General features: G+C 48.6%; 3 protein-coding genes and 1 long non-coding RNA gene across 9 annotated transcripts; 2 read left to right on the forward strand and 2 right to left on the reverse strand.

The window, feature by feature from the left end:
* The first annotated feature begins 8,780 nt into the window (after positions 1–8,780).
* LRRC25 (leucine rich repeat containing 25) lies at positions 8,781–12,555 on the forward strand. 2 transcript variants are annotated; one of them, XM_061149813.1, is made up of 3 exons: positions 8,781–8,976; positions 9,493–10,277; positions 12,140–12,555. In XM_061149813.1, the coding sequence occupies exons 2-3, from the start codon at positions 9,502–9,504 to the stop codon at positions 12,270–12,272; spliced, it is 909 nt and encodes a 302-aa protein (XP_061005796.1). In that variant the 5' UTR covers positions 8,781–8,976; positions 9,493–9,501; the 3' UTR covers positions 12,273–12,555. The 2 variants fall into 2 exon arrangements, with proteins under 2 accessions (XP_061005796.1, XP_061005797.1); XM_061149814.1 differs by having other exon boundaries at positions 8,783–8,902.
* A 2,337-nt stretch (positions 12,556–14,892) lies between these two features.
* GDF15 (growth differentiation factor 15) lies at positions 14,893–17,589 on the reverse strand. The gene is made up of 2 exons (XM_061149812.1): positions 17,275–17,589; positions 14,893–16,211 (listed from the first exon to the last, which is right to left on the reverse strand). Exons 1-2 carry the CDS (start codon positions 17,555–17,557, stop codon positions 15,568–15,570), a joined length of 927 nt encoding a protein of 308 aa, XP_061005795.1. The 5' UTR covers positions 17,558–17,589; the 3' UTR covers positions 14,893–15,567.
* A 1,743-nt stretch (positions 17,590–19,332) lies between these two features.
* On the forward strand, positions 19,333–52,620 carry LOC133061723 (uncharacterized). The gene is made up of 2 exons (XR_009694025.1): positions 19,333–19,543; positions 52,245–52,620. It is a non-coding gene; the product is annotated as an uncharacterized LOC133061723 (long non-coding RNA).
* A 3,663-nt stretch (positions 52,621–56,283) lies between these two features.
* PGPEP1 (pyroglutamyl-peptidase I) lies at positions 56,284–92,113 on the reverse strand. 5 transcript variants are annotated; one of them, XM_061149818.1, is made up of 6 exons: positions 91,994–92,078; positions 89,956–90,008; positions 70,447–70,563; positions 65,906–66,014; positions 65,125–65,357; positions 56,284–60,769 (listed from the first exon to the last, which is right to left on the reverse strand). In XM_061149818.1, the coding sequence occupies exons 3-6, from the start codon at positions 70,521–70,523 to the stop codon at positions 60,577–60,579; spliced, it is 612 nt and encodes a 203-aa protein (XP_061005801.1). In that variant the 5' UTR covers positions 70,524–70,563; positions 89,956–90,008; positions 91,994–92,078; the 3' UTR covers positions 56,284–60,576. The 5 variants fall into 5 exon arrangements, with proteins under 5 accessions (XP_061005801.1, XP_061005800.1, XP_061005798.1 ...); XM_061149817.1 differs by lacking the exon at positions 65,906–66,014 and having other exon boundaries at positions 91,994–92,113; XM_061149815.1 differs by lacking the exon at positions 65,906–66,014 and having other exon boundaries at positions 70,432–70,563; positions 91,994–92,113.
* Between the last annotated feature and the right edge of the window lie 12,606 nt (positions 92,114–104,719).

The following is a 104,719-nucleotide window of genomic DNA, read 5'->3' on the forward strand; positions in this document are numbered from 1 at the left end:
TTGCTCTCTGAATCTCTCAAATTCTGCTTAACTTTTCCTCTCCAGGACTATTATCTCCTAATCTCTTTGAAATTTACTAATTTACGTTTCATCGCTTCTCCCCACCCATTGCCCGCCCACCCCCAATGTCAACTTTCCAAGAGCGGAAGTTTTGCTGCATCCAGTGGACACTCAGTAATATTTTTGGAAGGAACGAAGAAATCTTACCCAACTCTAAGAAACAGATAAAACCTAGCAGATAAAACTAAATAACCTTCTTAGCATCCCCCCCCCCCCCCGCCCCGCCCCCCACCGCAGGCGGTCACTACCACGAAGTCAAGTCTAAACCCGCACATCCAGGAGCAACAGATTACCATCCTGTGCCATACAGTGGCTATGCACACTCTTCCAGGTAGATCCAGACAAATGAACTCGTCTGAGCACAGTGCAGACTAATGCTCAACCACACGACTTGGGGGCTGACTCTTCAGTTGCTGTAGAGCTTTGGACAAGCTACTCAAACACACTGTGGCTCAGTTTCCCCATCCGTAAAATGGGGGGGGGGGGGAGGATAATGACGCTTCCTGCCTCAAGGAGATCATGTGAAGATGACATCACTTAATGATACTTAAATAGACAGTGCCTGGCTGCTGCAATTTATAATTCTTAGAATGTTTTAAAAATACGACTGCTTATAGTATTCCTTTATAGTCCTCCACCTATTTTTTCTTTTTTCAATTTTTAAGTGTTTATTTGACTGCAGTTGGGTCTTTGTTGCAGCATGTGGTTCCCTGACCAGGGATTGAACCTTGGACCTCCTGCTTGGGAGCAAGAAGCCTTAGCTACTGGACCAGCGGGGAAGTCCCAGTCATCCACCTATCTTAATTTGGGGTCCCTTAGAAATATCAATAAGCTCAGATATGCAGATGACACCACCCTTATGGCAGAAAGTGAAGATGAACTAAAATGCCTCTTGATGAAAGTGAAAGAGAAGAGTGAAAGAGTTGGCTTAAAGCTCAACATTCAGAAAACTAAGATCATGGCATCTGGTCCCATCACTTTGTGGGAAATAGATGGGGAGACAGTGGAAACAGTGTCAGACTTTAATTTTTTGGGCTCCAAAATCACTGCAGATGGTGATTGCAGCAATGAAATTAAAAGACGCTTACTCTTTGGAAGAAAAGTTATGACCAACCTAGATAGCATATTAAAAAGCAGAGACATTACTTTGCCAACAGAGGTCCGTCTGGTCAAGGCTATGGTTTTTCCAGTGGTCATGTATGGATGTGAGAGTTGGACCGTGAAGAAAGCTGAGCGCAGAAAAATTGATGCTTTTGAACTGTGGTGTTGGAGAAGACTCTTGAGAGTCCCTTGGACTGCAAGGAGATCCAACCAGTCCATCCTAAAGGAGCTCAGTCCTGCGTGTTCATTGGAAGGACTGATGCTGAAGCTGAAGCTCCAATACTTTGGCCACCTCATGTTTTGCCTCATTAGAAAAGACCCTGATGCTGGGACAGATTGGGGGCAGGAGGAGAAGGGGACGACAGAGGATGAGATGGTTGGATGGCATCACCGACTCGATGGACATGGGTTCGAGTAAACTCCGGGAGTTGGTGATGGACAGGGAGGCCTGGCGTGCTGCGGTTCATGGGGTCGCAAAGAGTCGGACACGACTGAGCGACTGAACTGACTGACTGAGGAGTAGGCCAAAGATCAGAATTGAACTGGAATTATTTGGAAAGAAGTCCTGGTCCAGGTGAGGAGAGACGGTGGCCTGCAGGGGACGCCAATGAGCAGGCTCCACAGGCCGCGTTCCCAGGAGGCCTTCGGGGAGCCCGCGCAGAGCACGTGCCTCAGAGACTTCCTACCCGAGGAAAGAGGGGGCTGAGGCGTTTCTAATGAACTCTCCTTCGGTCTGTGGTCAGGGTTGCTCCCAGGAGAGCAATCTGGGCCAACGGCGTGGCCTCCTGTTACCAGAGCAACCTCAGCAAAGAAATGCCCCTCTGGCAGGTGGAGCACGGTTGCTGACCGCAGCTGCCCTTTTGCCACATTTTGTTTGCCCACCCCTCTCCCAGAGGCATTCTGTGACTTCTAAATTTTTACCGTCCCCAGCAAAGCCGTGTGACCTCAGACAAGGTCTTTCCATTTCCTTGAAAATCAAGCTTGGCTTTCTGAATTCGATTTTTGTGCCTGATGGCCCGTTTACCTCTCCCCCACCCTTGGGACCCTCAGCTGGAGGATGCGTCACACACGTCCCCGGTACCCGTCACATGCTCACGTCCACCTCTGTCTCCAAGCCCTTCCCTATGCTTGTTTTACAAAGGAGGAAACAGAGGCACAGGCAGTTTAAGGAACTGGCCCCAGGACACACAGCAAGGAAGTGGCTGAACGAACCTGTCACTGTTTGCTGAATTAATGCACAGAGATCCGCAGCTGCCCGAGCTTGCTCACCCTCCAGGTTTGTCCCTAAGTTGGCTTGGCTATCTTAGCCCAGTACTCAGGCTTTGTACCTGCCTCTGGTCCCGACCTGCCAACCCCCTAGCCCCTCTGATACCGCAAGACCCCTAGGGCCAGTAAACCGCTTCCACTGTGCCCTGGCTGCCTAGCACCCTGCCCTCCACCCGCCCTGGGGTGAGACTGGGCTCTGAAAGTAGCCAGACCAAGGCCAGGGGATGGGGGGTTGGTGGTTCAAAGGCTGTCACAGGGGACTTCCTGGTTAAGAATCCGCCTGCCACCGCAGAAGACAGGTTTGATCCCTGGTCCAGGAAGCCTCCACGTGCGGAGGGGCAACTAAGCCTATGGCTCCGCAACTCCTGAAGCCGAGTCCTAATGCGCATGCTCCACAGCAATAGCAGACACCCCTATGAGAAGGCCAAGCACCCCAACTAGAGAGGCGGCCCCATGCAGCAACCAAGAGCCTGAGCAGCCAAAAATGAATAAATAAATAAAATTTTAAAAACTTAGCTACAAAGGCTGTCACAGGAGGAAAGGAGGTGGCAGGAAGGGGCTGGGGCCGGATATGTGGAGGCCTGGCCCTGGGGAGGCTCAAGGTGGAGAGGGGCTGGTTCTGGATAAGAGCGAGCGCCCTGGGACGGGGCTGGAGCTGGATGTGGGGCAGGGGAAGCCCTTGGCCACTCTGGCTCTCCAGACGAGGGGCCTCTGGGAGCACACCGCGGCCACGCCAGCACGGGGTGGGCGCAGGGAGATCAGAGGGTGTCCGGGGCATGGGGCCAAATCGAGGCGCCATGAGTCGGTGACCCCAAGGCTGGGTTATCGCAGACAACCCCCTGCGTCTCTGTCTTTGTCTTTGGGGGAGACCTCTGAGTCTTTCTAGGTATCTCTGGGGTCTTTGGAATATCTGAATTTTGGTGGGTATCTGGGAGTTTCTGAGGGGCTTCCCAGGTGGCTCAGTGGTAGAGAATCCACCTGCCAACGCAGGCGCTGCAGGAGACTCTGCTTCGATCCCTGGGTAGGGAAGATGCCCTGGAGGAGGAAATAACAACCCACTCCAGTATTCTTGCATGGGAAATCCCATGGACAGATGAGCCCAGTGGGCTACAGTCTGTGGGATTGCAGAGTCAGGCAGACTAAGCGACAGAGCATGCACACATGGTGATCTCAGAAGGTCTCTAGAAGTCTTGGAGGCTCTCCAAGGTCTCTGTACTGACAGGCTGGCCTGCCTGGGACTCAGAGGAGCAAGAAGGGGAGTATGAAGATGTGTCTTCTGGAAGTTTCTGGTTCCTCTCGGCCAGGGTGGGGGCCGCAGATCCCAGAACCGCCCCTCTTCCCACAGCCTACCCATGGCCTGCGGGGGGCTGCAGCAGGAAGGTCCAGGCCCCAGCTTCCTCCCAGACCCATCTCTAGCACCCACTCTCTCAGGCCCCAAGTCTGCTTGTCCTTCCCCAACCCCCACGCCAAGCCTGAGTGCCTTGAACCTTGTTTCCTCATTTCCTTCATTTCCTCCTATTCTAAGGGGCCTCAGCATTGGAATCCACCCAGAGCCGCAGCTGACTGGCGCCCCTCCGTTCCTCTCCTCCTGAAAGCCCGGGTGCTTGTCTGTGCCTGTTGGCTGATCCCAACGTCTGGACTGAACGTGCTGCCTGTGATTTGTATTCACATGATATGATAAGATTCTAAGGGAAAAAAATGTAAAAACACACACGGGGAGCTTGTTCCTCCCATCCATCTGCCACTAAGAGGTAACCCCAGGGTATTTGTTTTTCCTGTTTCATCAAAAGTCTTTTAGGAAGCTGCTTTAAAAATTTTTATTTATTTGTTCCAATTAACACACTCACTGAGAGGCATTTGCTCTCACCCAGATCCACTCTCACCCCAGGGCCTTTGCATGGGCTATGCTATCCCCCAGATGCCCTCCCCCATCCCTTTACTTAAACAAGCCTCTTTATTCCTTGCAATAAAGTCTCCTTTGACCATCGGATTAAAATGTTGTCACCTTCCCTGCTTGCTTCCCAACTTTATTTTCTCTGCCACCTGTTACATATTTTCTTCATAGATTTTGCATGTTGTCAGTCTCCCTGTTGCTACAAGAGCTCCACAGGGACTGGGAATTGTCTGTTTTGTTCATGGCTGTATCTGCAGCTCTTAGACCAGTGCCTGGCACACAGTAGGAGCTCAATAAAGGCTTATGAAGTAAATGAACGAGTCTCTCCTTATTGTTTCAGAGATCTATAACTTCATTTTCATGACTCTGTGGCATCTCCCAGGGTAAATAACCGTTACTGATCTAACCAACTCCTTAGGTTGCTTCTGATTTTTTTTTTTTTTAATAAAGAGTACTGCAGTGAATCACGTTGTAGCTATGCTATGCTTTTTGCCTTTAAAAAAAAATTTATATTGAAGTATAGTTGATTTACAATGTCAAACAAGTTTCAGGTGCCTTTTTGTTTTTCATTGTGCAAAGTACATTTAACATAAAATTTATAATTGTAGCCACTTTAAGGTGAGCAACACAGTGATTTTTATTATATTCACAGTATTGTGCAACCATCCCCCCGGTCTAGTTCCAAAACATTTTTATTACCCCAAAAGGAAACCCCACACACACCAGCAGTCACTCTCCATCTCCCTCCCCAGCCCCTGACAACCACAAGTCTGCTATTTGTCTCTGTGGATCTGACTGTTCCAGACATATCCTATCAATGAAATCATATACTGTGTGGTCTTTTGTGTGTGGCTTCATTCACCCAGCACAATGTTTTTGAGGTTCATCCACGACGTAGTGTATGTCAGAGCATCACTCCTTTTTAAGAAAATTGATTGATTTATTTTAATTGGAGGCTAATTACTTTACAATATTGCAGTGGTTTTTGCCATACATTGTCATGAATCAGCCACAGGTGTACATGTGTTCCCCATCTTGAACCCCCCTCCCGCCTCCCTCCCCATCCCATCCCTCTGGGTCATCCCAGTGCACCAGCCCTGAGCACCCTGTCTCATGCATCCAACCTGGACTGGACATCTATTTCACATATGGTAATATACATGTTTCAATGCTATCTCTCAAATTATCCCACCCTCGCCTTCTCCCACAGAGTCCAAAAGTCTGTTCTTTACCTCTGTATCTCTTTTGCTGTCTCACATATAGGGTCATTGTTACCATTTTTCTAAATTCCATATATATGCGTTAGTATACTGAATTGGTCTTTATCTTTCTGGCTTACTTCACTGTGGCTCCAGTTTCATCCATCTCATTAGAACTGATTCAAATGAATTCTTTTTAATGGCTAAGTAATATTCCATGGTGTATATGTACCATAGCTTTCTTACCCATTCGTCTGCTGATGGGCATCTAGGTTGCTTCCATGTCCTGGCTATTATAAACAGTGCTGCGATGAACATTGGGGTGCACGTGTCTCTTTCAGATCTGGTTTCCTCGGTGTGTATGCCCAGAAGTGGGATTGCTGGGTCATATGGCAGTTCTATTTCCAGCTTTTTAAGGAATCTCCACACTGTTCTCCATAGTGGCTGTACTAGTTTGCATTCCCACCAACAGTGTAAGAGGATTCCCTTTTCTCCACACCCTCTCCAGCATTTATTGCTTGTAGACTTTTTGATAGCAGCCATTCTGACCGGCGTGAGATGGTATCTCATTGTGGTTTTAATTTGTATTTATCTGATAAGGAGTCATGTTGAGCATCTTTTCACTTGTTTGTTAGCCATCTGTATGTCTTCTTTGGAGAAATGTCTGTTTAGTTCTTTGGCCCATTTTTTGATCGGGTCATTTAGTTTTCTGGAATTGAGCTGCATGAGCTGCTTCTATAGTTTTGAGATTAATTCTTTGTCAGTTGCTTCATTTGCTATTATTTTCTCCCATTCTGAAGACTGTCTTTTCACCTTGCTTATAGTTTCCTTCATTGTGCAAAAGTTTTTAAGTTTAATTAGGTCCCATTTGCTTACTTTTGAATTTTATTTCCATTACTCTGGGAGGTGGGTCATAGAAGCTCCTGCTGTGATTTAGAGCATCACTCCTTTTTTAAAAATTTATTCATTTGGCTTTGCTGGGTCTTAGCTGCGATAAGCGGCATCTTCAGCTGAGGCAGTCAGGGTCTTCTCTTTGAGGTATGTGAACTCTTAGTTGTGGCATGTGGGATCTAGTTCCTCAACCAGGAATTGAACCAAAGCCCCCTTCATTGGGAGCACTGCGTCTTAGCTGCTGGACTACCAGGGAAGTCCCAGAGCTTCATTCCTTTTTAAAAATTTATTTACTTATTTCTGGCTGTGTGGGTCTCTGTTGCTGGTGCGGGCTTCCTCTGGTTGTGGTGAGCGGGGCTACTCTTCACTGCATGCACAGGCTTCTCACCGCTGTGGCTGCCCTTGTTGCAGAGCGTGGCCTCTAGGACTCGGTCTTCCGTAGTCGCGGCCCCCCCCAGGCTCTAGTGCGCAGGCTCAATAGCTGTGGTGCGTGGGCTTAGCTGCTTCGCGGCAGGTGGGCTCTTCCTGGACCGGGGACTGAACCCGTGTTTCCTGAATTGGCAGGTGGATTCTTTACCTCTGAACCACCAGGGAAGCCCCAGCTCCAGCCCTTTTTCTGGCCAAATAACATTCACTATAAGGATGAACCACATTTAGTTTATCCACCCATCAGTGCCTGGTCCTGTCATTTTGTAACATGCAACTATTCCAGAGTCCCAGGAGTGGGATGCTGGCTCTGGGGCCCGGGGAATTCATAATTCCCATGACAGGATGCCTCCCATTGCTCTGTGCTACTGATGCTCCCCCAGCAACATGTGGGCTTGCTCGTTTCCCCACATCCTGGCCAGCACTGGGTGTCATCACACTTTTGAATTTTTGCACATCTCATAAATATGCAAAACTCCTCTGAGTTTGAAGATAGAAAGGGGCAGAGTCTGAGGAGAAGGGAAAGCATGGGGGAGTAGACTCCAGCCTCCCAGAGTCCAGGAGAAGACTCTTGACATTTATCCCATTTTACAGATGTGGAAACTAAGATAAAGAACAGTTAAGGTCAAGTCACGAGCCAGGGGCTGGAAAGGATTTGAACCTGGTCTGCCTAAAGCCAGGACCCCAGTGAGGCAGAGACCCTCTGCCAGCCCACCTGTGCCCATTCCCTCCTCAAACCCTCTTTTTGTTTTGTTTTTTTTTTCCATACCACAGAGGATGAGATGGTTGGGTGGCATCATCAAGTCAATGGACATGAGTTTGAGCAAACTCCGGGAGATGGTGAAGGACAGGTGTTTCCACGGGGTCACAAAGAGTCGGACATGACTTAGCGACTGAACAACAATGTGGCATGGCTAGAGATTGAACCTGTGCCCCCTGCATTGTCCCCGAGTTTTAACCACTGGACCGCCAGGGCAGTCCCGTCAGCCTCTCTTGTGTCACTATTCCTGGGGTCTGACTCAGGCCGCCCTCTCCTGAGACTCCGGGCTCCTGGAATGGTTCCCCACCTCCAGAGCCCAGGCTCACTGCAGAAGAATCTTTTCACACAGTGCCCTGCCACACACCTGCCTTGGCCCTGGGAATAAAGCCCCACTCCTCAGCCTGGCTTTGGAGGCCTTCGCTGCCTGGCCCCACCCGCCGCCAGCTCCTCCACTCACCCTCAGCCCTCCAGCTACTGCACTCCTAACGAGGCTGTCCCTCTGAACCACTCTCTCCCAGGCCGCATGGCCTCTCCAGCGACTGGACCTGTGCTCCCGCTGTGCCTTCTCGTGGCCCGTTCATTTCTGCCTGCTGCTGCTGCTCGTCCTCCAAGCCCCAGACAAAAGTCCTCTTCCCCAGCGAGCCCTCCTCTCAATGCCCCGCCGCCCCAGCATGTTCATACACAAGGAGAGTTGTGAGTCTGTGGGAGAGGCTAAGAGCTTGCAAAATCAAAGGCAGGTTTTAGGAATCCTTGGCAAACTCCTATTCATGTGTTGAAACCCCACCTTCTTCTCCAGGAAACCTTCCAGTACCCTGTCCCTCACCCCGACCTTGACCTGACTCCATCAGACTGGGGGTGTCTGTGTCCAGCTTTATCTTTTTCCAAGACTGGATGCTCCTAGAGAAACCCACTGGGGGCGGAGCCTCTTCTGGGGCTCAGCGTGGATAATGTTTGTTGAATGAATAAATGAATGCATGGGTTGGGAGTCAACTGAGCTGAGACTGGGAAGTGAGAGTGAGTTGATGAGGTAGCAGTTAGTTGGGGTGTCATTGGGGGACATGTAGTCATTGGGTCTCAGCAAGAAGGAAGCAGGCCGCCCGCCCCTGCCCCTCCCGTGAGAATCCCGATTCTTGAGGCCTTCCACGGGGCGGGGGCGGGTCTCTGGGTCGTCTTTATTCTTCCCCTCTGCACTTCACTCGGCACCAGTTCCTCTTCCCCGTGAGCAGAGCTGGGTGCAGAGCGAGAGGAGCGCCAGGCATCACAGTGGATCGGAATCCGGGGAGGGTCGGACCCTCTGACCCCCAGGTCCGGGTGAGGCAACACGCCTCCGGCAACTTCCAGCACGACCGAGGCCAAGGGCGGGCAGTAGGACCAGAAAGGTGGGAAGGAGGCATTGGAACTTGGGTCTGTGGAAACCAGAGCCGGGGCGGGGTGGGGGGGTGGGGGTTACTCGTCAGCACCCCAACCCAAGACTCTCAGACCCAGACTCCCAGCCCCCTGCAGTTCGAGAAGAAAGGCAGAGGGGCGGGGTCGTTTCCGGGGCAACAGCTCGTTTGCATATAGGCCTGTCTTGGCCGGCTAGCTCTCCCAAAATATTTGGGGAAATTGGGCAACCTAGCCCAAAGGGGCACGTCTGAGAGAAAGAGAAGGGGCTGACTGGGCCAAGTCTCCTCTTTGCCTTTCAAGCCCCTGAGGCATCAGGGTTAGGTACCCATTCCCCAGAAGGGGAGACTGAGGCCAGAGCCAATCAAAGAGGAGCAGCCAGTGAAGGGCTGCCGTTTTAACACTTCAGAAGTGGCCTGAGCTATAAAAACATACATATATATATACAAGTGGCAAGGGGGAGGGTGACCACAAGCTGAGGCTGGGGCTTGGATTCCGGTGTCTCTGCCTAGGTTGCCTGAATGGGGGACGCCCTGATGTGGGCGCTGTTGTTGCCATTGCTGCTGCACCAGGCAGGCAGCCAGACATGCAGCGTGCTCTCGGAGGACATGACCTGGGCCAAGGAATACCCTGACACATGCCTCAACTTCAGCGGCCACATCCTGAGCCAGCTACCTCAGAACCAGTCTCTGCAGGCCAGGTCCGTGCAGGTCCTCGACCTGTCTGCGACCGGCCTTCAGCGGCTCCCGTGGTCCTTCTTCAGAGACCTGCCGCAGCTGCAGTTACTGATTGTGACCAACAACTCCTTGGACTTCGTGGACAGGGCACTGGCCAAACGCTGTGACCTCACCCTGCGAGCTGACTGCAGCTGTGCCCTGGTAGACTGGCACAAGGACCGGCAGGGCAACTGCTCTGGCCCAGAGCTTCCGGAGTGCCTGGATGTGTCCACCGGTGCCTGGCACAACCTCTCTGTCTTCTTGGAAGTGAGCTGTCCCTCTGGCCTGACCAAGGCAACCATTGGAGCACTGGTGGCCAGTGGAGGCCTGCTCCTTGTGCTTGCCGTTGCTGGCCCGGTGCTGGCCTGGAGACTCTGTAGACGTCGGATGGGCCAGAACCTGAGCAAAACGTGGGCTGCTCAGGATGTCTCCAGGTCTGGCTCGGGCCGGCAGCCGAGGTACAGTAGCCAAGCCCGAAGGCCTAAGACCCCACCCAACACCCCGCCCGGATCTTTCACTTCTGACTACGAGAACATGTTTGTGGGCCCACCGGCTGCCAGACACCAGTGGGATGAACACAGGTGAGTGGCCCACACACGTGTGTCTGTGAGTCTCTGGAGCTGGATGGCCAGGGTCCAACTCCTGGCTCCGCCTCTTATAGGCTGTGTGATCTTGGGCAAGTAGTTTCCCCTCTCTGGGCCTCAGTTTCTTCCCAGATAAAATGGGGTTAATAACAGCCCTCCGCCTCCCAGAGCTGGCGCAAGAACTAAATGAGTTTCTGGATAGAAGACACGCATCCCCCTGCATGACCTGCAAACCCAGTTTCTGCCTGACAAGGATGCAGAGGGAGGAGGCAGGTCTTCAAGGTGGAGTGGGGGCTCTGTGGTCTCAGTCAGCGGCCTGGGCTTAGATCTTGTGTGACCCCAGGCTGCCTTTGAGCCTCTGTTTCTGTCTCTGTAAAATGGGACCACATCCCCGTCTCCCCCTGACACACAGGAGATGCCAAGAAAGCCGTCTATGTCTCTCTATCCCCACAAAGCCCTGCCTCCCAAATGGGCTAAGCTTAGATAGATGGGCCTGTTTCCAGGTTGGATGAGAGAGGGGATTTCTGGGGGGCAGGCACAAGGAGGAACAAAGACCTGGAGCGGGGGGGCGGCCGGGACCAATGTGAATGTGTTTTGAGAAAGCAAGACTTCAGGGCTGAGTTTGGAGGGGGCTGGGAGGATCCAAGCAGGAAGGGAAGAGGGTCACGATTGGGTTGGGCAGCAGAGTCCAAAAGATGGGGAGGCCTGTGGGAAGTTATTGATGAGAAATGAGAGAATATGCAAAGCAGATACAAATATGGCTCAAAAGCAGAAGTGGTCTGCGGTAGGGAGTAGAAGGCACCAGACTTCCTAAGGCAGTGTATGTTCTGATGCCCACCTCTGCCTTGCTGTCCCCAAGATCTCAGGGCCAGGCTCCTCTAAAAACACTGCTTACAATAGAATGTGTCAATCTCATCCTACACTTCACAGTTGCAGATAGAGTTTCTGGAAACTCCTTGGCAGCCCAGTGGTTAGGACTCTGTGGTTTCACTGCTGAGGGTGCAGGTTCAATTCCTGGTCCAGGAGCTAAGATTCCACAAGCTAGGCGGCACAGCCAAAAAAAAAAAAAAAAAAGAAAGAAAGAAAGAAATGGAGGTTCTGGGAGGCAGGAGAATGACTTGCTCAAGGTCAGAATCAGAGACTAGAACAAACCCTGACTTCCATCCCCATACAACCATTTATGCATTTTGGAGTAATGTATACTAAAGTATAAATGACTGATAGACACCACTTAGTCAGTGGGGCCTTTGTTCCAGGAGGAGCCAGGGGTGGGGTTAGGATGTTCTGGAGGTGGGAAACTTCTTCTCTGGGGTCTTGCCCACCATAGCAAGATATTCCTAGAAGCTACCTCCTCCCTAATCCATTCAATAGGTGGGGAAACTGAGGCTCAGAGATTTATTTTTGTATCGAGGCCCAAAGTCAGTTGCTTCAGGAGACCTGGGGGGAAATTTCCCATCTGAAGGGGCACTGATTCAGCTCCAAGCAGCAGGTTCATGTGCCTGGTGTGACCAGAACTTCCAGTTTTTCAAGAGGAAACCAAAAACTAAATTTGAATGTAAAAAATGGCCAACTATTTCAGCTTTAAGGAAGAAAAAAAAAAACAAAAAACCTACCATGACTCAAGGTCCTCGGACCACAGCGTTACAATGCTGAATCCATAGACTCTTCCCTGAATCACTGCCCCCTACTTGCTTTCCTCACAGGAAGTTGGGCCAGGCTGGGAGAGCTCTGCCTAATGCCTCACTCACCTCATATGTAACTAGGAGTGGACTCAATCACCATGAACTACTTTGCCTCTAAATGCTGATGTGCCTGCTCCCTGAGTCCTGCCTGACCTCCCATCTGTCTTTTCCCCGCAGGTCTCCCCCTTCAGAGGGCAGGGACTTCTACATGACCTACGAGGCTCTCGAATCCCAGCCTGTCTATTGCAACCTTCAGTCGCTGGGCAGGGTCCCATTGGATGATGAGGAGTATGTGGTCCCCGGGCGCTGAGCAACGTCTTCACCATCTCAAACTCCAGCCTGGCCCCTTCCAGGTGACAGGGCATTCTTCAGTCCTCCTGTCTGAGGACTGGGACCAGGGGAGGGTCATCCTTGAGGCCCCAGAGAGGCTCTGCAGCCCCATCCCTAGCCCACTCTGCCCCCCAGGCCACTTGGCTGCTAGAAGAGGAGGAGAGACCCCAACATGGATGGGGACGGGAGAGTCAATGTGTGAATGCTGCTGGCATCCCCTGTCAGTGGGCAAGCATTGTCCAAATAAATTCTACAGGACAGACGAGGCTGCTGGTGAGTGGGCTCCTCAGAGCGGGGATTTCTTGAGCTTCCAAGACAAGAACTCTGAGACTCCTCAATTGCTCCCAAGCCCCAGTCCCTCCCCTCTGTCCCTCTCAGGCCCTTTCTCGGATGCCTGGTATCCAGCCTTGGGCCCCAAGGCAGCCCACACCAGCCTCAGAAGGGTCTTTATAACTCAAGAATAGCACCGTGCTCCTCCCCTGCTCACATACCCTCTATGGCTCCCCAGCGCCTCCAGATTCTCAGCCTGGTGGTTGAGACCTGCATGGACCCAGCCCTGTCCAACTCACCACCCTCTCCCATTCCTCTGCCCTTCTGATCTGGGCCTCCTCTCCCATCAAGCTCACTTCCCTCTGGAAGCTTTCGTTTCCTCACACCACTTACCCATGCCATCTGACAGCCCAGCGTGCCATCCCCTTCCACATCTTCTCAGGCTTAAGCATCTGTATCAGGTGGAGAACTCTGACCTGGGCGTCAGGAGGCATGGGTCCAATTCCTAACCTGTCGTGAACTCTCTGGGCTTCAGTTCCCCCACGTGTAAAACAGGGTGATTAGAATTGGTCTCTAAGGTGGTTTTAGCTCTAATATGTTGAGACACCTTAACTCATCCTTCTGGGTCTAGGTGCAGCACCAGTGCCACTCCAAGAAGCCAGTCCTGGTTCTTCCTCAGGTAGAGTTCATCACTGCCAGAGCTCAGGGTATTTTCAGAGTTTGTTTAAGCGCATGCCTCAGCTGGGTTTCCTGTCAGCTGCCCCCAGCCTGGCTTCTGTCAAGCCCTCAAACTACGGGCGACAGAGCTGGACACAGACATCCCCAGTCCTGGGAGGTCAAGCCTGGACCAGAGGGAAAGATGGAGCCAGGACCCCCAGACAGAGATGAATGAAGGCGTTTTTAAAAGGCTGTATGTAAGAGGGGAATCTGGAGTGGGTTTTGAAGGATGCATAGGTGTTTGAGTAGCAGAAAGTACAAAGCACAGGGGGCAGGGGGACCAGCCTGGAGGCGTGAAAAGACACATGGGCAGTGGTGTCCAGCACAGGCAACAGCTGGTGCTTGGGGAAAGACTCAGTATAGCATCTGCTGCCTTTGGGTCATCCTGACATTGAGTTTTATTGAATCACACCACCTGGGAGTGACCCCAAGTGGGAGAGGTGACCTATGAGGGTCTTCAGCTTCCTTGCACCCCTGCACCCCAGTCCTACATGGCTCAAGCCCCCACTCCTGCCCCCAATCATATGTGTCCCTCTGTTCACTAATGCATTGCCTGGGTTGACTCCTTGGCACAGTGCTGACTGCTAATCAGCCACTTCCTTATGACATCTCTTTTACTCATCTCTCTTGTACTCATTTGTCTTCTGCACTTGACCGAGCTGGAATGGAGTGGTTTTTGCCTACCTTGTCACTTTATCTCCTCAGGGGCACAGCCAAGGCCTGGCACAAAGTGGGTACTCATTGAATACATTCAGGGGCACCTACAGTCATTCCAGTCTGCCTCTGGGTGGGGGGATTCACAGGGGACACATTGCACTCACTGCTGCAGCTGGAACTGTCTCCTCCAGACCCCTATTCCAGTTACTCAGGGTGAACAGGCAAGTGAGGAGGGGGCTGGACTTGGCACATCTCAGAGATTATTCATGATCCCAAGTAGAAAAGGGTAAAACCTGGGAGATGTGACGTGCATGAATGTTCTTCACACCTTTTCTCTCCTTGCTCTCTCTTATTTTTTTTGACACTGGCATGAGGCATGAGCCATGCTCAGCTCCCTGACAAGGCGTTGAACCCATGTCCCCTGCAGTGAAAGCATGGAATCTTAACCATTGGACCACCAGGAAAGTCCCTCCGTGCTCTTTTTACATGAAAGGATAGAGGCACCATTAACATGAGGGGAGGTGCCACAGACAGCAGAGGGAAGGCGACTCTTCTAGGTGGTGGTAGATTCACACACACTGCACCTGATGGCAGATGGACGTGACTCTGGGCTGCCCTTGTTTGGAAAGGTGACCCCCATGGGGGGAGAGACCGCAGGATGGTGATCAAGACAGGGCCAGATACCTACAGAGACAGGAGTACCAAGAGATGAGAAGACATGGAGGGAGACTAAGACCCAAAAGGGTCTCAGAAACAAAAGCAGAGGAACAGGGAGGTAGAGAAACACAGAAACAGTGAGAGGGATGTCCCCGGATACCCGTGGGTCCCATGGATGTCCTGACAGTGAAAAGAAAGTGTCAGCCGCTCAGTCGTGTCTGACGCTTTGCCACCCCATGAAATGTATAGCCCACCAGGCTCCTCTGTCCCTGTCTGCAGGCAAGAATACTGGGAGTGTTGACAGAAAACAACAAAATTTTATAAAGCAATTATCCTTCAATTAAAAGATAAATAAATTTTTAAAAACAAATAAAATCACACACACACACACACACACACACACACAAAGAATACTGGAGCGGGTAGCTATTCCCTTCTCCAGAGGATCTTCCTGACCCAGGGATCAAACCCCACCCGATCCTGAATTGCAGACAGATTCTTTACCGTCTGAGCCACCAGGGAAGCCCACTGACATCATGAGCATCATCCCCTTTCCTGGCATCCCCAAAGAACGTCCTGCCACCCATTCCCTGGGCTGTTTCAATCATCCCATATCAGATCCCCTGAGGGAACTGAGGCCAGCGGGGCTGGGGGTGGGGGTGGGCTCTTCCCAAGGTCACCGGCTCCAGCCTGGACATCGCAGAGGGCTGATCAGACAGCTTCACGTTTATTACCAGGGTTTTTCATAAACACACACCCTGTCAGACCACCCCTCCCCAGCCCTTTAGCCCCCAGGCAGAAGACCCCAATAAATTAATAATAAATAGAAATATAAATACATAGCTTTGGGTGGGAGGGGGCAGACAGCAACAGTTATGAATAGGGTATTTCAGGTTCCAGGAGCCCACCAGACAGGTAAGGACAACTGAAGTCTTTCAAATGCGTCCATGCCATAAATGAAGGACCAGGGCCGCTCACACGCAGTGACAGTCCTTGGCCACGAGGTCGTCAAAGGGCGTGAGTGACACGCGGCCGTCGCTGTCTTGGTGCATGAGCACCACCGGCTCGTAGCTGGCAGGCACGCAGCAGGGCGCCGGCGCAGCATCAGGGTTCAGGCCATGCAAGCGCGCCTGCATCTGCGCGTGCGTGTTAGCGGACCGGAAGTGGCTCGGGCACGCGCCGACGCACATGCGCACGTCCAGCTCCCGCGGCGCCAGCACCCAGTCGGCCCAGCCCAGGTCCTCAAGCGACGCGCGCAGGCTCTGCAAATGACAGCAGCGCCCCTCCCCGAGCGGGCAGCCGTCCCGAGTGTGAGCATGCGCGTGACGGCGCCCCCTGGTGGCGCTTGGCCGCCAGTGCAGCTCAAGCTGGGGCGGTGCAGAAGGCAACGCCTCCTGCAACTGGTCCGGGCTTGCTAACAGTTGCAGGCGTATTGCGGGACCCCGGGAGCCTCCGAGTCTCAGCTGTCGCCGTAGTGGCCGCGTCACGTCCCACGAGCTCCGCGCCTTCGGGGACAGCCGGAGAAGGGCCCGATGCAGGCGGGAGGCTGCAGGGAGCCCCTCAGTTAAGTTGACCCGGGGGATGCGCATGTGCAGGTGGCCACCTGGCCCAAGTCGCACTATGGAAAAGAGGAAAGAAAGCTTGTCACTCATGGGCCTACCGTGTGCTGAGCGCGGGATGGTGGTGGTGGTGGTGGTGTTTGTGCCATTTCCTCCAACACCCCAAGCTGGATCCTACCTCAGGGCCTTTGCACTGGCTACTTTGTCCACCGGCCACATTCTTCCCCTGAATCTCAGCGCGGCTGGTTACATACCACTCCATTCTGACTGAAATTGGCATCGATCGATTTCATTTGGTTGTCTATCATTTGCCTCCCCCACTAGAATCACAGCAGGGACTTCTGTCTCCTTGGTCACCACTGTGCCTGGCACACAGTAGATGCTTAGTTAGTACCCGCGGGAATGAATGTATATCTGATCTTTAGAGAGTCTGCGATTTCAGCACTGTCTCTGCCTCCTTTCTGCTGAAGTCCCACGGCAACAAGTGGCATTAAGGTGGGATAAAAGCTCTCGCTTCTGACTTGACGCCTCCCAGTTCCTAAAGCAGCCCAGATCTTGCGCCCACTCCGCCTGCTGGAGGCTCGGTGGAGAACGTGAATATACTCCACTCCCTAAGACACCAGTCACATGCACCTTTAGCAGAGTCTTGGCGCGCGATTGCATCAGATTCGGAACCAGCCCAAGGAGGTTTAGCGCATCTCAGCGCACCGCTCAGTAAACCGCCCCCCACCCCCCACCCGCTTCCCTTCCTTCCGCGGGACACCTGGATCTTTCCCCGGGGAAATCCCCCATACAAACAGCCCTTTCCTTATGTCCAAGGGCAGAGACCACACCCCCTCGCCCGAACTTGTCTCTGGGTTCTCCTAGGTTCTTTGAGTCTTCAGTGGAGTCACTGGATTCTCTGGCCTTAGTTTCCCCATCTGCGACCCCGGGAAGTGTTGTAACATCTCAGATTGGCTAAGCCTCGCCTGGTCCCGCTGCACATCCGGTCTTTTGCTCCCCCAGGGGGCATCTTTCTTGCCTGGTTCAGGGATGGGGAAACTGAGGCTCGGCGGTAGGTCTAAGAACCACCAGTTAGATGATTGGAGCTGCCCAGGGTGGGGTCTCGGAGATTTTACTCACGTTTTGGAGTGACTATCCGGACTTGAGGAGGGGGGATGAGGTCCGGGTTCGGGTCTTCCCAGGTCTGGTTCGCTCGAAGCCGTGTCAGCAGATCTTCGTAGCGTTTCCGCAACTCCCGGAATCTGGAGATGTCCGGGCTGGAGTGCACGTTTGAGGGTCCCTGCAAAGTCTGGAGGTGCTCCTGGGTCAGAGACAGGGCGCCTCCCGACCGCAACCAGGAGAACATGAGCAGCATCAGCAACATCGGAGAGCGATGTGGCGCTGCCGGTCGCTGACCAGGCATGGCTATGTTAGCTAAGTTCTAAACTAGGACTGACCGGTCGCTGCTGCACCAGCCTTTATAGTCCCCGGACTTTGTCCGCCCCCGCCTGCCTGGTCCCGCCCGCCGTGGGTGCAAAGTAAACACTCCAGGGACCAAAACTGGGCGGGGCCTTCCGCTGCTTTTCAGAAGGCGGTGCTTTTGATTGGGGGGGGGGGGGGTTGCTCCTAGGTATGCTGGGGAACCCCCCTCAAGGGCCTTCTGAGCCTCAGTATTCTCTACTGTGAAATGAGGTCATCATCCCACCTGGGCTGGTGGGAACAATAATTTTCTCAAAAAAGATTTATTACTTACTATGTGCTAAACCCCATAGCAGGGATTTAAGAGGTGGCTTTCTTCTTTGATGAGATTCCCCCTCTCCTCTCTGCTCAGGTCAAAGGCTGAAGATAGTGAAAAACAAAGAAAAAAGAGGGAAAAAAGGGCCAGAAATAGCCAGAAAGTGCAAACTGGGGCAAATCATTCCTATCCATCCCACCTCTATTCCTTCACCTGGAAAATAAAGATTGAGACTTTCCCTTGAGAGAAGGTCAAACAAGGTGTAAAGGACAGGGCCAGGCACAGAACAGGTGCTTGATAAACTGGGTGTTTTTGCAGTTACTCATCCTCAGCTGGGGAACTCCTATCCATTCCTCAAAACCCTACTCAAAAAGCCCCTCCTCCAGGAAGTCTTCTCTGACATTACTTTTCCAGGCTCAGCAGGATGCTTCCAACCCCATCCCTTCCTCCAGCCCAGCCCTGACCCCACAGCACTGGGAGTGTGTGTACTTGGCCCTGTCTGCTCCAGACTGGCAGCTTCTTGAAGGCTTGGACAGGGACAATGGATCTGGGCCCTGATCCTTTGGCTGGGCCTGAAGAGGAGATGGCAGGGAATTAGGGTGGTGAGGCTTAGGGCAGGGAGGGCTGGTGTCGAGTCTAGCCACTAGATAATGGAGGGGCAGCAGGTACTCTAGGAATACCCTTCCTCCTGGGCCACCCAGACCTTGTTCTACTGCTTGGGACTCCTGGCCCCAGGCATCCTTCCCTGTGCCTGCTCCCAGCTTCCTGGCCTCAGAGAGGGTGGGCAGCTGTTCAAAGCAGACCGTGGGGGTGTGTAAAGTGTGAGAAGGATATGTGCAGGGAAGGGGCTCAAGGACTTATTAGGCGTCACGCAGAAGGGATCCCCATGAAAGAATGGAGTCCAAGTCTCTCCCACACTGGCATACACCCACTTGCTGGGTGAGCCCAGCTATGCCTCCGGCACCCCCTGAGGCTCAGTCCCAGCCTCTATGCAGGGGTTCAGAGAATCCCCTGGCAATGCTCTGGGCTTAATAAACACAAGAGTAAACGCGCTACCATCCTGACTGTGGATGTTTGGGAGGCTGGGTCTTCTGCACCCACATCTTGGCACACAGAATAAGTGCGTGCTCAGGAAAGGGTGCAGGACTGAAGAGACAGGGATGCCCCACAGCCTCCCCACCACCCCCTCCTCCCGACCCCACCCCCTGCAGAGGCCAAACCCTGGAAGCAAGGCAGAACGCTGAGTAATGCTTAACACGGCAGGGGCTATTCAGCCAGGATCATCATGCCCAGGCTTGACTAGGGATGGGGGGGGGGGCGGCGCAGAGGGGGCGCTGTCTGGGATGGCATCACTGCAAGGTAAATAATGGTGAGAAGCCAACATTTACTGGACTCCAGCCTGTGGGCACAGTTCACACGCAGTTCCGTTAATGGATAAAGGAACCAAGCCTCGGAGGACTGGTGTGTGTCTAGGGCTGAAAGGTTGGACTCCACGATGGGCTTGGACTCATCCAGCCTTTGGCTGAGCTATCTGTTACCTGGCATTTCTAGGCTTGTGAGGGGATTCTGAGACTCCTCCATTTGTGACTGGTTTTCCTCTTAGTTTAAAAGCCTTGTGAAGAGTTTGCCCTGATCTTTGATCCAACAATCTGGACGGCTCTTGGCTTCAGAGAGGTGAGTCTGGGTTCACGTTCCCTTCCCTCTTCTCCCTGACTGTGACACGTGCAGCAATGGATTTCAACCTGTTTCCCCATCGGTAAAAGGTGTAAGAGCACCCCCCCCCCCCACACACACACACAGGGTCATGTGTGAGTGGGAATTTTGCACACACTGGGTATCAGTGTGCATGTGTGCATGCTTAGTCACTCAGTCGTGGCCAACTCTTTGCCCCGCCATGGACTGTAGCCCGCCAGGCTTCTCTGTCCATGGAATTTTCCAGTTAGGAATACTGGAGTGGGTTGCCATTTCCTCCTCCAGGGGCTCTTCCCTACATAGGGATTGAACCCACGTCTCCTGCATTGCAGGCAGATTCTTTACTGCTGAGCCTCCAGCGAACGCAGGGATCAACGTGGCCAGGATTCAAATCTCAGCACCTACCACTCACCCCCGACACCCGCCTTGCTGTGTGACCATAGGCAAGTTACTCAGCCTCTCTGTGCATCAGAACCAAGGCAGTGTGTTGGTTGTAGGACAGAGGACAATCGTTATAGAAATCCTCGTATAGTTTTTACCCAGGGCACCCATAGCAGCTGCTGCTGACCTACTCTCAGGTCACACACCAAGACAGAAACCCTGGTGATGTGGGGGCCCCCCTTCCCACTAATGACCCCAGGCTGAGGATGACCTTGGGGGACGCAAGCTTCTCAAAAAGACATGCCGGAAAGCTGATATTTCAATGCTTTACTTGCTTTCTGGGGCATCAAGTTTAGTGTCTCCTGGGGTCCAGCCCCCAGCAAAGTCCGGCAGACCCTTGCCCACCCTGGGGTCCCAGACACGGGGCTTTCAGACAAGGCACTCAATGGGTCTCCCTGGGGTCGGGGAGAAGCCACCCCAAGCCTGCAGGGGCTGGTCTCTCCTTTGGGGACAGGACACAGGGTCACCTCCAGGAGGCAGGGCTCTTCCTGGAGAGAGATTCAGGACAAGATAGAAACCTGAGATGTGGAGGGAGCCCTGGAAACATGCCAGGTACCCCCAAGGCCCAGATGGATCTCCTGTGGCCTCCAGCCGGGTCTTGCGGGCAGAGAGGCCAATTCCCCACCGGCTTTCCCTGGGGCTTCCTCAAAGGGTGCAGGACGCAAAAGCCCCTGGCCCAGGCCCCACCCCTGTGAACGGCTTGGATGAGCCCCACCCAGGGGAGTGGGGAGCCAGGGTCTGGGGGTGTTTCTCTCTTTCCTGTCTGTGTCCCACATGTACTGTGGGGGCAGGCACTTCTGTGGGTCTCTGGGCAGCTGAAGGGGAGGCTTGGGTGAGGAGAGGGAGGAGGGGAAACGGATTTCAAGTTGGGGGAGCAGCTCAGGCTGGACTGGAGCCCCTGGAGGTCTGGGAGCTCCTGAAACTCAGTTACAACCACTGAGCCTCAGATTCCTCATCAGTAAAAATGTCAGTTCATGTCACCCCTGACCGGGCTGTGGGAGCTCTCACAGGGACTAAGTCATGGGACAGGGTCTGTTGGAATGTTTACTTGGCATCCGTTAGAATTAAATGTCAGGAATTCTCTAGCGGTCCAGTGGTTAGGACTCTGCGCCTTCCGATGCCCGGGGCACAGGTTTGATCCCTGGTTGGGGAACTAAGATCCCACAAGCCTTGAGCCAAAAAAAGAAAAGAATTAAGCTTCAAGGCGTGGACCCTGGCCAGTGTCTGCCATTCTGACCTGTGGGCCTAGCATGGACTCAGACCCTTGATTGGCATCATGGCTGTGGTCAGACACGGGGCGGACAGGAATCCCAGTGGGTGACAGGTAGCCTGTCTGGCAGATGCAGCGCCTCAGGGGCCTGGATGCAGCCTCTGGGTGGGCGATGAGCGACCCCCACCTGGCGCTCTAGGGACCCTCAGATTCCTGTTGCAGGAAGGCGGACCCCTTCCGGGGCTGAAAGTGGGCTCTTGTCTAACACTCGGAAATGAACTGTCCGAGGAGACACATGTGCTGACAAAGCAAGAGATTTTATTGGGAAGGGGCGCCCGGGCGGAGATCAGGAGGGTCAGGGAGCCCAGGAGAGCTGCTCCGCCACGTGGCCTGCTGTCTCGGGTTTTATGGTGATGGGATTAGTTTCCGGGTCTTTAGCCAATCATTCTGACTCAGAGTCCTTCCTGGCGGCGCACGCATCACTCAGCAAAGATGGATGCCAGCGAGAAGGACTCTGGGAGGTGGCCGGGCACATGGTGTCTCCTTTTGACCTTTCCCAAACTCTTCCGGTTGGTGGTGGCTTATTAGTTCCGTGCTCCTTACCAGGACCTCCTGTCGAAAAACAACTCCTACAAATGGTTCCCAGGGTGCCTGGCCAGGGGGGGCGGTTTCAGTCCGTGTGCTAAAGCACTCCTGGTAGAGTTGCTGCCACTGCAGACAGAGGAAGCAGGGTCCAGGGAAAGTGGCATTTCTCATGGGCAAGGGGGATGCTGGGCCGGAAGTTCCCTGGGGCAGAGAGACGCAAGCACACAGCAGACTCACGGGTCTGTTGTGTGTCCATTTCCTCCAGCATCCCAAGCTGCATCCTACCTCGGGGCCTTTGCACAAGCTACTTCCTCTACCAGCTACACTCTTGCCCTGAACCTAAGCATGGCTCCTTACATGTCCCTCCAACCTTCCTAAAATAGACACAACCCTATTTTACCTGATTGTCCATCATTTGCCTCCCCCACCAGAGTCACAGCAGGGATTTCTGTCTGCTTGATTGCCACTGTGCCTGGCACACAGTAGGTGCTTAGTTAATACTTGCAGGAATATTGAATGTGTGTCTGATCTTTAGACAGAGAGATTCCAACACTGGCTGTGCCTCCTCCTGGTAGCCAGAATAATTTTTACTGAAGGTCTACTAACTGCCTGGGGTTGAAGATGCAGCAACCAGCTACTGCGCTTTCAGCTGTCTGGGTCTCAGATTCCATAGCTGAGAAATGCAGGGTACCAGACCACACACCTTGGCTTCCCAGGCGGCGCTAGTGGTAAAGAACGTGACTGCCAATCCAGGAGGCATAAGAGACGTGGGTTCAGTCCCTGAGTTGGGAAGACCCTTTGGAGGAGGGCATGGCAATTCACTCCAGTATTCTTGCCTGGAGAATCCCATGGATGGGGGAGCGCAGCGGGCTACAGTCCATGGGGTCACAAAGAGTCGGACACGACTGAAGCGACTTAGCACACACGCAGACCACACAGGTCGCCTAGTTTCCAGAAGCCATGGACCACTTTCCTCTCCCAGAGTGGTCTGGATCTTGGAGATAAGTGTGGGGTGGGGCTGTGGGTCTAGGGCCCTCAGAGTCCTCACTAGGCTCAGAGAGGATGGGGTTTGCTTGGAGTCACACAACACAGGTGAGGTTAGAGAGGGGTGAGAGCACTTTCTGAGGTGTGACATCCCCTCCCCTCACCAGGCCGCTCACACACACGCGTGCATGCACACACACACACAGACATGCACGCGCGCACACACACACACAAACACACAGGAAGTCCTTCCAGATCCTGGTGTAGCCCATATCGCCTTCCACCCCCCTGGAGCCTCACTGGAATGCAAGGAATTTAGGGGAAATTGTGAGGGCTCCTGCTGCTGGCAGCTTCAGTGGTCTTTGACACGCGATTGCTTCAAATCCAGAGCTAGTCTGGGCAAGCTGTGCCCACCCCCTGCCCCCCACAAGCTTACCCAGATCCCTGCTCCTGAATTCCCTCCTCCCCACAGCCGAGGGCTAGGAACTGCGCCCTCCTGGAGACTCTGCCTTTGTGTTCTTTGGGTGCTGTGCCTCTTCAGGAGAGTCACTGGGCTTTCTGGGCCTCAGTATCCCCATCTGTGATCCCAGGAGGGGTTACTACAATCCTAGAGTGGCCGAGTCCCACCCTGTCTGGACACAAAGGCAACTGCTAATTCCCCCGTCAGTCCCAAAGATGAGCGGGGTGTTCCCGCAGGGTTTGCAGGTGGGGAAACTGAGGCTGAGTGGCAGCTCTGGGTCTCTATGACACAGAACCACTGGTCAGATGCAGGGGCTTCCCAGGGGGATCTCAGCACTTCCGCTTGGGCTTTAGCCTGAGGTCTGGGTTCGTCTTTTTGAGTTCCCCTTCATTCGCAGCCTAGTCAGCAGATCTTTGTAGGATCTCTGCAGCTCCTGGAATCTGGGGATGTCTGGACTGGATGGCACTTCTGAGGGTCCTGGGGAAACCAGAAGGCCCTCCTCAGTCAGTGTTGGGTGCACCCCAGCCATCACCCCAAGAGCATCAGCAGCATCAGAGAGCAGGTTGGTGATAAGCCCAGGCATGTCTGTGCTTGGCGTGCTCTGAGCCAGAACTGACACCTTTGGACCTCCTGCATGTCTGAGCGTATCCACTCTGGCCTGCCCGGTGTCTTCTGCTTGCCCTTGTGTGAAGAATAAATACTCAAGAGGTCCAAGTTGGGCCTGGTACCAGGGATGTGCTTCTGGGGAAGCTGAGGCACCACTCAGAGCCTCAGTATCTTCCTTCATTAACTGAGAACATCATTCCAGTCTGATGGGCTTGGGAAAGAATGATTTCGTCAAAAAGCAAAATAAAAAGCCAACTTTACACTCTGCTAAGTTCCATAACAGGAGTTTAAGAGGTGGCTTTCTTCACCCATGGGATTTCCCCTCCCTTCCCTCTGGTTAGGATCAAAGCCTGAAGATGTTAAAAAAAAAAACAGGAAGCAGAGGGAAAGTGACCAGAAAGAGCCAGAAAGGATAACCTGGAGTAAGTCATACTTCTCTGTCACACCTCTGTTTCTTCACCTGGAAAATAAAGATTGAGACTTTCACTTGAGAGAAGATCAAATGTGGTATAAAGGACAGGGTCAGGCACATAGCAGGTACTTAATAGACTGGCTATTTTTGCAGTTACTCATCCTCAGCTGGGGAACTCCTATCCATTCCTCAAAACCCTACGCAAAAAGCCCCTCCCACCTCTCATAATGTTTCCAGGCTCAGCAGTGTGCTTCCAACCCCATCTCTTTCTCCAGCCCAGCCCTGACCCCACAGCACTGGGAGTGTGTGAGCTTTGCCCTGTCTGCTCCAGACTGGGAGAGTCTTGAAGGCTTAGGGATGAAGCTCCTTTGGTTTTTTGTTTTAACTTTTTGTTTTGTATTGGGGCAAAGCAGGTTCACAATGTCGTGGATTCACAATGTCGTGGATTCACAATGTCGTGATAGGCAGACAACAAAGGGACTCAGCCATACATATTACATGTGTCCATTCTCCCCCTAACTCCCCTCCCATCCAGGCTGCCACATAACATTGTTCAGAGTTCCCTGTGCTATAGGGTAGGATCTTGTTGGTTATCCATTTTATTTAAAAACTTTAAGACAAAAGTTTTTATTTTGTATTAGAGTATAGCCAGTTAGCAAAGTTGTGATAATTTATCCATTTTAAATATAGCAGTGTGTACATCTCGATCCCAAGCCCCCTAAGTCTGTGAGTCTGTTTCTTTTTTTTTTTTTTAATGTTTTATTTTTTGGCCACACCATGGCTATAACGTGGCATCTTAGGCATGTGGGATCTTAGTTCCCCAGCCGGGGATTGAACCCTGGCCTCCTGTATTGGAAGTGCAGAGTCTCAACCAATAGACCACCAGAGAAGTGCCTGCGAGTCTGTTCCTGTTTTATAAATAAGTCAGATGAAGCTACTTTGGACCCTAATCCTTTGGCTGAGACTGAAGAGGAAGTAGCAGAGAATTGGGGTGCTGGCGCCTGGGGCAGGGAAGGCTGGTATCAGGTCCAGCAACCAGAGGATGGAGGGGTGGAGGGTGCCCCAGGAGCATCCTTTCCCAAGTGGTACCCGGTCTGTGCTCTGCTGCTCAGAACTCCTGGCCCCAGGCATCCACCCCTGCGCCTGCATCCAGCTTCCGGGCTTCACAGAGAACGGGCAGCTTGGGAGACAGACTGTGGGAGCGTGTAAAGTGTGATGGGGCGTGTGCAGGTTAGAGCTACAAGGCGGGGGCACAGCAAGGCTCCCACTGGAGGAACGACATCCAGGCCTTCCCCACCTACGGCTGTGCAAACCCCACCAAATCTCAGGCTCTGTTTGGTCTTTACCTCTGATTGCGTGCAGTGGGATTGCACCACGGCAGGGGGCAGTGGGGGAGGATTGAGGCTCTCCCTGTGATGCCCCAGGAGCTCAGCACATGCTCCGTAAGACATCTGTCTGCTCACGTCACCATCACGTCCATGTGACTGCAGCTGTTTAGGAAACTGGGCCAGTCTTCTTCCCATACAACTCATTCCCTTTCTAGGGATAAGGAAACCAAGGCTCTGGGGGAAGTAAGGCGGGTATGTCAGGGACAATTCCACTGTGGGATCATGCACGTGTCCACACAGGCCATGACTTCATCCAAGTCCACACAGGTCAAGACTTCATCTGAGGCTTGTCAGAATGCCTGGGTTCCCTGGGAACCCAGAGCTTGCAAGCCTGGGAGGAATTTTTGGGAAGTCGTCTCTGCTCCCCTCCCTACCTCTTCTGGGAAACTTTCACAGGACTTCTCCTGCCTCCCAGGTATGCGCCTCCCCAGAAAATTAACAGGAAATTCGCCTTTTAAAATGAACAATTGAGTGACTTTTAGTACATTCACAATGCTGTACCACCATCCTGTAGTTCTGAAAGATCCCCTTCACGGCAAGAGGAGACCCCACCCCTGTTAGCAGTCACTCCCCATCCTCCCTCCCCTAGCCCCGGCAACCCCTTTCTTTCTATCTGTAGAGCTATAGAAAGACATCTGTCTTTCTATCTATAGAGCTTTCTATCTCTATGGATTTACCTGTTCTGGACATTTCACATTAAACATTCTTTTCCCACGTGAACAGTTTTCTGATGCCAGCTGGGTGCCTTCTAATTCAACTCAATTAGGGTTTCCTGGTGGCTCAGACTGTAAAGAATCTGCCTGCAATGTGGGAGAGCTGGGTTTGATCTCTGGGTCAGGAAGATCCCCTCGAGAAGGGAATGGCCACCCACTGCAGTATTCTTGCCTGGGAGAATCTCACTGGAAAGAGGAGCCTGGCCGGCTACAGTCCATGGGGTCGTAAAGAGTCAGACACCACTGTTTCACTTTACTTCATGTCACTGTCCACTCAGAGATAGGGCTTCCCTTCTGGATCAGTGGAAAAGAAACCGCCTGCCAAGAGATGCAGATTCGATCCTTAGGTCAGGAAGATCCCCTGGAGAAGGAAATGGCAACCCACTCCAGTATTCTTGCCTGGGAAATCCCATGGACAGAGGAGTCTGGCGGGCTACAGTCCATGGGGTGGCCAAAGGGTTGGACACGACTTGGTGACTAAACAGCAACAACCCAGAGATAACATCGGACCCCACAGCTTACGGGCTCAGTCCCGCAGACTGCCCTCCATCACCACCTGTCTTCAGATGCCCGTCAGGAGTCCAAATTGTCACCTGTACTTCTGATCAAATGAAGTACAGGTGAACTCAAGGAACCCATTTACTCACTAGACCACAGGTTTATTACAGAGGATATTAAAGGAAATGGATCAACTGGCAGATGGAAGAGTTGCATAGACCAAGGTATGTAGGAAGGGCATGGGTTTCTCTGCCCTCCCCAGGCGCACTACTCTCCCAGGACCTCATCAACCCAGAATCTCTCCAAAGCCCATCTTCTGGAGCTGTATGGAGGCTTCATTCCACAGGCACAGCTGATTAAGTCATTGGTTGTTGGTGACTGAAATCTATCTCTAGCCCCTCTCCCATCCCTGAAACTGGCAGGAGGGGGTGGAGCTGAATGTCCCAACCCTCTGATCACAGAGCAACCCTCTGGTTGCTCTCAGCAACCAACCCCCACCCTTGGGTGTTTCCCCAAAGTCACCTCTGTGTCAGAAGACACCTTTGTCTCATCACAGAAAATGCCAAGGGTTTTAGGAGTTCAATGTCAGAAGTAGGGTAGACCACAGATATCATAAGTCACATCGTGCTGGGCTGTCCTTGGCGGCTCGGGGTGTCCGACTCTGCGACCCCAGGGACTGTGGCCCACCAGGCTCCTCTGTCCGTGGGATTCTCCAGGCAAGAATACTGGAGCGCATTGCCATGCCCTCCTCCAGGGGGTCTTCCTGACCCAGGAATCTAACTGGGGTCTCCCGCATTGCAGGTGAATTCTTTACCAACTGAGTTACCAGAGAAGCCCATAAGTCACAATATACACATATAAATGGAATCACACAGCATGTGACCTTTTGAATCCGGCTTCTTTCACTCAGCGTGTTTTCACGGTTCATCTCTGTTGGACCGTCTATCTGTGCTTCATTCCTTTTTATGACTGAATAATATTCCAGGGTGTGAAGACACCATGCTTTGTCCATCAGTTCATCCACTGATGGTCATTTGGGCTGTTTCCACCTTTTGAACTACTGTTGAGTAGTGCTTCCTTGAGCATCCATACGTGAAGATTTGAGGATCTGTTTCTAATTCTCGTGAGGTTGTACCCAGAAATGGAATCACTGGCTCATATAGTCATTCTATGTTTAACTTTCTGAGCCATGACCAGAATGTTTTCTATAGCCCTCTGTCTTTTATTATTACTTATTTTTTAGTATTTTTATTTACTGCACTGTGCCAGGTGTTAGTCCCCTGACCAAGGATTGAACCCAGGCCCCCTGAACTGGGAGCATGGAGTCTTAGCCACTGGGTCATCACAGAAGCTTCCGTATGCCTTTTATTTTTAAACATTTATCAAGATATAAGCTATGGAAAGAAAAAAGGACTAACCTAACTGTTCAGCCTGATGACAGTTCACATAACCATTTCCCAAAATGAGTTTCCCGAACATTCCCAGCTTCACCACTCTCCCTACCTCCTACAACAACTGCGCCCGCCTCTGTTACCCTGGGTGAGTTTTCCCATTTTCTAACTTGATATGAACAGAACCAGCCAGTACGTCCTCTCTTCTGTCTCGTGACTTTCACTCAATACCATGTCTGTGAACGGCTGTGTTCTTCATTTGTCGTGTGGCTCATTATTTCTCCTTGCTGTATAGTATTCCACTGGGCATGTCCAGGAGTGGAGCTGATGACTCATGAGTGGGTGTCTGCCACTTTACGAGCAGGACAGTAATTAGTTCCCTTAATTCCTGGAAATTCTCAAGGGGACACAGCCCATGGGTGGTCCCCCGGGACAGGAAGAGGGAACATTAGCTCCCTGGTGTTTCCACTTTGTCAAATTCTGGAATGCTGGCAACCAGGCCAATTTGGCTCCCCTTCACAGCATCTTTAGCCGATGACCTCACAGCCTGTCCCCTTGGCCAAGCTGGGAGGAGCGGTGGGGCAGACTGCAGACAGCCAGCCAGTGATGAGCACTGTAATCTTCACTGGCAGCTTCCGTGGGTTCCGGAGGCCAGGCCGGGGCAGCGGTATAAACAGGGCACGGTGACCGGTCATGCTGCTCCCTCCACTTGGCTTAGCTCCCAACCGCCTAGAATTTTCCCCTCTACCTACTGTTGGCCATAGACACCTTCATCAAACAGACTCCCCACACAAGAAACAACCTAAACCCGATTGTTTGTTTCTCATGATGTAATGATCTCATGATGTCTCATGAGGCAGACAGGGTCACGACACGAAATCTGGAAGAGGTGAAAAAGCAGGTTATTTAAAAATCTCTGAGTTCAACAGGCAAGGATAGTCACCGGCGAACCACTGTAAACATACCTCCAGGTCAACACGTGTATGTGTCATCGAGGGGAACCCATGGGCAGCCTGGGTTCACATCCTGGCTTAGTCCTTGAAATGCCAAGCAGATTTGGGAACCTCGGTTCCTCTCCAAACTTCGGTTTCTCAGTGCAACCTGCTTCTCTGTGTTACCCCCTTACAGGGTAGTGCTGGTTAGATTGGTTGGCGCGTAATCCCAATGTTTTAGAAGTAACAGCTCACTATTTTGGGTAGTTGGCCAATCAATAATGTCTCAGCTTCAGCCAGAGTTGGGTTCAGACAAGCCTGGGTAAGTTTGCTTACAAAGAATGGCCCCTCACTGGCAAACTCCTCTTTATCTCTTCAGCCCCAGCGTTGATGCCCGTCTTCCCATAAGTCTTCCATGTTCTCTACCCTGGGTCCCTCAGGCTAAGGGGCCTCCGTCTGGCTCCATTCTGACCGCACGGAGCCGGGGTGTCCGAGTCTGGCTCTGCGTCCTGCCGGCCCAGGGCTTTCTCAAGGACCACATCCTTCGGTCACTGTTAGTGCCCTGTGGCTGCCATAACCAGTCGCTATAAACTGTGCGGCTTAGAAGTAACAGGAATCTATTCTCTCACAGTTCTGGAGGCCAGAAGTTTGAAACTAAGGTGTCAGCAGGGCCGTGCTCCCTCCAGAGGCTCTAGGACAGGAAGCTTCCTTGTCTCTTTCAGCTTCCGGGGCTCCAGGCATTTCTTGGCTGGTGGCTCCATCACTTCAGTCTCTGCCTCTGATTTCCCATGGCCTTCCCTTCTCCTCCATCTTTCCTCTTTTCTTTTTAAAGTAACTTTATCTATTTTTATTTGCCTATTTTTATTTTTGGTTGTGCTGGGTCTTCAAAGGCTTTCTCTGGTTGCGGCGAGTGGGGGCTACTTTTCGTTGTGGTCACGGACTTCTCATTGCGGTGGTTTCTCTTGTTGCCGAGCACAGGCTCTAGGTGTGTGGACTTCAGGAGTTGCAGCATGCGGGCTTAGTAGTATGTTACATGGGCTCAGCTGTTCCTCTGCTTGTGGGATTCTCCTGAACCCGGGGTTGACCCCATGTCCCCTGCATTGGCAGGCAGACTCTTGCCCACAGCACCACCAGGGAAGTCCCTTGTATTCTTTTTTAAAAAACATGTATTTACTTATTTGGCTATGCCAGGTCTTTAGATTTGGTATGTGAACTCTTAGTTTCAGCATTTGGAAGCTACTTGCCTGAGCAGTGATCGGACCTGCACCCCCCTGCACCCCGAGTTCGGAGTCTTAGCCACTGGGCCATTAGGAAAGTCCTCTCTCCTCTTTTCTAAGGACAATCTGTCAGTATATTCAGGGCCCAGTGTAAATACAGAACAAAACAACCTCATTTCAAGATCTTTAATGTAACTACATCTGTAAAGACCTTTTTTTTTTTTTCTCAAATAAGGTCACATTCACAGGGACTGAGGTTAGGTATGGATCTTCAAATAGGTGTGGTGCAGAGAAGAGCCACGAACCCCCAAGAGATATCGCCGCAGGGAGTGGCGGTGACGTGTGGGGACACCCAGATCTGCAGCAGAGTGTGGAGCAAAGAAAGAAACACCAGGTGAAAAGTTTTCGAACGCCTACTGTTGCCAGAGCGCGCTCAGGTCAGTTCACTCTCCACGCAACATGGTGGCATTGAAGGGAAGTACGACATTTATTGCAGGGCGCTGAGCAAGGGAGGGGAAGACAAGCCTCCAAACCCCTGCACCTTGGACCTTGAGTTAGGAGTTTTGTTTTGTTTTGTTTTGTTTTTTTTTAAGGGGGAGAACAAGGAGGCTGAAATTGATCATCTTGTGGCGTTGTTGTGGCTTTTTAAAAAATTTAGATATTTTGTTGGTGAGTGTGGGTTTCTCTTTAGTTGCAGTGCGGGGGGCTTGGCTGCCCTGCGGTATGTAGGATCTGAGTTCCCTCTTCAGGCATCGAATCCACATCCTCTGCGTTGCAAGGAGGTTTCTCAACCACTGGGCCGCCAGGGAAGTCCCGCTATGACATATCTTCCTTTCTTTTATTATTCATTGATTTTTGTGTGCTCAGTCGCTCACTTGTGTCGGACCCTTTGCCACCCCATGGGCTGTATCCTGCCAGGCTCCTCTGTCCATGGAATTTTCCAAGCAGGAGTACTGGAGTGCGTTGTCCATTCCTATGCCAGTGGTCCTGCCAACTCAGGAAGCAAACCTGCGTCTCGCATGTCTCCTGCATTGGCAGGTGGACTCTTTGCCCCTGTGCCACCTGGGAGGCCCCATTTGTGTCATTTTATTTCTGGTTGCCCTGGGTCTTTGTGGCTGTGCCCGGGCTTTGTCTAGTTGCAGAGAGTGGGGGTGACCCTCTCGTGGTGGAGCGCAGACTCTAGGCAGGCAGGCTTCAGTAGCCACAGCTTGTGAACGCAGTAGTTACGGTGTACGGGTTTAGTTGCTTCGAGGCATGTGGAATCTTCCTGGACCAGGGATCAAACCCGTGTCCCCTGCGTTGGCAGGCAGATTCTTATCCACTGTATCACTAGGGAAGTTCCGCTATGACATTTCTTAATCATAGCTCCAAGCATCAGATGTCTCTGGTTTACGAATTTCCGGCCAGGTGCTCCATGCCTCCAGGATCTGTGAGTTCATGTTGCCCTGGAGAAACAACCTGAGTTTGTACATTAGCGATATTATCTCCAACGATCACTTTGGTACATTAATGCTGTTATCGACATCAGCAATTGTAATCATCTGACTGGTTGATCAGTATTCAGTTAGCACAAGATTGAGGTCACACGGGACAAGAAAGGGAATAAAGTTTGGGACAGATGAATTAACCATAAACTTGGTAAGGGAACTCTTTTGGGGGGCTCAGTCCAGCAGGTAAGACACAATTCTTGTAAGATCTGATAAGGTGGATGTAGTGTCTTCATCTCAAGGGTGACAGATTGAGGCCAGAGAGACGGTTGTGCCAAGGTTAGAAGTCAGTGAAGCTGGGCTTGGAGCCCCAGGCAGTCAGCTTACTGGAGCCTTTAAAACAGGGAATACGGCTGCCCTCGGGGATTGAGCATGCGCTGTGGGGATGGGGACGGAGACGAATTTGCCCTCCTGCCTTCCGAGTTACTGGCTGAGACCCCCTGTAATAAAAATAGACTGGCAAGAGAGAAACACACAGAAGTTTGGCATGTGTACTTCAGAGGGAAATGAGTAAAGCTCCCCCAAAGTGCCTAAGCCACTCCCTTAAATGCCATCTTTCAGTTCAGTTCAGTCATTCAGTTGTGTCTGACTCTTTGCGACCCCATGGACTGCAGCACACCAGGCTTCCCTGTCCATCACCAACTCCCAGAGCTTGCTCAAACTCATGTCCATCGAGTGGGTGATGCCATCCAACCATCTCATCCTCTGTCATCCCCTTCTCCTCCTGCCTTCAATCTTTCCCAGCATCAGGGTCTTTTCCAATGTGTCAGTTCTTTGCATCAGCTGGCCTAGGTATTGGAGTTTCAGTTTCAGCATCAGTCCTTCCAATCAGTCAGGACTGATTTCCTTTAGGATTGACTGGTTTGATCTCCTTGCAGTCCCAGGACTCTCTAGAGTTTTTACCTAAAGACAAAAGAAGGGTGTTGGCTACCATATATAAAATAGATAACTAAGGAGAACCTATAGTATAGCACAGGGGGAAAAAACATAAGAAGGTATTGTTGAGTCCTGGCCCAGGGCCACAGGTGTGAGGCCTTGCATCCAGGCCTCAGAAGCGGAGCCCAGAACCAAAGTCACCTTTGAAGCTGACTGAACCCCTTTGTAACTATTGTCAAAAGTCCCTGACGATCACTAACAAGCTTCCTGACTCCCAGTTAAGTGAAGATGGCCACTCTAGCAAACACCCTATAGCGTCCCGACCAATCATCTAATGCCAACCATCTGGCAGGGATTTTCTTTGTCTTGAGGCTATAAAAATTGGCTGTTAACCCACGAAAATTGTTGATTCTCCCTGGTCAGGAGGTCGGCACTACACCCCCAGTGCCCACTTTATCTCTGTTCCTTGTTCTTAATAAACTCACTCCCTGCTGAAATGCTCTGTGTCTGGAAATTCTTCTCCAACCTGCGCTTGGACTACCTCAACAGGTATGATCTGTTTGCGGGACATATATTAAGTTAACCTTAAAGATGCATTCCAATATATAGGGTGTGTGTGTGTTCAGTCGTGTCCATCTCTTTGCGACCCCAGGGACTGTAGCCCACCAGGCTCCTCTGTCCATGAGATTCTCCAGGCAAGAATACTGGAGTGGGTGGGCATTTCCTCCTCCAGGGGATCTTCCCGACCCAGGGATGGAACCCGAGTCTCTTGTGTTTCCTACTTTGCAGGCAAATTCCTTACCACTGTGCCACCTGAGACTGATTCCACTTGTGGGAAGTACCTAGAATACTCAAATTCATAGAGTCAGAAAGTACATTGGTGGATGCCAGGGACTGGCGGGTGGAGAAGGGGAGTTAGTGTTTAACGGGAACAGAATTTCAGTTTAAGAAGGTAAAAATTTCAGGCGACAGATGATGGTGAGAGTTGGACAACAATGTGAATGTATCTAGTGCCGCTGAGCTATATGGTTAAAATAGTACGTTTTATGTGACTTTTATCAAAATAAAAACACATTTTTTTCTTTCTTTTTAAAAAAAAGAGTGTTGGTGGGGGCTATTGGGGCCAATTCTGGGAAGTGACCAGGAAAAGCAGAGTAAACAAGGATTTGTTCTGCAGTTTTTTTTTGATTTTGTGTGTGTGCGTTGAGTCTAATTTTTTTTTTTTTTTTTAACTGCGTCGTGCGACTTGCAGGATCTCAGTTCCCCAACCAGGGACTGAGCCTGGGCCCCCTGCAGTGAAAGTGTGGAGTCCTAGCCCCTGGACCTTCAGGTTCTAATTCATGCTTTCTCCGTGCAGAAGGTTCTCCAGTCATTTAGAGCCATGCTTCTCCTCCAGGTACACAAAGGGACCCACACCTACAGATGGAGATTTCCTTTATAAATGGAAATGGAAATGGCTCTTACAAAAGCATAACTTCTACTCAGTTTTCGGAGCTTCTCCAGTATCTGCAGTTTTTCCAAAGAATCCTTATGCTGAAGAGGCATCTTCTGCTGCCTTCAGACGGGACTGAAACACTGGTGATGTCAGGCATGAAATAGGCTTGCAGTACCTGGGCGCTTTGGGAGGAACGCAGCTGCGGGAAGTGAGATCCAAGTCCGAATCCTGATTCTGCCGGTCCCTGGCCGGGTGACCTTGAGCAGGTGGCGTGGCCGCTCTGGCCACTCTCCCTTCAATGTCCTGAGCCCTGGACTGGCCGCAGCTGTGAGGATCCACAGGTCTTTCTCCTTGTGCTTGCTGGGGAGGTGTTTTAAAGGAACACATCTGCTCATTTATCCATTCACTCCTTCATTTGTTCATTCCACAAATATTTCTTTCACCTCTATTATGTGCCTGGACTCATTTCAAGTAGCAAAAGAAAGTCTCTAGACATGGGAGAAGGAGAGGAAAGGGTGATCCTGGCAGGGGAACACAGCATGTTCAAAGGCCCTGAGGTCAGACAGGCAACGCCAAGCACCAGGCTGGCAAAGGAACTTGAAAGTTGACCCAGGCCCAAGAGGCCATTCACAGCAAGCAGGCCTGGTTCAAACCCCAGTTTGACTTCTCCTTGGCTCTGTGACCTGGGCAAGCAAGCACTTCACATCCTGTAATCTTTTGCTTTTCAAAGGTAGTTTTCCTCACCTGGAGAGGTTGGTTTTTTTTAAGCCCTTCATAGTCAAGGTAAGTTTAAAAAAATCTGTGAGTATGTGAATGCACCCCCAAAAGTGCCCAATTGATGGCCAGGGTCATGTGAACAAAGTCATGGTTAATAAGCAATGTATTATTGATAATATTAATTATTAATTATATTAGTTAATAACTATAGTAATATCAATAATGAACCATAATGGAAAAGAATTTTTTTAATTACATTATTGATATTAATTGGAAAAGGAAATGGCAACCCACTCCAGTATTCTTGCCTGGAGAATCCCATGGATGGAGGAGCCTGGTGGGCTACAGTCCGCGGGGTCGCAAAGAGTCGGACACGACTGAGCGACTTCACTATCACTATCACTATTGATATTAATATTGAATATCATTCTCTATGCTATACAATAGGACCTTGGTTTTTGTTTTTTTTTTTTTTTTTTTTTGGCTGCATTGTAAGGTAGGTGGGATTTTAGTTCCTGGACCAGGGATTGAATTCATGTCCCCTCCAGTGGAAGCTCAACATTCAGAAAACTAGGATCATGGCATCACTTCATGACAAATAGATGGGGAAACAGTGGCTGACTTTATTTTTGGGGGGCTCCAAAATCACTGCAGATGGTGATTGCAGCAATGAAATTAAAAGACGCTTACTCTTTGGAAGGAAAGTTATGACCAACCTAGATAGCAGAGATGTTACTTTGCCAACAAATGTTCGTCTAGTCAAGGCTATGGTTTTTCCAGTAGTCATATATGGATGTGAGAGTTGGACTATAAAGAAAGCTGAGCGCTGAAGAATTGATGCTTTTGAACTGTGGTGTTGGAGAAGACTCTTGAGAGTCCCTTGGACTGCAAGAAGATCCAACCAATCCATCCTAAAGGAAATCAGTCCTGGGTGTTCATTGGAAGGACTGAATTTGAAGCTGAAACTCCAATACTTTGCCCCCTGATGCGGAAAGCTGACTCATTTGAAAGGACCCTGATGCTGGGAAAGATTGAAGGTGGGAGGAGAAGGGGATGACAGAGGATGAGATGGTTGGATGGCATCACTGACGCAATGGACATGGGTTTGGGTGGACTCCGGGAGTTGGTGATGGACAGGGAGGCCTGGCGTGCTGTGGTTCATGGGGTCGCAGAGTTGGACACAACTGAGCAACTGAACTGAACGGTGGAAGCACCAAGTCTTAACCACTGGACCTCCAGGGAAGTTTCAATAGGACCTTGTCTTTAAAAAATTTTTTTAATTGTGGTAAAATACACACAGCGGCTTCCCAGTGGTAAAGAACCTGCCTGCCAATGCAGGAGATGCAAGAGATAAGGGTTCAATCCCTGGATCAGGAAGATCCTCTAAAGTAAGAAATGGAAACTCACTCCAGTATTCTTGCCGGGAAAATTCCATGACAGAGGAGTCTGGTGGAACCCACAGTCCATGGGGTTGCACAGGGTCCAACGTAACTGAGTGACTGACCACACACACACAAAATACACACACCTTGAAGTGTATCATTTTAACCATTTAAACATGTGCACCTTAGTGGCATTTAGTACCTTCTCAGTGTGGTGTAACCATCACCATTATCTATTTCCAGAACCTTTCTATCAGCACAAAAAGGAAACCATGTCCCCATTAGTTGTCACTCCTCATGATGCTCCCCCAGCCCTTGGCAACCACTGAACCAGCCTTAGACACCAGAGAGATAAGAGAAGCAGATGAAAAGCAGGGATTCTCAAGTTTGTCTGCCAAGCAACACAGAGGGGAACAGCTTGCTGAAACCCCTCTGGCTGTAAACTGCTTTCACTGATTAAGCTTGCTTTAGTTCTTTTTTCCCCTTTCACTCTTTTCTTCCTCTCTTTGACTGCCTAGCTTCCCCAGTGTCACGTAGCCCAGTTGTTTTACAGGAACTTGGAGTCAGCGCTTGTCCAACTAAGGCTGATGGGGCCCACTGACCCTAAAACTGGGCCCGTGTAGGTGTTGGATGAATGACCTTTTGATGTCAGAGGGTCAGAAAAGTCCACCCTCGGGTCATGCTAAGTGCCTCCACGTTTGAACACGCGGAAGCATGTAACCCGTATACACCTGTGCAGAACACCAATTACGTCACCTTTTCTCCTACCTCCAAACCTTTCCCCATGCCCAAGACCACGCTGCTTATCCTGTAACTATCCCAGCCCCCTCACCTTGTTCTTTCGTCTCCTCGCTTGACTGCCTGGTGAATAAATTTTTTCTCTGCTGCAAACTTCAGAATTTAAGCATTTGGCTTGCTGCGTGCCAGGCAAATGGACCCAGTTCTGTAACACTGGGATCAACATGCGTGTACAAGTTTCTGTTTGAACACCTGTCTTCAGTTCTCTTGGGAATGTACCAAAGCATGGAATTGTTGGGTCGTGTAGTAATTTTATGTTTAACTTGTTGAGAAATCACCAAGCCTTCTCTTGTTAGTTTTATTTTTCATTATGAAATATTCCAGGCATACAGAAAGGTATCAATAATAAAATAACAAATACCCATGTACCTGGTGCCCTGATGAAAAAACATTCCCAAGACTGTTGAAGCCACTGTACACCCCTACCACTCATCAAGCCCTTGTCTAAAATTGGGATTTGATCATCCCCATATATATATGTATATATATACACCAGCATGCTCAGTTGCTTAGTCATGTCTGACTTTTTTGTGACCCCATGAACTCCAGGCTCTTCTGTCCATGGAATTCTCCTGGCAAGAATATGGGAGTGGGTTGCCACTTCCTTCTCCAGGGGATCTTCCCGACCCAGGGATGGAACCCATGTCTTCTGAGATCCAGCACTGGCAGATGGGTTCCGTATCACTGAGCCACCTGGGAATTCTCGTGTACATATGGGTGTATACATATTATGTATCTATGTGTGTATATGTGTGTGTTACATTGCTTCAGTCTCATCTGACTTTTTGCAACTCTATGGACTGTAGCCCACCAGGCTCCTCTGTCCACAGAATTTCCAGGCAAGAAAACTGGAGTGGATTGCCATGCCCTCCTCCAGGAGATTTTCCCAACCCAGGGTTTGAACCTGAGTTTCTTATGTGTCCTGCATTGGCAGGTGGATTCTTTATCACTAGCGCCACCTGGGAAGCCTATATATATACATATATATATACACATACATACATACGGTAAGTGTTTTTACATCTTTATCAGCAAAATGGTGCAGCGAAGAGATGGGAATACCAGACCACCTTACCTACCTCCTGAGAAACCTATATGCAGTCAAGAAGCAACAATTAGAACCAGACATGAAAGAGCAGACTGGTTCAAAATTGGGAAAGGAGTACATCAAAGGCTGTATATTGTTACCCTGCTTATTCAACTTATATGCAGTGTATATCATGACAAATGCTGGACTAGTTGAAGTATAAGGTCGAGTCAAGATTGCTGGGAGAAATATCAACAACCTCAGAAATGCAGCTGACACCACCCTTATGGCAGAAAGCAAAGAGGAACTAAAGAGCCTCTTGATAAAAGGTTAAAGAGTAACATGAAAAAGCTGGCTTAAAAACTCAATATTCAAAAAACAAAGATCATGGCATCCGGTCCCATCACTTCATGACAAATAGTTGGGGAAACAATGGAAACAGTGACTGTTTTCTTGGGTTCCAGAATCAATGCAGATGGTAACTGCAGTCATGAAATTAAAAGATGCTTGCTCCTGAAAGAAAAGCTATGACCAACCTAGACAGCATATTAAAAAGCAGAGATATCACTTTGCTGACAAAGGTCCATGTAGTCAAAGTTATGACTTTTCCAGTAGTCACGTGTGGATGTGAGAGTTGGACCATAAAGAAAGCTGAATGCCAAAGAATTGATGTTTTTGAAATGTGGTGTTGGAGGAGACTCTTGAGAGTCCCTTGGACAGCAAGGAGGGAGATCAAACCAGTCAATCCTAAAGGAAATCAACACTGCATATTCATTGGAAGGACTGATGCTGAAGCTGAAACTCCAGTACTTTGGCCACTTGTTGCGAAGAACTAACTCACTGGAAAAGACCCTGATGCTAGGAAAGATTGAAGGCAGGAGGAGAAGGGGACGACAGAGGATGAGATGGTTGGATGGCATCACCGGCTCAATGGACATGAGTTTGAGCAAACTCTGGGAGTTGGTGAAGGACAGGGAGGCCTGGTGTGCTGCAGTCCATGGGGTCACACAGAACCGGACATGACTGAGAGACTAAACATACACACTGGGATGATTCCACTTGCCACAGGGTAACTAAGTCCGAGCACTGCAACTTCTGAGCCCATGCTTCTAGAGCCCACGCTCTGTAACGGGAGAAGCCACCACAATGAGAAGCCTGCGCAGTATAGCTAGAGGAAGTCCTGTGCAGCAACGAAGACCCAGTGCAGCCTAAATATTGTATGAACAAAATGAGATTACCAATTGTTCAGTCATGAAGGCGTGTCTGACTCTTTGCACCCCCATGCACAGCAGCAAACCAGGCTTCCCTGTCCTTCACTCTCTCCTAGAGTTTGCTAAAATTCATGTCTATTGAGTTAATGATACCATCCAACCATCTCATCCTCTGCCTCCTCTTTCTCCTCCTGCCCTCAATCTTTCCAAACATCAGGGTCTTTTTTCCAATGAAGAGATCACCTTTTGCATCAGGTGGCCAAAGTATTGGAGTTTCAGCTTCAGCATCAGTTCTTCCAATGAGTATTCAGGATTGATTTCCTTTAGGATTGACTTTTTTGATCGCCTTGCTGTCCTTTTGAAAGTCTTCTCTGACACCACAGTTTGAAAGCATCAGTTCTTTGGTGCTCAGTCTTCTTTATGGTCCAATTCTCACATTGCTACATCACTGCTTGAAAAACCATGGCTTTGACTATATGGACATTCGATGGCAAAATGATGTCTCTGCTTTTTAATACACTGCCTAGGTTTGTCATGGCTTTTCTTCCAAGAAGCAAGCGTCTTTTAATTTCATGGCTGCAATCACCGTCTACAGTGATTTTGGAGTCCAAGAAAAGTCTGTCACTGTTTCCACTTTTCCTCCATCTATTTGTCATGAAGTGATGGGACTGGATGGCATAATCTTTGTGTTTTAATGTTGAGTTTCAAGCCAGCTTTGTCACTCTCCTCTTTCACCCTCATCAAGTGACTCTTTAGTTCCTCTTCACTTTCTGCCATTAGAATGGTATCATGTGCATGTTTACGGTTGTTGATGTTTTTCCTGGCAATCTTGAATTCAGCTTGTGATTCATCTAGCCCAGCACTTTGCATGATGTACTTTGCATATAAGTTAAATAAACAGGGTGACAATATATAGCCTTGATGTACTCTTTTTCCAATTTTGAACCAGTCTGCTGTTCCGTGTCCAGTTTTAACTGTTGCTTCTTGACCTGCATATAGGTTTATCAGGAGACAGGTAAAGTGGTCTGGTATTCCTATCTGTTTAAGAATTTTCCACAGTCTGTTGTGATCCACACAGTCAAAACCTTTAGAGTAGTCAATGAAACAGAAGTAGAAGTTTTTCTGGAATCCCCTTGCATTTTCTATGATCCAGTGGATGTTGGCAATTTGATCTCTGGTTCCTCTGCCTTTTCAAAATCCAGCTTGAACATCTGGAAGTTCTTGGCTCTTGTATTACTGAAGCATAGAGCTTGAAGGATTTTAAGCATTATCTTGCTAGCATGTGAAATGAGTGCAATTATATGGTAGTTGCGTTGTGTTTCTTTGGGATTGAAATGAAAACTGACCTTTTCTAGTCCAGTGGCCATTGCTGAGTTTTCCAAATTTGCCGACATATTGAGTGCAGCACTTTGACAGTACCATCTTTTAAGATTTTAAATCAGGAATTCCATCACCTCCAGTAGCTTTGTTCATAGTGATGCTTTCTAAGGTCCACTTGACTTTCACTCCAGAATTTCTAGCTCCAGGTGTGTGACCATACCATTATAGTTATCTGGGTTTTTAAGATCTTTTTTTGTATTGTTCTTCTGTGTATTCTTGCCACCTCCTCTTAATCTTTTCAGCTTCTGTTAGGCCCTTGCCATTTCTGTCCTTTATTGTGCCCATATTTGCAAGAAATATTCCCTTGATTTTCTTGAAGAAATCTCTAGTCTTTCCTATTCTACTGTTTTCCTCCATTTCTTCACTTTGTTCAATTAAGAAGGCTTTTTTTTTTTTTAATCTCTCCTTGCTATTCTCTGGATCTCTGCATTTAGTTGGATGGGTACATCTTTCCCTTTCTCCTTTGCTTTTTGCTTCTCTTCTTTTCTCAGCTATTTGTAAGATCTCTTCAGACAACCACTTTACCTTCTTGCATTTCTTTGGGATGGTTTTGGTCACTGCCTCTTGTACGATATTATGAACCTCCATTCATAGTTCTTCAGGTACTCTGGTCTACCAGATCTTATCTCTTGATTCATCACCTCCACTGTATAATCATAAGGGATTTGATTTAGGTCATACCTGAATGTCCTAGTGGTTTTCCCCCACTTTCTTCAATTTAAGCCTGAGTTTTCCAATAAGGAGCTCATGATCTCAGCTCCAGGTCTTGCCCCACTAATGCCAAAGAAGTTGAAGTTCAACAGTTCTAAGAAGACCTACAAGACCTTCTAGAACTAACACACACACACACAAAAGATATCCTTTTCATCATAGGGAATTGGAATGCAAAAGTAGCAAGTCAAGAGACACCTGGAGTAACAGGCAAGTTTGGCCTTGGAGTAACAAATGAAGCAGGGCAAAGGCTAACAGAGTTTTGTCAAGAGAACACAATGGTCACAGCAAACACCCTCTTCCAACAACACAAGAGATGAACTCCACACATGGACATCACCAGATGTCATCATACTGAGGTCATCAATAAAGAGATACAAATTATGAAAAGAAACCAAACAGAAATTCTGAATCTGAAAAGTACAATGACTGAAATGAGAAATTCACTAGAGGCATTCAGTGGAAGATTTGAGCAGATAGAAGACAGAATCAGCAAATCTGATTGAAATGGTCGAGTTGAAGATCAATGATCAATTGAAGAGCAGAAATAAAAAGAATGAGGAAAGGTGAACTGAGTCTAAAAGACCTGTAGGACACCATCAAGAGGACCGACATATACAGTATGGGAGTTTCAGGGGGAGGAGAGAGGGGAAAGTCAGAGGGAATATCTGAAGAAATAACAGCCCAAACTTCCCAGATTTGACGAAAGATACAAAACCACCCTGGTGAGCTTCCCTGGCAGCTCACTGGTAAAGAATCCTCCTGCCAGTGCAGGAGATGTAAGAGAGCAGGTTCAACCTCTGGGTTGGAAAGATCCCCTGGAGAAGGCAATGGCAACCTACTCCAGTGTTCTTGCCTGGGAAAGAGGAGCCTGGCAGGCTACAGTCCATGAGGTCACAAACGAGTTGGACACAATTTATTGACTAAACAACAACAACAAATCTACACATCTCAGAGGCTCAATGAACTCCGAGTAGAATATACGCAAACAGACCCACACTGAGACATATTGTAATCAAACTGTTGAAAGCCAAAGAGAAAAATGAACTTTGAAAGTAGCAAAAGAAAGCTACTTATCGAGTACAAGGGATCCTCTATAAGATCAAAAGCAATTTCTTATCAGAAACCCTAGAGTCCAGAAGGCAGTGAGATGACATATTCAAACTACTGAAAGAAAAACTGTTGACCAAGAATTCTATATCCAGCAAAACTGTTTCTCAAAAACAAGGGAGAGGGAATTCCCTTGTCGTCCAGTGGCTAAGACTTGGTGCTTTCACCGCCAGGGCCTGGGTTCAATTCCTAGTCAGGAAACTAATATTCTGCAAGCTGTGTGGCAAGGCCAAAAAATAAGAAAGAAAGAAATAAAAGGGAGAAATCAAGACATTCTCGGGTAAGCAAAAATCGAGGGAGTTTGTTACCATTATATCTGCAATGCAAAAAATGCTAAAAGGAGTCTGGCTGGTTGAAAGTTATCCTATGGAGAAGGAAATGGCAACCCACTCCAGTATTCTTGCCTGGAGAATCCCATGGACGGAGGAGCCTGGTGGGCTACAGTCCACGGGGTCACAAAGAGTCGGATATGACTGATCGACTTCACTTTCACTTTCACTTTCAACCCTCAGCTGAGAAGACTTTCAGCTCTTGTGTTTGCTATTGATTGTTTTCTTGAGTTCTCAAAGACCTGTGACCATATTTTTTTTAAGTTGCCTGTTTTCTAATTGCATCACTTTACACACTGTTGTCTAATAATATGTGGTATTTAGAATGCCTTCTTAATTATTTTGAGCAGCCATTGCCTGTATTTTCTTAGCACCTCCTTGGTTTTCTTACGTGAACTCATCTGACAGAGAAATGCAGCTTTTTTCTTTGCCCTCTCTGCATACTGGACCGTCTGAGTCAGTGTTCTAACTCATCCCTGATGGTCTCTGAGCTACTGTTCTACCAGACTCAGTAGTTATGTGCTTCAGGAATTTTTCGGTAGGATTGGTCCTATTAGGAGACTCTTGGTGTCACCTTTGTTATCTTAAAAGCTGGTCCCTTCGCTGAGGCTCTTAATTTTTTGAAAACTTGATTCTATTTCAGCTGAAAATTGGCAAGGCTATTTAAAAAATTGAGGGAAGCCATTTAAGAAATTGAAAAGAAATCGCAAACAACATTGGGTAGTTGTGACTTTCAGTTCTGTATCAGTTGAATTTTTGTGCTCTTTTCTCTGTGTACGTGGTGGTTCTATTTTTCCCCAAAAAAACTTTATATTAAAAAAAAAAAAAAAAAGAAAGTTATCCTAAATAGTAACTCAAAGCTGTTACTCAATCTAAGAATTGAGGGGAGAAGTAAATAGTTCTATTATAATAGTTGGAGACTTCAAAGCCCTACTTTTAATAATGGATAGAACATCTACACAGAAGATTAAAGATATGAGGGTTGACCAACCCTCTAACTAGCCCAAATGGACATCTACAGAAAGAACACTCCTTCAACAGCACACGCATATCCCTATCAAATGCATCCAGAACATGCTCCAGTCAGACCAGTTATTCAGCAAAAAAGCAACTCTCAATACATTTTTGGGCATTTAAAAATTTATTTTTATTGAAGTACAGTTGATAGAAAATATATGTTGCAGGTGTACTCAATAATTTTTAAAAGACTGAAATCATTGCCAACAGCAATGGAATAAAACTAGAAGTCAATAACAGAAGGAAAGGTGGCATGTTCACAAACATGTGGATATGAAACCACATACTATTCAAAAAACAATGTATTAAAGAAGAAATCATGAAAGAAATTGGAAAATACTTAAGGATGAATGAAAACAAAAACACCACATGCTAACGAACCCAACTTGGGTCCACTCACCCTCACGCGGTGAAGTCAATCTATTGACACCTGGTTGTAGTGAAGGAAAATGCAGCATTTATTGCAGTATACCAAGCTAGTATTCAAAACACCGGAGCTCTCTGATAGCTTTCAGTGAAAGGTTTTTAAGGACAAGGTGAGGGAAAGGGATTGTGGGTTTGTGATCTGCTCATGGCTGGTGGTGAGGTGATCAGGAGTTAACACCATCGACCTTCTTGTTCCCACTGTTCTGAGGTCTGTGTCCTTGGTGACATCATAAGATGAACTTCTTCCTCCTGGTAGAGGTTTCTGTATCTAAAAACCCGCTCAGAGGACGTGACTCAGAATATTATCTATAGCCCTTGAGATGCAACTAAAGATCCTTGACTTGTTTAATGGCTAAACTATTATTATTTTGTCTTGCTTGGCTATTTTTCCTTCTTTCTGCCTTTTCTCACATCTCTGATTAAATTTATTCTTTGGAACTTGAGGAAGGATTGGGAGGCTCATGTTTTCCTAATCTGCCTTGCAGGCGTGGTGAGGGCGTTGGGGAGGGGGGGTTCTGTCCCAGGAAGCCCCATAGAGTCCTGATCAATTATAAACATACTAAGAGTTATGGGGTGCAGCAAAGTCAGTGCTCATAGGGAAACTGACAACTTTAAATGACTACATTGAAAAAGAAAAAAACTCAAATCAATAACCTAAATTTATACTTTGAGGAAGTAGACAAAGAAGACAAGCTCGGAGAAGGAAGGAAATAATAAAGATTAGAACAGAGACAAATTAAGTAGAGAATAAAGAAATAACAGAACCACAGGAATTAATGAAACCAAAAAGTGCTTCTTTGAAAAGATTAACAACATCAACAAACTTTTAGCTAGGCTGACAAAGAAAAGAGAGAGAAGACTCAGAAAATCAGAAATAAAAGTGGGGCATAACTACTGACTCAAAAGAAATAAAAAAGATAAGGGACCTCCCTGGTGGTCCAGTGGTTAAGACTCCAATGCAGGGTACGTGGGTTCCAATCCCTGGGTCAGGGAACTAAGATCCCATATGCCATGCCACTCGGCACAGCCAAAATAAATAAAGAAAATATAAAGAAAAAAAGAAAAACGGTAAGAGAATATCATGAAAAATTGTATGCCAAATTAATAACCTAGATGAGATGGACAAATTCCTAAGGACACCAAATTACCTAAACTGACTCAAGAAGAAATGGAGGGTGTCCCTGGTGGTCTAGTGGTTAAGAATCTGCCTTGCTGATGCAGGGGACACCAGTTCAATCCCTGGTCCAGGAAGATCCCACATCCCTCGGAGCAACTAGGCCCAAGAGCCATGACTACTGAGCTCACGTTTCTCAAGAGAGTAGCCCCTACTCACCACAACTAGAGCAAGCCTGCGCACAGCAGCAGAGACCCGGCGCAGCCAGGATAAATAAATAATAAAATATTTTCTTTAAAAGGGAAGAAATAGAAAATCTGGAAAGTGGAAATGTTAGTCCCTCAGTCAGGTCCAACTCTCTGTGATCCCAGGGACTGTAGCCCTCCAGGTTCCTCTGTCCACGGAATTCTCCAGGCAAGAATACAGGAGTAGATAGGCCCATAACAAATAAGGAGATGGAATCAAAAGTCAAAAACCTTCTGGGACTTCCCTGGTGGTCCGGGGGTTAAGACTCCCGGATTCCAATGCAGGGGACACAAGTCTGAGCCCTGGCTGGGGAACTAAGATCCCACATTCCTTGAGGTGCGGCCATTAATAATAACAAACTTTCTAACAGAGAAGTCCAAGACCAGATGGCTTCACTGGTGAGTTCTGAGTCATTTATGGAATAAGATCAATTCTTCCAATTCTTATCATACTCTTCCAAAAAAATGGAAGGGGAAGCAACAGTTCTAACAATGCTAAAATTACTCTGATAATAATGACAGATAATCAGGCCACCAGAAAATAAAATTATACACCATGAGATAATAGAAAATATATATGTGTGTATATCTACATTGGGCTCTGCCCCCCAGGTCCCCAGCACAGAGCTCCTGAAACCCTTGTAACTTCCTACTATGAGTAATTTTTGTGCTAATATTTGGTCTTTAGCCCTCGTTCCCTGCACAGAGTTCCTAGACCCTCTGGAATTTCCTGGGTGACAGAAGTGTCTTTCATTGTAATGAGGTGACTCTGGCAGAGCATATGGATGGCTCATGGATGGGAGCCTGTCACCACAGGGGCCAAGCCATGATTAGGAGTTTGGAATTTTCAGCCCCATTCCCCGCCCCCTCCCCCATTCTCCAAAGAGAGGAGATGGCCTGTAAATGGAGTTAATGATTGATCATGCTGATGTGATGACGCCACCATAAAAATCCCCAAAGTACTGGGTTCAGAGAGCCTCCGGGCTGGTGGCCATGTGGAGGTGCTGGGAAACGGCATGGAACCCCTGAGCCTCTTCCTGCATGCCTTGCCTTCTACATCTCTCTATTTTTTTTTTCTTTTTTTGCTTAAAATAGTAGCAATTTCATTGAAAGGACTAATGCTGAAGGTGAAGCTCCAAAACTTTGGCCACCTGATGGGAAGAACCGACTCATTGGAAAAGACCCCAATGTGGGAAAGATTGCGGGCAAAAGGAGAAGAGGGCAACAGAGGATGAGATGATTGGATGGCATCACCGACTCAATGAACATGACTTTGAGCAAACTCTGGGAGATAGTGAAAGACAGGGAAGCCTGGTGTGCTGCAGCCCATGGGGTGGCAAAGAGTCGGACCCAACTTAGCAACTGAACAACAGCAACAAGTAACAGTTTATATTTTCATATTTCTGGAGGATACAAGTCTGCAATCATGGTATTGACAGGGCCTTCTGAGATCTATAGAGAAGAATCCTTCCTTGTGTCTTCTAACCGCAGGCATTTGCTGCCAATCCTTGTTGCTCCTAGGCTGATAGATCAGTTCAGTTCAGTCGCTCAGTCATGTCCAACTCTTTGCGACCCCATGGACTGTAGTACACCAGGCCTCCCTGTCCATCATCAACTCCCGGAGCCTACTCAAACCCATGTCCAATGAGTCGGTGATGCCATCCAACCATCTCACCCTCTGTTGCCCCCTTCTCCTCCTGCCTTCAATCTTTCCCAGCATCAGGGTCTTTCCAATGAGTCAGTTCTTCACATCAGGTGGCCAAAGTATTGGAGCTTCAGCTTCAGCATCAGTCCTTCTAATGAATATTCAGGACTGATCTCCTTTAGGATGGACTGGTTGGATCTCCTTGCAGTCCAAGGGATTCTCAAGAGTCTTCTCCAACACCACAGTTCAAAAGCATAAGTTCTTCAGCACTCAGCTTTCTTTATAGTCCAACTCACATCCATACATGACTACTGGAAAAACCATGGCTTTGACTAGACAGACTTTTGTTGGTAAAGTAATGTCTCTGCTTTTTAATATGCTGTCTAGGTTGGTCATAGCTTTTCTTCCAAGGAGCAAGCACCTTTTAATTTCATGGCTGCAGTCACCATCTACAGTGATTTTGAAGCCCCCCAAAAGTCTTTCACTGTTTCCATTGTTTCCCCATCTATCTGCCATGAAGTGATGGAACCAGATGCCATGATCTTTGTTTTCTGAATGTTTAGTTTTAAGCCAACTTCTTCACTCTCCTCTTTCACTTTCATCAAGAGGCTCTTTAGTTCTTCTTCACTTTCTGCCATAAGGGTGGTGTCATCTGCATATCTGAGGTTATTGATATTTCTCGAGGCAATCTTGATTCTAGCTTGTGATTCATCCAGCCTGGCATTTTGCATGATGCACTCCGCATATAAGTTAAATAAGCAGGGTGACAATATACAGCCTTGATGCACTCCTTTCCCGCTTTGGAACCAGTCTATTGTTCCATGTTTAGTTCTAACTGTTGCCTCTTGACCTGCATACAGATTTCTCAGGAGGCAGGTCAGGTGGTCTGGTATTCCCATCTCTTTCAGAATTTTCCAGTTTGCTGTGATCCACACAGTCAAAGGCTTTGGCGTAGTCAATAAAGTAAAAGTAGATGTTTTTCTGGAACTCTTGTTTTTTCGATGATCCAGCAAATGTTGGCAATTTGATCTCTGCCTTTTCTAAATCCAGCTTGAACATCTGGAAATTCACGGTTCACATACTGCTGAAGCCTGGCTTGGAGAATTTTGAGCATTATGTTACTAGTGTGTGAGATGAGTGCAATTGTGTGGTAGTTTGAGTATTCTTTGGGATTGGAGTGAAAACTGACCTTTTCCAGGCCTGTGGCCACTGCTGAGTTTTCCAGATTTGCTGGCATATTGAGTGCAGCACTTTCACAACATCATCTTTTAGGATCTGAAATAGCTCAACTGGAATTCCATCACCTCCACTAGCTTGTTTGTACTGATGCTTCCTAAGCCCACTTGATCTCGAATTCCAGGATGTCTGGCTCTAGGTGAGTGATCACACCATCGTGGTCATCTGGGTCATGAAGACCTTTTTTGTATAGTTCTTCTGTGTATTCTTGCCAGGCTGGTAGATGCATCACTCCAGTTTCTGCCTCCAGGAACTGCCGTGGCTGTCCAGTGGTGAAGACTCCTCACTTCCACTGCAGGGGTCGAAGTTTCCATCTTTGGTGTGGAAATTAAGATCCCACATGCCACAATGTGTGCTGCCCCCAAGATTGTTTCTGCCCCCACTGGCTTTCTTTTTCCTCTGTGTACCTATCTCTGGTCACATTGGATTAGGGGTCCATGTACTGCAGTATGACTTCATTATAACTTGATTTCACCTGTCAATCAGCTCTTCAGTGGGTCCTCCCTATGGGGAGGGTGCCCCTTTCACTGGTCCTTCCCAAAAAGAAGAGAGAAGAGCTGAAAGAGCATGTCACGTTACTCTCCATAGATCTACCGTTCCAATGAAGTCATTCCGATTTTTCTCTTATTTTCGCCAATGGAGTAAGCAATTTACCTTGGACTGTGTGGCCTTAGGGTTGGAAATTTCTGTGAGCCTTCAGCTCTTACCATATTCTTTTATTAATATAATAAACAGGTCTGTACTAAGTGAAGGGTTTCCCCGGTAGCTCAGGTGATAAAGAATCTGCCTGCAATGCAGGGGACCCAGGTTCCATCCTTGGGTTGGGAAGATCCCCTGGAGAAGGGAATGGCTACCCACGCCAGTATTCCTGCTTGGAGAATCCCATGGACAGAGAAGCCTGGTGGGCCACAGTCCCTGGGGTCACAAAGACTCAGAGACATGAAGTAAACTGTTGGGCTGAGCTCTGCGATCTGCTCTCACTAACATCACCTGAGCATGGGGCTGTGGGAACCTTCCGTTTATGACCAGTGGTCAGAAGCACAGGTGACCACCTGCACCTGTGATTGGCATCTCAAGTGGGGCCGGTCTTGCAAGACTGAGCCCTTAACCTGTGGAATCTGATGCTATCTCCAGGTAGAAAGTATCAGAATGGAGTTAAGTTATCACCCAGGTGAGTTGCTTGAGAATTGCTTGTTGTGGGGGAAAAAACAGAAGCATTTTTGGGGTCAGAAGTGCTGTGAGGGGGCAGTGGTGAGAGCAAAGAAGCAGCAGAGAGGGTTTGCCTGGAGATCCAGTGGTGAAGACTCTGAACCTCCAATGCAGGGATGCAGGGGGTGTGGGTTTGAGCCCTGGTTGGGGAACTAAGATCCCATGTGCTGACTTGCTGTGTGGTGTGACTGAGAAAAAAAAACAACAGGGAGAAACAAAGGAGGAAGACTGAGGTTTTCTTAAGACGCAGATCAATATCCCTTACAAATAAAGATGAAACATTGGTAACCAAACGTTAGCAAACCCAAACTGAATCCAAAGGCATATTAAAAGAGCTACATATCATAACCAAGTAGGATTGATCTCAGGAAGGTTAGCATGTCTCAACATAAGAAAATCAATCATTGTAACACATCCTATTAATAAAATGAAGAGAAAAAAAATCCACTTGATCATCTCAATTGATGCATTTAAGGCACTTGAAAATCCAATATCCTTTTATGGTAAAAACCCTCAGAAGAATAAGAAAATTCTCACACATGATAAAACACATTTATGAAAATGCCATAGCTAATTTCATCATCAATAGGGAGAGGCTGAAAGCTTTCCCCCAGGACAAGAAACAAGCCAAGAATGTATATTTTGACCCCTGCTATTTCAATGTGATATTTCGAAGTTTCAACGAGAGCAATAAGGTAAGAAAAATAAATAATAGACATCTAAATTGGAAAGGAAGAAGTAAGACTATCTCTATTCACAGATGACATGACCCTATGTCATAGAAAACCCCAAAGAATTTACAAGAAAGCTATAAAATATTTACATGTCATATGTCTCATGAGGGTTCATTATCCAAAATATATAAAGAACTCCTACAACTCAACAACAAATATCCAATTTAAAAATGGGCAAAGAATTTTACATCCAAGGAAAATATACAAATGGCCGTGAAGTAGGTCAAAAGATGCTCACATCATTAATCATTAGGGAAATGCAAATCAAAACTACAAGGAGATATCACTTTATACCCATTAGCATGGCTGTTAGGAAAATAACAAGTGTTGGTGTGAAGAAATTGGAACCCTCTTGTGCCTCTGGGGGGAATGTGAAATGGTGCAGCTGCTGTGGAAAATGGTTTGGCATTCCTCAAAATCTAAACACAGGATGACCATATAATCCAGCAATTCCACTTCTGAATATTTTTCTAAAAGAATTGAAAAGCAGGGACTCAAACTGAGCTTGTATACCAATGTCCACCGCAGCACTATTCACAATAGCCAAAAGGTGAAAGCAATGCAAATGTCCACCAAGAGCCAAATGGGTAAACAAAATTTGGGGTATCCTCACAATGGAATACTACTCAGCCATAAAAATGGAATGACATTCTGATCTGTGCCACAATGCAAATGAACCTTCAAAATTATGCTGAGTGAAATGTCAGTCACAGAAGGACAAACATTATACGGTTCCACGCAAATTCATAAAGACAAAGTAGATTTGAGGTTACCCGCGGCTGGAGGAGGAGGGGGAGAAATGAGGAATTATTGCGTAATGGTTACAGAGTTTCTGTTTAGGTGTGACAGAAAAGTTTTGGAAGTAGATAATAGTGATGTTTTGTGCTTTTTAAAAAAAATATTTGCTTATTTATTTGGCTGCACCAGGACTTGGTGGCAGCATGTGGAATCTCGTTCCCTGACCCCCTGGACACCAGGGAAGTCCCCGGTGGTTTGTGCTATGTGTGTGCTCAACATTGGGAATATACTTAAGTCACCAACAGTCCACTTTAAAATGGTTAAAATGGCAAATCCTATGTATGTTATACATATTTTTTCACAATACAAAATGCAAATTAAAAAAACTTTATAAAAATGTATCACACTGTTACAGTTATCTTCACTGAATGGTCTGAGTTGGAGATTTTTGACTATAAGTCTGGTTCATCCTTTTTCACTGCTACATAGTACTCTGTTCAAAGGAGCACACTCTAACCTTTCCCTAGTTTCCAGATCCTTATTATGAACCATGCTGCTGGGAAGGCATGCACATGTAGAGTTCTCTGGGGTTCACACCAAGACCAGAATGGCCAGGAGGGAGATTCTAGCCATTCTCAGCTATACTAGCACAAGCAAACTGTTCTTCTCAACGGTCAAGTCAATTCTCAGGACTCTGTCCCCTTCCTGAGAGTGAAGAGACATCTCAGTGACTTCTATTCACTGGTGACCAGATTGAGTTTCTAGTTATTGGTTGTCCTGAGGTCATCTTCCTGGAATTACCTGTTCATTTCTGCACTGCATTGAATGTGTGTATGTGTGCGCTTAGTCACTCTGTTATATCTGAGTCTTTGTGACCCCATGGAAGGTAGCTCACCAGGGTCTTCTGTCCATGGAATTTTCCAGGAAAGAATACAGGAGCAGTCTGTCATTTCCTATTCCAGGGGGTCTCCCCAGTCCAAGGCTCAAACCCACATCTCTTGTGTCTTCTGCATTGACAGGTGGATTCTTCACCACTGTGCCACCCAGGAAGCACAATGAGTCCCCAAATTCATGTCCACCCAGAACCTCAGATTGTGACCATGAAGGTCTTTGTCGATGTAGTTATGTTAAGCTGAGGTCATGCTGGAGTAGGGTGGTCCCTAAACCCCCGATACAAGACTGATTTCCCTGCAAGGGGTCACATGAAGATGGAAACAGAGATTGGAGTGATGCAGCCACTAGCCAAGAGGCCCTGAGCAGTGCCGGAAGCCATCAGAAGCCAACAGAGAGGCCTGGGGCCGAGTCTTTTCCATAGCCTCCAGTTGTGTGACACTTTGATTTGGGACTTCCAGCCTCCAGAACTGTGAAGGAATAAACTTTCTGCTGTTGTAAGTCACCCAGTTTGTGGTTGTTGTTATGGCAAAAAAAATACCATTTGCCCATTTCTCTTTCTTTTCTTCTCTCTCTCTCTCTTTTTTTTTTTTTTTTTTTTTTGGCTGCATCACACAGCTTGTGGGATCTTAGTTCCCTGACCAGGGATCAAACCTGTGCCCTGGCAGAGAAAGAACTTAGTCCTAACCACTGGGCTGCCAGGGAATTCCTACCATTTACCCATTTTTCTGTCTAGTGTGTCTTGTGGGGGGAGGGGGGGCTTCTATGTCCTGGAAGTTATTTCTTGGTTAGTTAAATGCATCACAGATATCAACCTCTCTGTCCCTGGATTATCTTTTCATTTTTTTTTTTTAATGGATTTCTTTGGTGGCTGGAAAGTTTGAAATGGATCCTAATGGACTATCCCTAAAGTATTCATTTTTTTCCTTATCAAGGGCAGGTTTTCATTTGTCAGGCAGTTAAGTCTGGGGTATGGTTCTCCTCTGTGATGATTCCAGTCAGCCGTGACTTCCCTGCCTTCTGGGTTTGGGGCTCTGCCAGACCCCCCAAATCACCGCTTAGTCAGGGAAGGATGAGGCCAGCTGAGTATGAGTCAGCAGGGTGTGCCCGGACTGCAGGAGGAAAGGGGGACGGAAGTGGTCAGCTCAGACCCTGGCCATTGGGGTCGCCAAGGCAGCCCAGGCCAGGCAGGAAGTGGGTCAGCTGAGGCCTCGGGCTTGAGGCCCCACATGCTCACTGCCCGGAACCCCCAGCCGCCCCCACACGGCCTTCTCCAGCACCCTGGTTTGCATGCCTGTTCCTGTAATGGTTTCACAGACCATGTGCATTTATGGAGCACCTGCTGTGTGACCATGTGGAAGCCAGCTCCCTGATACAGGGGAGACGGAAGCCCAGAACGGGGCAGCCCTGTGGGTGACTTAGTGTGGAGGTCCAGTCACCCAGTACCCCAAGTCCTCCTCCTTGGCTGGGTGGGGACCTCTCTGTCTCTGGGTGTCCTCACCCTAAACACAGCAACTTAGAAGAAAAAAACAGCTAAAAAGTGTCCACATTTTTTCTGCCTCCCTCACTCCCTCTGCCCCATTTTGCCCTCACTGCATTTCTGTTTTTCAGTAATCACCACCAATGCCATAGTGTGTGTGCGTGTGTGTGTGTGTGTGTGTGTGTGCATGCGCAGGGGTGTTGGGTGGGCAGCCTGAACCCATTCTTCTTGCCTTCCAGGGGACCAGGACATGTCCAGGCAGGTCTGGGCACTTGCAGAAATTGCCGAATGCCTGGCAAGCTGCCAGGGCAGGAAGGAGCCAGTAGGAAGGTTAGAGAGGGTGTGGGAGAAGGACTAGCTTGGGGTTTCCGGTGTGGTACTTTGCCCTTTTTACCCCTTCCCAGACCCATTCCACTCAAAGTGTCCCAAGATGACCTCAGCATCTTCCCCCAAAACTTAGGGTTTTGAGGAATGCATAGGAGTTCTCTAGGTGTAAATGGAGCGGGGGCGGGGGGTGGACTTTCAGGCAGAAAAGACAAACTGGGATCAGCAGAGACCAGGGAAAAGGGGTTCAGATGTCCAGCATAAGAGCCTGGCTTTCTCCTGTGGGCCAGCAGGAGCCACCGAGAGTGTGGGAGGTGGAGGGGGGCCCAGGCAGATGGGTAGAACTGGAAGGACGCTAGTCTGAGACCCTCACCTTTAAGATGGAGACTATCCAGGCGGGAGCTGAGGGAAACTCTGTTGAAGGGGACCAAGCCCTACCCTTGAATGAGCCTCCCTGAATATGCCCCGGACCCTTCAGCTGCCTGTCTGTCCTCCATCGCAGCTGGGACCCCCCTGTACTGCACCCCCAGACCAGGAGCTGCTGATTTCCCGGTGTGTCTCCAGTCCCAAGCCCAGCGCACGGCAGGCAATTCTTAGGAGGCTCAGCCAACAGAAGACCCGGCTCTCGAGGCAGAGCACTGGCAGGACGGGGCCTCAGCTGGAGGAGGTGCCTGACCTTCAGGGGCTCGACGTCCCCTTCCCCTGCCCCGAGGCGCCCGCGCCTCCCTGCGCCCCCTGCCGGCGGGGGGCAGAACACCAGCACTCCCGGCCCTCCTCCTACAGCTGTGAGTGTGCGCTCACTCAGCCGTGTCCGACTCTGCGCGCCCCATGGGCCGGAGCCCGCCAGACTCCTCTGCCCACGGAATTTTCCAGGCAATGAGTGGAAGTGGGCTTGCCATTTCTTCCTTCAGGGGTTTTTCCCGACCTAGGGATTGAACCTCGCGCGTGGCTTCCCAGGTAGCTCAGTGGTGAAGAATCCGCCTGCCAGTGCAGCAGACACAAAAGGGACGCGTGTTGGATCCCTGGGTTGGGAAGAGCCCCCAGGAGGAGGAAATGGCAACCCAGTGATACCCAGGAAACTGCTGACAGGGTTTACCTCTGAGATAAAGACCTAGTTTCCAGAGTGGGAAGTGGGAAAGAGACATTTCAGGAAAGCCTTCCACACTACCTGATTTGGGGGCTTCCCAGGGGTTCACTGCACCGCTATTACATACCCAGGGCTTCCCTGGTGGCTCAGTCGGTAAAGAATCTGCCTACAAATGCAGGAGACACAGATTCTCGATCCCTGGGTAGGGAAGTACCCCGAGGGAAGGAAATGGCGACCCATTCCAGTATGCCTGGAGAATCCCATGGACAGAGGAGCCTGGCAGGCTACCGTCCATGGGATCGCAAGAGTCGGACACGACTTAGTGACTAAACCACCACCATTACATGCCCTGCGCTGTGCTGGGGGCAACACACACCGGGGACCCCAGACAGATCTGACTGTCCTGAGGGCTCCCACAGGACCTGTCAGTTACTACCCAGAGCATGTTGCCATGGGGATGGGGGCGGGCAGGCAGCTATGGGGGGCAGAGGAGGTACCTAGACAGCCAGGAGGGCTTCCCAGAGGAGGAAGTAAAAACATCTGTACGTATTAAGTAACTCCTATGTGCCAGAGCTCACACAATACACCTGAGTATGGGGAAACTGAGGCTCAGTGAAGTGGGACTCAGATTGCCCCCTACCTCCCGTACCTTACTTATGCATTGGGAGGTGTGTAGACCCCGGGACTCATGTTCCCAAAGACAAGCCATTTCCTTATTGCTGAAGCCCCTTCTTCCTGGAAGGCCATTGACCCTGGAACATCCCCATTCTGGCTAAGATCAGACGCAGGGGGATGACCGAATCCTGTTTCTAGAATTTAAGCTTCTCAGATCCAGGGAAGCTAGCTTGGGTTCCCATTCTCACTCCTCCTGTCCCTGGGATCAGGGTTTCAACTGACAAAGGCTGGTTTCCCCATCTGTAAAAAGTGGTAACTGGCATCTCCACGGGGGGATTCCACACACCCTGGGGATCAACGTGATCACGATTCAAATTCCTGCCTCCCCTCCTTGCTGTGTGACCATAGGCAAGTTACTCAACCTCTCTGGGCATCAAAACAAAGGCAGGGGGTTGGTTGCAGGAGGAAGAACAGTCAGTACAGAAACGCTCTCGTCATTATCCATTCGGCACACTCGTAGCACCCACCACAAACCAAGAGCCAGGTCACATGCCGAGGACAGAAACACTGGCGCTTCGGGGCCCCCTCTGCCAGCCAATAACCCCAGGCTGAGAGTGACCCTAGTGGACACCAGCTGCTCATAAAGACACACAAGAGACTGCACATTTTAGCTGTTTTATTTGCTTTCTGGGATGTCAAGTTTGGGGTGTCCCAGGGCCCAGCCCCCAGCAAAGTCCGGCCTGGGGTCCCAGACACGAGGCTTTCAGACAAGGCACTCAAGGGGTCTCCCTGGGGTCGGGGAGAAGCCACCCCAAGCCTGCAGGGGCTGGTCTCTCCTTTGGGGACAGGACACAGGGTCACCTCCAGGAGGCAGGGCTCTTCCTGGAGAGAGATTCAGGACAAGATAGAAACCTGAGATGTGGAGGGAGCCCTGGAAACATGCCAGGTACCCCCAAGGCCCAGATGGATCTCCTGTGGCCTCCAGCCAGGCCTTGGGAGCAGAGAGGCCAATTCCCCACTGGCTTTCCCTGGGGCTTCCTCAAAGGGTGCAGGACCCAAAAGCCCCTGGCCCAGGTCCCACCCCTGTGAACGGCCAGGAAAGCAGGGAGCCAGGGTCTGGGGGTGTTTCTCTCTTTCCTGTCTGTGCCCCACGTGTACTGTGGGGGCAGGCACTTCTGTGGGTCTCTGGGCAGCTGAAGGGGAGGCTTGGGTGAGAAGAGGGAGGAGGGGGAACGGATTTCAAGTCGGGGGAGCGGCTCAGGCTGGACCGGAGCCCCTGGAGGTCTGGGAGCTCCTGAAACTCAGTTGCGACCACTGCCCCCGAATTGGAGGATGGGGTCTCTGAGTGGCGTTCATCCAAGAAGCGACTCGCAAGACGTGGAGTTGTGAGGGGGGTCCTGGCCTCTTACACACTTCCTTTATGCAGAAATGGAGACGCTTCTCCTCCCTTTACCAGGCACTTGTTCCAGGAGAAGGGAAATTTAACTGGGGATATAAAATCAAAGCCCTTTGCGGCTCCACAGAAGCCTGTGGATGAAGGCCGTGGGGCTCGTGGCCACGAGGGGAGGCACCTCCATCAGAGCCCCATGCTGGCTGGAGGCTCAGGAGAGCTTCCAGTGGTCTCGGGGGGGAGGCTGGGGCCACAGAGAAGAATGAGGCTTTGTTCCACAAACCCCGACAACGACAAGGGACTTCTGGGTTCAGACACGCCAAGGGGTGGGGAGGTCAAAGGTCAACAGTCTAGACAGCAGCAGAGAAAAAAAGAGGCCAGTGTGGTGGGCTGATTTCCAGGAGCAGCTCCCCTCCCCCTCCCGGGTACCCCTGAGTTGGGAAGGGGGCGGGGTGCACAGGCACAACCTCTGGCCGGGCTTCTTGGCAGAAACCTCCAAGGTGAGAGAAAGGCATCACACGTATACTTTTCGAGTCATCCCCCTGAGCAGGTCCTGTCTGTTCGAGAAGTGTTCACACCAACAAAGAGCAGAATAGCGAAAACTATTTTTCTTGCTGGAACTATCAGAAAGGTCAGAGTCTGACCTTCCCCCCAAAGACGTGGCCCTGACTGGGGGCTCCCTCCTCCCCCGCTGCCCCGTGGCCCTGCATCTCTCAGTGACCAGGGCACCTTGACTGTTTCTTGACTGGACCACATGAGCCAGGTCGTACCACTGGAATTCCAGGTTCACTCACTGGCATTGCTGCTTCTTTCCACCTTGCTTTCTTTCTATCCACTCCTTTAAATTTCTTTTTCAAACTACATACTCACGCACAGACCACCGACCTTCTCTTTGGTGGGAAGGGGGGAAGCAAAGGGGCTAAGAAAAGAATAAAGTTGTAAGGGGCAGAGGTTCTGGCATCTTAAGGGAGATGCCATTACCTGACACCATCCCCCACCTCTGTACCCTCCACAGGAGCTTATCAGAGACAGGACCCCCTCCACTTTTCAGCATCACTTTTCACCTTTCTTCTACCAGCCTTCCCACGACATTGCTTAGCCCATCTTTTCACCGTTAACACTTACTGCACCCACCCCTTCTGGCATCGCTCACCTTCATAGCTTCCAGGCTGCGCCCACTTCACAGAACCATCCCGTGGCCTGTTCTGCGCCCCACCCCCCCACAATCTGAGACTCTGAAATGACAAGGGAGAAGTAATGGGACTTGGCCCCCCTTTCTTACACTAGGACATTTCAGTCCAGGACCCAACAAATGCAGACAGATATGCCATGGAGTAAATGGATGAATTTGCCCAAAAGGAAAAAGATAAATTAAAACAGGAACATTAAAAAGCTGGCAGGGAGCGAGTGAAATATTTAATGGTTGTCTGATTGAATAAAGACGAGCTATATGGTCTGCATCGTGAACAAGGACAAGGCTTTGGCTTGACTCAATGAGGAGATCTAACGCCATTGCAGGAACACAAAAATGACACGCACACAGGATAATGATCAGACAATAAGTTATATCTCTAAGTGGCTAAGTCTCATGTTGCTTTAAACAGAGAGAAGAAATGAGGACAAAAGAACGATGAAAATGCAGAGCCTGGGGATGGTGTGTCTGGGTTCCAGTGGGTGCCCAGCTTAGCTCAAACCTGACTCACTTCCAGTCCCTCCTTCCCTCTGCAGCTTGCCTAGGCCCATTTCTTCCTGAGAGCCTCCCCTCTCAGACCTTTAGAGAAGAGAGCTCATTAGAGTTTAATGCCATTCTGAGTGAGACCTCTGGGAGACCCTCATTAAAAAGAGCCACAAGCTCTGCTCACAGAAGCTGGCTGACCGCGTAGATGCAATGACGTCCTGCACTCTAGATTCCTCAGGAGACTGCAAACGCAGACTGGGGGTGTGGAGGAGGGATTTCTGGAAGAGGGAGGGCTGGCATGGAGGAGGGAGAAGGTCCCCATCGTTTCACCCTGCAGGGCATGGTCCACACCCACTGCCATATGCTGACCCCACATCACTCTTCCCTTCCAGGGAAAATACAGGACCCAGAAAATGCATTTCACTCAGAAACCCATCAACCTGGTCTCCGAGTGACACAGCAGCTCAGCGGAGGCAGCAGCTACCCTGGGCTTCGGAACAGGAGGGAAAGAGGGTGAACATGTAAGAAAACAAAACAAAAATCTCCGCTGTTTTCAGAAGAACCGCCTGCTGGGAGACCCCAACATGATCTAACACCACATCAGACACCAGCATGCCTCACAAATAGGGAAGAGATCAAACTGCGTGTTCTCCAAAGAAACAGAAGAATACTTTCCTCATGGTTGCTGCTGCCAACCCCCTCTCTCTGATGGGTGTCAAGGTCCAGCTGAATTTAGTTGCCTCCTGGGAGATGCGCATCCCTGGCTGGTCAGTTCAAAGTCATCAGGGAGTGAGATAAAAATTTACCAAGTCCAAGGTGTGTCCAAAACCTAGCTGCACTAAAGCTCGCTGACTGCCCTGTGGCCCTTCTGGCCAAACACACCAGCACACACAGAGCCCAGCCCGCAGCCTCCACTCTGCCCCCCTCTTAAGGAAAACAAGAAGCTGGGCCCCCAGACCAAGACTGAAGGCCCAAGCCAGATGTGGGGTAGGTTTGTAGTTGCTACACACTTTTACATATTAAAAAAAAAAAAGTGTGTGTGTTGAAATGACAGTCTGCTTTCCCACTGGTGGCCCACCTCCAGAGGTCCTATGGGCACAGCTCACAGCTCGGTTGTTAAAGGATTAGCCAACCCCTTCAGTCTCCTGGGGCAGCAGCAACTCCCTCTCCCCGTGGTCTGGCCAAGGGCCTAGCCTCCACCCCCGCTGAACAAGGGGATCTTAATGTCACCCCCAAAACAAAAAATGTAGGTCCAGTGTTCAAAGCCAGAGGCAGAAGCGGCTACACTCCAGGAAAGAGAAAAGACACTTTTGTGTTCGGCTAAAGCCCGTATTTTAACCAAAGGGAATATAAATAACTCTGTGCCCAAACTGGCACTATTGCTTTTAAAAACAGAATAAGAAAGAAAAAAGAACCCATACCAGACCCCAAGCTGGCCCTTGCCGGAGCTGTCCAGGCTGTTGGGACATGGATCAGGGCAAGGGGTCTTCATGAGGATTTTCAATTTGGAAAAAAAACCAGTCATGGACAGAGGGAATTCTGGAATCCTTCCACCACAGACTTAGAAAAGCAGATGGCCCCAGCCATCCCAGAGTGGAGATCCACCTGATCGGGGTTCTCGGTAGAAATCAGGACTTCCCAGCTTCCTGACTGCCCCAGCTGTATCCCCAGGTGCAAAGAGAAATAGAAAAAAATCTTCAGTTGCTGCCTTCCAACCAACCAGCGCTTACGCAGAGAAAAAGGGAGAGGAGGTGTGCAAGCTGGCATATTTGATCCAAATCAGATCCCCAGCTGGATGCGCTTGTCTTGCCCGGTCAGGGCCCGGGGGGCGGACGTCTCTCCCAGGCTCCTCGGCAGGATGAGGTCTTGGGAGGCCTGGACAGCCGTCAGTGTTCATGGCAACAGTTGATTTTGCCTTCTGACTGCTCTAGGAGGTCCAGCATCTCCTCAATGATGGCCCGAAGTGCCCGGCCCAGCTGGTCTGCATTGTACGGCTTGCCCAGAGGGGGCACATGAACAAAGGCTGAGCGGCCGTGACTCTGGTACAGCGAGGTATAGTAGGTGAAGTCGCAGAGGTACCTAAGCCATAGGGCGTGGGGGATGGGAGGGAGACCAAAATGGGGTTAGAGAGTGAATGTTCCATCCAAATCCATCAGAAGACAGCCCCTCAACCTCACCAGTCAGCTGCAAGATGGAATACTGCTCCTCCCTCCCCAGACAGCAAAAATGAAAAAAAAAACACACAAAACAATAACTCCAAGTGCTGGTGTATATGTGGAGAAAGAAGCAATATGAGACACTGTTGGTTGGGGTGCAAATTGCCCCAGGGGAGGGCAATCTGGCAGGCTAGTAAAATTATAGGTGTACAATATTCAATGTCCTGTGATAAACCATGATGGAAAAGAATACAAAAAAGAATATATGTATATTTATACCATGTGTGTGTGTGTATATATATATACATACATACACATAGATATGGGCTTCCCTGGTGGCTCAGATGGGAAAGAATCCACCTGCAATGTGGGAGACCTGGGTTCAATACCTGGTTTGGGAAGATCCCCTAGAGAAGGGTACGGCTACCCACTCCAGTATTCTGGCCTGGAGAATTCCAAGGACAGAGAGCCTGGTAGGCTACAGTCCATGGGGTTGCAAAGAGTCGGACACGACCGAGCAACTTTCACACACACACACACACACACACACACACACACGCAGATATGACATGTATATAACTGAATCACTTTGCTGTACAGTGGAAATTAATACAATATTGTAAATCAACTATACTTTAGTAATTTTTAAAAAAATAATTAAAAATTATTTTTAAAATTTTATTTTAAAAAATAATTTTTTAAAAAATTACAAATGCACAGACTTTATGACCTGATGTTTCAAGTTTTTAGAATCTATCTCAGGAACCATGTGCACCAGAGCAGAAGAACGATGAACAAGGTATTTGTTGCAGCATGATGTGTAAAAACAGAAAAACAGGAAGCAAACTGCTAGAATGGAACACTGGTGGTCCCCTCCCAAGCCCCTCCCACCCCGTGGGGGACACAGCCAGTCGGCAGTCTGCGCCCTGTAGGAAGGCTCCGTCAGAATGCCACTGGGCTGCCGCCTTGATCTTGAACTTCCCTGCCTCCAGAATTATAAGCGATGACTTTCTGTTGTTTACAAGCTACCCAGTTGGGTTCTTTTGGTTATAGACGCCTGAATAGAATAAGATACCACCTAAATGTCCACTGACAGTGAACGTGAAAGAGGCTCAGTCGTGTCCGACTCTTTGCGGCCCCACGGACTACACAGTCCATGGACTCTCCAGGCCAGAACACTGGAGTGGGCAGCCTTTCCCTTCTCCAGGGGATCTTCCCAACCCAGGGATCGAACCCGGGCCTCGCATATTGCAGGCGGATTCCTTACCAGCTGAGCCATCAGGGAAGCCGTCTACTGACAGAGGAGTGACTTAATAAACTGGTTCGTCTGCACAGTGGGATACCATGCAGTGGTTTACAAGGCATGTGGTGGATCCACAGGAAGGCAGAACTCAAGACCCCTAGCACATGCCCACAGAGGAGGCCAAGGAAGGGAACTCTGATGAAACCCACACCATATAACCTCACCCACATAAAAGCAAGGCGGAACAGAACAAAATGCAAAAGCAGCACACGAAGTGTCCTATACTGTATAGAAACATCTGTGGCTAAGAAGGAAGTGTCACAATTTAAGTCTCTGATTTAACAGAGGGATCCCTGGCAGGGAATGAGGTGGGGAGAGAGAGAGGTCAAGGGAATCTTTCACAACGGGAACACATGAAAATATATTTCAGAATTATCTGAGTAACTTAAAATTAGCTTCAGGAGAGTTTCCTGGTTGCCTAGTGGTTAGGGTTCCAGGCTTTCACTGACAGGGTCCGCAATGTGTGTGGCCCAGTCAAAAAAAAAAAAAAATGGTCAGTTTTAAAAAAAGACTGATGGGAGAGGGGAGGGACAATGCAAGAGTAGGGAATTAAGAGGTACAAGCTATTAGGTATAAAATAAGCTAAAGAATAGAGGGTATATTGTACAACACAGGGAATATAGCCAATATTTTATAATAACTATAAATGGAGTATATACACCTTTAAAATTGTGAATCACTGTACTGTACATCTGTAATGTATAATATTATACGTCAACTACACTTCAATTAAAAAAATTAAAAAAAAGACAGATGGTAAATTCAGTTACTTCTTCATTCCGTCAACTGAATTTGCCACCTGCTGCCTTTGGGCTGCTGAGGTGTACACAGTGTGGAGAAACTGAGGCACTTGGTGTTGAGAGGGCATAGAACAGAGGAGTCTGGGAGGCAGGGGAGGCCTTCCCAAACAGCCAACTTTCGGAGTCAAGACCTGAAACAGTCGTATCAGCGGAAAGTGAGTTCTGAGCAGAGGCATAGCATGTGCAAAGGCCCTGAGGCTAGAGTGAGCCTGGGGTGTGTGAGGAGCAGGAGGAGAGTGGGCTGTGGGTGTGGAAGGCAATGGGTGAGGGGAGACTACAAGCAGAGAAGGCTGCAGAGGTGGACAGGGGCCAGAGCACACGGGCCTGGGGATGGCGGAGAGCTGGGATTCTATTTGAGGTGCAGTGGGAACTGCAGGAAGAATTAAGCAAGTTAGGGACTTCATCTGCCTTAAATTAATAAAAGACTTTCTAATAGGCTGACTAGTTAGTTTCTCCTCCAAATTTCTGTTCACCTAGAACATCAAAATGTGACCTGATTTGGAGATAGAGTTTTGCAGACATAATTGGTAAAGATGAGGTCACACTGGATGAGGGTAAGTCTTATATCCAATGACTGGTGTCCTTGTAAGAAGGTCACGTGAAGACACATACCAGGAGGAAGCCATGTGGCGATGAAGGCAGCGACTTGGGGTAAAGTGTCTCAAGCCATGGGACATTCAGGGTTGTCAGAAGCCACCAGAAGCCAGGAGAGGGTCTGAGACTCCCCCTCAGGCCCTCCAGAAGGAACCAGCCCTGCTGACACCTTGATTTTGAACTTTTAGCCCCCAAACTGGGAGAGAATAAATGTTTGTTGTTCTAAGCCACCAACATGGTGATTGGTTACAGCAGCCACAGGAAACTAATATAGAAGCTGACTTCTCAGGGGAGAAGGACCATCAGGGTTGGAGCAGAGGTGGCAGGAGGAACAGGTGGGAGGCAGCCGGAGCCACGGCCAGGAGATGCCAGGGGCCTGGGGTGGGAAAAGTGGGCAGAGCCACACGTGAGTTGCAGATGGGACCTGTTATGAATATATTCTTTGCTGTGTGCCTTGTGCATGTTGAGAATTATATACTGTGAAATCCTATGTAAAGTTTACTGTGTAAAATATTATGTGTGTGTGCTGGGCTTGCCTGGTGGCTCAGTGGCAAAGAATCTACCCGCCAATGCAGGAGACGTAAGAGATGCGGTTTGATCCCTGGGTCGGGAAGAAACCTGGAGGAGGCCGCGGCAACCCACCCCAGTAATCTTGCCTGGACAATCCATGGATGGAGGAGCCTGGCGGGCTTCAGTCCAGGAGTCACAGAGAGCTGGTCATGACTGAAGCGACTTAGCATGTGTGTATGTTAAGTCGTTTCAGTCGGGTCAGACTCTTCTCAACCATGCTATTCAAATAGTCCGTGCTTTGATTTCAATACCTTTAGACCATGAAATTTTTGTACCTTGGTTTATGTCCCTGGATATGTTCCAATGTCTCCGAGTTTCCAGTCTATGGGAACTTAAATAGAATTTGTATCCTGCTGCTCTGTGAGAATTGTATAAATCTTAATTATGCTGAATTGGTTCACAGTGATTTTCAGGTCTATTATATCCTTCTACTTCTCTGTATATTCATTCCATTAATTTTTGAAGATTTGATATTGAAATTCCAACTAAAAATCTTAAATTATCTACTTAAAAAATAATTGTAATATATAGAGGAACTGGGCTTCTCCAGTGGCTCAGACGGTAAAGAATCTGCCCGCACTGCAGGAGACCTGGGTTCGATCCCTGGGTTGGGAAGATCCCCTGGAGAAGGGAATGGCAACCCACTCCAGTATTGTTGCCTGGAGAATTCCATGGACAAAGGCGCCTGGCAGGCTACAGTCCATGAAATCCCAGAGAGTCGGACACGAATGAGCGACTAACACATAGTAGAATTATATGTAACCTTGTTCTGTATCCTCCAAGTCTCCTGTAAATGTGTTCTCACACTTCCACAATTTAAAAAAAATTAAAAATAAATAGTCCATCAAGTGATAAATCAATGACCTTTTCAAAAGTAAATAAATAAATAAGTTAGTGCTTGGCCCAAAGAGGTCACAGTCAAACACACTTGGCTCATTCAACACTCAGCCTGGGCTGACAGGAGGGAAACCCCACTCACACCTACACCGCAGGGGCCCCATGGTTCCTTACCTGCCTGCATCTTGCGAAATGGTCACTGACACATCTAAGCCCAGTGTAGTGACCCTCTCACATACAGCATCCATGTCGATGATGGAGTCGATGCTTTCAGGCCCGTCCTCCACACAGCAGTGGGAGCCGGGGCAGAACCGGCAGTTGTCCAGGCCCTTGTAACCCTTGTTGTGTCCACACTTCTCCAGCGTGACTGCGGTTGCCATGCCTGACACTCCTACGTGCACCACCAGCTGCAGACAGATGGGTACAGCTGAGTGAGGTCCGGTCATGGGACTGGGGCACCCCCAGGCCAAGGAGAGGACAATGTCCTCACAGAGCACTGCTGGTGGTTACGTGCTTTCTGTCCTCTTGCTGCTGGAATAGATCCTGCAGTCACTCTTACAGAAAAGGTGTGCTAGGTGAACCATGCAAGAATGTGAAATACGCCAAGATGTTCATAGGAGCTTTGTCATTACAATACTGGAAACAATCTAATTGGCCATTCACGGGGAGGGGGGTTGACTAAATAAATCATGAGCTGCTATGGTCAAGGCAATTTTGTATGGCATAATCTTCAAGACATATTGCCAGATGCAAAAGGCAAGGTATAATTTCTAAGAATCTAACCTAAAAATAATCAAAGAGATAATAATCTGCCAATGGTCACTTCAGTGTAATTTATAAAAATGAGAAAAAAAAAAGGAAATGAATAGCAAGCCCAATAATAGAAAAATGGTTATATTAATTACTAAATATTACCCAGCTATTAAAATAATGTTGAGGGAGAATTTTTAATGACCTGTGTGATTAAAAGCTCCTGGGCTGCTTTATCTGCTACCGGATGCCTGGCAATAAGGCTGTTACCTGGTCCTCCATAAACCAGTAGCACCAGATAACACAGTGATCTCCTGTGAACGTAAAAACAAATGAGCAGCTGTGGTTTATACTTTATAGGGCCAAATGGTGACTCTGCCATCACACACACACACACACACACACACACACACACACACACGGAAAAGGTATGTCCCTGTGCTAACACCTAGAAATTGTGACCGGGACCTTATTTGGGAAAAGGGTCATGCCAGATGCAATTAAGTAAAGGATCTCAAGATGAAGTCCTCCTGGATTATCTGGATAGACCCGAAATCCATTGACAAATGCCCTTTAAAAAGACACACAGAGGAGGGACAGAGGAAGAGGGAAGGAGAAAGTCCTGTGAAGACAGGGGCAGAGGACAGAGTGATGCAAGCCAAGGAATGCTTGGAGCCCCCAGGAGCTGGAAGGGACAGGCAGGACCCTCCCGTAGAGCCTCTGGAGGGAGCCACAGCTCCGCTGTGACCGTGGACTTCTGCCCTCCAGGACTGTGTACAGATAAATTTCTGTTGTTTTAAGATATCTCGTTGGCAGTCAGCTGTTCCAGCAGTCACGCTAATCCATGTAGCACATGCTCAGTTCCTCAGTGGCGTCTGACTCTGTTCGACCCCATAGATTGTAGCCCACCAGGCTCCTCTGTCCGTGAAATTTTCCAGGCAAGAATACTGGAGTGGGCTGCCGTTTTCTACTCCAGGGGATCTTCCTGACCCAGGAATCAAACCCTCATCTCTTGCATCTCCTGCACTACGGGCGGATTCTGTACCACTGTGTCACCTGGAAAGCCCTAACGGTGAAGTACACTGCTTAAATAGTACTTGTAGGTGGGCACATTTGTATATGCAGATGCATGTGTGTGAAGAAGTGAGTGATGACAATAACCATGGTCCCAGTCAACCATTATTGAGAGCCTGCTGTAGGCCAGGAGTTCTCAACCAGGGGTTTGGCAATATCTAGAGACATTATGGGGTATCAGACTGGAGACAGCTCCTGGCATCTAATGGGGGGTGGCCAGGCATGCTGCTTAGCCCCCTTTACAGTGCCCACCACAGGGAAGGCTGCCCCAGCGAGGCTGAGAAATCCTGGGGTGGGCTAAGGAACCGTTTATCACCCTTCTGGCCTCATCTCCCTCATCACCACCACAAACTCAGGATGTTGGTACTGGTGATATTCTGATCTGTCATAAGAAATACAGGGATTTCCCCGGCGATCCAGTGGTTAAGACTTCGCCTTCCAACACAGGGGGTGCGGGTTTGATCCCTGTTTGGGGAGCTAAGATCCTCCATGCCTTGTGGCCCAAAAGCCCAGCATGAAACAGAAACCATATTGTAAAAAATTCAATAAAGCTTTTAAAAATGATCTATGTCCAAAAAAATCTTAAAAAAAGAAATATTTATTTGTTCTTAGCCCACTATTTCAGGCACAGAGCTCTTAAAACCCCTAGAGTTCCCTAAGTGATGAAAGCAATAATGCTGTCCTGTTGTGTTTTTCTTGGGGTCGCATGGCATCGAGATCTTAAGTTTCCCGACCAGGGATCAAACCCATGCCTCCTGCAAGGGAAGTGCAGAATCTTAACCACTGGACTGCCAAGGAAATCCCCTGTTTTGTAAATGAGGTAATTAAAAAATATTTTTAAAATTTATTTCTGGTTGCACTGGATCTTCATTGCTGTGGGCTTTCTCTCTAATTGCGGAGAGCGGGGCTACCCTCTGGTTGCAGTGCTCAGGCTTCTCGTTGCAGTGGCTTCTCTTGTGGGCACAGGCTCTAGGCGCACGAGACCAGCTGCTCTGCAGCCTGTGAAATCTTTCTGGACCGGGGATCGAACCCGTGTCCCTGCACTGGCAGGCAGACTGCTATCCACTGAGCCACCGAGCAAGTCCAGTGAGGGAACTTCTGGAAAGCACCTTAGAATGGGGGCTGGTTGCCAGGGGAACCAGCTACCTGATTAGAACACTGAAACTTTCAACTCCAACCCCTGTCCCCCCCACGTCAGGGGAAGGGAGAGGGCCCGGACATAGAGTCCAGATGTCAGCGGCCAAGCAATTAATCAGTCATGCCTATGTCATGAAGCCTCCATAAAACCCTTAAACAACAGGGTTGGGAGAGCTGCTAAATCAGTGAACAAATGAAGATTTGGGGAGAGTGGGGCACTCAGAGAGGGCGTGGAAGCTCTACACACCTCCCCCCATACTTTGCCCTCTGCATCTCTTTCATCTGAGTGGTTATTCTTGAGCTATGTGCTCTTACGATAAACTGGTAATCCAGTGAGTAAATATGGGTTCCTGAGTAGTGAGCCGCTTCAGCAAAATTAACTGAGCCCAAAGAAGGGATCTGATTTATAGTCAATTGGACAGAAGCACAGGTAACAACCTGGACTTAAGACTGCCATCTGCAAACTATTCTATATAAAATGGATAAACAACAAGGTCTATAGTCAATATCCTATAATAAACCATAATGGAAAATAGCTTTAAAAAGAATGTGTGTGTCTGTGTGTGTGTGTATAACTGAATCACTTTGCTATACAGCAGAAATTAACACAACATTGTCAATCAACTGTACTTCAATTTAAAAAAAAAAGATTGGAATCTGGAGGGCAGTCCTTAACCTGTGGGATTTTATTCTTTTTATTTTTTATATTTCTGGCCACACCCGAGGCATGTGGGCTGAGTTCCCTAACCAGGAATCTAACCCACACCCGCTGTGGTGGAAGGGCGGAGTCTTCACCACTAGAGAGCCACGGATGTCCTGGAGTGTGGGAACCAAGCTGGACTGTAGGACTCCCAGCTGCTGTCTAGGAATTTCGTGGTGTGCGGATAATCCCGAGCACACACTGGACTGGGTGGTAGAATTTCAGTGCTACAGTCACTCCGTGCCTTGGTATCTACCGGTGATAACTTCCAGGTCCCCTCTTCTCCCTTGGATACCAAAATCTGGGGGTGCTCGAGTTCCTTATCTAAAATGGCCTAGTATTTGCATAACCTACTCACCTCTTCCTGTAGTCATGAAATCACCTCCAGATTACTTATAATACCTAACAGAATGTAAACGCTATGTAAATAAATAGCTTGCCGCTCAAGGAAATTCAAATTTTGCTTTTTGGAACTTTCAGGATTTTTTTTTTTTTTTTCCTGCACTGCATTGCTTGTAGGATCTTAGTTCCTCAACCAGGGATGGAACCCAGGGTGTGGAAGCATAGAGTCCTAACCACTGGATTACCAGGAAATTCCCTGGAATTTTTTTTTTGAAATATTTTTGATCTGTGCTGGGTTGAATCTTGACTATTATTATTTCCACCTGTCACAGAAGGAAACTGAGGCATGCGGAAGCCTTTCTGTATGGTGCGGAGTTTCCTAAAAACATTTTCATGCATGAGGTTTTCTTTTTAACTAGAATAAGGCGGGGCTGCCTAGACACAGTAGAGGAAAAAGCTCATTCAAAGAAACTTCAGCCAATTCTTGCTAAGCCTCCAGGCCCCCCCCCCCCCCCCCCGTAAAAAGAGGCGAATTCCACTTGATAGGGCTCGTTAGATAGCAAGATGCCTCGAGCCAGCCCGGGAGAATCTGAAATAACAGGCTAGAGTGGAAAACTGGGGCCCCCCATAGGAGACTGGGACCTCACTTGTCAGAGATACCAGCCAAATTCCTACACAGCTCGTGCCCAAGGTCTTGGCTGGGCCACAACTACCTCTGGTAGGAGGGTGTGATCCTTGCCTGTCCGGCCTCCAGTCCATCACATCTGGTTAAAAACCACAGCTCCCTCCCACAGCCATTCTCCCCTTGTGAAACACCACCCCCTCCTGACTCCTGCTCATTCTAGGAGGTTTGGGGAGAGGTGACACCACCCCCTGGCAACCAGAGTGGGCATGTGGGATCCAGGCTTCACAAATTACAGCATTCCTTCTTCCCCAGCCATAGTGACTGGCTCAGGGACTGGACTGTGACCCAAGCTGGCCAATGAGAATCAGCTATAGACTTTGGAGAATTATTTGGAGGACAGGTGTTCTCTTTTTGCTGAGGGACTGAGTTGGGAGGATATCAGTCAGCAGCCACTTATCATTGCCAAAACAAAAGCAAAGTGCAAAGCAAAGATGAGTGGTCAAGAGAGGAGGCTGATGACATTGGGTGAGCACCTGGATCAAGCTATACCTGAAGCATACAAATGTTGATGCTCAAGCTGGGTTGAGGTGTGTTTTGACTGTCACTTATAACGGAACATGTTATGACTGATAACAGAACTTTAGTGGGACAGAATCAGCCTCTGTGAAGTTTCAGATGTTTGCTTTCCTCTCTCACCTCCAAGGGTAACCCAGAAAAGCGTAGCACTTGGGGGGATAAGGCTGTGGCCATCAACCATGTGATCAGAGGAGGAACAAAGCCACACAAACCATCCATGCCTGGGGCAACCAGCCGCAGATCCTGATAGGGAAGCACCTACCTTTACCCCACTCACCTTTGCCCCGCTTACCTGGGGACTGTGCTTCTCCCACAGGGCAGGGATGAGCCTCTGGACTGTCTGATACTCCACTGGAATCTCATACACATGTAGATCCACGCTGTCCCCAAGCCCTAGCTTCTCCAGCTCCTGGAAGCAAAGGCAGAGGAAATGCTGTGGTCTTAGGTCCGGGCAGGAGGATAACACAATCTCTGGAGATAAGCTGACCTGTCCTCAGAAAACAAGCAGGGCTTCTGACTCACGGCAGAGCAGGAAGGCACCTGTGCTCATCCACCCCAAAGCTCCTCCCTCAGCCCCTTCTCCACCCATTCTCTCAGCATCTCCGTGGGCGGCAGCACGGTGCCGTGGCCTCTGAGGCTAGGCTCCTGGATTTGAACCCTCCCTGTGTGACCTTGGGCTTCCTAGGTGGCGTTAGTGGTAAAGAACCTGCCTGCCAGTGCAGGAGACTCAAGAGACACAGGTTCAATCCCCGGGTCGGGAAGATTCCCCTGGAGGAGGGCATGGCAACCCACTCCAGTATTCTTGCCTGGAGAATCCCATGGACAGAGGAGCTTAGCAGGCCATGGGGTCATGAAGAGTCAGACAGGACTGAAGTGACTAAGCACATGTGTGACCTTGGGGAAGTCACTTAACCTCTCTTTGACTCAGTTCTCTCATCTGTAAAATGGGGGTAATGATGTATTTACTTCAGCTGTAATAATTGAAGGAACTAATTCACACTGAAGAGTTTCAAGCAATGCTGCAATGCTTAGCATATCATAAGTGCTCAGATAATATTGGCTAGCATTACTACTATTATTTTTACTGTTTGTTATTATGGTCTTCCTTTGTTATACCTGTAAGAATTATTTATGATCTTGGTGCATGGTACATAGCAGGGTCCAACATATATACAGATGGACCCAACTCATTAGAGAGTCTCTAACCATCTCAGGAATGAAGAGGTGTAAGAACATCATGGATTATAAACAGAAATGGGCTGTGATGACCCCAGTGTTCATAGCAGCACTATTCCCTATAGCTAAGACATAGAAACAATCTAAATGTCCATCAAGAGATGAATGGATAAAGAAGACGTGTGTATTATATATATGTATATATATGGAATACTAATCAGCCATAAAAAAGAATAAAATAACGTCATTTGCAGCAGTGTAGATGGACCTAGAGATTACCATGTTAAGTGAAGTAAGCCAGACAGAGAAATACAAATATTGTATGATATAAGTGATGTGATCTTATCGCTTATCTGGACTCTAAAAAAAAAATGACACAAATGAACTTATTTACAAAACAGAAACAGACTCCCGGACATAGATAAAAACTTTTGGTTACCAAAGGGGATGGAGGGGGGGGGTCAAGGAAAAAGATAAATTAAGAGTTTGGGATTAACATACACAAACTACTATATATTAAACAGGCAAACAATAAGGACCTACAGTACAGCACAGGAAACTATATTCAATATCTTGTAACAACCAATAGTGGAAAAAAATCTATATGCATATATACACATATGGATATACATATATTATATGCATATATTTACATAAATAAATGGGGTTTTCCAGGTAGCTCAGTGGTAAAGAATCCACCTGCCAATTCAGAAGGCACAAGAGATGCAGTTTCGATCCCTGGGTCGGGAAAGTCCCCTGGAGGAGGCAATGGCAACCCACTCCAGTATTCTCGCCTGGAGAATCCCACAGACAGAGGAGCCTGGTGGGCTGCAGTCCATGGGGTTGCAAAGAGTCAGGCATGACTGAGTACACACGCATGTATACAAATATATATCTGGAAAAACGGGCTATTGACAGGCCACCACAGGTGCACGTTTCTGGGGAAACACAGGGGTTTTCTTCAGATCTCAGTGTGGCGTGCTCATGACTGGGCTTCTTCCTCGAGACTGGCACAGGGCCCAGCACATAGCAGACCCAGAAAATTTCCCCGGAGAAGGGGGTGGCAACCCACTCCAATATTCTTGCCTGGAGAATTCCATGGACAGAGGAGCCTGGTGGGCTATGGTCCAAAGTGTCCCAAAGAGTTGGATACTTAATGCTTGTGGGATTCACTAGCGGTGAGTTTTAATGGTTTTGGGGGGTTTTTTTTTGCCATGCCACATGGCTTCTGAGATCTTAGTTCTCCGACTAGGAATTGAACCCAGGCCCATGGCAGTGAAAGTGTGGAGTCCTAACCACTGGACTGATAGGGACAGAACAGGATAGTTATACAGGTGACTATGGAAGTTCCAGGAGGGGACTATGGATAGAGAACAGAGAGGGAACCCTAGGAACTTTTGGGAGATTACTGTAAGTTAATGATCACTCATGTAAGCTATTGGAATGTCGTGGAATGAAACAGCAGGCTTAACTATAAAGCCAAAAATAAAAGCATGAGATATGCCCCAGGCCATTAGGTGGAAGAAAAATGTCACCACCCTTTTATGTCTGTATATATGCTCAGTCACGTCTGACTCTGTGACCCCATGAACTGTAGCCCGCCAGGCTCCTCTGCCCATGGAATTTTCCAGGCAAGAATACCGAAGCAGGTTGCTATTTCCTCCTCCAGGGAATTTTCCCTACCCAGGGACTGAACGCGTGTCTCTGGAGTCTCCGGCATTGGTAGGCGGATTCTTTACCACTAGCGCCACCTGGGAGTTGGTGATGGATGGGGAGACCTGACTGAGGGACTGAACTGAGCTGAGTGCCACCTGGGAAACCCCACCACCCTTCACTGATTTGAACAAGCATCACAGTGTTCTGAGTTGACCTCAGAGGGTCAGATATTCTCCTACCTGAAATGAAGGAAGAGCTAGTGATGTAAGCCTCACATCTACTCGAGAGAGAGAGTCTTCCCCGTCCCCTTTCCTTTGACTATAAAATTGCAGCCCAATGAATCCTCAGGACAGAGCTCCCTTGCTTGCCCGCCTGCATCTCTTCCAAGTAGATTTATATTAATAAATCTACTTCTTGCCTCACTTTGTCTCTCACTGCATTCTTCCTGCGATGAGACATCAAGAACCCAAGCTTCATTAAGTCCTTAAACAAGGTGCTGTGATCTTAGTTGGAAGACCGTGAGTTCTGGCCTGATTCGATGGGTTCAAGCCCCAGTCAGAGGTGAATGGTTCCAGGAGCACCAGGGGAAGTCCCCAGAGGTGAGTTCTTGCATCTGCTGCAGTGGCCGCAGGATTTCCTTCTCCAGTCACCGTGACCTTGCTACCCACGCTGTCCCAACTCCCTGCCCCGTCGACTGCAGTTGCTCTAGAGAGTGTCCAGGAAAGGCGGGTCTCTGCTCACCGATGTGCTGTGTGCTAAGTCACTTCAGCCATAGCCGACTATTTGAGACCCCATAGACTGTAGCCGCCAGGCTCCTCTGTCCATGGGATTCTCCAGGCAAGAATACTGGAGTGGGTTGCCATGCCCTCCTCCAGGGGATCCTCCCAACCTAGGAATCGGACCCACGTCTCTTATGTCTCCTGCGTTGACAGGCAGACTCTTTACATTACCACTAGCATCACCTGGGAAGCCCCCCATCACTGACAGATAAGTCCAAATTGCTCCCCAAAGAGGGTATATCAAGGTCACCTGGAGACAAGGGCATCTGGAGGGTAGGTGGGGTGTGGCGGGTGTTGGGGGAGTCTCAAATGCCAACACCAGGAACCAGGACCCCAACCCTCTTGCCAAACCCAGTGATGTGTAAGATCAGGAGGGGCCCCCCAAGAAATTCCACAGCCGGAGAGATGAGGGCAGAGTGCAAGCCTGCTCCCCAAACTTGGTTCATGGTGAGCTGCAGACACTGGTGGGTAGATGACTGGGGGGCAAGGAGGTTATATTTTATGTGAAATCTATTTTAAAATGCACTAAAGAAAAAACTTTGTAAAATATGTAATTTCTTGCACAATCATTTTTCTTGGTCACTAATATTTTTATTCTTCATCCTCCCTTGTCCTCTCAACTCCCTGGTCTATGGAGATGGGAATCAGGGGGGACTTTCCTTAAAGGTTTGCAGATCCAGAGATGAGACAGGCCTGGTGCTCCTGGCACACAGCCGCGATTTCTATCTGACCATCGAACCCCTGAGAAGAGCTGGAAGTTTTAGCTCTGTGCTCCCTGTTCCCATTCCCATGATTTTATCAATATTCACCCTGTTTCTGCACACTGCACGCCCAGGGCGATTATTCTGAATGGCCACACATTAAAAATAACAAGATTTGGGATTTCCCTGGAGGTCCAGGGGTTAAAACCCTATGCTTCCACTGAAGGGGGCTTGGGTTCAATCTTTGGTTCGGGAACTAAGATTCCACATACTGCTCGGTGTGGACAAAAAAACAAAAAAAGGCATTACAGACCACTTTGCTTGAGGCTTATTGGATACACCCAAGTTTTGTTTGGGCTTCCCTGGTGGCTCAGATGGTAAAGAATCTGCCTCTAATGAGGGAGGCCAGGGTTTGATTCCTGGGTTGGGAAGATTCCCTGCAGGAGGGCATGGCAATCCACTCTGGTATTTTTCTTTTTAGAAAGAAAATCACTGTATTCTAATTAGTTCACAAACAATAACATCAGAAAAGCACATTTAAGAGTCCACAACTGCCTCTTCTGCCCAACCCCAAACTCAATACCATCTCAGTGAACTTCTATATAGTGGCAATACACTCTTCCACTGTAATCCTGAAGCACAAAAGCTAATAAAGATTAAGGAGAAGTTTTTTATCTTCACTATTAATTTTACTTTAATTGCTAAATCAACATGGTCATGAGAGGTGATCTTTCATGTCTTCAATTGGCACTTCTTGATTAAGCTAATCCATTGGCCAATCTGCACTGTTTCAGCACCTTGACGAAACCCTCACAAAGTTTAAGGTCACCCTGACTCTGAGCACACTCTGAAAACTGTTTCACCTCATAGAAGCAGGAGCCATTCTGCTGCAGCTGTGCCCCCTTGGTTCCCTGAGCCTCCTGGAAAGTGATTCAGGCCTTGAGGGCTCAGCACTGCTTCCTCCACTGAAGCCCCCCGTGATGGTGTGACCCAGAGTGTGGCCCACGGCAGAACACCCAGCCATGCCGGCAGCGGTGGTTGCCAGCTGGGCCATCAGACCTGGCTGCTGGGGAGCGGCAGATGGGGAGCCAGCGGCAGATGGGGGGGCCACTGCTGGTGGCTGAGCTGTGGGCACTGGCCTGGGCGCTGCTCTCATCTGAGGCTGGCAGGAGGGGCCACGCAGGAAGGCTTCCACAAGGCATCCTGACTGCACTGCTAAGCCCACTCCGGTATTCTCGCCTGGAGAATCGCATGGACAGAAGAGTCTGGTGGACTACACAGTCTGTGGGGTTGCAAAAGAGTCGGACATGACTGAACGACTATGCACAGCACAAGTTCTGTTTGGCAAGTTGATTGGAGACCAAATCTCATCTCCTCTCCTGAACTGCCCCTCCTCTGTCCATGGGATTCTCCAGGCAAGAATACTGGAGTGGGTTGCCATTCCCTTCTCCAGGGGATCCTCCCAACCCAAGGTAGAATCTAAAATCACATCATGAGACTTCCCTGGTGATCTGGTGGCTAAAAGTCTGGCCTCCCAATGCAGGGGATCCAGGTTCGATCCCTGGTCAGGGAACTAGATCCCCCATACCACAGCTGAGAGTTCCCATGCCACAATGAAAGATCTCATGTGCTGCAACTAGGACCCAGCTTGACCAAATAAATATAAAAAAAATAAAATGAAATCATATCACAGCCTTTCCTGCTTCTTCCCTGCTGTGACTCCTGCCACGCTCAGAATAAAACTCTTACCTCCCCACCGTGGCCCACGACGCCCTGGGGGTCTGGATGCTGCCCTCCTCTCCGTGTCCCCCTTCTGCTCAATTCCCCCAGTACAGTCGCCTATATACCAGACTCACTCCTGCCTCAGGGCCTTTGCATTGGCTGTTCCTCCTGCTTAAAATGCTTTTCCCTCTCTTTGAGGAGTCAGTTGACTTCTCAGCCCTCATGTCTCAGCCTCCCAAGACCTTCTGGAAGCCCAGGCTGCTTTACATGCTCTCTCGGCCCCACAGGTCAATGTCCCAGCCACAGCCCAGGATGTGCACACAACAGATGCTGACGAATGTCAGCTGAACAAGTGAGCAGCTCAAGCATGGGCTGAGAACAAATCCAGAACCAGCCGAGCCTAGGCAAGTGCCTGACGCTCCTGAGGGTGCCTTGCTTTCCTTAACTGTAAATGGGTTTGGACTTGCTGTTGGCTAAGACCCTTCTTCCTTTTTATCCTTTCCCACATCTAAAAGGAGCTTCTTCCATATGACCCAGAAATCCCACAGCTGTTCATACATCCTGAGGAAACCATACTTGAAGAAGACACATGTACCCCCATGCTCACTGCTGCACTATTTACAAGGTGAATGGATGAAGCAGCTGTGGTACATGTACACAATGGAATACTATGCAGCCCTAAAGAGGAGCACATGTGAGTCAGTTCTAATGAAGTGGATGAACCTTGAGCCTATTATACAGAGTGAGGTAAGTCAGAAAGAGAAAGACAAATATCATACATTAACACGTATATATTCCATGATCTAGAAAGACGGTACTGATGAACCCACTTGCAGGGCAGCAAAGGAGACGCAGACACAAACAGGCTTGTGGACACAGTGCGGGAAGGAAAGGGTGGGACGCATTTTAAGACCAGCATGGGAACACACACTGCCATGTGTAAAACAGCCAGCCAGTGGGGGCTTGCTGTGGCATTCAGAGAGCTCAAGCCAGTGCTCCGTGACAATCTAGATGGGTGGGATGGGGTGGGAGGTTGAAGGCAGGTTCAAGAGGGAGGGGACATATGCATACCTATGGATGATCCATGGTGACGTATGGCAGAAACCAACACAATATTGTAAAGCAATTATCCTCCAATTAAGAATAAATTTTTTTTTTTTAAAAAAGTAGCCTCAGGACTTCCCTGGTGGTCCAGTAGCTAAGACTTTGCACTCCCAATGCAGTGGGGCCCGAATTTGATCCTTGATCAGAAACTAGATCTAGATCCCAGGGGCCACAGCTAAGACTTGGCAGAGTTAAATAAATAAATATTAATAAAATAAAATAAAAGTAGCCTCACTATTCACAACAGCTGAAAGGCAGAAACAGCCTGAGTGTCCATCGATGGATGAAAGGATATAAAGAAAACATAGTCCATCCACACAGTGGAATTTTACTCAGCCATGAAAAGGAAGGAAACACGGACACAGGCTAAAAGGTGGATGAACTTTGAAAACATCAAGCTGTGTGAAAGAAGTTAGACGCAAAAGGTCACATTACATGATTCCACTTATACGAAATGTCCAGAGCAGCCAAATCCACAGGGACAGAAAGCAGATCGGGGGTGGCCAGGTGGCCTAGGGATAGGGAGTGACTGACTGCTCACGGGCACAGGATTCCCTCTCTGGATGATAGAAAACATCCTGGAATTAGAGGCGGTGGTTGGACAGCATGGTGAATGTAATAAATGTCCCTGATTTGCATACTTTAAAAGGGTTAATTTTATATTATGTAAGTTCATCTCAATTTTTAAAAAAAAAAAAAAAGGAAAAAAAAGCAGCTCTTCATTGCACAGATGGTGGAGGGTGGGAGCTGGGGCAGAGCCTCTAGAACCCGGGGACCAGGTTTGTTCTCCCCCCCCCCCCCGACCCCGACCTCCTGGCTGGGTGACTCCAGGCAAGTCACTGACTCTCTGGGTACTTTAGTGCCCTCATCTGTAGATGGATGAACAGTGGTACCCATATCATAGGGGAAAACTAATAATAAAACAATACACGTGAAAGGCATAGTGCTGAAAAGGGCTCAAAACATGTTAAATAATATTTAAAAACATTAATGTGTTTCCTTTAAAAAAAAAAATCAGGGACGTCTCTGGTGGTCCAGTCGTTAAGATTCCATGCTTCCAATGCAGGGGGCCCAGGTTCGATCCCTGGTCAGGGAAAAAGAATCCCACATGCCATGGGGCATGGCCAGAAAGAAGAAAAAGAAAAAATTATGCTGAATGAAAGAAGCCAGACACAAAAGGACAAAAACTGAAAGGTTTCACTTATATGAGGTCCCTATTACCATCTGAGCCGCCTAGGGCTTCCCAGGTGGCTCAGATGGTAAAGAATCTGCCTGCAGTGAGGGAGACCTGGGTTCAATCCCTGGATCAGGAAGATCCCCTGGAGTAGGAAATGGAAACCCACCCAGTATTCTTGCCTGGAGAACTTCATTCACGGGGCTGCAAAGAGTCAGGCGTGACTGGAACGACTGAGCGTGCACAGAGCAGTCAGATTCATAGAGACAGAAAGTGTTTGAAACGGTGGGTGTCAGAGACTGGGAAGAGGGGAGGTGGGGAGTTAGCGTTTACTGCGGGCAGGGTTTCAGTTGTGAAGATGAAAACCTTCTGGAGATGAATGGTGGTGACGATGTGGTGCTCAGCTGTGTGTGACTCTTGTGACCCCACGGACTGTAGGCTGCCAGGCTCCTCTGCTGATGGGATTTCCCAGGCAAGAATACTGGAGTGGGGTACCGTTTCCTCCTCCAGGGGATCTTTCCCAACCAGGGAAGATCAAACCTGCATCTCTGGAGTGTCCTGCCTTGGCAGGCAGGTTCTTTACCAGTAGTGCCACCTGGAAGGCCCACGCTAAGGACGACTACACAACAGTGTGAATGTACTCAGTGCCACTGATTTGTACACCTACAGACGGTTCAAGTGGCAAATTTTAAGTTGCTGCTGCTGCTAAGTCACTTCAGTCATGTCTGACTCTGTGCGACCCCATAGACGGCAGCCCACCAGGCTCCCCCATCCCTGGGATTCTCCAGGCAAGAACACTGGAGTGGGTTGCCATTTCCTTCTCCAATGCATGAAAGTGAAAAGTGAAAGTGAAGTCGCTCAGTAGTGTCCAACTCTTTCCGACCCCATGGACTGCAGCCTACCAGGCTCCTCTGTCCATGGGATTTTCCAGGCAAGAGTACTGGAGTGGGTCGCCATTGCCTCCTCCACAAATTTTGTGTTATGTATATTTTATTGCAATTTGACAAAGAAAAAGCTGGAAGCTACAGTCTGTATCAGTCACCTTGCTGAGCAGGGACACTAAAAGCATCTGCTGAAGTGCTGACACCAAGGACTCTCAGGCACTTGTTATCAGGAAGACAAACAGCTTCCATCAGGCCTCTTGCCCTGACTGTGGGATCTTAGCACATGATTCCCTGTGATCTGAGCTGTTCCCTGCGCACCAGACTCTCCACGTTGGAGATTTTGAATTTGGCTCTTTACCAACTGTACTTCATTTGTTGAAAGCTGGGAACTATTAGATTCCAATTATAAATCCTCCAGAACTTTCTGGAATTCCTTCCTGCTTTTTCTCCCAATCTCAATGGAAAAATCTAAAATCTACACAGGATGGGACTTCCCTGGCTGTCCAGTGGTTAAGACTCCAAGCTTCCACTGCAGGGGTGAGGGGGAACTAAGATCCCACATGCCGCACAGCATGGCCAAATAAATAAATAAAACAAAATAAAATCTACAGAGTAAATGGGCTTCCCCGGTGGCTCAGTTAGTAAAGAATCCATCTGCAGTGCAGGAGACCAGGTTTGATCCCTGGGTCAGGAAGCACCCCTGGTGGACGGCATGACAATCCCCTCCAGTATTCTTGCCTGGGAAATCCCACGGACAGAGGAGCCTGGCGGGCTACAGTCATGGGGTCACAGAGAGTCGGGCACTGAGAGACTAAACCGCCACCACGGAGTAAATACCCACTTCCAAGCCCTCCACACACTCACGACTTGCAGGAATTTCAATCTCCCAACAGGAAGGACCCAGACATGCGAAGGCACCCAGTATGGAGTCCTCCTTGGTTTCCTGAAATGATGAACTCTGTCCCTTTATCAGGATCTTGAACGTGTAGGGGAAATGGGGATATACAAACTTTTCATTTTCAAGAAATGTGAATTTCCCAGAAAGTCATGAGTTCAGAGCACAGTAGACCTTTGCCCAAGCTTCAGGCTGGACAGTCCACCCTGCTCAGTTCCTTTTCCCCAATGGAGCTAATACCGCTTACTATTTTCCTTAAGCTCAATCACTTAATTTTTTCCTTAAATAAATTTAGCCTTATCCCTAGGTGCCCAGGTGGGGCACCCTGGGTGGGGAAGATCCCCTGGAGAAGGAAATGGCAACCCCCTCCAGTGTTCCTGCCTGGGAAATTCCAAGGACAGAGGAGCCTGGCAGGCTACAGTCCATAGGTCACAAAGAGTTGGACATGACTGAATGAGCACGCGTGCACGCGCGCGCGCACACACACACACAATACTAAGTGACAATACCTGTGAGTTAAAGGGTAACTTTAATATAAAACACATTACATTAAAGACTGGTGCTTTGTGCTTAGTCCATCAGTTGTGTATTATTAAAGACATGGCCACCATAATTTCACGACTGTCTTATATGCAGCGTGCGTATACTTTTCATAAAAGAAATATTTCAAAAATAATTTAAAGCACTTCTCTCTCTTTCCAAAAGTATTTTTAAGTTATTCCTTTAAAAATTAACTCAAGCTAAAAAAAAAAAGAAAACTAACTCAAGTAGCAAAACAACAAAGTCCTACTGTATAGCACAGGGAACCATAGTCAATATCTTGCAATAAACTATAACAGAAAATAATTTGAAAAAGAATACACACATGTATATAACATTGTATATATATATATATAATTTTTCTGTACACCAGAAACTAACACAACATTGTAAATCAACTATATTTCAACTAAAACTAAATGAATAAATAAAAACTAACTGAAGTTAATTTTTTTAAACATGGTGTTTGGACTCTGCCCTCAGGTTAAAGACAAAAAGAACCATCAGCAAATACTAAATTCTAGTGAGTAAGTTTTCTTTGGGGGAAGCGTGGGTTAGCAATTCTGAAGTTCCTTTCTATTTATTCTAGGATTGATCAAAGAAGTGAACACACTGGGGATCATGGGGGGGCGGGGAGGTCCACACTGTCAGAGGAAGGAGTTATATCTGTGATGTTGGATCCAATTTGGAGGTATCCGTGCAAATTCCAGGGTTTTGATACAGAAATGGGTGTGAGTTTGGGCGCTCTCAAAATACTGCTGTCTTTAAAATGAATAACCAACAAGGACCCACTGTATAGCACAGGGAACTTTACTCCATATTATATAACAACCTAAATGGGGAAAGAATTTGAAAAAAAGATAGATATATGTATATGTATAACTGAATCACTTTGCAGGACACCTGAAACTAACAGTTAACCAACTATGTTGGTGATGGTGGTGTTGTTTACTTGCTCAGTCGTGTCCAATTCTGCGACCCTATGGACTCTAGCCTGCCAGGTTCCTCCGTCTATAGGATTTCCCAAGCAAGAACACTGGAGTGGGTTGCCATTTCCTTCTCCAGAGGATCTTTCCAACCCAGGGCATCTTAGCCAACAATGCCATCCGTGAGACTCAAAGGAAGACTGAGGAACTTCCCAGATCACAAGGGATTAAAGAAATGGGACAACTGAACCCTACGCACAATCCAGAATTCTCTTTCGCCAATGAAGAATTTTAATAGGATGGTGGGCAAAATCTGAATCAGAGCTGTATATTATAGAATTGTATCAGTGTTCAAGGAGTCTATTTCGATCCTTGTCGATCGAAAAGATCAAGTCAGTGATTTCGATCACTGTGTTGAGGTTGTGTTTTAGGAAATATACAGTGACATATTTAAAGACAGAGGGTCTCACGTCTGCAACTGACTCCGAAATAAAACAAAGCATGACAGTTCCTCAAAATGTGAAACAGAATTATCATATGATGCAACCATGCCACTTCAGGGTGTATACCCACAAAAACTGAAAGCAGGGTCTTGAAGAGATACTCCCTATTCATGTTCATAGCTGTGTTACTCACAGGAGCTAAAATTTAGAAGCAACCCGAGTGTCTACTGACTCATTAATGGATAAGCAAAATGTGGTATATACATGCAATGGACTATTAATCAGCCTTAAAGAGGAAGGAAATTCTGACACACGTTACTGTATGAGTGAACCTTGAAAACATTATGCTAAATGAAATAAGCCAGACACAAAAGGACAAAACGGGATGGTTTGACTTATATGAAGTCCCTGGTGTAGTCAAAGTCTTAGTGACAGAAAGTACAGTGATAGTTGCCAGGGCTGTGGGGAGAGGGGAGAATGGGGAGTTAGGGTTTAATGGCAACAGAGTTTCAGTTTGGAAGATGAAAAAGTTCTGGAAATGAATGATGATGATGGACGCAAACAATGTGGATGTACTTAATGCCATTGAACTGCACACCTAATAACAGTTGATGTGGTAAAGTTTATGTTATATATATTTTACCACAATTTAAAAAATTACTTAGCAGTAAGAAAATATTTTAAACTATATTTATCTACCTACCTACCTATCTATGCGCTCAGTCATGTCTAACTCTTTGTGACCCCATGGACTATAGCCTGCCAGGCTCCTCTGTCCACGGAATTTTTCAAGCAAGAATACTGGAGTGGGTTGCCATTTCATTCTCCAGGGGATCTTTCCAACCCAGGGATCTAACCTGAGTCTCCGACATAGGCAGACAGATTCTTTACCACTGAGCCACCTGGGAAGCCCCTAATTATCTATAGAGAAATATAATATAATGTTAACATTTGGGGAGTCTGGGTATGAAAAGACTTCTTTGCATTATCCTTATAACTTGTCAAAAAATAAATTTTTTTTTAATGAATGGGGTTAAAGATGGCTTGAATGCAGAGTCCCAAAGAATAGCAAGGAGAGATAAGAAAGCCTTCCTCAGCAATCAATGCAAAGAAATAGAGGAAAACAACAGAATGGGAAAGACTAGCGATCTCTTCAAGAAAATTAGAGATACCGAGGGAACATTTCATGAAAAAATGGGCTCAATAAAGGACAGAAATGGTAGGGACCTAACAGAAGCAGAAGCTATTAAGAAGAGGTGGCAAGAATACACAGAAGAACTGTACAAAAAAGATCTTCATGACCCAGATAAACATGATGGTGTGATCACTCACCTAGAGCCAGACATCCTGGAATGTGAAGTCAAACAGGCCTTAGGAAGCATTGCTATGAACAAAGCTAGTGGAGGTGATGGAATTCCAGTTGAGCTATTTCAAATCCTGAAAGCTGATGCTGTGAAAGTGCTGCACTCAATATGCCAGCAAATTTGGAAAACTCAGCAGTGGCCACAGGACTGGAAAAGGTCAGTTTTCATTCCAATCCCTAAGAAAGGCAATGCCAAAGAATGCTCAAACTACTGCACAATTGCACTCATCTCACACACTAGTAAAGTAATACTCAAAATTGTCCAAGCCAGGCTTCAGCAATACGTGAACTGTGAACTTCCAGATGTTCAAGCTGGTTTTAGAAAAGGCAGAGGAACCAGAGATCAAATTGCCAACACCCACTGGATCACTGAGAAAGCAAGAGAGTTCCAGAAAAACATCTATTTCTGCTTTATTGACTATGCCAAAGCCTTTGACTGTGTGGATCACAATAAACTGTGGAAAATTCTGAAAGAGATGGGAATACCAGACCACCTGACCTGCCTCTTGAGAAACCTGTATGCAGGTCAGGAAGCAACAGTTAGAATTGGACATGGAACAACAGACTGGTTCCAAATAGGAAAAGGAGTATGTCAAGGCTGTATATTGTCACCCTGCTTATTTAACTTATATGCAGAGTACATCATGAGAAACGCTGGGCTGGAGGAAGCACAAGCTAGAATCAAGATTGCCAGGAGAATTATCAATAACTTCAGATATGCAGATGACACCACCCTTATGGCAGAAAGTGAAGAGGAACTAAAGAGTCTCTTGATGAAAGTGAAAGAGGAGAGGGAAAAAGTTGGCTTAAAGCTCAACATTCAGAAAACTAAGATCATGGCATCTGGTCCCATCACTTCATGGGAAATAGATGGGGAAACAGTGGCTGACTTTGTTTTTCTGGGCTCCAAAATCACTGCAGATGGTGATTGCAGCCATGAAATTAAAAGGTGCTTACTTCTTGGGAGGAAAGTTATGACTAACCTAGACAGCATATTGAAAAACAGAGACATTACTTGTCAATAAAGGTCTGTCTAGTCAAGGCTATGTTTTTTTCAGTAGTTATGTGTGGATATGAGAGTTGGACTATAAAGAAAGCTGAGCACCGAAGAATTGATGCTTTTGAACTGTGATGTTGGAGAAGACTCTTGAGAGTCCCTTGGACTGCAAGGAGATCCAACCAGTCCATCCTAAAGGAGATCAGTCCTGGGTGTTCATTGGAAGGACTGATGATGAAGCTGAAACTCCAATACTTTGGCCACCTGATGCAAAGAGCTGACTCACTGGAAAAGACCCTGACGTTGGGAAAGATTGAGGGCAGGAGGAGAAGGGGACGACAGAGGATGAGATGGTTGGATGGCATCACCAACTCAATGGACATGGATTTGGGTGGACTCCGGGAGTTGGTGACGGACAGGGAGGCCTGGCATGCTGCGGTTCATGGGGTTGGAAAGAGTCGGACGTGACTGAGCGACTGAACTTAACTGAAAAATGGCTTTCTCTCTCACCACTGCTGAGAAGAGAAATCTCCAGCAAAGACCTCTCTCGGCATAAGGTAAATAATTTCATCTATCTTTATATCCTGTCAACAACAACCTCGTTTTTCCTTACCCTCCTGCCCCTTGCAGCTTGAAATTTTCCTGTCCCCTCTCCGGCTTTTTATCCCCATGGACTTGGCAGCCCTTTCCGGCAACAGAAGATGAAAGGTCAGTAATTAAAAGAATCCGCGACTTCCCTGGTGGTCCCGTGGTTAAGAATTGGCCTGCCAATGCAGGGGACACCAGTTCAATCCCTGGTCCAGGAAGAATCCACGTGGAGCAGAGCAACTAAGCCCATGTGCCGCAACTACTGAGGATGGAGCCCTGGAGCCTGTGCTCAGCAACAAAAGAAGCCACTGCAGGGAGAAGCCCGAACACCCCAACTAGAGGGTAGCCCCACTCTCCACAACCAGAGAAAGCCTGCACACAGCAATGAAGACCCAGTGCAGCCTAAAATAAATAATTTTTTAAAAGAACCCTCAAGAAAAAAATCTATCCCCCAGGTTAAGTGAGGACTTCTTTATTGATTTAGAGTTTCGCTTGGGGACTTGTCCTCAAAGCGAGACTGCTGTCCACGTAACAGGCCACCCAATGTGCGGGCAAGTCAACTGGGGGAACCATCTCTGTGGGTGGGGCGCTGGGAGACTGAAGATGCTGCTAACTCGGTTAGTATCCCAGCCAGGGAAACTCTAGCGGGCACAGGAACCCTCTCGGTGGCCACCGTGATGTGACGTGCCAGACGGCCACGCAGCGGCCCCCCCATGGAGCCTCTCTGTGCCCCTCTCCCTTCATCCAGCAGACTGGTTCCTGCATGCCGATCACCCTCATCTGCACAGAGTAACTCAAGGCTCACTCCCACTGGGTGACGTTTACACAGCATTAGTGGGAACAACTGCCCATATCGACGGCTGATTCAAAAATCGCCTGATGCCAGCATGGTATCATGGAGTGGGTCACCTTCTTGTTCTAACCTTTTCTCCTCATGTCCTCTGGGTCCTCACCTACCCCCTCCCCAGCTGGGGGTAAAATAAACTAAGAAAACCATCTCTGGGACTTCCCTGGTGGTCCAGTGGTTGAGAATCTACTTTCCAATGCAAGGGACGTGGGGTCTGATCCCTGGTTGGGGAACTAAGATTCCACAGGCCTCAGGGCAACTAAGCCCATGTGCTGAAACTAGAGAAGGTTCCGCACTGCAATGAAGACCCAGTGCAGCTGAAATTTAAAAAGAAAAGAAAATCATCACTGAAGATATACACACGTCACATGGCCAGCATCCCCAGAGAGGCGTCCACATGTTCATCAGAGACCCTAAGAGGGGCATCCTTGCTGCTTTATCCTTGGGAGCGAACCCTGAAGCCCCCAGTGCCAGTGCCAAGGGGAAGGGGGCGGTCGGGAGAGAAGACAGCTGTCCCTGCACCCACAAACACACCAGTGCAGGCTGAGCATAAGCAGCCAGTGTGAGAGGACCGTGGAGCCTGCTCCATGGACCATCTCCTTGCCTGCAGCGTGAGACCAGGCAGCACCCATCTGTGGTGGCAGAGCTCAGGAAGCAGCTGCCTGCAGGGCAGGATGAGGTGATGGGGGCAGGGGGTGGGTGCTGAGCAGGAAAGAATGCTCTGGGTTGATGGGAATCAAACAACTATCTTGCTGAAAGCATCAGTGACATGGGCATAGATACTTCTTTATTTTATTTTTTTGCCACACAGCACAGTATATGGGGATCTTCCTGGGCCAGGAATTGAACCCAAGTCCCCTGCAGTGGAAGCGCAGCGTCTTAACCATTGGACCACCAGGGAAGTCCTAGGCATAAATACTTTCCACCAAAGTGATGGGGGCATTGAAGACATGGGTACATGACTTTATACAAATGATTCCCCAGTTTTAAGAAGGGCAAGGGTGGGAGAGGAATAGCTACACTTTTCATTTGAAGTTAGGAAAAGTTAGGAAAAGCTCAATTCTTGGCCTCTGAATACTTTCTGCTCCAAAAGGTCTGGACGGTTTTCCTGGGGGGGAGGGTAGCAGGGCACCCCGAGTCCGCCAGGCACATACCGTGAAAGGAAAGGGACTTGGGCGCCCCAGACAACACATTGTCTACACCCCATCTACCTGACAAGACCCTGCCGCTCGGCCGCGTCTGACCGATTCCCTTGACCCCACAACAAAGACCCGCTTTGTTCCCTGGTTAATATCCTTAGCAGGTCTGTCTAGACTCACTGTGGCAGTAATTGTCCCGTGATGTCACTAGGACCTGTGACCCGGTTCCTCCTTGCCCTGCTCAGTCAGGGAAGGCTCCAGACTTCCCCCAGCTAAGGGGTCCCAGCCCTTGACACCCACCTGAGCCTCCTAGGGAGAGACACACCCACAGCCAGCATCCCATGCTAACCACCCAAGACCTGCGAGGAGATGTGACACTTGAAAAATGCACTCCTCTCCTGCTTGAGGTGCTGAGACGCAGCGGCGTCTTGGGCAAGAGGAAAGGGTGGAGTGCCCCTCTGTCCCCAGAACTCCCACCTCCCCCGTGGAGCTCGTGGGAAACAGGTCACTCTCTGCTGGGGCACAAGTTCACCCAGGGCATGCAGAAAGAAGGTCAGATGAGGGAGAGAAGAGAGAGAGAGACAGGGAGAGAGAGGCAGACAGAGAGAGAGAGAAAGAAGCGGGGAGAGGGAGCGAGAGCTTGAGCGACAGAGACAGGGAAAGACAGACAGGCAGAGAGGCCACGGGAAACTGGAAGAGAGAGAGAGAAGGGAGGAGACATGAAGAGAGAAGGGGAAAGACAGAGGTCCAGAGAGCAAGAGACATCCAGAGAAAAACCAAGAGAGACAGAGACGTGGAGAGACAGACCGAGAGGGGTCCCTGGCAGAGGAGGAGGAGCTCCTTCCGCAGGTGGCAGCTTAAGCTTCAGGAAAAAGCAGCTGGGACAGGAGGTGACTGCTGCTCACCTCCCCTCACCCAACATCCATCTTCAGCTTAAGCTGATGACATCAGTGGTTGCCCACAGCTAATGCCTGGACCACACCAAGGGCACTCCTAGGCAGATTTTCTTGAGGAATGGGTTAGTGGCTACGCCCCTCCCGTGGGCAAATCTGTTCATCCAGAGTAACTGAGAAGCACCACCAGCAGCTCCAAGGTGCCCCATGGGGGATCCTGCAGATGCCCTGTTGTACGGAAGGTGTGGGTTGTTGCTTAGTCGCTCAGTCATGTCCGACGCTTTGTGACCCCATGGACTGTAGCCCACCAGGCTCCTCTGTCCACGGGACTTTCCAGGCAAGAATATTGGAGTGCAAAGGCATGGGCCCCAACTGCAACTGCATTGACACTAATGCAGAATGGACCCATGGCGGCCATAAAGTCTTCAGAGACATCTGCACCTGGGTGGGGGGCAGGGGGCAGTGGGAGGAGCTGGGAAAGGACATAAGGGGCTTCTGCAATGCAGAAGAGCAGAGAAGGGGCTGAGAATGTTCTAGATCTCAATCTGGACTCAGGCGCCACAGAGGTGCACAGGCGTCAAACATCATGGAGTTAGACATCTGTGTGCACTCAGGGTACATGGGGGCGGCTCCAGCTTTTTAAAAGGGAAACGATCAGGTCCGGGAAGGTTGGCATCTTTTTAGCTGGGGAATGGTGGAGAACCCTCTCTTCCTGTCTCATAAAGTAAAGGAAGAAAACTGAAAGACTTCTAGAGGCGAGGTCTGGAGGGAGGGTTGACTGAAACAGAAAGTAGATCTCCCCTCCGGCAGCAGGAGGAAAAGCTACCATCCTTCACCATCCGAGTCCTGATGCTCGGAGGGATTTCCAAAGATTGTTTAATTGATTTTTCTCCTATTTAGATGCAGATCATAGTGTCTGGGGGCCCGGGAATTCAGACACACGGCTTTGTGTCCACTCAGCCCCGTGAAGACTCCTGTCTGAAACTCGCACAAAGCCAGACACACACATCTTGAGAAACACGCTGTTTCTTTTTTGTCTGGGGCTCCAGGGAGCGGGTGCGACGAGCAGGGCCTCAGACACGCTCCCATCTGTGGAGTCCCGGGGATCCCGTCCCTCTGTCCTGCTTCCAAAGTGGGGTGAAATTTTTTTTAAAAAAGAGAGATGAATGTGGCTGAGATTTGGAGGTCTGGAAGAAGGGTATAAAAAAACGTGGGGGGTCTCCCAACTAGGTGTTGACACGCTGAGGTTTCAACTTGGACTTTTCTCCAAATTCAGGGCTCTGAAGTGGAAAGCCAGGGCGGGGGGTGCTTTAAATCAAGCAGCTAATGGGCTAGGATTAACACTAGTTTGGCTCGGGTCTCTGCAGATCTGATTTATATAAGGAGAAAACGTTTCTCTCTTTCTCTCTGCCCATTGTTCCCCAGTCTGTCTCTCCAAATGCCCCAGTTGACAAAGAAACTAGAAGGCTTGGGACAACAGGGAAGACTCCCCCCTCCCTGCCCTCAATATGCAGTTTTTGCTTCCTTCAGCTGCCAGGAGGCAACACAGAGGATCACTGCAATCCCCTCTACAAGGTTGCCACAATTCCCAATATCCCTGCCTGGCCCCCCCTAAACCTGGCTGGGGCATGGGACACTTTTGAAGAAAGATCGTTCTGGTTTCTCAGCTGGAGGGCCTCAAATAACTCTCTGTGGGCCTCAGTTTCCTCATCTGTAAAGTGGGCACAAGAATAAACACACCTAAGGGTTGTTGGAAGAACTCGGTGCTCTAGGCAGAAAAAAATGCCTGGCACAGAGCAAGCACTCAACAAACATTACCACGGTAACTATCTGAGCAGGAATACCTATGACTCATAACATCTTTCTCCGGGAAACTTCATGGGAGACGCTCTCTTCATAGGTTCCTTGCTTTCTTTGGCACCAAATATTGCCAGGGGAAGCCCAGCCTGATTCCTCCCCTCTGGCTTCAGTTACCTGGACCGCAATCCAACTGGCATTCACAGTGTGTTCCCCAAAAGGGCCGAATCCTGAAAAAAAAGTAAAAGCAGCACATCACCACCCAGCGGCCCCTCCTGGCCCGCCCAGGGCCAGCCGGCTGCGTGTATCCGCAAGAACAGAGCACGGAGCTTCGGGAGCAGCCATGCCTGGGACAATGTCAGGGCCCAGTCCAAGTTCTGGGGTGCACCCAGCGGTCCCTTCAGAGCGTCCCGCCATGTAACTGTTCTTAACTGAAGTTTCAAGTCCTTCCTTGCTCTCACTCTCACCTGGCCTCGTGTGCCAAGGGGCCAGCGCCAGCTTTTGCTCCAGAAAAGACTGACTTTGTTCCCCTCGCAGTGTCTTCCCCTAGCTGTGACCCCCAAATATAATGATTTTATCACTGTCTTCGTGCACCTTTCCTGGGCTCTGGAATTACAGGGCTGGAGGTGCTTCGTGATTCACGGTCTGATAAAGAATGGCCCTTAAGGGATGTATGTGGGTATCTTCCAGGTCAGGCTGTCCAGGCACCATCCCATCATCCTCCTCCTTAGTCACTGCACCCCATTTATTTACAAACCAGACTGTACCTGAGGATGTGCCGGGTGCTCTGCATGCCCTGTGGCCTTCAGCCCCCCTGTGCCTCCCTTTCAGGCAAGGGTGCTTCCTGACTGAAGCACAGAGGTGAGACCAGCTGTCCACTGTCCCACAGCGAGAAGACGGAGGAGCAGGGATTCAAACCCAGACCCAGCAGAGTTGGTGGCCTGCCTCTTCTGACCAACCCAAACACACTATCTAAAAAATAAATCTCTTGAAGAGAGGCTGTCCTTGATCACGTGTCATGGGTCAGTCCAGCTGGGCCAAGTGCCCCAAGCGGTATCTTGGCCCTGGGAGGAATACTGTGCCCTGGAACAGCAGGGGGCCCCCAAGTAGGGTCAGAATCTCACTACCCCTTTCCTCCTCCCGCATGGACCAAACATGGGTCCCAGCTCAGACAAACAAGGGCACCTCTGTGAGACTCGGTTTCCCCTTCTGCAAAATGAGACGGTAAAGATCTAATAACCTCAGGCCAGAAAAATGTCCCTCCCAGGGCCTCCGCCAGAGTCAGCCCTAAAGTAATAAACAAGCGGACACAGGAGGGCTGCAGGGGAAAGTGACCCCCTGGCAACGTGACACACCTGCCAAGTAAGTGGCTTCTTCCACCCTCTGAGGAATTCCGGGGCCAGCCCGGACCTTCCTGGGCCACACACCACCTGTTTGAGTCTTGGCCGGATTGCTGTCACCCCTCATGACGGGTCCCCCCCTCCCACTCCGCGAAGAGGCCCGGCGGAAGTTGACGCCCACGAGGCTCCGAGGCGGAGTCTCTCGGAGGGGGAGGCGCAGTTAGTTTCGGGGAGTTGGTGACAGGAGTGGGGGGGGAGGGGGGAGCAGGCTTATCCACAAACAGCCCGGGCAGGAAAGATTTTGATCAAGACAGTCCCTGAAACAACCGGAAGAACGGCCGGCACCCGAAGTCCCCCGAACTCCGCCGGCCCCTGCCTCGGGGGAGCAGCCCCTCATTAGCGCAGGGTTCGGGGAGCCGTGTCCGGCAAGACGTTCATTTGTCACCGGGGCACTTCCTGCCCGCAAATCGGCCTTTGTCCCCTGGGACCGGGGGTGGCGACACCCACACTGTCCCGACCTCGGGAGGGCAGACACAACAAACAGGTGTCCGGAGGGTCAGTGTCCCCAACCGGGGAAGGGAGGACGCCAGAGGGGCCTGCTCCGTGCGGGGCGTTTGCCAGGACCCCCAAGTCCTTGGCTGCCCCGACCCCTGACAGTGGGACCCCAGGGGCGCCCCCTTCTCCACGTTCTCTGTTTCGCGCGGACTGCGCTGGGCTCCCGCGGGCGATGACACCTTCCAAACCTGAGGCGACTTCTAGCACCTGCCCCACCCGGCCGCCGCGTCCCTCCCCGCGACGCGCCCCGCTGCCTCCCGAACCGCCCCACCCAAGCCCTGCCCCGGGCCGCGGCCGCCATGCGCGCGCTGCCCTCGTACCCGTCACCACCACCGCCTTCCTGGGCTGCTCCATGGCCGGCTCAGGCTGTGCCTCTGACCGGTTCCCGGTCCGCACTGGCGAGTCAGCTGCCGCCGCTCGGACCCGCGCCGCCCCGCCCCCGAGCCCGGCCCCGCCCCCGCCCCCGAGCCCGGCCCCGCCCCCGCCCCCGCCAGGCCCCGCCCCCGTCCGGGCCGCCGGGCGTGCGCGTGCCCGGGCCCGAGACGCAGCGCGCGCGCCGCGTCCGTAACTCTCCGCTGAGAAGTGTGTGGCTCCTCACGGTCCCCAACCTGTTTTCCCACCTGCAAGATTCGGACGGTTCATCTCGCAGGCTGTGGCCGCTCCAACTCACTGAGTCATGCCTTGGGGACGAGCTGATCATATAGTCCACAAATGTTCACTGTTCGCTGCTGTGAATTATATCGGAGCCCCGCCCCCCCCTTCTCCCTGTGAGTGAGGCTCCTTTATTCGGTCCCTTTGACAGATGAGAAAACTGAGGCATAGTTCGGGGAGCCACTCACCTAAAGCCTCCTGGGGCCACAGATGCGGCATTCAGGCCAGGAGTCTGAGCGGGGGGGAACGAAATAAAGTGAACACACGGCACAGCTGGGTGGTGCCTGAAGCAGGCTCGTATGTTGAGGAGGCTGATGTGGCCCCAGAGACCAGGCCTTCCCCCGCCTGTTGCTCCAGGACACAGCTGCCCTAACCCCAGCAGTCCTCCAAGGGCCCAGCCGCAGGGCCTTTGCACTTGCTGCTCCCTCTGCCTGGAACATGTTCTGAAGATTCCTGCGAAACCAAATGCTTCTCCTTCAGAACTCAGCTGGAACATAAACTCCTAGGTGTCCACCTCACCTCGGCTGAAGTCCCTACCCCACTTCACCACCACCCAAGTAGGTCCATCTCATTTCCTTGTTCCACTCTCTTCAGAGCATCAGTCACATTCAGAAATCATCCCTTTAGAGGCACTGCTGTTCTGGTTTATTTCCCACTTCCTGCCCTAAATTCCAGAGCAGGGGCATGTCTACATTAGAGCCTTGTGCCTGGCACACAGTAGGTCCCCAGTCCACGTTCCTCAGAGGTCAGAATTCCTCCCAAGATAGCCAGAAAAATAATACTGAGTTTCTGGCCGCATCCTTAGAAACAGGGCTGGACCTTGGAGTTGGGTCACTGACCTCTCATTCCAAGCAGCCTTGGCCTGGATTAACCAGGGTGCTGACCAAGGACCGTCTGTCTCTGACCCAGGCCTCAGAATACCCAAGGCAGCATTCTCCGAACTGCCCAAAGCCTTGTTTGCAAGCTCAAGCCCGAGATCACATACTTAGTGGCTATTTTGGTCTCTGGCAGCTTCAGGTAGAATTTAGAAAATCTGAGATCTTGCCTGGGCTGGCTTGGGAGTGACAGCTCAGCCAATGGGAAGAAGAGAACAGAACTAAAATCTTACCAAGAATCAGATTTTATCATTCAAACATGTAATAAATGTCTGGATGAAGTGCATGCATTGCTAGAAGCCGGGACTGTGGAAAGAGAGAAACCACAGTGGGTGTCATTCCCCCCCCCCCATTGCAATGGGGGGAAAAACTGTTAACACCCAGAGTTAATGGTGATCAGAGAAACTGAGTCACATGCTACTGCCACAAGTGACTGGGGATAAAAGTTCGTGTTCACTGGATGCAGTCCCTGTTTAAGCACATCGCTAGTGTTCTTTTTAAGGTCTTTAAAAACAAAACACGTTTATTTATTTGGCTGTGCCAGGTTTTAGTTGTGGCACTCAGGATCTTCGATTTTCGTTGTGGCATGTGGAGCCTTTAGTTGTGACATTCAGGATTTTTAGCTGTGGCATTCAAACACTTAGTTGCAGCATGTGGGATCTAGTTCCCTGATCAAGGATCAAACACAGGCCCCCTGCTTTGGGAATGCGGGGTCTTAGCCACTGGACCACTATGGAAGTCCCTAGTGTATGTTTGTTTCTTTTTAATATCAAAAACCTTTGGAGGGAGGAACTGTTCTTACCCTGTTTTGCAAGTGAGGAAAAGGAACCTAGAGCCGCTAAGTCACTTGTCCCAAGTCACACGTGGAAGGGGCCAGGACTTGGATCAGGAGTAACTGATTCCTTGGAGAGGGACAAGCAAGGTGAAAGAAAGTTGGCTGGAGGAGCCAAATTGTGAGTTCAGTCTAGCTTAGCAACAGTGTAACCAGCAGCACAGTGCCTGGGACACCCCTAGGTAAAGGGAAGGGGAGGGATGGACAGCTTTTAAAAAAAAAAAAAAATGGTTACATTGGAAAGCCACTCCTGCAAAGTCTAGCTACTGTGGAAAAATTTGGCAGTTCTTCAAGAGGTTAAACATAGTTACTGAAGGCCCCAGCAATTCTACTTCTAGGGATACTCCCCAAATAATTACAAGTGTCCAAATACTGTGTAAGTTTTTGAATGTTCATGACAGTACAATTCAGGACCACCAAAAGGAAGAAAAGAAAACAAATGCTCATTAGCAGATTAAAAAAAAAAAAACCAACTGTTTACTTTCCATTATTTCAAACAGTGGAATACTGTTCAATAGTAAATGAAGCAGGGACACATGCTGCTGCCTGGAGGAACCTTGACAATATCATGCTGAGTAAAAGAAGTCAGATAGGAAATGTCACACAGTGTATGATTCTAAGTATACAAAATGTCCAGAACAGGCAAATCCATGGAGACAGATAGTAGCTTAGTAGTTGTCAGGAGCTAGGGGAGGGGGGCTAGGATGTGACTGCTAATGGGAACAGGGTTTCTTCTGAGGGTGATGAAAGCATTCTGAAACTAGATAAGAGGCGATGGTTGTGCAACATGGTGAATGTCTTTGATACCACTGGATTATACACTTTAAAATGGTTGAAGTGTTAAGTGTTATGTGTATTTTGTCATAATGATTTTTTTAAGTGTGGAAGCATTGTTGGAAATACAAATGTCAGGGAAAGGAAAGATATGTTTGCAAATGCAGAAACTATCTGAGGAAGGAAGAGTAGGAGTGATAATAGTGGGGCCTTTGGGGAGGGAACCAAGATGTGGGGGAGGGGAAGGGGGAGGTGGAAGGGAGACACTTCCACATTTCTTCCACTGGTATCACTTACTTGATGGACATGAGTCTGAGCAAGCTCCAGGAGTTAAGTGATGGACAGGGAAGCCTGGCGTGCCACAGTCGATGGGGTCACAAACAGACACGACTGAGCAACTGAACTGAACTGTACTACTCAGAAATAAAGATGACATGGACACTCTCTTCTTTGAAAAAACACCACTAGATTTTTTTTTTTTTTGGCCATGCCACATGGCATATGGGATCTTAGTTCCCTGACCAGAGATTGAACGCATGCCCCCTGCAATGGAAGTGTGGAGTCTTAACCACTGGATCACCAGGGAAGTCCTAGATTTTTTTTTTTTTTTAATTGTGGTAAAACACACATAAAATTGACCATTTTCAAGTGTACAGTTCAGCGATGTTTAAAAGAACATTCTTCACATTGTTGTGCACCCAACCTTCAGAGCTCTTATTTTGTTGGCTGCGCGGAGTCTTGAGCTTTGCTTGGGCTTTCTCTGGTTGCAGCGAGTGGGACGACTCTGCTGTGGTGCGCGGGCTCTGGGCGAGTGGGCTTCAGCAGCGGCATGCAGCGCACAGACTGATTCCTTGCGGCGCACCGGCTTAGTTGCTCTCAGCATGTGAAATCTCCCCAGGGATTGAACCTGTGTCCTCTGCATTGGCAGGCAGATTCTTACCCACTGCACCACCAGGGAAAGCCCAGAGCTCTTTTCATCTTGCAAAACTGAAACTGTATCCATGAAAAAGCAACAACTCCCCATTCTCCCCTCCCCCAGTGCCTGGCACCTACCATTCTACTTTCTTTGTGAGTTTGACTCCTTCTAGCAAACTCATAAGAGCAGAATCATCCAGTATTTGTCCTTCTGTGCCTGGCTTATTTCACTTAGCATAATGTCCTCAAAGTTAATCCAAACTGTAGCATGTGTCAGAACATCCTTCCCTTTAAAGTGGAGTCGCTCAGTCATGTCTAACTCTTGGTGACCCCATGGTGACCCCATGGGCCGTAGCCCACCAGGCTCCTCTATCCACGGAATTCTCCAAGTAAGAATACTGGAGCTGGGTGCCATTCCCTTCTCCAGTGGATCTTCCTGACCGAGAGATCAAACTCAAATCTCCCACATTGCAGATTCTTTACCTTCTGAGCCACCAGGGAAGCCCCCAAATAGTAGTTGCTCAGTCATGTCTGACTCATTGTGACCCCATGGACTGTAGCCTGCCAGGCCCCTCTCTCCATGGGATTCTCCAAGAAAGAACACTGGAGTGGGTTGCCATTTTCTACTCCAGGGGATCTTACCAACACAGGGGTCAAACCCACATCTCTATGTCTCCTGCATTGGCAGGTGGGTTTTTTACCAGTTGTACCACCTGGAAAGCCCGGTAGACTCAGGTACCACATCTGATTTCCCAGAGTTGTTAAAAAATAAAAACAACAACAAAAACAAACCAAAAAAAGCATTTTAGGAACTTCTCTGCCAGTCCAGTGTATAAGACTCTGCAGTTCCAATGTAGGAGTTGTGGGTTCCATCCCTGGTCTGGAAACTAAGATCCCAAATGCCACAGAGTCACAATACAAACAAAAAAAGTTCTTTTGTCAAGAATTGTTCCTAAAAAAAAAAAGAGAACTGTCCCTCTTAAAATTATTATGCATTTTTTTTTAGGGAGAGAATGGAGGGCAAGAAGTATAGTGACTAGAGAAAACTGTCCTGGGTTCAAATTCTTCCTGGCTCTTCACATGGTGTGCACTCTTGGATGAGTTATTTTCACATTCCAAACCTGTTTCCTTATCTGTAAAATGAGGATCAAAGAGTGCCAAGGCCCCACTGAGTCCGGGGAAGGAAGGTAAAGTCTGTGATAGGAGTGTTCTTGCCTGAAGAATCCCATGGACAGAGGAGCCCGGTGGGCTGCTGTCCATAGGGTCGCACAGAGTTGGACACAACTGAAGTTGACTTAGCATGCATGCATGCATTGGAGAAGGAAATGGCAACCCACTCCAGTATTCTTGCCTGGAGAATCTCAGGGACAGAGGAGCCTGGTGGGCTGCCGTCTATGGGGTCGCACAGAGTCAGACACGACTGGAGCAACTTAGCAGCAGCATAGATAACAATGTGGGCAGTGTGTCTTTGTGGGACAAAATTTTTTTAATGTATTTTAGTATAGTTGATTAACAATGTTGTGTTAATCTCTACTGTACAGGAAATTGATTCAGTTATACATACACATCTATACATTCTTTTTCATATTCTTTTCCATTATGATTTATCACAAGATATTGAATATAGTACCCTGTACTATATAGTGTTTTTTTTTAATAGGATGGTCTGAGTGTTTGAATATGGAAAGATGAGTGTGGTGTATTGCTTAGTTGATCAACAAACCCACAGCCTATCCAGTCTTCCACACGCCCTCCCTCCAGATAACATCTCCAGTCTCTTCTGACATGTGTCACTACTGTAATTTCACACTTATTCATATGATTATGCAGCTGCAGATTGTCTCTCCCTCTGGACTGTGAGCCTGGGAGGGCAAGGACCTGGTCTGACTTGGTCACTGCTTTCACAGGGCCCAGCATGCAGTAGATGCTCAATAAACGTGCTAAGTAGAACAGAACCCACCATGCTGGAGGTTGGCTTGGGAAGGAAGCTGCATTCTTCTGTGGGCTCCCACTGTGATAACACTGGGAGATTAGAGACACATGGCCACATACAGCCAGGTTGGGGAGGTTGGGACTGGAGCTGGGTTCAGATCCTACCCCTGGGGATCTTCAAGACTCTTCACATTGCCAGCTCCTGCTGGGTGTGGCCTTGGGGGAGGAAGGGAGAGAGTGGAAGCCCAAAGGACCCCATGACTCCTTCTTGGGGCTCCTTTCTTTAGACTCTGTCAAGGGCAAACTGGGCCCAGTTCAGGGACTTGGATGGCCTTTTGACCAAATCAGACAGAGGGACAGTTGGGTAGATATGTGTGTTTAAAAAGGTGAATGCTTCTTTTACTCCAGGTGGTCTTGACACCTGTGAGTCCTTTAGGGGTTTCAGGCTAGAAAAAGGAAGGGGTGCTTTTGTTAATGAACCAAACTTGGGTTTGCTCACATGCACACAGTAAAGTCAATCTACTGATAAGGGTTTCTGGGGAAGGAAAACGTAACAATTATTGTAAGGCACCATAAAGCAGAATGGGTGCCTCCAGCGGCTTGTGCTCAAAAACCCTGAACTCATGGAAGAGCTCCTCCTCTTCATCACAGTTACTCTATATAGTGCATCTCTGTTACAGGTGACTTTTTAAACTGAAGTATGGTTGATTTCGGAGAAGGCAATGGCACCCCAGTCCAGTACTCTTGCCTGGAAAATCCCATGGACAGAGGAGCCTGGTGGGCTGCAGCCCGTGGGGTCGCGAAGAGTCGGACACGACTGAGCGACTTCGCTTTCACTTTTCACTTTCATGCATTGGAGAAGGAAATGGCAACCCACTGCATTGTTCTTGCCTGGAGAATCCCAGGGGTGGCAGAGCCTGGCAGGCAGCCGTCTGTGGGGTCGCACAGGGTCGGACACGACTGAAGCGACTTAGCAGCAGCAGCAGCGTGGTTAATTTAACATGTTGTGTTTGTTTCAGTTATACAGTGAAGTGATTCAGTTATACATAGACACATATTCTTTTCCATTATGGGTTATTACAAGATATTGAGTATAGTTCCCTGTGCTATACAGGAGGTCCTTGTTGTTTTCTTGTTTTATATATAGTAGTGTGTATATGTTAATCTCAAACTTCTAATTTATCTCTTCCCCCAGCTACCACTATCCCCTTTGGTAAGCATAAGTTGTTTTCAATGTCTGTGAGTCTATTTCTGTTTTGTAAATAAGCTCATCTGTATCTTTTTTAGATTCTACATACAAGTGATATCATATGATATTTGTCTTTGTCTGCTCTTACTTCACTTAATATGATAATATCTAGTCCATCCTTGTTGCTACAAATGGCATTATTTCATTCTTTTCCATGGCTGAAACTGAAAGTTGCTCAGTCGTGTCCAAATCTTTGCGACCCCATGTACTCTACAGTCCATGGAATTCTCCAGGCCAGAATACTGGAGGGGGTAGCCTTTCCCTTCTCCAGGGGATCCTCCCAACCCAGGGATCAAACCCAGGTCTCCCGCATTGCAGGCGAATTCTTTACAGCTGAGCCACCAGGGAAGCCCAAGAATACTGGAGTGGGTAGCTTATCCTTTCTCTAGCAGATCTTCATGACCCAGGAATTGAACTGGGGTCTCCTGCATTACAGGTGGATTCTTTACCAGCTGAGCTACCAGGGAAGCCCTTTTCATGGTTGAGTAATATCCATTTTATTTATTTATTTATATATGCAATATATCACATCTCTATCCTTTCATCTGTTGATGGACATTTAGATTGCTTCCATGTTTTGGTCATATGATTTTGAAATTTTGTTTTGGTTTTTGGTCTTCTTGGCCCAACCCTGCGGCATGCGGCATGCAGCATGCAGGATCTTAGTCCCCAGACCAGGGATTGAACACGTGTGCCTTGCATTAGGAGCTCGGACTGCCAGGAAAGTCCCCTATGTGACTTTTTAAATGAGCTGTTAATACTGGAATAAGTTCGGATCTACAGAAAAGTTGCAAAGACAACACAGAGCATTCCCTATCTCTTCACCCACGGTCACCAAATAGGAACAGCTTACCTTATCAGTTCTATTATTTGTACAACTAAGAAATCAACACCAGTGCACTGCTGCCAACCAGCCATCTGACCATATTCAGATGTCACCAGTTCTTCCATCCATGTCCTCTCTCTGGTCCAGAACCCTGGCCAGGGAACCTTGTTCCATTAAGTCATCACACCTCGTCAGTTTCCTCTGGCTGGGACGGCTCCTTGAGCTTTCCCTGTTGCTCATGAGCTTTGAAGTCTTGGGGAGGACAGGCCAGGCGTCCTTCAGGCTCCCCTGATCTGGGTCTGCCTGATGTCCTTGTTATGATTAGGATGGGAGTCCGAGGAAAACCAGAGTTGAGGCGCCCTTCTCATCTTGCCATATGGGGGATCCCTGACTTCCACATGACTTGTCACAGTGACATAATCTGAATTACTTGATTGAGGCGGTGTATGAGATTCTCATGACTGTATAGCAGATGACCACAGACTCTGGCTTAAATAATGCACATTTATTCTCTTGCACTCCTGGAAGCCAGAAGTCTGAAATCAAGGTCAAGGTGCTGACAGGGCCACGTTCCCTCTAGAGGCTGTAGGGAAGAGTCCTTCTTTGTCATGCCCTGCTTCCGGGGGCTCCAGGCATCCCTTGGCTTGTGGCTGCATCACTCCCGTCTCCACCTCTGTCTTCTCTGCATCTCAAATCTCCCTCTGCCTTTTCTTAGAAGATTATCAGTCACTGGGTTCCAGCTCCAACCTAAATCCCAGATGACCCCTGGCTCCTTAGCTGAATTACGTCTGAAAAGACTCTTTATTCAAATAAGGTCACTTTCACTGGTACTGGGGTCAGGACTTGGACATGTGTTTAGGGGGCCACCATTCAACCCACTGGCTTCTCAGGTAGCTCCTTGGTAAAGAATCCACCTACCAATGCAGGAGACACGGGTTTGATCCCTGGGTCGAGAAGATCCCCTGGAGGAGGAAATGGCAACCCACTCAAGTATTCTTGCCTGGAAGATTCCATAGACAGAGGAGCCTGGCGAGCAAGTCTGTTCATAAGGTCACAGAGAGTCAAACACAACCCAGCACGCAAGCACATGCACACCACACATTCAACCAACTACAGGAGGTGTTGCCAGTATTTTTGCTGTTGAGTTTCTATTTTCCCTTTTCTCTATTGTTTAAAATCTAACCACTAAGTTCAGCCCACTGTACCCCGCCCCCCCCCCAGGGTAGGGGTGGGGGAGGATTAAAATATAATTTTTTAATGAATGGAAAATATTCTGTCTAGTGGAAGAAATATAGCTTAATCAACTAGTCCACTGTTGTTAGATATTTATATTCTTTCTGCTATTTTAAAATTGGTGACATTGCTGCAAGGCCTTGGCACAGAGCAGTTCCCTTCATTTGCAAGACCTCCTTAGTGTAAGTTTTCAGAAATAAATTACTGAGTTGCAGGGTGTGACACTTTTATGGATTTTGAAACATAATGCCATTTTCTTCCCCTTAAAAGAAAATATATGTCTGCCGGTTTCACTTTGTCAGCATTGAGTTTTACAATACTCCTCCTCTCGTTTTTAAAGTGCGGGGTGGTGTATCTTTTTTTTTTTTTAATTAATTAACTTATTTATTTATTTTTGGCTGTGTGGGGTCTTGGTTGCACACTCAGGCTTAGCTGCCTTGCTGCACGTGGGATCCTAGTTCCCAGATCCATCCACTGAAACCCTGTCCCCTGCATTGAAAGGTGGATTCTTAACCGCTGGACCACCGAGGAAGTCTCTAGTGTATCTTTTTTAATTTGATAGGTTTAGCAGAAACTCTTTAGTTTCTACTGTCAGAAATATAATTTAAACTGGACCGCAGGTATTTTCAAGGGATAGGAAATGGAGGAGTATTTTCAAGGGATAGGAAACGATGACAATTTATGAAGTCTCAGGTACAGCTGGATCTAGGATTAAACAGGGCCAAGATGCCAAAGTGGAAAGATGGCTATGTCTGTGCCTGACTCACATTACTCCAGCTCTGCGATTCCGGCAGCTTCCCAGGGAAGACCTCTGATTGGCTGAACCTATGTCAAGTGTCCATGAAGAAGGGGAAGGAAAAACTATGCTGCAGCCTCAAACAGTGGCCCATGCAAATCCTGTAAGTCAGGATCAAGTAAGATTAAGTGTGCAAACAAGCAGTTACAACTGGGGCCAAACCAGGTGTTGGATTGAAAATCAATACAAGGTACTGAAATTAAAGTATAGGAAACGGAATGATTAGATTTTGGGGGACAGTCACTCCAGAATTCAGAAAGCTATGCGTCTAGTCAAGGCTATGGTTTTTCCAGTGGTCATGTATGGATCTGAGTTGGCCTATGAAGAAAGCTTAGCGCCGAAGAATTGATGCTTTTGAACTGTGGTGTTGGAGAAGACTCTTGAGAGTCCCTTGGACTGCAAGGAGATCCAACCAGACCATCCTAAAGGAGATCAGTCCTGGGTGTTCATTGGAAGGACTGATGTTGAAGCTGAAACTCCAGTTTCTGTTGGAGTTTCTTTGGCCACCTCATGCGAAGAGTTGACTCATTGGAAAAGACCCTGATGCTGGGAGGAATTGGGGGCAGGAGGAGAAGGGGACGACAGAGGATGAGATGGTTGGATGGCATCACCGACTCGATGGACATGAGTTTGAGTAGACTCTGGGAGTTGATGATGGACAGGGAGGCCTGGCGTGCTGCGATTCATGGGGTCGCAAAGAATCGGACACGACTGAGCGACTGAACTCAACTGATGCATTAGTGGAGGGCTTACCAATTGCTAGGGACAGAGTCTAAACACCAAGTGGATTAAGCAACAAAGGACAACTACTTGTATTCATATATGTGGAAAGTATACCTTTAACTTCAGGTATAGCTGGATCCGGGAGCTGAAAATATGCCTCTTTTCCACAGAGTTCTTGTGTATGTTAGATTCAGTCAGTAGAGAGCTTCTTCCAGAAGATCAGTTGTAATAGCCCTGGGCTTTCACTATTGCACTTTCAAAAACCTCTATAGAAAGTGCTTTTCTCCCTTCTAACCCTCAGTATCCCTTTCAAGGGAGAGTCTAATCAGCCTTGGTTGGTCACTTGCTCCTATTAAACCAATCAATCACTTTGCCCAGGTGGACAGAGGACTGATTTGGTGTTGTTGTTCAGTTGCTAAGTCATGTCCAACTCTTTGTGACCTCATGGACTGCAGCACACACTTCCCTGTCCTTCACTATCTCCTGGAGTTTGCTCAAACTCAAGTCCATTGAGTCAGTGATGTCATCCAACCATCTCATCCTCTGTCACCCCTCCTCTTCTCCTGCCCTCAGTCTTTCCTAACATCAGGGTCTTTCCCATTGAGCCGGCTCTTTACAATAGGTGGCCAAAGTATTGGAGCTTCAGCTTCAGCATCAGTCCTTCCAATGAATATTCAGGGTTGATTTCCTTTAGGACTGACTGACTGATTTCCTCTAGGATTGAATTCTGATTGGCCACCACTCTACACATAGACATCACCAGATGGTCAACACTGAAATCAGATTGATTATATTCTTTGCAGCCAAAGATGGAGAAGCTCTATACGGTCAGCAAAAACAAGACCAGGAGCTGACTGTGGCTCAGATCATGAACTCCTTGCTGCCTAATTCAGACTTAAATTGAAGAAAGTAGGGAAAACCACTAGGCCATTCAGGTATGACATAAATCAAATCCCTTATGACTATACAGTGGAAGTGAGAAATAAATTTAAGGGGCTAGATCTGATAGACAGAGTGCCAGATGAACTATGGATGGAGGTTCGTGACATTGTATAGGAGACAGGGATCAAGACCATCACCATAGAAAAGAAATGCAAAAAGGCAAAAGGGTTGTCTGAGGAGGCCTTAAAAATAGCTGTGAAAAGAAGAGAAGCGAAAAGCAAAGGAGAAAAGGAAAGATATTCCCATGTGAATGCAGAGTTCCAAAGAATAGCAAGGAGACATAAGAAAGCCTTCCTCAGTGATCAATGCAAAGAAATAGAGGAAAACAACAGAAATGGGAAAAACTAGAGATCTCTTCAAGAAAATTAGAGATACCAAGGGAACATTTCATGAAAAGATGGGTTCGATAAAGGACAGAAATGGTATGGACCTAACAGAAGCAGAAGATATTAAGAAGAGGTGGCAAGAATACACAGAAGAACTGTACAAAAAAGATCTTCATGACCCAGATAAACACGATGTGTGAGTGTGATCACTCACCTAGAGCCAGACATCCTGGAATGTGAAGTCAAGTGGGCCTTAGAAAGCATCACTACGAACAAAGCTAGTGGAGGTGATGGAATTCCAGTTGAGCTATTTCAAATCCTGAAAGCTGATGCTGTGAAAGTGCTGCACTCAATATGCCAGCAAATTTGGAAAACTCAGCAGTGGCCACAGGACTGGAAAAGGTCATCTTTCATTCCAATCCCAAAGAAAGGCAATCCCAAAGAATGCTCAAACTACCGCACACAATTGCACTCATCTCACACGCTAGTAAAGTAATGCTCAAAATTCTCCAAGCCACGCTTCAGCAATATGTGAACCGTGAACTTCCAGATGTTCAAGCTGGTTTTAGAAAAGGCAGAGGAACCAGAGATCAAATTGCCAACACCCACTGGAACATCGAAAAAGCAAGAGAGTTCCAGAAAAACATCTATTTTTGCTTTATTGACTATGCCAAAGCCTTTGACTGTGTGGATCACAATAAAGTGGAAAATTCTGAAAGATATGGGCATACCAGACCACCTGACCTGCCTCTTGAGAAACCTGTATGCAGGTCAGGAAGCAACAGTTAGAACTGGACATGGAACAACAAACTGGTTCCAAATAGGCAAAGGAGTATGTCAAGGCTGTATATTGTCACCCTGCTTATTTAACTTATATGCAGAGTACATCATGAGAAACACTGGGCTGGAAGAAGCACAAGCTGGAATAAAGATTGCCGGGAGAAATATCAATAAACTCAGATATGCAGATGA

The sequence above is a fragment of the Dama dama genome, chromosome 9, assembly GCF_033118175.1.
Source record: "Dama dama isolate Ldn47 chromosome 9, ASM3311817v1, whole genome shotgun sequence".
NCBI lineage: Eukaryota > Metazoa > Chordata > Mammalia > Artiodactyla > Cervidae > Dama > Dama dama.

Excerpts from the sequence above, each read along its gene's own strand:
- GDF15 (XM_061149812.1), bottom strand. The coding sequence starts at position 17,557 with ATGCCTGGTCAGCGACCGGCAGCGCCACATCGCTCTCCGATGTTGCTG. Across the intron at positions 16,212-17,274 it reads CCGGATAGTCACTCCAAAAC|TGCGACTTGGGCCAGGTGGC; the intron begins GTGAGTAAAATC and ends TCTTTTCCATAG.
- PGPEP1 (XM_061149815.1), bottom strand. The coding sequence starts at position 92,027 with ATGGAGCAGCCCAGGAAGGCGGTGGTGGTGACGG. Across the intron at positions 65,358-70,431 it reads CCCAGGTAAGCGGGGCAAAG|CTGGTGGTGCACGTAGGAGT; the intron begins GTGAGTGGGGTA and ends ATCTGTCTGCAG. Across the intron at positions 60,770-65,124 it reads ATTTCGCAAGATGCAGGCAG|GTACCTCTGCGACTTCACCT; the intron begins GTAAGGAACCAT and ends CCTATGGCTTAG.
- LRRC25 (XM_061149813.1), top strand. The coding sequence starts at position 9,502 with ATGGGGGACGCCCTGATGTGGGCGCTGTTGTTGCCATTGCTGCTGCAC. Across the intron at positions 10,278-12,139 it reads CACCAGTGGGATGAACACAG|GTCTCCCCCTTCAGAGGGCA; the intron begins GTGAGTGGCCCA and ends TTTTCCCCGCAG.